Source organism: Ahaetulla prasina, chromosome 4 (genome assembly GCF_028640845.1).
Source record: "Ahaetulla prasina isolate Xishuangbanna chromosome 4, ASM2864084v1, whole genome shotgun sequence".
Taxonomy (NCBI): Eukaryota; Metazoa; Chordata; class Lepidosauria; order Squamata; family Colubridae; genus Ahaetulla; species Ahaetulla prasina.
The window spans coordinates 27791415-27897683 of record NC_080542.1 but is presented as its reverse complement, the minus strand read 5'-3'; the positions used below and the strand labels follow the sequence as shown (position 1 = coordinate 27897683).

The window sequence follows — 106269 nt, the reverse complement described above, 5'->3', positions numbered from 1 at the left end:
AGAGTTTATGCCGAATAAAGCTGCAGACTACCTATTTATTTGTGTATTCCACCTTCATTATTTTTAACAAATAACTCAAGGTGGCAAACATATCTTTCTCCTATTTTCCCCACAATCTTGTGAGTGGATTAGGCTGAGAGAGAAAGATTGGCTCAAAAAATCATGTTTACCATTTGTTGAAGATTTAATTGAACATCTGGAAAAGTTTTTGTCATATTAAAAAAAAATAGGCAAGCAGATGCAGAAATGCTTCTCAATCTACAGTGACAATTTTATTAGCTGCACTTTTTGTCCACTCTGTTACATGGTAGGCAAATTCTCTAATTGGCCACTATGATGCCTCCCTCCCCACATTTTGCATCATGTTGACTTCAGCCATTACTCAATTCAGTATGTTCAGGAACAAACTGTACCAGCCCAGCATTATTGATCTTAGATAACGTACTATGCTACAGCACTGGCTGAACTGAAACTGCTAGTCATCAGAATCACAGGACGGCAGAATTCACAAGAAAAGTACTGTAGTTTGCTACTGCTTTTATAGATAGTCCCATTTATTTTTATTTATTTATTTATTTTTATTTCATTTTGTCACAACAGTATACACAAACATTGTCATAGATAAAAACAACACATCATGAATGAAACATATATATATATATATATATATATATATATATATATATATATATATATATATATATATATATATATAAGTAAAAGTATGCAACAGCTATGTTAATTTGATATAATGAAGGGAACAATAGGACAGGAACGGTAGGCACTTTTGTGCTCTTATGCAACCATTTACAACTATTTTTAGTGACCATTTCAAGTAACAATAGTCCTCACACTTAAAACCGTCAAGCAAGTATCCCCATGGTCACATGATCAAAATTCAAGCACTTGGCAACTATCACTAACATATTTGTAATGGTTGCAACACCCAAGCGTCATATGATTGCCATTTGCAACCTTCCCAGCCAGTTTCTGACAAGCAAAGTCACAAGAAAAAGATGGATTCTCTTAATGAGCATTCTCTTATTATTTTGTTAATAATTCACTTAACCACGGCAGTGATTCACTTATTAACCATGGCCAAAAAAGATCATATAATTAGGTGTGGCTCATTTCTGTTGCCTTGCTTAGCAACAGAAATTCTAGTCCCAATTGTAAGCTGAGGATTGCTTGTATAATAGGTTGCAACAAACCCCTCTTTCTTGCTTAACATTAGGTTTATTAGATTTATTAGATTGTTGTCCAAATCAGATTCTCAAATAAGGGCCATATGGTCCCCTGGGGATCCTTGATATTTCAAGGTCCCCATAGCATGTGCCAAGAGGGCCACAGAAAAGAAAAATGTATTATACTGCAAATAATGTCATGTTCACATCAGAAAATATACCAGTTACTGTGCTATGAGGGAAAAGGGGTTAGAGAAACACTGCTCTAAATGATTAACAATGCTATCAGATCTGTGTTTATAAGGGGCGCTTCCATTAAGTATTACTAGTTGGTGTGCTTTTGTGTTAACTTACAAATTATATACAGGTAGTCCCTGACTTACAACTGTTCATTTAGTGACCATTCGAAGTTACAACGGCACTGAAAAAAGTGACTTACGACCATTTTTCATACAACTATTGCAGCATCTGCCTAATCATGTGATTTACATTCGGATGCTTGACACCTGACTCATATCTATGATGGTTCCAGTGTCCCAGAGTCATGTGATCCTCTTTTGTAATCTTCTGAAAAGCAGTCAATGGGGGGGGGGGGGAAGTCAGATTCATTTAACAACCATGTGACTAATTTAACAACAGTGGTTCACTTAACAACTGTGGAAAGAAAAGTTGCAAAACTCACTCAACAAATTTCTCAGTTAGCAACATAAATTTGGGGCTCACTTATGGCTATAAGTCAAGGACTACCTGTAAAGTGAATGAAAGAAATAGTAAGAAAACTAGTATAAAACTATGACATGGAAACTCTGACTCTGTAAATGTAGCTATGCTACAACTTTCTTTGAAGGCCCCCTAATGGGAGTTGTAAATCAGCCACATCTAGGATCTTGGTATCTCTATTAAGGGGAAGGGAAAAAAATACAAAACAATTGTCACATTCTGTATACAATTATTACACTTTAACCATTCTATCTGAAATCATGGCATAGGACCGGGTTATTTACGGGACTGCCTGCTGCTACTGGTAGCCTCCCATCGACCAGTACACTCCCATAGGGAGGGTCTCTTCAGGGTGCCATCGGCCAGACAATGTCGGCTGGTGACCCCCAGGGGGAGGGCCTTCTCTGTGGGGGCTCCAGCCCTCTGGAACGAGCTACCTCCAGGGATTCGCCAACTCCCTGACTTCCAGACCTTCCGACGCGAGCTGAAGACGTTTTTGTTCCATCGCGCAGGACTGGCCTAATAGTTTTAATGGGGGTTTTTATTGGATTTTTATAGTTCTTAGCCAAATTTTGAATTAGTCTTTTAAATATGTTTTTAATTTTTGTATCTATTGTTTTATTCTGGCTGTAAACCGTCCTGAGTTCTTTGGGAGAAGGGCGGTATAGAAATTAGAATAAGAAAGAAAGAAAGAAAGAAAGAAAGAAAGAAAGAAAGAAAGAAAGAAAGAAAGAAAGAAAGAAAGGTATGTGTGCAAAAATCTCTTAGTTTCCATTTATAGCAGCAAAAAATGCAAGATATCCAGAAAAGAAATATAATTCTGTTGCAGCATCATATGTTCTTACAACAGTTTTTGTATGTTCTTGATCATACATGTATTTAAAAATGAATCTATACCAGATTTGAAGGCAAACAGTAGAAACTGTACATTGTAGGATATAGGTTGCAAATTAATTTATATTTATTTAATTGTATTGAGGCTTGGAACAGTAAAAGAGGGAAGTCCTTGAGACTTTTTTTTATCACTTCACCATTATTTCTGTTTATTATGTACTTTTTAAATATCTTGGAGGAGTGAAAGGAAAAGTGGAGTGAGGTATTTGAAAAACAAATCTACATCTTTCACTTTCTCTCTATGTGTTTCCTTTTTCAATTTACTTTTGCAGCTATAAAGTTGGGGTTATTTTTCTAAGTTTACTTATTCTGGAAGATGAAAGCTAGAAAATTCAGAGGAGGGCATTTTTTTATATATTTAGCCTAGACTACCTCACACCTTTGCTACATGCTTGCAATATTCAATATATTTATTTATTTAAATTTGTTTGCCTCCCTTCTTACAACAAGGTAACTCCGGGCGGTAGCTTACAATGTAGGAACTGTAGTTATACCTTTCTTCTGCCTAATGAGGCCATAACTGCATTAATCAGACGCTAAAGTGAATTTAAATGTTACCTAAGCTTTATTTCATTTAATTAATTAATTAATTAATTAATTAATTAATTAATTTCACATCACCCTGCCAACAAAAGTGCATATAGTCAAGGCTATGGTTTTCCCAGTTGCAATGTATGGCTGTGAAGGTTGGACCATAAGAAAGGCTGAGCGCCAAAGAATTGAGGCCTTTGAACTATGGTGCTGGAGAAGACTCCTGCGAGTCCCTTGGACTGCAAGGCGAACAAACAAGTCAGTCCTATAGGAAATCAACCCTGATTGCTCTTTAGAAGGCCAGATCCTGAAGATGAAACTGAAATATTTTGGCCACCTAATGAGAAGGAAGGACTCACTGCAGGAGAGCCTCATGCTGGGAAAGATTGAGGGCAAAAGAACAGGACGACAGAGAATGAGGTGGCTGGATGGAGTCACTGAAGCAATAGGCGTGAGCTTAAATGGACTCCAGAGGATGGTAGAGGATAGGAAGGCCTGGAGGAACATTGTCCATGGGGTCACGTTGGGTCGGATATGACTTCGCAATTAACAACAACAAGCTTAATTTCTACTATATACCGGTGTATCTTCCTGAAATTTTTTGCTTTGATGAATTAGTTTTGGCTACTTAAGCATCATAAAACCATGCTTCTAAAACAGAGGTGGGTTTCAGCAGGTTCTGACCAGTTCTGGAGAACCGGTAGCAGAAATTTTGAGTAGTTCGGAGAACTGGTAGTAAAAATTCTAATTGGCCCCATCTCCATCTATTCTCTGCCTCCCAAGTCCCAGCTGATCAGGACGAAACAGAGATTTTGCAGTAATCTTCCCCTGGAGAGGAGTGGGAATGGAGATTTTACAGTATCCTTCCCTTGCCACGCCCACCAAGCCACACCCACAGAACAGGTGGTAAAACATTTTGAACTCCACCATTGTTCCAAAAGTTCAGTATGGCGATGCCTTAACTGTGATAATTATTATGGATTTCACATAATCTTTCTAGAAATAGAATGATACTTGTTTCCCTTAAATTTATTTCAGCAGACATTTTTATGAAGTAAAACAAGTATAGGGAGAACTACAGTATGTAAATTTATGTGATACATAGTAGATTATAAATTATTTCTGATTTCCAATTGTGTAACAATATTTGCATGAATTCAATTCATCTCAGATTCAGAAAATTAGCTCCTATTAAGAATATGCTCAGAGGTGGCCTGATCTGCACTACTATTAATCTTCTCATCATTCCCACCACTCATCTCCTTCCACTTATGACTGTATGACTGTAACTTTGTTGCTTGTATCCTTACGATTTGTATTGATATTGTTTCCTGATTGCTTATTTGTACCCTATGACTATCGTTATGTGTTATACCTTATGACTCTTGATGAAGATATCTTTTCTTTTATGTACACTGAGAGCATATGCACCAAGACAAATTCCTTGTGTGTCCAATCACACTTGGCCAATAAAAATTCTATTCAGTTCTGTCCTATTCTATCTTTAACTCAAGATTCACATTAATACAAAGTGTGCATTATTTGTTTGCTTATTACAGGGTGATATGTAAATCCAGGCCTTGTGGTTTATAAATGATTTATAAAACAGAATGGTTGGCTCAACTAAAACCAAACAAACTGCATTATAAATTAATATAATATGCGAACTTAGCCATTTGTGGTTTTGACAACAAAATCAGCTGAACATTGGATCAATGTGCATGTCTTTTGTACCCAATTCTGATTAATGGACATTGAACTTGTAGTAAAATGAAGTGAAATGAAACAATTCTGAAATCTATTCATCTCGTGAAGCATTTCATGAATTTTATAACATAATAAATAAATTAGTCTTTATATTGATCTTAACCTGTGATGGCCTTGTTAAGACAATTACATAAGATGATTAGCACTAATTATGGCTTTATTAGAGGCAACTTAAGTCTGTACTTTGCTTCATTAAAATAAAATGTAAAGTTAATAAATGTTTTATGTTTACATTCACAAGAATGAAAACATTTCACTTGTAGTATATTATACTGTTCTCAAGATCAGAATATGCAACTGTTTGCCCTGTGACCCCCTATGGAAACAAGAGTTGGACTTCGAAGAAAATTTATAGATTTGAACTTTGGTGGTGGAGAAGATTCCTGAGAATGCCAAGGATAGCTAGAAAAATAAACAAATGCATCCCAGAAAAAAAACAATCCAGAATTCCTACTCAAGACATAAATTATCCTGTTTCAGACACATTATGAAAAGACCCAGCTCTCTGAAGAATGTTCTATTGCTGGGAAAGATGGAAGGAAAGAAAAATAAGATGACCAGTAACAAGATGGAATGGGTGATGGAACACCCGTCAAAGACCTGAAAAACCTGGTTACATTTGATTGTTTATTTATTTGTTTGTTTGTTTGTCAAACATGTACAAGATAGCAGGTATAGTATAAACATAAACAAACAAAGGAAGGAAGTACAGATAAATGGGGACAGTAAGACAAGGATGGTAGGCACCCTGATGTGTTTATGCACACCCCTTTACAGACCTCTTAGGAATGGGGTGAAGTCTATGGTAGGCAGTTTGAGGTTGAAGTTGTGAGGGTTTGAGGCTGTAACAATGGAGTCAGGTAAAGCATTCCAGGCTCTGTTGCTGAAGTTGTATTTTCTGCAATCGGGTTTGGAGCGGTTTGCCTTTAATTTGTATTGATTGTTTGCCCATGTATTATTGTGGATGAAGCTGAAGAAGTCATTGACAGGCAAGACATTGTAGCAAACAATTTTGTGTACTATGCTTAGATCGGACCACTGGTGGCACAGTTCCAGATTGTCCAAGCCCAAAATTTCAAGCATAGTGGCATAAGGGATTCTATTGTGAGTAGAGGAGTGGAGTACTCTTCTTGTGAAGTACCTCTGGACCTGCTCAATCATGTTAATGTTCGATATAGAATGTGGATTCATCAACGAAGAAGACACAGCTGCTTTTAATATGATCACATAGATCATTGATGTAAAGCAGAAAGAGTGTGGGTCCTAAAACAGTGTCTTGGGGGATACTGCTATTAACAGGTGCCGGATTTGATTGGGCCCTCCCTATTTTGATTATTTGTTTATAGTGACCAGATGTCCCGCTTTTGGCAGGACAGTCCCACTTTTTAATAATTTGTCCCGCATCCCGCGGCGTTTCAAAAAAGTCCCGATTTTTTTAAAAATATTTTTTTAAAAAGTCCCACCTTCAGACGCAAACTCCATTCACTCCCATTCTGAAAATGGGAGGCGGCAACGCAAGAGGAGGAGGAGGAGGCGGAGAAGGGGGAGTGGTGGAGAAGGGGGCACGAGATCGCCCGCTTGACTTCACCTGATAGAGGCTGCCTGGAAGAGCCGAGAAGAGAGCCGAGGAGAGGCGAGCCTGCCTGGAAGAGCCGAAAAGCAGCAGCCACTCCTCTTCCTTCAGCCAGGTGGCGAGACTCGGTGCGCATGTGCAGCACCACCACCTCGTCAATGGTGTCCCGCTTTGCCATCGCTGAAATCTGGTCACTTTATATTTTATTGCCTGTTGGACAGGAACATGGCTATCCACTTGTACAGGGATCCAGAGATGCTGTAAGAACTTAGTTTTAACAGTAGTTTCTCGTGCACCGCTAAGTCAGAAGTCTATGTAAATTGCATCTATTGCTTTACCCTGGTCAAGATGTATGGTCCAAATATTTCTACAGTGTAGGAGTTGCAGATTACAGGAAATTTCTTTTCTAAAACCAAACTCTAGATAGATAGATAGATAGATAGATAGATAGATAGATAGATAGATAGATAGATAGATAGATAGATAGATAGATAGCAGGTTGTTTGTCTCTAAGTGGAGGGTGATGGATTGGTTTATAATTGATTCCATAACTTTTTAGATGATGCAACACAGTGAGATTGGTCTGTAATTTTCTACTAAACTAGGGTCTCCCTTTTTAAAGATAGGTATAACCGGGGCTAATGACCATAGGTCGGGCAAGGAGCTGGTTCTGAAGGATATCTCATAGATTGTGCATATAGGTTCAGCTAAGGCAGTTGCAAGCTTTTTCAAAAGGTAGGCACATAATCCATCAGGGCCAACAGATAGCGATGGCGTTAGGTTATTGTCTTGGAGAACATCTTATCTATGTTGTCATTAACAGTTGATGTCAACTTGACAGCACATAAATTAATCATTAATCACACCCTTCTCAGACTGGACATAAATGCTTGTGAAAGCCATGCACAAAAAATATGCATTTATTGCACACACTGCATGCAAAACCAGACATGTTGAGTCTTCCACAGACTCCTTTTTCAACCTATCTCAAGCAAAACAATTGCTGCAAGAAAGAAGAATGGGGAAATGAAACTTTAAAAATGCAATTTCACTTTCTTTAGAGAAGAGAAAATGTAGATTGCTAACGGTAAGTATACTATTAATACACCAGTACAACTTTATTGTGAAATAAAAGCAGAATTCAAGAGCCAGAACAGAGGAAAGAAAGAAGGAACAATGAAAAAAGGGGATTAATGATTTCTGATAAAAACTTCAGCTGCCCAACAAAAAACAAAACATTACTGTTTCCAATATTAATACCCTGCAGGCACTGATTATAAAATGGAACTTGGATTTCTCTGTAGTGTTAACATTGTTTGGTCAGGTGATACAGAATGAAGTAACATTTTCTCTGGCTTTGCCAAAGTCTCCAGAAAGGACATATATGGTGAGAGTAATCAACCAATGGAATAGTTTGAACATAGAACATAGAATAATAGCATTGGAAGGCACCTTGGAGGTCTAGCTAAACTCCCTACTCAAGCAGGAGACCCTGTACCACTTCAGACAAATCATTATCCAGTCTCTTTTTGAAAGCCACTAGTGATGGCGCACCCACAACTTCTGAAGGGAAACTGTTCCTTTGGTTGATTGCTCTGACCAGATGTGTCCTTCTGGAGACTGGCAAAGCTAACCCAGAGAAAACATGGCTTGATTTCAGAAGAGCTCCAAGGTCCCTTCCAACTCTATTATTCAATGTTCTAGGACAGCTTTCATTTAACTTCTGCAGATCCAACTGCTTAACAGCAAGCTTTCCTTTCCTCTTTCCTTTCTATACCCTCCATTCAGAAGCCCTCGGCAGCATACAATGTATTATTAACATAAAAGAAGCAAGTCACAAAAATATTCTTCCCCCATTTTATTTATTTATGAATTTTAAAGGTTACCCAACTGAACAATTGCAACTCTTGTGTGCAATCAATAAAATAGACTAGATAGAATTTTTTATTGGCCAAGTGTGATTGAACACACAAGGAATTTGCCTTGGTGCATATGCTCTCAGTGTACATAAAAGAAAAGATACGTTCATCAAGAATTCTAAGGTACAATCAATGAGAAAAAAAGAACCCAATATTAACTGAAATATACCTTAAGCTCCTCCAGATAGAAACTTCAATCAATTCAGTCCCACCTTCTGAGGAAGACTAGCAATAAAACCAAAACTAATGTCTTGGTTGCCCATAATCATAAACCTGGTGTCAGATACCAGTTTTTAAAGATTTGCAATGCTTTCTGGAATATCTTGAATGAAGAGTAGCATCTTCTATCATGCAAGGGACAACCATAGAGAGGGCTCCTTTCTGGACCTCTCATGGAGTTAGAACCTTAAGCAGGGCTTCTCAAGAAGCCTCCATAGGACAAATAGTGATTTTGTACAGTTATTCCTAATATATTTCAATTATTTGAGCTTTAATGGTAGAAAAATCATGCTTAAAAAAGATATTATGCTCCATGGACTTCCACCTATTCTTCCTGTAGAATATTTGAGTTTTGAATGCAACTATCATTGAAAGATTTGAGGCTCATTAGCAAGAAGCACCTTCAGAGATCTGCTTTTGGAGGCTTGTTATTGTCTTAAAATTATCTGGATGTTTGCCCATATTCTGTTTTGTCAGTAAAGATATTTATACCATGAAAAGCTTCTATAAAAGGCTCTCTAATGTGCTTTCACAGGTTCTGAGAAGAACAGAAAAATTATAAACTACCTACTGTAATGTCTTGCCAAATATCCAAACTGTAGTTTAGTTGATTGGCTCAGTGTTTTAATTACTGTTGCCAATCTAAAATTCTTATCTTGTGTACTGTCTCTTGATTATGAAACAGTAAAATGACCGGGATCCATTATTATATGGTATTTCTTTTACAAAGAGAATGGAATTTAGGGTGCTGGCTGATGAATTATGGGAGTTGAAGTCCACACTTCTTAAAGTTGCTGAGTTTGGAAACACTGCTGTAGATGAACTGTATCTACATGGAGATGCAACACTAAAGTGTAGTCTGCACACATAAGTGTAGTGTAGATCTAAATGTGGGGAGTAGTAGCTAGATCAGCATCTAGCAACAGATCTCTGCATGATCAGCACCTATTTCAGACAACCAGTTTATTTATTTTATTTATTTATTTATTATTTAAATTTTTATACCGCCCTTCTCCCGAAGGACTCAGGGCGGTTTACAGCCAGATAAAATAAACAGTACTATTACAAAATAAATACTATTAAAATACCACTAAAAAACTTATTCAATTTGGCATAATTAAAATTTAGCAAATAATAAAACCCATTAAAACCCATTAAAACCCCTTAAAACCCACGAATTTAAAACTAATCCAGTCCTGCAGATGAATAAATGTGTTTTAAGCTCGCGACGGAAGGTTGGGAGGTCCGGAAGTTGACGGAGTCCTGGGGGGAGTTCGTTCCAGAGGGTGGGAACCCCCACAGAGAAGGCCCTTCCCCTGGGTGTCGTCAGGCGGCACTGTCTCGCTGGCGGCACCCTGAGAGTCCCTCTCTGTGAGGCGCCGGGTCGGTGAGAGGTATCCGGTAGCAGTAGGCGGTCCCGTAAGTAACCCGGCCCTATGCCATGGGCGCTTTGAAGATGTTCACCAAAACCTTGAAGCGCACCGGAAGGCCACAGGCAGCCAGTGCAGTCTGCGCAGGATAGGTGTCACACGGAGCCACGAGGGCTCCCTCTATCACCCGCGCAGCTGCATTCTGGACTAACTGAAGCCTCGGATGCCCTTCAAGGGAGCCCCATGTAGAGCATTGCAGTAATCCAGGCGAGGCGTCACGGGCGTGGTGACCGTGCACAGGGCATCCCGGTCTAGAAAGGGGCGCAACTGGCGCACCAGGCGAACCTGGTAAAAAGCTCTCCTGGAGACGGCCGTCAAATGATCTTCAAAAGACAGCCGTTCATCCAGGAGGACGCCCAAGTTGCGCACCCGTTCCATCGGGGCCAATGACTCGCCCCCGACAGTCAGCCGAAGACTCAGCTGACTGTACCGAGATGCCGGCATCCACAGCCACTCTGTCTTGGAGGGATTGAGCCTGAGCCTGTTTCTCCCCATCCAGACCCGTACGGCTTCCAAGCACCGGGACAACACTTCAATAGCTTCGTTGGGGTGGCCCGGTGTGGAAAAGTACAGCTGGGTGTCATCAGCGTACAGCTGGTACCTCACACCGAAGCCACTGATGATCTCACCCAGCGGCTTCATATAGATGTTGAACAGAAGGGGCGAGAGGATCGACCCCTGCGGCACCCCACAAGTGAGGTGTCTCGGAGCCGACCTCTGCCCCCCTGTCAACACCGTCTGCGACCGATCGGAGAGTTGTCTACCAATAGTAATAACCTCTTGAAATTGCACTACTGAAAACTTTTGGATATGTCCACAGTCTTTTACATATAGAGCCATATTCCATATAAAGTTGCATACGTGGTTATATACCATGTTTCCCCGAAAATAAGACCCTGTCTTATATTTTTTTGAACCCTGAAATAAGCGCTTGGCCTTACTGCCATGCGCTCAAAAACCTGATTGGACTTATTATCAGGGAATGTCTTATTTTGGGGAAAACAAAGTAGGGGGCATCCACAGGATGTCAAAAATTTAAAACAACTGCTGCAACTGCAATTGAAGCCCTATCACTTTTTACATACATATGTGACATATGTATAAAGGGGTGCAACTTCAGTTCAATGTTTTGACTTGCCCAGATGCCCAATTGAAAAGTTTGCAGAAAGGCAGATCCTCTCCTTCTTTTTTTGATAGACTTATATGAACTGGAGAGAAATAATATTTATGTTGTTTTATGCTTTCTTTCTTTTCCATATCTAAACCTCTTCTCCTCCCCTCCCCTCCCCTCTTCTCCTCTTGCCTTTCGTATTTTCCTTTCTTTTCTTTCCTTGATTTCTGATATCTCACTGAAGGTGGCCATATGTTGGGTGGGTCGACTCCACTCCCATTAAAATTAGCCATATGGGACAGCTGTTCTCAGTTATGTATCTCTAATTTGACTTCCTCTCAACTGGAAAATGGGGGGTATTTCATCCAACACCTTTCCATCTTCCCCCATATTATGTGAGAAATAGCAGCTTCAAGGTGAGATTTTAGACAAACTGGAGAATGTTTGCGTATCAGAAGTTACCTTTCATTCTCTTGCATAGAGTCTGCTCAGAATTTTTCCTCTTTCTTCTTTCCCTGTGCCTGATCAAACTGTTTATTTGTTCAGTTGTGTAATAAAGGAATCGATGCATCATGACTGTTTTGCACTGGGAACAAAATGCCTGTGCTTCTGGACTCTAGATTTCTATTGAATTCAAAAGCTAACGCCTCACAAATTATCTTTTCATGGGACTACCCAATAATTTGGTGTGTCCAAATTAATACCTAGGCAAGAGAAAGCAGTAATGAACTTTTTAAAATTGCTGAACAGTTCCTGATGGAGGTGGGTGAGAAAAGACTGTGTTTGTAGAAAGAGAAAAATCCAGGAGTAAGTCACCTTGGAGCTCCGCAATAAAGCTCCGCAATAACATTGACTCAGTCTGTCCTTGTGATTCCATCAGTTTGTCTTGGATATAGTCCAGACCAGGGCAAATATCTTAATAGCCAATAGAAAATGTAAAAAGAAAAAAAAAAGCAGCCGACAAGGGGGCCCGGTCTAGGGGGACTGCGAAGGCCAAATGGGCAGACAGTCCTAGTGACAGGACTATCACAATAAAAGGAAGAAAACTCAAGGATGCCAAGGAATTTGATTTAGCTTCTATGATGATGGAGGCATTTGTATGTCTCTGTTGAAAGTTTTTACATTTCAGAAGATTTTTTAAAAATCCAATATTTTGACTGATTGTCTTCCAGTTGTTCCAGCTGACATGCTAGTTGCATCCATAGTCTGTAAACATCTAATATATTTTGTGTTATTAACATCATTCTGCATAAAATGCAAAATGCACACATGGTTTATATTTACTAACATCATTTAGCAGCAATACAGAAATGACTAAGACTATGGTAGGCTCAAAACCCACCACTCCGAGCCCAGAAGGATAATCCAATGTATGCTTTTCACTCCATATAAGGCAACTTAAAAACTTTCATTAGCATGTAACGTTTAAGCAAAATACTTTTACAGTTCACAACCTATTTTTCATATGTACTTTTGAGAACAAAACAGGAAATAGAATAATTTTGCTCAAGATGACACAAATTTTAAATTGATCTTTGCTTCTAACAAAGCAACTCTCTCTGGAAGACCACCTCATATATCCCTAGCCCAGAGGTCTTCAAACTTGGTAGCTTTAAGACTTGTGGACTTCAACTCCCAGAATTCTCCAGCCAGCTATGCTGGCTGGAGAATTCTGGGAGTTGAAGTCCACAAGTCTTAAAGCTGCCAAATTTGGGGACCCCTGCGCCTAGCCCCTTCCCCTTAACAAGTGAGTAGCCCACACTAAGGAATGATGAATACATATTGAAATACATGATGAGTGATTTTAATTTTTACCAAGGCACTAACACCCAAAGGATGTAGACAGATTACATATATGCCTAAGCACCTGGCAAGCAGCACATGTTTTTTTATTTATTTGCAGGACAAATCCACATAGCTCACAGCAACTCAGATGCAGAAACTCCTAAGATAATGTCAGCACTACTGGTATGAGTCTTACAGAGGAATCTTTTGCCTTCTGTTGTTGTTCTCAAACAAGGCTTTAATGAAACCTTGAAGACATGTGCTAAGAATGAGCTTTTTTCTTCGTCCTTGGCTGAGGACAATTATCTGAAGGTAAACTCAAATAAGTATTGGGTTGGCATTTGTTTATCAGCCGTTGCATCAGCTGGGCTGTTTTCTTGTCTGCAGCTTTAAGGGGTGGGAAGAGCTGATGCAATTGTGGGCGTTCTTGGAAAAAGATATATGTATACCTAGACGTTCAATTTCCCCCAAACAAACAAGTCTGGAAGATCGCTGCCTCGTCGCCGCTGGTTGTTTTCTTCTCTGCCATCTGGGAGCAAGAGACGTCTCATCATGTCCACTTCCTTCGTCCAAGCCGAGAAGCTGCGCCCGACCGCTTTCGAGGTGCAATACTTTGATCAGTACGATTTCTACAGCTTGACCGACAGATACAGCGGTAAGTGCGCTGCCAGAGCTGTCAGATGTGGGATCGAGAGATGAGAGGGGAAAAGATTAAAGCAAGTTAGAATTAAAAAAATCGGATCTTTGAAGGGACCGATCAACAAATCAAAAAAAGGGCACAGGGGAAAAAAAAACAGAACAGCTTGGGCGTTAGGAGGTGGGTTGTGGCGTCGCTTAATGTTGGAAAGGATACCCGTGGGGCGTGGGAAGGAGGAGGAGAGATAGGTGAGTTAGGTGTACATTACCTCACCGTGGCTTGGTCGCATGCCTGTGTTTACATTGTAATCGCTCCCACGCTCGAGATTGCCTGTTTTGTAAACTGTTTTGCATTAACGTGAAATTAATCAGATTAACAATCAGTGGAACAACTTGCCTCCAGAAGTTGTGAATGTGCCAACAGTGGAAGTTTTTAAGAAGAGATAGAAGAACTATTTGTCTGAAATACTATAGGGTTTCATGCCTGAACTGGGGGTAGGACTATAAGACCTCCAGGGTCCCTTCAAACTCTGTTATTCTGTTCTGTTCAGGATGTGAGGGGTTTGTTTGTAGATACTATTTTCTTTCTGGTTCTGAAATTATTAATTTGGACTTTGTCTTTCCGATTAGATGTCAGATTTCACCTTCAAGCGTGTATTGTAATGAACACCACGCCCATAACACAGAAACTGAATCTTTGCAAAAGTGCTTTAATACATACTAATCTAGGTTAAAAATACTCACAGCTCTATTATACATCAAGGAATTAGTTGAAAGTACTTGCATAATAGTATTAAACTATTTCTGAACTCTTTTGGGCCAACCGTACCTTGGATTCAGGATCTGACAATTGGATAGCTAAATAAATCATGACTTCACAAAATTTGTGAACCAAGATACTCTCCAGATTCTTGGATTTGGTTAGTATTTTACGTAAATCCAGGCACTGTGGGTTAATTAACCAAATTATTTATTAGGCTTTTTTCTCTTACTCAGCTCAAGCTGTTGAAAGTCCCACATTGGTCTTATATCCGCAGACACACAGGGACTCTGCTGGCACTGCTTACAGATTTGTGAGTGCCTGGCACATGATTCCCACAATGGCTGGAAAATATGCCTTTGCTAAAAATACATACATAATTTATGTTTTAGCTCTAGTGGCTTGAAAAAAAACAGTAACCGCTTCCAAGTCATTGAATTCCTAACCAAAAATAATAGCCTGTTTTTTTCATCCCATCAATTTTTTTAAAAAGTCATAGCTTCCTGAATTTCCTTTTGCATTTTAAAAGAAGCCAAAGAAAAGTCAACTTTACTGCTCATCAAAAGGTTCCAGCCAGATTTTCTATGTAGGCATAGGCCTACTATATGGCCAAAAACAAGCCCTGACAATTTATTTTAGTGGAAACTTTCTGCTCAAAGCTATTATTATCCTTTCTAAAACATCCTCCTCAAATCAGCATTGGCTTGTAGAATTTGGCAACCACGCACCCTAAAAATAACCCTCTTAAAATTTGATTTTGGTAGATATGGAGCCAAATTTTCCCAGAGCTTTTTCATGGGGTCTGAAGATTATGAACCACATTTTTACAACAGTTCTTACTCTTTGCTAAGACAGGCGAAAAGGGAACATATTTTTTTCAAGTAGTTGCTGATTGCACAAAGGAATAAATTAAGGTGGGATGCAATGAATGTGAAAAGTAGCTGTTTTGATCATGTAGTGATGGTTGCCATCTCTATCTTTTTTGATATCCTGCAGCTCTTCTTGCTACTCTTACTTTGCTTAATAGATAGCGAGAGGCTGGAGTTGATGTTCAACAACTTCTAATAAACTGTTGATTATCTACTGGATTTACACAAGAGTGAGTGTCAATGGCCCTAAGTAAGTAACTGTTGTTCTGGTGTATCCCTAGGTGGCTCTTCACGCAAAGGCCGATCCAAGAAAGAGGCCGAGGACCATACAAATCGCCCAAATCCTGCTGGCCATGAGCGCAAGATTGTTGTGAAGCTGCAACGCACAGAGCAGAAGCGAAAGGCGACAACCTCCAAAAAATGAAAAAATAAAGGTAAGAAGCCAGTGTATGGCTTGACTGAAATAAACAAACTCCAATGATGTCAAGATGTCAACCACAAGTGACTGTGATGTCAACCACAAGTGATTGTCTCTTGACACAAATTGATAGAAACTTCGGTGAGGCTGCTTTCCTTGCAGAGGGAGGGCATACAGCCACATATCAAATGCAATATATTTTTTCTCTTAAACCAGGAGTGTCCAATCTTAGCAACTTTTAAGACTTGTGGACTTCAACTCCCAGAATTCCCCAACCAGCCATGCTGGCTGAGGAATTCTGGAAGTTGAAGTCCACAAGTCTTAAAAGCTGCTAAGATTGGACACCTTAAACCATTTTTATCAGTTCACATGTGGGTTGCAAACATTTATTTTCCTCCCAAGGTAGAAGCTGTACCCATCACTCACCATTTTCTTTCCTCTCTCGACAGCTCTGAATCTGGTTTGCTACTCAGGTTCTGGACACCATGGCAATGTCGACGAGGATACGGAGACTGATGGATGGACGCCCTGTAATTTGGTGGCTTCTTGAATTACGGAAGATGGTAAACAGTCTTATGGCTCACATTAGGAGCAAGTGAAAGTGAAGGCTGCAATTCATCCCAAAACCATCAGGGGAAAAAACAACAACCACTGCCTTAATCATTATTCACTCTGGAAAAGCAAATGGAATGATTGCACACTTAGGCTTGGAAAAGCAAATAGTTGTCATAAGCTTACTTTTTTTCTTTTCTTCAGTCTTCCTCCCCACTCTTATCACATCAAAGGATATTGTGATGTCTTAAATAATTTTGAAACTTATCCTGAGGGAGGAACTGATTCATCTATAAATGCTGTTATTAATAGAAGCCCAGGGTTTTTTTGTTTGTTTTTCTCTTTAAAAAGGGGTGAAGATAGATAAGTAAACTTTATAGTATGGGGAAAAATGAGTTTGTAGCAATTCTAACCTTACATAAATTAGGGAAATGGGGAGTGGGCAGGACAATGGATCAAGAGAAACCTATGTTGGGATAGAGGGAATAGCATTATGTTCAATCTTTAGTTCCTTAAGATGCACATTTGTGTTTTCTCATGCTAAATAAAATCGGCTTAACTGTTTTCTCGCAATTATTTGAAATGAAGCATAGACTCTCACACTGAGTAGAACAGAAGGAAGAGAACCGAGGCAGATTTTACAATAAGCTTTTATTAAATACTCAAATCCCTCCCTCTACCCTCCCAAAGTAAGTTGGCAGTATTTGCTGGTGCACATGGCATTAAAAGTAAATCCTTTGATTTCAGGTCAGTTCGATGCCCCAAGAAGAGATGCATTCTAATAAATGTTAAATAACTTCTGGCAAATATTTAACTTGGTTTGTCAACCTTCATCTCTGCCACTCTCCAGAAGCTCATGCCACCAAGATGAAAGAGAGCCTGCAGAGAAGCAAAGACAATGCAAACTAATCCTCCCCACCCCCAATTTGATAGGGAACAAAGAATAAAGAGCTACCAAAATTATCTTAATGGGTTACCAGAGCCAGGCTAATGTGGGTCAACTCTTTTCCTATCCCCAAACAGAAATTCTTGCTCAAATTGAAGCCAGAAGTTAAATGTGTTTCAATTTTTTTTTGTTACACTTACTAAGGATCCTGTTAAAAATTCTGCACAGTAAAGTCACCTCTATAACATGATGAGCTACCTTATTTTGCTTAAGGCTGATGGGAGCTGAAGTCTAACTTCAGAAGGATTTGATACACAGCATTTCAAAAGAGTCAGCAAAATATTGTTTCTAAATACAGCCATGATAATGGTGGTATCCCAGAATTGATAAATACAGGGCAGTGAGATCAAGTGAGCTGAACTGGCCAAAACAGTGGCCTCGTTTCAGCATGACTTTTATTTCCTGGCATTGGAGGAGAAGCTAGCTTGGGGTTCCCAGTTCCAGGGGATGCTGAATAAATTACAAAGCCTAGGTCACAGGTTTGGGGAAATCTCACAGTGTTAAGTACTGTACTGGCATTGGATGGGCTATGACCAAACAATGAAGAGACTGTTACCAGGAACCATGTCCCATCTTTCACTCCCAAGAGATGGTCACATAAAGGCACTTGCTCATATGAAATGGAAGGGAATACAGTCATCTGCATGCCCATAGCATGCTGGTACATTTAGAAATATGAGGTATTCTACAAATGACAGATAAAATTATGCTACATTTAGCATAATAAGCTTATGTAAACTGTCGCTTTAGATCACTGAGTGACTAAGGTAGCAATCCAGAAATGGTGCCCGTTACGTTGTGATGCAAATACATCTGCCCATTATGATAGGAACCAACAAAGCAGATCAGGGCAAACAAAGTTGCCTATTTTAACATCAGGTAAGGCTCTACCATCCCTAAAACCAGGAGCCAAGTTCAGGTAGATGCAGAGTTAATCTTTGCCGCTACAGTCCCCTCATAAGTCTGAAAACATCATTCTATCCACAGGCAGCAAACAGATTAGCCAAAAATTTTTTTTTTAAAAAAAATCAATCCTTTCAGATGCAGGACATTAGAAGTATGGTTAGTCACAGTTCAAAAGAGCCCAGGATGCCATCCCTATCCAACTGGTGTGAAAGAGATGGCAACTGGATTGGATCAACTAAACTTCGACAGCTTGCCGTTGTAAATGCTCTTCTCTGGGTATTGATGGGGGGAGCAGGGGGGAGAAGAGGGGTGTGGAATCTCTTCAGAATAGGCTGGTTTCAGCTCAAGTCCTGTTCACCAATGCTCTGCCGAAGGTATTCTTCATAGAGCTTTCTCTGCAGAGAAACAGTGTAATTTTTTAAAATTGGCTGTGCTACTCAACCCTTTTCTCTGGCCACCACAGAATCCAAACAGGATTCGTATCCCTGCCCACTTAGTTCCTACAAAATAAGTACCAGGCCTTATGGTACAATTTCAAACCACCCCATCCAAGTTCCCAAAGCATTAACCTTCTTAGCCAAAACCACATCCAACACGTAATCACGTCGATCTTCCAGCTGCCGCTTCTGCTTTTTGGAGAGAGTGGGCTTCATTCTAAGTGGGGCAAAAGATACAAAGGAATATTGTAAGGAGTGTAGGGAAACAACCCTTCCTGGTAAACAGGAATGCTCTTACCTGAGAGTGTAGCTGGCCAAGAGTAGGAAGAGAATCGAGAGGAAGAGAAGACCAAAAAATACCGTTAAGGTTTGATCTTCAGGGACAAGACTCCAGACTGATGCAACTGGCTGCTGAAAATTAGGATTAAGAACAAATGGTATACTTGATATTAGCTGAGAAAAATATAACTTTATCCACTTTAAAATTCATTTCTGACAACAGTATCTGAATTCTATGGCAATAATGTACAGGTAATCTTTGACTTAAAACAGTTTGTTTAGTGACTGTTTGAAGTTATAACGGCACTTTTTCAGTTATGACTTATGACCATTTTTCACACTTTCAACTGTTGTAGTATCCCCATAGTAACGTGATTTACACTCGGATGCTTGACAACTGATTCATCTTTATGACGGTTGCAGTGTCCCGGGGTCAAGTGATCATCTTTTGCAACATTCTGACAAGTGAAGTCAATGGAGGAATCCAGAGTCAGTTAATTAATTGTTACTAATTTAACAACTAAATTGATCCACTTAACAAGTGTAGCAAGAAAAGTCGTAAAATGGGAAACTCACTTAATACATTTCTCATTTAGCAACACAAATTCTGGGCTCAGTTGTGGTCATATGTCATGCACTACCTGTATATATAATTAGCACTTATCTTAACTATAATTAAAGCAGTCAGCAAGTATCTATAACAAATAGGCATTCTCTAGATTGTTTCTAGACTTCCCCAACCATAGCCAAAACTTTATAAATTTAGAGAAGGAAGACAAGAGAAATAAAGGTTACTCAACTGTGGTTTTGCTAGTTATGCAATGAATCATGAAGTTATTCTTGGGATTCTTACCCTATTACTCTAGGCCAGGGGTGTCAAACTCAATTTCATTGAGGGCCACATCAGGACTGTGGTTGACTTTGGGGGGCGGGGCAGTGGGGCATGGCTGACTGCATGGGCGTGGCCAACTGGGTGGACATGACCAGCTTGACACCACTCTCCAAACTGCTGGCATCTTTCCTCTTCGCATTGGGTAGACTGGGCCGAAGTTATGTTGGCCTGATCTTTCCTCTTCCCACTGGGTAGACCAGGATGACCACGCGGGCCAGATCCAACCATATCGTGGGCTGGATCCGGCCCGTGGATCTTGAGTTTGACACCCCTGCTATAGACTATTATCCGTTCTACTTACAGCAGGCTTTAGACATTTCTATTTCTATTGGTGTAAGAATCAAAAACTTGATTATTATATATTTCTCCTGTAAAGAAAGAAAGTGGGGGAGGGAGGGAGGGAGGGAGGGAGGGAGAGAGAGAGAAAGGAAGGAAGGAAGGAAGGAAGGAAGGAAGGAAGGAAGGAAGGAAGGAAGGAAGGAAGGAAGGAAGGAAGAGAAATCCAGGATTCTGAATTTTGCAATAGTGGGCCATTCTTAATTATTAGTGTATAACATATGTTCCTTAGATTTTGTGCTGTTTTCTCTCTCGTTCTGCAGATTTTAGAAGTTGTATGTTTTAAAATCCTACCCATCAGGTTCTGTTGCTTTGTGGATGTGAGGCTAGAAAAACCTGTTTTCCACACCCTCAAGGCATGAAAGCTGAGACTCTAAGGTTATGGAATCCAACGTCCTGCACCATTTTTTCTATGCAAAGTAGAAAAAGGCTTAATTGAGGGCTACTGTAAAGTGAGAAAAAGGTGCTTTTGGGACCCTAAGGAACAGACACCAAAGTACTCACTATGTATAGTTCCAGGGCCTGGCTTTGTTTCTCCCCCAAGACCAAGGCCCACAGTTGGCGAGCAAATGTTGTGCCAAATATCAATGTCAGAAGAAGAAAAATAGGCAATAGGCAGCCCGTTATGCCCAGAAGTATCCCACGGAAGAAAGCACGGAAGTTACTGTTTCTGGCCTCTCTGAGTAACAGAAAAAATAGCAAAGCAAAGTCAGCATATAGGATTTGGGAAGAAATTTAGCTGAATAGCATTAAATCCTGCATTCCCCTAGAAATAGCCTACTACCTTCAAAACTCTCCCAAATATTAGTCTCCTAGGATTTTTTTTTAATCTAACTATAAATCTTCTTACCCCTTTTAAAGTGAAGGTCAGCAGCCAGAACCTTCCAGTCCCAATTACATTTGAAATAGTTGAACCAGCCTTCCTTTAAAAGAGTCTAGATTATTAGTCTACATTACAATTCTAGGCACTTATAACGCTCCATTTCTGTGGGATTAATTTCCAAGTAAATGTGAGCAAGACTGTGCTGTAAATTACACAAAAATCCTTTGAGAAAGGTCAAGCTAATAGCTTAACAGCATGCTTTCAATACATTGTCTACTCACTTTCTATTCAATTTTTCTTCCACAGCAATCCTTTATTTATCTCTCAACAGCTGTTAACTCAGAATTTTCCACCCAGGTCTCAATTTATTTTACTTATTAATTAATTAATTAAATTTGCCACCCATCTCACCACAAGGTGACTCAATTTGCCATCTTATATACAAATTCACACACCCAATTTTCTATCTGGGATCTGATATATTATCCCTCTTTTGTTGTAAATGGTAGGACCTCTCAGATGTCAAGTCTCCCATTCCCACAATGGTATGTTCTTACTTGTCATCCTCTAGCAAACGCTGTGTGGCCTCTTCAATGAGCCGGCAATCCCTTTCCAAGGCATTGAGTGTATGCTGCACAGTCTGGCTGATGGTCTTCTCAATGGTGCGACAGACCTCCTCAATCTGATTAACGCACCGACTCGGCTAAGGGTGAGTGCAAAACCCATATCACCATTTTGCACAGAATCTATCAGCATCCTATTTTCAGTCCCAGTTTGTTCCACATCCTCATAAGCTGCTGACCAACAAGCTTTTCTCTTCCGTCCATCCCAAGGCTCACCCATCCTTCCAGAAGTCTGGATTAATCATGACTTCTGCTTCAATCTTATATCTAAAATAACTCCAAGCTTGTCACTCACCTTACTGGGGTTGGGAATGTAAATTGTAGGCATGTCAAACCCACATTTATTGAGGCCAGGGCGTTTACAAAGTTCTTGAACAATTTGCATCAACACCCTCTGTCAGACAAAAAGAAAAAGATCACACACACACACACGATTTTACAAACTGCCATTCTTAATTCCTTCTGTTCCATGACAGGGCCATTCCCCACCCCATTATCCATGGGAGACTTTCTACCTGTCTGTCACCCTCAGCGCCTGCCTCATCAGCTTTGCTCAGATAAAAGTGTAACTTGTCTCCGTGCTCTTCATTGATCTTCTCCACTATGTTTAAGGTGCGTTTGCAAAGAGCTTGCCCCATGGGATCAAAGAAGACCAGGATGAGATCGCAGAGTTGGCCTGAACAAGATTACAAGGGAAGGACTTAGGGTGCTATATAACATTGGGAGAAAATTCATATGGAAATAATAAATCAGTAAACAATTTCTTTCAAGCTAAGAGCTACTACAGTAGAAAATGCCCTGTGCTAAAATCGGTTCTCCCATCACCATGCCTGTATTTTCTTCCAGAACCTAAAATAGCTCTTTCAAGGATTTTTCCTAAGACTGAAACCATTCCTGGGTTACCTATATTTATCCATCTTCTGATTCAACCTTTCTCAGGCATATTTATTTAGTTTTGAGGGCTAGGATGACTTGGGAAATGTGTTTTCAAGACTTCCTGAGGCCAGGCTCCTATTTAATAGAATCATTCTTCAGGAACCAAGACAATTTCCTGAAGCTATACTCACCAAACCAGATCAGTGCTCTCTCCACATCAAAAGGGTATTTCATATCACCATCCACCAAGCCTGGAGTATCAAGAAATGTGATCAGAGGAAACTGTTTCTGCTTGGTGGTACAAATCTCAGTACTCAGGTATTCTGGCACTCCTAAATGAATGATAAAGAGCGGAATGTTAAAATTTACTAGCAGCTTCTTTACTAACAAACACCATATTTTCCTTCTAATAATCATAAAACCAGACACCATTACCTACATGCATTATTACAGGCAAGCTGCCAATGATCAATTACCCCAACTTTTAAATGTCAGCTTCCTGATCAAAGGCAAAATTCATTCAGGCTACACAACACTGTTCCGAATTAAAAGTTGATTTATCTTCAGTCTGCAACTAACCTTTGAAGTTCTGCAAAATCTGAAAATGAGGGTAGAGGTGGAGTGTAGCATTGCCCTGCAGAAAAGAAGTGGAGAAACAGAAGGCTTTAGCATATGTGATATTAATATGGCAGTAGGTGATAGCTTTTAAGTAATTAGACAAGTTCTATTTAGCAAGTGTGCATGACTATTTCAAGGCTGAAGGTTACCTTTGATCTTTTATATGGGATGTCAGTGTATATGCTCAAAAGCTAAATGGGCCCAGGACAAAAATAAGTGCAACTTATTACAATTGAATTAATTAAATATTAATTTTATTGTGTCTCATGCATTATGTGTCTCTTTGGACACATAAAACATGCCTGTCTGAAGTAATGTTTGCAAGTCCAAACATCTGAATAACATGTGACCCTATACTAGGGGCTAAGTCACATGCTTGTTCTAAATCACCAGCAAACTCACTGCATAGTCTAGGTGGTGAGAAATGTGTGGCCTTCCAAATGTTGTGAAACACAACTTTCTGCATTTTTATCACTGCTTATTGTGATTAAGACTGCTAGAATTGTAGCTCCCCAACCAAATCTCCACCATCCATGCGAAGGAAGAGAACATCAGCAGGTTGGTTAAACCTAGGCTTTTTTAAGGGAGTGAGAAATGTAGGGGAGAGGAATTTTTAACTACCTTTATGTAAACCTATTCAATGATTGCATATAGATTGGCTGCTGATAGGAAAATGAAACAAAGCAAAACAAAACTGGAGAACAGGAAAAATTCACTGCCTAAGAAGGAAGGGCAGTGGTTACCATATTGAAGAAGAGCAAGTCTTACTGGTTAAATAGCAATAGCCATAACATCAATACATGCAATAGCAATAGCCATAACATCAATACATGCAAAAAATCGAGTCTCTTTGTACATCTCACCGTGAGAGATTCTCGCTTCTTTCCACTGGTGATGAAGGTGAAGCCCTGAGTCTCAATAGCAACCCCAGTACGTTGGATGTGTTCCTCCACATACCTGCACAAATATGTCAAGAAAACCAAGATAGAATCTTTTTCTTCTTTGTGTGCAAAATATGGCCAAATCTGAACTGAAGGTGGGAAGTACAGTATTACAACACATTCAGAGGCAATTTCCTGAAATGTCCTGGGTTGATAAATTGCTAACAAGTGTCTCAACACCTATTTGTTCTTCCATTACATCAGCATCATTTGCATCAATGACACAATAATTTAGGCGTCTATGGATTACAATCCCTTTCCCTGTTTTAAAACTAGATGTAAAAATGTTAACTCTTCCAGATCATATTCAGTATAATGGATAAACTGCACTCAGTTTGTTCGTGCATCTTTTCAAAGTAGCCTTTAATCATTTCTTTTGACATAAACTTGGGCAGAAGTATATGAGTGGAGGTTTTTTTTCTCAGAGGAGCTATTGAGAGGTTCAGCTTTTCAGATTGCCATCTTAAATGGAAGTCTTTCCCCAATATAATAAACCCCTTATTAATCACCGATGGAAACTAATAAACAATAATTTCACCATTTTTTACCAGATATTATAGTTAAAATAAATTGGAAGCAACAATTTTTGCAAGACCTAAACTCTCCCACAACTTACAGGTTGCCTGCAACTTCTTATACAGGTAGTTTTCGATTCATTTAGTGACCATTCAAAATTATAACATCAGTGAAAAAAGTGACTTATGATCATTTTTCACACTTACAACCATTTAACAACTGTGTGACTAACGTTAACAACTGTGTGGCTAACTTAACAACTGGAGCAATTCACTTAACGTGGCAGGAAAACTCGTAAAGTGGGGCAAAATTCATTTAACTAATGTCTCACTTAACAATATAAGTTTTGGGCTCAACTGTGGTCATAAGTTGAAGATTACCTGTACTATGGATCAGGGGTCGCCAACCTTGGCAACTTTAAGACTTGTGGACTTCAACTCCCAGAATTCCTCAGCCAGCAAAGCAAAGCTGGCTGAGTAATTCTGGGAGTTGAAGTCCATAAGTCTTAAAGTTGCCAAGGTTGGAGACCCCTGCTATGGATAACTTTCTAGGATTTTCCCAGAATGCCATGTGCCGTATCACCTTCTCTGTTAAGATTTGCCCAGAATGCCCTGCACTTATACCAACACCCCTTGGTTCCATATCCTAATGGTGCCATTCTCAGTTTTGATCAATTTTCTGACATTCCCCTTCAGCTCACCAGTTGATAAAGCTGCTCTTCCCAGCACTGTGGTTGCCCATCACCATGACCGTCACTCTACGGCGAGGGGGAAGCAGGGTCAGTCCCAGGCGCTCTCCTATGGACACCAAACCTGGGAACAAAGCGGGGAAGTTATGCTGACACTTGGTATGTTGTTTCACCCCCCCAAAAAAAAGAAAGCGTCCCCCCCTTCTTTTCATCCTAAACCCTCAGCTCTCACCATGACCCGGGTGCACATAAAGGGAGTGGGCCTCCCGGAGGACTCGTTCTGTCACCGACTCCGTCCCACCCCCAATGGCGGGGTTGGCGGCTTCTCGGGGCTTCCCACCCCGGCTCCCCGGCATAGTTTCTGTCGGCAACGGAAGCAGCAAAGGCGACTGGGAAGAGACAGGGAAAGAACTACAATTCCCGAAAGGGGTTTCGCGGAAGGGGCAAGCGTGGCGCGGTCGCATGAGCGTGATTTTCGAGCGACGTCGGTCGCCGCTATATCACAGAACTACAACTCCCATGATGCCTTGTAGGCACAGAAGGCGGTATTTAGCCTTCCCTAAGTGGGTTGATCGGTCTCTGCAGAAATCTGCGATTCACGATCTTACAGGGCTTATTCGGGGACGCTTAGTGAGGATAAATGATGCAAATGTGGAAACATAAAAGTCGTAAGGGCCAGTGCATCTAAATTGGTCCTCACCCTCCTATTCTTTCTTGGTGATGGTGGTTGGTAGGGTTTGTTTGTTTGTTTGTATATTTGTTTGTATATTGTATATTTGTTTGTATATTGACCATCAATTGAACGTATCTTTTTTTTTTATGTACACTGAGAGCATATGCACCAAGACAAACTCCTTGTGTGTCCAATCACAGTTGGCCAATAAAAAATTCTATTCTATTCTATTCTATTCTATTCTATTCTATTCTATTCTATTCTATTCTATTCTATTCGTGAAAATATTTGCAGATCCCTCGCATCCTGGATATAAACTGTTTCAACTCCTACCCTCAAAACGACGCTATAGAGCACTGCACACCAGAACAACTAGACACAAGAACAGTTTTTTCCGGAAGGCCATCACTCTGCTAAACAAATAATTCCCTCAACACTGTCAGACTATTTACTGAATCTGCACTACTATTAATCGTTTCATAGTTCCCATCGCCAATCTCTTTCCACTTATGACTGTATGACTATAACTTGTTGCTGGCAATCCTTATGATTTATATTGATATATTGATCATCAATTGTGTTGTAAATGTTGTACCTTGATGAACGTATTTTTTCTTTTATGTACACTGAGAGCATATGCACCAAGACAAATTCCTTGTGTGTCCAATCACACTTGGCCAATAAAATTCTATTCTATTCTATTCTATTGTTCGTTGTTTATTTATTTATTTATTTATTTAGTCACACAGTATATATAAGCATAAGCATGAAATAACTATACAATATATAAGTATATATATAAGTATGAGTATGTAATAACTAAATTAATTGGATATAACGAAAGGAAACTATAGGACAGGAACGGTAGGCACTCTTGTGCTCTTATGCACGCCCCTTATAGACCTCTTAGGAATGGGGTGAGGTCAATAGAATATTAGAGGTCATCTGAATCGTTTTTAGTGCAGGTAGTTGCAATTGCCCGAATGTTATTTTTTGTAGTGCAAACCGTTGCAGTTTTCATATTTTATCTAAAGGACTCTCTAAAGTAAGGGTCTTCAACCTTGGCAACTTTAAGATTTGTGGACTCCAACTCCCAGCATTCTGGGAGTTGAAGTCCACAAGTCTTAAAGTTGCCAAGGTTGGGGACCCCTGCTCTAAAGAGAGCCAGGTTGGTGTGGTGGTTAAGGCATCAGACAAAAACCAGGAGACCGGGAGTTCTAGTCCTGCCTTAGACACAAACTGAGCTAGATGATCTTGGGTCAGTCACTCTCTCTAGGATGAATGCAATGGCAAAACACTTCCAAAATCTTGTCAAGAAACTGCAAGGACTAGTCCAACCAATCAGGAGCCAAAAGAGAGAGAGAGAGAGAGAATCCTGGTTCTCTTCAAAAGAACCTTCTTTGATTTGGTGCCTTCTAGATATGATGGAATATATAAGATTTGGATTTTGGGGTAAGACAAGAACTATATTAGAGAACTGGTATAAATTCTATAAACTGGATTGAGATATTGTAGCCTTGATTAAAAAAAAACCCCATATTTTTTGACCATAGCACTAGCTTAAACAAACACTTTGTCTTCACAGGCTAAATCCTAGGAATTCAGGCTACTATCAGAAAATGTTTTATAAAATTTGCCTTATTTACATGAGAATAATGGATCTCAAATTTTAAATGCATTGTGTAAATTTGAGATACTTTGATTCAAAAATTGCCCTTTGATGCAGTGTTTCATCTAGTTAAAGATTACAGGAATAAAGGTTTTAGTAGCATATAGATGTGGTTTTTTTACTTTAAACCACCAGGAAATGTTCTTTCCAGTCTCCTATAATGCTTGTTGCCAAAAACAAGCCTCACCAATCCGGTTTCCTGCTTTCTATTTCTTGATAATCTAATCCACCAGATTTCAAATGTCTCTCAAAAAGAAAGTTTTTCCATCTCATTTTATCTAGTAAGGAGCCCCTGACAAACATCCTATAATCCCAGACTGTTTTCCAGAATAAAAGTTTTTGGGGCTATAATTATTAATGGGTTTTTAGTAAATCTTGCATATTTTTAATAGGAAAAAAAGTTGTGGAAAAATGCAGGGAAGAAACAAAGGAAAAGTAATAATATCTGGAACCATTGTAAAAATTATCTACTTTTTTATTTTTATTTTATTTGTTTAATTTTGTCATAACAATATACACAAGCATCACACAAAAAGATTATATAATATATAAACATATATATGATGAGAAACAAGGAAGTATAAGCATATATATATATATAGGGAAAGAAACAATAGGACAGGAACGATAGGCACGTTTGTGCTCTTATGCACGCCCCTTACTTGATCCAGAGTTGACTGTGGAATGCAAATCTTGTCTGGAAGCACTTCTATTTGCTTTGCAAAGGACTTCAGGCAATGTTCAAATACAAATACTGAAACTGGAAAAGTCTCACTTGGCTTTTAAATTTCTGGCTGGAAAACAGGTTGGGTGTTCCTGGAATTGCAAAACTAGATATGGGGAAGATGATATCTTACTTTTTTTCTATTCTTAAACTAAAAAACTCCTGTAAGCTTCAAAACAACCTGACATTAAATAAAATAAAACCTGACATAAAATTCTATTCTATTCTATTCATTCTGTGAAAAAAAAAATCAATATTCAAATCTAACTAGGGCCAATATAATCAGGTGATTTAGAACCTGCTTGAGAGGTCACCTTAAGGGTAGTTAATGATTTTCCAGTTCCATAAATGAATAACAGGGCTAATATATTAAGAAGCCAAGATGGTGTGAAGGTAAATCAAAATAAATGAATAATAAACATTAATAAAAAATACCTAGATACAGAAACCTATGTCCTTTATCTAATCTCAGAACTAAACCCAGACTTTCCTCTGATTGTTTGGTCAAGGAACATTAACTCCTTTTTACACTTCCTTCTTATAGTGAATTTCGCAATTCCTAAGATATTTTATTTGAACTGGAGGTTGTCCTCAGAATATGACCAATAGCTTAACGGTTGTTTGAAGTTACAATAGATGCACACACCCCTCCAAGCTTGAAGTTAGAATGGCCACACAAACAATTTTGGAATTAAAATTGTGATACACACACAAACACACACACACGATTGGATTTTGAATGCTTGGCAACTGACTTACTTTATGACTGCTTGCAGCATCCCACAATCACATGACAATCATTTTTGATAGGGTTTTTTTTTGTTTTGTTTTTTGTTTTTTCTGATTTCTGATGTTTACTTCCAGTTTCCAACTAAAAATGTCCACTAGGTAAAATGCTTTCACTTAACTACCACCGCAAAAAAAAGGTGGTAAAATCACACACCCCGTTATGTGGTGACCTGCTTAACAATGATTTACCACTGTAACTTTGGACTTAGTTATGGTTATAAGTCGAGACTACCCGTAATGGTATAAACTCATCTTTGCTCATGACCCAATATGGTAATATACTTAGTCATCAGATTTGCTTTCATAATTCATCTTTTCTAAGACAATACATTGTGCAATATGGTTTATAACAAAGTTTTGGAAGACACAGAACTTAACAGAATAAGAGTTGGAAGGGACCTTGGAGGATGTTTAGGCCAACCCTATACCGTTTTAGACGAATGGCTATCTAGTCCCTTCTTAAAACCTCCAATGTCAGAGCACTCACAATTTCTGAAGGGAAGCTGTCCAACTGATTAATTGTTCTATCAGGAAATTTCTCCTTAGTTCTAGATTGTTTCTCTTCTTAATTAGTTTCTATCCATTGCTTCCACTTCTCTTTTTCATATCTTTCTCTTCTATTTAAAAAAAAAAAAGACATTGCCTCGAAGTTTTCTTGAGAGGGCATGATGGCTGTATTGTATTTTAGCTCTTTGACTTGGCTTCGGTGAGTAATCACAACACTGGAAAAATTCTGTAGTATTTGCCATTGCAAAGATGTGTCCTCGACAGAAACTTTGTCATCTGTTAATAGATGCAGTCTGGAATCTATTGCTATACAGTAGTAAGCACCAAGAGCTGCTATAATCAAATACTGTATCTCCAGGGACTTTGATTAATTTAGTGTTGTTGCATTCCTGGAAAAACCTTCAATTTTTGTGTGAAATGTTATATTAACCTGAATGCTTTTTTGTTGTTTTTTGCTTGAGTAGAAAAAGAAAAAAAAAGATTTTAAATAAATATATATATATATATATATATATATAAATATATATATATATATATATATATATATATATATATATATATATATATATATATATATATATATAGGTCTTTGGTTGTTCGGGTTTTCTCCCGTGTATTTATTTATTTATTTATTTATTTAATCAAATTTATATACCGCCCTATCTCCCGAAGGACTCAGGGCGGTGTACAGGCATTTAAAAACACATAAATACAATATAAAAAACAATTAAAAAACTTATTCTAAAAAGCCCGTTAATTTAGAATTAAAAATATAGAATAAAACCCAATTTAAAACCGATAATTTAAAATCTAGCTCAGTCCTGCACAGTTAAATAAATATGTTTTAAGCCCGCGGCGGAAGGTCCAGAGGTCCGAAAGCTGACGAAGTCCGGGGGGTAGTTCATTCCAGAGGGTGGGGGCCCCCACAGAGAAGGCCCTTCCCCTGGGTGTCGCCAGACGACATTGCCGCGCTGACGGCACCCTGAGGAGACCCTCTCTGTGAGAGCGCACGGGTCGGTGAGAGATATTCGGTAGCAGTAGGCGGTCCCGTAAGTAACCCGGCCCAATGCCATGGAGCGCTTTAAAGGTGGTCACCAGAACCTTGAAGCGCACCCGGAAAGCCACAGGTAGCCAGTGCAGCCTGCGCAGGATGGGTGTTATACGGGAGCCACGGGGGGCCCCATCTATCACCCACGCAGCCGCATTCTGGACTAACTGCAGCCTCCGGATGCCCTTCAAGGGGAGCCCCATGTAGAGAGCATTGCAGTAATCCAGGCGAGACGTCACGAGTGCGTGAGTGACCGTGCATAGGGCATCCCGGTCCAGAAAGTGTAAAATTGGAAGTGTCTTGGCGACGTTTCGACGAAGTCTCATTCGTCATCTTCAGGCTTCAGCTTTGTGCTTCTGGGAGCAATGTGTGATCGCAGCTGTTTCTTCCTTTTAACAGCTAGTGGGGGTTTGAACTGATTGGGTGGGAGCTTGGCTGTGCTCTGATTGGATGGGGGTTTTTCTGTGCTCTGATTGGATGGGGGTGTGTCCTGTGTTGGTGGGGGCTTGGTTGTGCTCAGTCTAGTCTGTGCTGCAGGGGGATTTGAGCTGGTGAGCTGCATAGCTGTTGTTTGGCTTTGTGGTCGTGCTACATCTTCATAGTGGGTGTCAGTCTGCTGCATGAATGGATTGGAGGGGTTTGAAATGGCTAATGTTGCAGCTGCGGTCTGGCTTCTGGTCCTTGGTCGTGCTTCATGATCAGTGTGGGTTTGGGTCTGCTTTCTGGGTGGATGTGCGGTGGTGACATCCTGTGTGGACCTTGTGAGTGTGGGTCTGGTGTCATTCCTCGTGTTAGGGACTCGTTTGGACAACCAAAGACCTATATACAAACACCCGTGAAAACCTCAGAAAACATATATATATATATATATATATATATATATATATATATATATATATATACATACATATATACATATACATATACATATATATATATGTAGATCTTTGGTTATTCAGGTTTTCTCCCGCGTAAAATTGGAAGTGTCTTGGCGATGTTTCAACGAAGTCTCATTCGTCATCTTCAGGCTTCAGCTTCGTGCTTCTGGGAGCAATGTGTGACTGTAGCTGTTTCTTCCTTTTTAACAGCTAGTGGGGGTTCAATATATATATATATTTTGCAAGGACCTAAGGAAATAGATGTTATTCTTTATCAAGAATTCATTTATCTCTGAAGCTTTTTTCCTTTATTCAAATCAACACAGCTGTTTATGAAAATCAACTGTGCGTTTTTCTCTCTCCTCTTTCCTTTTGTAAGTGATGAGATGATTTTTCTTCTGCTCTCATCGATGCTATGAATGCAAACATTGTCATTCTGAAGCCTTCTTTAAAAAGTTTTCAAATCTCATTTCTTACACTATTAAAGTAAATTAATTGGGCCAATGTGTTCAGGTCAGTCGCAAAGGGCCTTTTAGCTTTTGTTCAAATGTTTTTGTTCAACATTGTTCAAATGCTTACCTATATAGAGTAGAAAAAAACTGTCTCAGTCAAGGTTATACTTTACAGTTGAACTGAGCTGTTTTCTTCACAAGCTAGATCTCCTGATTCCCTTTTTGACACTGGGAAAATCAATGTACAAAAGGGAAAATGTCTCACTGAAGAGAAAAAACGATCTAGGATCAAATACCAGAGTAATAAAATAGCGAAGTAACATCCATGGATACTTAACGATACTTTCTTTTGCACCATCTGATGTTTAATGTTTAACAGCATTTTAGTTAAAAAGCTATTATAGAGGAACTAAAGTATTAGCCTCTAGCATTTTATGTACAAAAATAGCTCTCATTTAACACTATAGGCACTTTAAAAAAGCAAACTTGGCAAGTAGACAGAATTATGAGCCTAGCTTCTTGCACAAAAAAAGAAGAAAGTTTCAGCTATTGTGAAATAGAAATGATGTCAAAAACTGTAGCAACCTAGGGTCGTCTGAAGCTGATGAGATGTGAGCCACCTCTTCTTTGTGCAAACCTGTGCAGAAAAGTACCAACAAGAAAAGTACCACCTGTTCATTGTGCAAAAATACCTCTGTGCAAAAAGTGCAAAAGAGGTGCACACTTTGGAGACAGGATTGTAAATCCTTCCTCTTTTGGCCTTCTTTTTCTCTACCCTTCCATTAATCAGCACTTTTTCTCCTTTTTACAGTACTTCCTTTTCACCCTGGACATCCAGTTAGAGGAAGCAGATGACAAATATATGAGTCTTTAGGGTGCAAGACTTTACTGTTGGAGTGAAAAGAAACCACAAGCAGAAGCAAGGGTCATAAGTAGAGGCGTCAAACTCCTAAGAGGTCCTTAATTAATTTCTGTACCAGATAGCACTCTCTCTGCATGGCCAATCAGCTTTTGCCTGTAGAGAATGTTGATGTTCCCCCCAACAGGGTTAGAGGGAAAGGAGGGGGCAAGGCACAGCATCAGGAACAGAAGATCATAGCTGGATGTCTTTTTCCATTAAGAGTTTATCCCAAAGGTGCTTTTTCTTTGAAGATATTTCATTCCTCATCCAAGGAGCTTCTTCAGCTCTGATTGGATGTTGAGGAATGGAAGGATTTATATTTGTTGCAGACAGTTGGTCATTTGCATTGTTTTAGAGAATCATTGAAATGATCCTGAGGACACAGACAAACCTCCAAGTGGCCTCAATGACTCGTTAAAAGAATGCAAATAACCAGCTGTCCACAAGGAATATAAATTCACCATCCAGTCAGAGCTGAAGAAGCTTCTTGGATGAGAAGTGAAACATCTTCAAAAAAAAAAAAAAGTACAAGTTGCCTCCTTAAAAAGCACCTTTGGGACAACCATGAACTGGATGACTGAGAATCTCCATAGACACTAAGACCTTATTTCCTGTTTTTTCCCCCCCTCAGATTTAGAGTAGAAGGTAATTATCACCAGGGAAAGAGATAGAAAGAAAAAAGACCTTTAGCACTCAGGAGAGATCAGCAAGCAAAGATGCACAGCTTAAAATCAGAAGCTACTCTTTTGCTCAGTCAGGAGTTGGTTGTCAATAGCAAATGTGATTAAACGACATATGCTTTTGTGAGCTACAGTTCACTTCATCAGTTGTACTGATAGAGTCTCCACTAACCTGAATTTCATGAAGACTTTTCTTGGCATAATATGAATTTTTTTTACAAATAAAATACATTCAGGATTTTAGATCAATGTGATACTTGGTTCAAATGTGCATCTTCAATTTAATGATCATTCATTTAGTAACCATGTTACTAAACATATTTAGTAACATTTAGTTAGGGGGTGCTAAAAAAAATCCAGTCTTTCCAGTTATGCCCTTTCCTTGCACTTATGACCAATATTCACACTTATGACTATCACACCAGTCCCATGATAAAGTGATGGCAATTTGGGTGCTTGGCAACCATCTTGCACTTACCACTGGTTGTGGCCTCTTAAGGTTGCAGTTTGTGCCAAAATATCCATTCAGAAGAACAGGTTTACACTTACAATCACAATGGATTCACTCAATGACCATAAAATCAGGTCCAAAGTGATTTTCAATTACAGTGACTTACAATAGAAATACAAATTCGAATTATGGTTGCAGGTTGAGGATTATACCTCTATTTGAACATAATTTTGGTTCCTTTGTGACATAATCTATAACTATGTATTTTATGTTATGCATTTAAGTGTGTATTTCTGAGAAAGGGTCATTAGCTTGCCAAAGGGGTCCATGGCACAAAAAAGTTAAAAACTCTTAACGGATATGAACTCACATTCTTCAAGACGGGTCAGCCCAAATACTTTGGAATAGCAATACATTCAGAGACTACCAGAAGGGGAAAGGTACAGTGTAAATGGTCCATCTGATTGATCCTAGGTTTGCAAGCTTGTAAGTTAAACCTCACTGTTCAGTTTATGTGGTTGGTACTTTTTTCTACAAACTAAACAGGGATAATAGAAGTAAGCAGAGAAACTGAAATAAATTCATTTTCTTTCCACTTACTTGTTAATTCCAAGATTATTAAAAGAAAAGGCATGCACATAGTTTGGTCCTTGCTTTCAGCAGTCTTATTTTATTAAATACAGGGGAAAGCAAGCATTTCAAGTGGTGAGAGGCACAGGTTTACAATTGGGTGTGGAATTTCAGGCCACTGTCTGCTAGTAAGTGGACACAGAGATTATCTAGCTGTTCACTTTGCGCCACAGTGAACAGTTCTTTCCAGTCACCAACAGTGCCTGCAGGCAAGGAAATAATGCAGAATATGAAATACAGCAATAATAGTTAACTGATTAGATTGCTTAGTAACTTTAATTGCTAATAGCAACTTTAATTTAGCAATTTTAATTGCTAAAGCAATGATCCTGTGAAATAGAATGGTTAAACACACATGTGCGCATGCGTGCGCACGCACGCACACACACACACACACACACACACACACTTAGAGTGAGAGAGACAGTCACACTCGTATCTTCTAGTCATTAATCCAAGTATTTACTAGAATTGTAATATCTCTTAATATGAATTCACTGCTCGGAGAGTTAACTGTCCTGACATTTGGAATTATATGTAAGAAAGTAAGCATCTCTGAGCATGTAAAGATATTTATGCTCACTCTGAAGCAACAGCCAACAATAACGATGCATTTAGTACTGAAGATACTGCAGGGATGTACCATGGTGGTGCAGTGGTTAGAATGCAGTATTGCAGGTTACTGCTGGTTGCCAGCAGTTTGGCAGTTCAAGTCTCACTCCCTCAAGGTTGACTCAGCCTTCTGTGTTTCTGAGGTTGGTAAAATGAGGTCCCAGATTATTGGGGGCAATATGCTGACTCTATAAATCACTTAGAGAGGGCTGTGAAGCTGTATATAAATCTAAATGCTATTCCTATTCTATTAATGGCCCTTTTAAAAATATAAATAAAGTCATTTGTTTTCATTACTGCATTCAACAGAATATGGGGCCAGAATCAAATTCACCTGCTCAATATTACCTTTTCTCATGAATGGAGAGATGTCTTGATTTAAAATGAAACTAGGTATGGTGCTGTAATTAGCCATTGGATTTGTCTTCATGCTCTCAAACTTCGTATGTTGCACAATTTCACTCACAACTGTTCCTGACAGCTTTGATCCCAGGAATTGGGCGACCTTCTGGATTTCTCGGGCTGGATCCTATGAAGTTAGACAGAAAAGTAATACTGTGAGTGAAATTGTGCAGGATTCAAAGGCTAACTTTAAAATATCATTGCAGTTTTTTTGTTTTTTGTTTTTTGCTCATCTTTAGTCATTGCTTGGAATACTGGTTCTGGGCAATTGACAAATCCTAATGTTGAATGAAAGGATTAAAATCCATCTAAAAATTATAAAACAGTTATTTTAGGACTGGGAAAAATACACGTCTTAAGTCCTTTCCTAAACTGTAAGTCTCATCTCCAATAGCAAGTTTTGTAGTCTAGGTCTTACCATGAGAAAAATAGAATTAGCTGTTGAGGTGCCTTATATCCTTCATGGCACCTGCATAAAGTGCCCCACTGAAAATTTAAGAGGGTTAAGAAGACTGTCCGGGCTAGATATTGTAGGAGGGTAGCCATATTAGTCTATAGTGGTTAAATATCACCGAGAAAATGTAATATCATTGTCCAGTATGGGCTGTAGATTATTTAAAATTGTGTGAATGGTTTCAGCTATAGGTGATAACTAGTGATATTTTGTTCTATTTCTGTACTTTAATACAGGGGTCTCTAACCATGGCAACTTTAAGACTTGTGGACTGCAACTCCCAGAATTCCTCAGCCAGCTTTGCTTCTGGGAGTTGAAGACCACAAGTCTTAAAGTTACCAAGATTGGAGACCCCTGTTTTAATACATCCTCCCAGGGAATTGATAAGGCTGCTTTGATTTGCTATACTCTCATATCCACACCAACAGAATCTACACGTCCAGTTCCTTCCCCTCCTGCTTCACCCCAACCTAAATTACATCTCAGTCTATCTGGGGAATTCTGGGAGTTGAAGTCCACACTTCTTCCTGTTGGAAAGGTTGAAGCCTCTCAATGCATCTGATGAAGTAAGGCTCACAAAAGTTGTACTTTTATATAAAATATGTTACTTGAAAAATTTGCTATTTTCTGATTTTTCTTGTGCTCTAAATAATCTGGACCCAAACTATGCAAAGTTTCCTACATGGTAGAGATTACTTGAATTTATTCTGGAAAGCAACTGCAACTCTTTCAATACCAGAAGCAGTGTGTGTCCTTTTGCTGCCACATTCTGGACCAATGACAATTTCCAGACTGTTTTTAGGGACACGCCCTACCCCACCCTAACAAAGATAAAACAGTATTTCAGCCATCCCGATATCTGATAAGCAGTGTAGGTGTTACCAACGGCCCAATCTCAAACCTCTAAGAATAGATACCGCTGGTTTATAAAGTAATGCCAATTCAAAGAACCTCTTCACCATCAATATAACGTGACAATCAGCAATCAGTATGAAATCCAGGAATTACCCTAATTCATCAGGAGGCAGGAAAGGAGAGAAAGACTAAGAGAGATAGAGAAAGAGAGAAACACATGGAGGGCAAACATGAGGAAAGAGTATATTACTCCAGGGCAGAGGTCTCCAAACTTGGCAACTTTAACCTAGTGAACTTCAAATCCCATAATTCCCCTGTTGGCAGAGGAATTCTGGAAGTTGAAGTCTTAAACTTTGGAGACCCCTGGTCTAGGGCCTAGAGATCCAGTAGGCTTTGCATAGGTTAGAATTTCATTACCATAAAGAACAAGAGGAAATAGACTAAAATTTAATTTACAAACTCGACTGCAGAAAATACGATTTCAGCAACAGAGTGGTCAACACCTGGAATGCTCTACCTGACTCCATTGTTACATCCTCAAACCTCACAGCTTCAACCTTAAACTGCCTACCATGGATGTCACCCCATTCCTAAGAGGTCTGTAAGGAGCGTGCATAAGCGCACCAGCGTGCCTACCGTCCCTGTCCTACTGTCCCCACTTATTTGTACTCATTTCCTATGTCCATGTTCATATTTATACCTGCTATCTTATACATGTTTGACAAAATAAAAAAAAAATCAGGCTTGAGGATACTACTTGTTTATGCAATTGTACCTCCAGATTTTAGCTGAAACCAATCAAATCAGTACTGGCACAGAATATCCACATTTTGAGCAATGTATTTATTTATTTATTTATTTATTTATTAATCAAACTTATATACCGCACCATCTCCCGTAGGACTCAGGGCAGTTCACAGGCATATTAAAACAGTATAATAAATAAACATTAAAACCCAGTTAAAACTAAATATTATCATGGCCTGGTCACTAAAACAGTAAAAACCTATAAAAACCCCATTAAAATATGCTAAAACCTTTTATCTTAGGCTAGTCCTGCACGCTGAAACAATAGAGTCTTCAGTTCACGTCTGAAGGTCCGGAGGTCAGGTAGTTGTCGTAATCCTGGAGGAAGCTCGTTCCACAGAGCTGGTGCCACCACAGAGAAGGCCCTCCCCCTGGGGGCTGCCAACCTACATTGTTTGGTCGACGGCACCCTGAGGAGGCCCACTCTGTGGGAGCGCACAGGTCGTTGGGAGGCAATCGGCGGCAGAAGGCGGTCTCGAAGGTATCCCGGTCCTAAGCCATGGAGCGCTTTAAAGGTGGTAACCAAGACCTTGAATTGCACCCGAAAGACTACCGGTAGCCAGTGCAGGCCGCGCAGGATAGGTGTTATATGGGAGCAATGCGGTGCTCCCTCTATCACCCGCGCGGCCGCATTCTGGACTAACTGGAGCCTCCGGGTGCTCTTCAAGGGGAGCCCCATGTAGAGAGCATTGCAATAGTCCAGGCGGGAAGTGACGAGGGCGTGAGTGACTGTGCGCAAGGCGTCACGGTCAAGGAAGGGGCGCAACTGGCGAATCAGATGGACCTGATAGAATGCTCCCCTGGCGACGGCTGTCAAATGATTCTCTAAGGACAGCCGATCGTCCAGGAGGACGCCTAAGTTGCGCACTCTCTCCCTGGGGGTCAGTACTTCCTCCCCCACAGTCAGCGATGGTGTAAGCTGACTGTACCGGGACGCCAGTACCCACAGCCACTCTGTCTTGGAAGGGTTGAGTTGGAGCCTGTTCCTCCCCATCCAGACCCGCACGGCCTCAAGACACCGGCCCATCACCTCGACAGCTTCGTTGGGGTGGTTCGGGGTGGAAATGTACAGCTGCGTATCATCAGCGTACAGATGATAATCCACCCTGAAACCACGGATAACCTCACCCAGCGGCTTCATGTAGATGTTGAACAGGAGAGGCAAGAGAACAGACCCCTGAGGCACCCCACAAGTGAGGCGCCTCGGGGCCAATCTCTGCCCCCCTGCCAACACCGTCTGCGAACGGTCAGAGAGATAGGAGGAGAACCACCGATAAACGGTGCCTCCCACCCCCAATCCCTCCAACCGTCGCAGCAGGATACCATGGTCGATGGTATCAAAAGCCGCTGAGAGATCTAAAAGAACCAGGACAGAGGAACAACCCCTGTCCCGGGCTCTCCAGAGGTCATCCACCAACGCGACCAAAGCCGTCTCGGTGCTGTAACCGGGCCTGAAACCGGACTGGAACGGGTCCAGATAGACAGATTCCTCCAGGTGCTGAGGAAGCTGATATGCCACCACACTCAACAACCTTCGCTAAAAGCGAAGGTTGGAGACTGGACGATAGTTCGCTAAAATAGCCGGGTCCAGGAGGGCTTCTTAAGGAGGGCCTCACCACCGCCTCTTTCAAAGCAGCAGGAAAACACCTCCAACAAAGAAGCGTTGGTAACTTCCTGGAGCCAGCCTCGTAACCTCCCGGGTGGCCAGCACCATCCAGGAGGGACACGGGTCCAATAAACATGTGGTGGAGTTCAGCCTACCCAACAACCTGTCCATGTCCTCAGGAGTCACAGGATCGAACTCAGCCCAGATAACATTCTCAAGACTCGTCTCCGCCATCCCACCTGAATCTATCCAATCAGTGTCCAAGCCGTCCCGAATCTGAGCGATTTTATCAGACAGATATTGAACAAAATCCTCAGCACGTCCCTGTAAGGGGTCCTCCCGAGCCTCCTGCCTAAGCAGGGAGCGGGTCACCCTAAACAGGGTGGCTGGGCGATTATCTGCCGATGCGATGAGTGCGGAGAAATAGTTATGTTTCGCCACCCTGATCGCCACTAGGTAGGTCTGAATATATGACCTCACTAGTGTTCGGTCTGGTTCGGAGCGGCTGGACCTCCAGGCGCGCTCTTGGCTTCTTTTCCGGCGCTTCATCTCTCAGCTCCTCGTTATACCAGGGAGCTGGTCGAGTTCGTCGCCGGGTCAGAAGCCGCAAAGGCACGACGCGGTCTAAGGCTCCAGCGGCCGCCTCATCCCAGGCGGCTGCCAGCTCCTCAGCCGAGCCGTGGGCTAACTCCCTCGGAAATGGCCCAAGCTCCGTCAGAAACCTCTCAGGGTCCATCAGGCGCCTGGGACGGAACCATTGAACCGGTTCCGTCTCCCTGCGGTGAGGTGCAGCGGTCCGAAAGTCTAGCTGAAGGAGCAAATGATCAGACCATGACAAGGGTTGAGATATTAGTTCCCCTAACTCCAGATCATTTAGCCACTGTCCCGAGACAAAAATCAAGTCCAGTGTGTTACCCCCGACATGGGTGGGGACCGCAACTACCTGGGTCAGGTCCAAGGCCGTCATGGAAGCCATGAACTCCCGAGCTGCCATTGATGAGTCGCCCGCCGACGGCAAGTTGAAATCCCCCATGACCATAAGCCTGGGGGTCTCAACCGCCGTCCCGGCTATCATCTCCAGCAGCTCGGGCAGGGCTGCCGTCACGTAGCAAGGAGCCAGGTACGTGATCAGCAAGCCCACCTGCACCTCCCGGCCCCATCTCACGAAGAGGGTTTCACAACCGTTTATCTGTGGGACAGTGACCTCCCTCGGAGCCAGACTCTCGTTAATAACAACCGCTACTCCCCCACCCCTACCCTGGGCCCTCGGCTGATGAAATGCACGGAAACCCGGCGGGCACATCTCAGTGAGGGGAACCCCCCCCCCTGTGCCTAGCCAGGTCTCCGTAATGCCCATTAGGTCCGCTCCCCCCTCTTGTATTGAGATGAGGTCCTCCTTATAAAACAAGGGGAAGGGCCAACAAACTAAAATTTATGAAGAAAAGAGCTCTGAGTTTAAATAACATCCCTACATGAACAATCCCTCAGTGTCCCCTGTGATTCAGCAAGAAAGAGTAATAAAGCAATCAGTGACACCAATACAGGGATAATGAGAATCAGTGCCTATGGAATGATTTATAGCTCCAAAATATATGCAAGTAAGACTACAATTTTATGATTCCTGGGATAGCATTCAAGAGGCCATAAAATATAACGCCCCTTAGGACATATGGGAATCTCTCATAAAACTTTAGTGTCTTTTCACTTAGCCTCCTTAGAAAGTTCTTAAGTACTTAATGTTCTGATTAGAATTCTGATTAGCAGTGTGGTCAGGCTAGCTGTGCCTGACTACATTTGTAAGTGAATCATAAGCTTCCTAACAGACAGGAAGCAGCAGGTGAAGCTAGGCAAAATCACATCAGATACTTGTATAATTATCAAAGAGCCCTCCCAGGGCTGTGTGCTGTGTACCTTTCTCTCTCTATACCAATGACTGCATCTCAAAAGATCCCTCTGTTAAAGTACTGAAGTTTGTAGATGATACAACAGTGATTAGTCTCATTCAAGACAACGATGAATCTGAATACAGACAGGAGGTTGAACAACTAGCCTTGTGGTGCAACTGGAACAATCTTGAACTAAACAAAGTCAAAACTGTAGAAATGATGGTAGATTTTAGGAGAACCCCTCTATACTACCACTTCTTACAATACTAGACAACACAGTATCAACAGTAGAGATCTTCAAGTTTCTAGGTTCTATCATATCTCAAGATTTAAAAATAATTGCTACCAACCTGCCTTCCATTGAGGACCTGTATACTGCACGAATCAAGAAGAGGGCCGTGAAAATATTTGCAGATCCCTCGCATCCTGGACATAAACTGTTTCAACTCCTACCCTCAAAACGACGCTATAGAGCACTGCACACCAGAACAACTAGACACAAGAACAGTTTTTTCCCGAAGGCCATCACTCTGCTAAACAAATAATTCCCTCAACACTGTCAGACTATTTACTGAATCTGCACTACTATTAATCGTTTCATAGTTCCCATCACCAATCTCTTTCCACTTATGACTGTATGACTATAACTTGTTGCTGGCAATCCTTATGATTTACATTGATATATTGATCATCAATTGTGTTGTAAATGTTGTACCTTGATGAACGTATCTTTTCTTTTATGTACACTGAGAGCATATGCACCAAGACAAATTCCTTGTGTGTCCAATCACACTTGGCCAATAAAAAATTCTATTCTATTCTATTCTATTCTATTCTATTCTATTCTATTCTATTCTATTCTATTCTATTCTATTCTATTCTATTCTAAAATGGACACCTAACATCAAAAACTTCATCAAAAAAGCACAACAAAGAATGTTCTTTCTGCACCAACTCAGAAAGCTCAAACTGAGCTGCTGATACAATTCTACAGAGGAATTATTGAGTCTTTCATCTGCACCTCTAAAACTGTCTGGTTTGGCTCTGCAACCAAACGAGACAGAAACAGACCAACGGATAATCATAACTGCAGAAAAAACAATTGCTACCCACCTACCTTCCATTGAGGACCTATATACTGCATGAGTCAAAAAGAGGGCTATGAAAATATCTACAGACTTCTCATATCCTGGACATAAATTCTTTCAACTTCTACCCTCAAAACCATGCTATAGGGCACTGCACACCAGAACAACTAGACACAAGACCAGTTTTTTCCCGAATGCCTTCACTCTGCTAAACAACTAATTCCCACAACACTGTCAAACTATTTACTAAGACTGCATTACTATTACTCTTCTCATCCTTCCTATTACCTATCTCCTTTCTACTTATGACTATAATCTTGTTGCTTGTATCTTTACAATTCATATTGTTTTATTTAGTTTTCTAGTATGATTTTGGGGTAATTCAAATATTGCTGGAAAGTTGTTGATCTGCCATCAATAATCCACTGAACAGCTACCATGAGCCAGCTAGGGCTTGCTTTATATGCGTCAAAAGATCTGATTTTAGAACTTTCTAAAGGGATTGAGGAATTTCTTGTCAGAATTGGTTATAAGGAATAAAGATAAATACTGAGATCTACATATGAGATGTAATTGTGGTATGTTTATATCTGTGTGCTGTGTAGATGTAGAGTCCAAAAACAAGTCACCTACCTTCTTTATGTCTTCATAGAAGACGTATAGAATTGGGTGACGATTTTTAGCTTTCCACCACCCTTGAACATGATCAAACCAGGAGCCCCAGGCAACTGCAAAAATAAAATAAAAAGGAATTAGAGGAATTAAATTTCTCATACATTTCCTTCCCTTGATTAATCTGGAGACCACTGTGACCCAGCCACCAAACTAATCTCCACTTCCTTTTTTTCCCTTTTCTTTGAGCCAATTCACTGTTCCTTTCCTTCTGTTGCTTGTCTCCTATCTCCTTATCTAGAAGTAACATTAGCTGCTTCTCTTTAACTTTTAAAAGAATTGGATATGTAGCTGTACAGTGAAGCTGTAGTCACTTTTGAACTTCTTCATTTCTCTAGGATGACTAGTCAAGAGAGGAAAATGTGGAAGGGAAAAGGACTGGACCCCTGATTGTTTTGTAACACACACACACACACACACACACACACACACACACGTGCAAATATATGCATTCTGAACTGGAGGCCCTCCAAACTGGAGGGGAATCGTGGACTCCAAAACATTTGGAGGACACCTACCTGGGGAAGCTGAAAATTGGCAGAAAGATAAAAAGTCAGTCAGATAGACAGCTGCTTATTTTCAGAATGGGAAGAAAAACTCTGAAGAATTTTCAAGCTCACACAGAGCACAATTAATTGCATCTCACCGGCATTCTAGCAAGTCCTTCTTTTTCCATAAAAGTGGTCGAAAGTCAAAAATTAGACCCAAGATTCAGGCTCATTCCTCGCTATAATCAGATATCCTGAACCTGCTATGGTACATCTGCTCTACTGTTTTCCATCTCTAATATCTACTCACTCTTTCCAGCAACAAATTTCTCCAGAAACTCATCCCAAGTTCCAGACTCTGGCATCAGTTTGCTAATCCGATGGAAGTGGAAATAGGAAACTGCATTGTCCTTGATATTTCTGGCCACGTAAATGATCTGGGGAAATAAAGCATTGAGGATGAAAATCCAGGAGTTCTAGATCCTAAGCTTTTCACTTTTTATGGAAGAGGTGCAATCTTCTATTCAACTGCAAATCTATCAGATGGTACAAACTTCTGGTTTGCATTTCATGGCTTTGGTGGTCAAAATACCTTGAGGGCCTTTATCTAATACTTTGCTGAAAAAACGATGATCACAACATTCCTGCTATGCACTACAGGGGAAGGAAACAGAATTGGGCCAAACAAGCTTCCTTCCCCCACTCCATCTGCGTGGACCAAATGATCTTGGAGATGGGGACAAAACTTGTTGCTTTCAGAAAGGAAGCAACAGCTATGAAGCATCTCTTCCCAAGGAAGGCTGCATTAGCAAGCACTCCAGTTGGGCGTATTAGCAGTGCTTTGCTTGATTTGATTGTGTTGTGTCAAACCCCTTCCCCCCCCCCTCTTTCGAAAAGGTAGAAAAGTTGCACTCTCGTGAAAATGTAGATGTCATTATAGTTGGGAGGAAGAGGGTGAAGCAAGCAGCTTTACTTGAGGCATTGCAGGAAGGAGGAAAGAGCAGCTTCTTGGTCAACCCGATTAAACCTCTAGGGCTAGAGATTATCATCCCTGATCTCCTAAACTAATAATTAAAGACATAAAATGTCATGGCAGACCTACACTACACCACATCTACTGATTGTAGCAAACTTACAAGCTGGCTCATGGGCAAACTTTGTCCTTAATTGCACCCATTTACAAACTTAGCTTGCAGGACTGCACTTTGAACAAAGTTATATGCACAATTAGATATGACGGATTTTCTTTTCCCAACCAGAGTAGAAAACCGTATGCCTCTGCTGCAGCACACATTACCAGCACTCCGAGATAGCAACTCTTGACGGTGATAGAAAATGCCCCAAATTCTAACTGCGCTAGAACTTCCAGGAATCAAAATTTTCCTTCTCCTTATGCCAGAGGAGGAGAAACAAGACCCCCTTTTATGACTTGTGGACTTCAACTCCCGGAATTCCTGAGCCAGCATGGCTGGCTCAGGAATTCTGGGAGTTGAAGTCCACAAGTCATAAAAGGTCCACCGTTCCCCACCCTTGCCTTATGCCATCTCTGTTTCCAAAGCAAAGGGTATTCATGCACATAGCTTCACTTAAAAAGTTGACCCTTAAACAGTGGTGAAATCCAATTTTTTTTACTACCGATTCTGTGGGTGTGGCTTGGTGGATGTGGTGTGGCTTGGTGGGCATGGCAGGGGAAAGATACTGCAAAATCTCCAATCCCACCCCCTACTCAAAATTTCCACTACCGATTCTCTAGAACCTGTCAGAACCTGCTGGATATCACCCCTGCCCTTAACCCTAGCCTCAAGAATCCCCACTCTCCCAGCTTACAGTTCATAAGCAACATGAGGATCAAGTAAGCCAAAGCAAACCGAGTTTATTCTCTGTGGGGGTGGCTTGCAATCCCAGAGGTTTAGAGTGTGGCAAAACCCAATGTATCTTCCAAGGCTTATCCAAGTCCTTTCCTCCCCTCAGGTCTCAATATATCACTCAGGAGTCCTGACCTTGCAATTCTGCTCCCAGAAGGAAGGGGGTAGGAGATGAATTGGCAGGTGAGTTTTGAGTGTGCGTGGGGAGGGCATGGCCTCTGCTTCTTCATAACCTGAAAAGTTAGAATGATATCTTCAGCTTTCTGCACTTCCCCTTTGCTCACAATCTCTCTGGAGCCAATTGTTCTCCTCACCTGCACGGATGGGTTTGGGGGGGCACATCTCTATGAAGGGTATCCGTTCATAGATGGGAGCCCGAGCACATTTCTGAGGATCTCCTCCCTGGTGGATCATGTCTACTATTTCTTGCATCCACGTTGTCCCTGGCAAGGAAAGGGGCAAGGGATATAAGTTACAGAGGCAACCCAGTGGCTCTCATTCTCCCTGGCTGCCCTCCCATTTCTACACCCTTCTGTACCTATATCCCATGTCTCCTTTAATCATGCTTACCTGCTTTGGGATATGTGCAAATGAGAAGGTCATCAGGCCGAGCCTTAAAGCCCCATATAGCATCCCATTGCTCCACTATGGTCTCAAGTAGAGGAACCCCTTCAAGCTCCACCAACTGTAGACATTTGATAGATGCAGGATCCATGGCTTCTATCCCCTTCTGAACATCCATCTTCTGATGGGACAAGAGAAAATATTAATTTTAGCCCCACCACCAGCCTCAGACCCCAGTCCCCTTGATCTGTTCCCTTGGTGCCATCAGCTGGCACTAGAGTCATAGAACCTACCAACTCTTCACTTATCTCTCAGGCAGTGTGATGTCCTTCTTTGACTTGAGTGTTCTGCCTCTTGTCCTGAAGTGATCTGTGGGTGTGCCGGCAGGAATGCAGGGCGTGTGCTTCTTCTCACACAATGTTTAAGCCAGGGTTTTCCAATGAGGTCTCTGACTCCGAAGGAGTTAAACCTGGCATGGGTCTGAGTGAGCCTCTTCATACTCATATATTTGAAATATATGTCTTAAATATTCTCATTTTTTCTCTTTAGAGGACATGCCTACCTTGGATTAGGAGGACAGTCGTAAGCATTTTATTCTGAAATACATGGCATGGTTTCCAGAACTGTGGATGTAATGTTTTCTGAAGCAAGATCTGGGGCTGAAGTCCAAGGCTCTTCTTGCCCCTCCTTCCTTTGCCCCAAATGCCATGGAGCTGCAATCTAAGAGTTGTCAACTGAGCTGCACAGTTTCAGATGAACACCAGATGGCAGGAAAGCAACATGGAAAATTGTCTTTCCTGCCATAAAGGGGCTATCCAGATTTTTGCAGGGCAGATCTGGTAGCCTATGCCATTTTGCCCCTTTCCTGTCATATCCCATGCTGCATCACTTTTTAGATTTATAAAACAAGAGAAGGGGGAAGGGAGGGGAAGGGAAGAGAATGAAAGGAAAGGAAAGGAAAGGGAAAAAAAGGAAAGGAAAGGAAAGGGAAGGGAAGGGAAGGGAAGGGAAGGGAAGGACAAGGGAAGGGAAGGACAAGGAAAGGAAAGGATAGGGAAGGGAAGGGAAGGGAAGGACAAGGAAAGGAAAGGAAAGGGAAGGACAAGGGAAGGGAAGGACAAGGGAAGGGAAGGGAAGGGAAGAACAAGGAAAGGGAAGGGAAGGGAAGGGAAGGACAAGGGAAGGAAAGGGAAGGGAAGGGAAGGTGTAATGTATTTGAATTTCAGGAGGGAAATTTGGGCGGGAAAATGCACATTGCTGATTGGCTGATGCCTCAGCCAAAATCCTATTTAAAGAGGGGTTTTTGCTTAAGCCAGCCTGTTGGCTTTTGTTGGGATCACAATAAACCAAAGAGCTGTTGTCACTTGTATCGTCTCCTGCCTCTTCATTGCCCGAACTTAACATTGGCGACAAGGATGGGATATTGAAGGCAGTGAGACCGGGAAAAGAGCTGAAGGAGCAACTTAGTTAAAACCCAGCCAGTATCAGGAGCGGATACATAGCGATGTCTAGCTATACGCCGCCAGCGCCATTCGACCCAGCCAAGGAGAAGTGGGGGTCATACATGGCTCGTTTTGAGTGTTTCCTCGAAGCTAACGAACTGCAAGGAGTATCGGATAATCGCAAGTGCGCTTACTTCCTGAGCCACTGTGGGCCAGAAGTCTTCGATACCGCCGAATCGCTGTCGGAACCAACGCCTGTGCCATGGCAAACGCTACAGACGATGCTACGAGCACACTACGCGCCGGTGCCATTGAAGTTTGTACAACGGTTCGAGTTGAGGCAAAGAGTTCAGCGAGAGGGCGAATCAATAAGCGTATACATGGCCGCATTAAGGAAAGCCGCAAACCACTGTGAGTATAGAAACTTAGAGGACTCTTGATTAGAACAACTCATTTGTGGGGTCAGGGACATCCGACTACAGAGGCGGCGGCTGTCGAAAAGCAACCTAACCCTGGCGATAGCCCTGGATGAGGCCAGGGCACACGAAATGTCCACCAAAGCGGCGGAAACCTTACAAAAGCCGAACACGGCGAATGCTACGGCAAAAGCAACGCCAGTCCACAGCAAAGAAATCCAGGCTGAATTGGACGGTGAAGAAGAGGAAGAGGTTTTCCACACTGGGAGGCCAGAGAGAGGCGACCGGGACGAGTGCGTGAGTTGCGGAGGCCAACAACAATGACAGAATTGCAGGTTCAAAGACGCAATTTGTCGGCGGTGTGAAAAGAAAGGACACATAGCTCAGGCCTGTCGAGCCTCCCAACCTTCCCGCCAAAAATTCAAACCAGCCAATCAGCAGGGCGCCGGTTCAGCGAAGCAGCCAGGGATTGGCCAGTTCAAAAAAGGCGCGAAGTCGAATCACACCACTGTGCGAGTGGGCCACGCATCGACACGCATAGAAAAGAAAATATTCACTAAGACCTACATCGAAGGAGTACAGTGTAAATTGGAGGTGGATACTGGCTCATCAATCATGATTATGTCCTGGGACACGGTCGCATGGGACCTGCCAGAAGTCGCGAAACGACAGCTACAACCCCAAAAGCTGAGATTGCAAGACTACCAGGGAAACCGGATCCCCATAAAAAGAGCCACAACGGTCAGAGTAAGATATGGACAATTCAAGAAAACCCTGCCGATTACCATCGTTGATGGAAACCTGTCTAGTTTACTGGGACTGGACTGGTTTCGAGCCTAGGAATGGGCATAACTGGGGTCCACAACAATGGAGTCAACCTGAAGGACGAATTGTTGAAGGAATTCAAGGACGTTTTTCAAGACAGCCTGGGCAAGTATGTGGGGACCCCCATTTCATTCAATTTGGACCCCCAGGTGGCTCCCATTAGATTAAAAGCTAGGAGGGTCCCATTCGCCCTCAAACCCAAAATTGAAAGGGAACTAGATAAGTTAGTAAGCCAGGGAATACTAGTCCCCGTCGACCATGCAAAATGGGAGACACCAATAGTGACCCCAGTCAAACCGGACAGATCAGTCCGGATTTGCAAAGACTATAAGGCAACGCTTAACAAAGCATTGCAAAAGAGTGCTTACCCCGTTCCCGTAGTGCAACATTTGTTGCACTCGTTAGGGCAGGGACAGGTCTTTGCCAAACTCGATCTGGCTCAAGCCTACCAACAATTACCGGTCGACAACGGAACGGCCGAAGCAGAAACGATTGTCACACATCGGGGCGCTTTTAAATGCACTCGACTTCAGTTCGGAGTTAGTGTAGCCCCCGGGTTATTCCAAAACCTAATGGAATGACTCCTACAAGGTCTACCGGGAGTCGTTCCATATTTCGACGATGTACTGGTATCAGCAGAAAGCTTGGAAGAATTAGGGGTCAAATTGCGGAAGGTTTTGGGCATTTTCAGGTCTGCGGGGCTTAAGGTTAAACTCAACAAATGCCAGATAGGAGTTGAATCTGTAGAATTCTTGGGTTACCGGATAGATAAGGAAGGCATCCACCCAACGGAGAGCAAAGTGCGAGCCATTAGAAGAGCTCCAACCCCAAAAAACAAAACAGAATTACAAGCATTTTTGGGGGCTCGTAAATTTCTATGTGGTATTTTTAAAAGATAAGGCAACGGTAGCTGAACCGCTACATAAACTGCTAGCGAAAAAAGCTGTGTGGACTTGGGGCAGCGTTGAAGCTAAGGCATTTGAAGGAGTTAAGAATCTCTTGTCCAGCGAGAGCCTTCTTATTCAGTACAATGAGACATTGCCACTAATACTAGTTTGTGATGCATCACCCTACGGGGTAGGGGCTGTCCTCAGCCACAGGTTACCGAACGGTTCAGAAGCCCCTATCGCATATTTTTCCCGCATGATGTCCGCAGCGGAAAGGAACTATAGCCAACTAGACCGGGAAGCCCTGGCTATAGTTTCGGGGGTTAAAAAATTCCACGAGTACCTGTTTGGGCGGCAATTTGAAATAGTCACAGACTACAGACCTTTATTGGGACTCTTGGTGGGGGACCGTCCAACACCGGTTGCATTATCACCCAGGCTGACCCGTTGGACTATTTTCCTGGCAGCATATTCTTACAAACTGTCTCACCGACCGGGCAAGGATTTGGGACATGCGGACGCTTTAAGTAGATGCCCATTGCCAGAGACTATTGAAGACCCGACCCCAGGGACGCCCGTCTTGTTGATTGACATTTTGGACTCTTGCCCAGTCACATCTGCAGAAGTGATTAGGGCATCTTACAAAGACAACTGTGATTGGTTGGGTGCAGAGGGGATGGCCCGCTGCACCGTGGGATCGTTTCAAAGAGTTTACAAAAAAGCGTTTGGAACTGTCGGTACAAGGGGGTTGTCTGTTATGGGGGGATAGAGTGGTTATTCCGGGGATTGTGAGGATGAAAAGCCTAGCGAGAAGTTACGTGTGGTGGCCACAAATGGATAAAGACATTAGCGAGCGGGTAGGGAAATGCCAAGCATGTCAAGAATCAAGGCCACTACCCCCAACAGCCCCCATTAGGGATTGGGAGAAACCCCAGGGTCCTTGGTCCAGGATCCACATAGATTTTGCTGGGCCATTCCATGGGCAGACCTTCTTAATTGTGGTGGATGCCTACTCGAAGTGGTTACAAATTTTACTCATGAAAACCACAACAGCGGAAACGGTAATCACAGTCTTGAGGCATCTATTTGTGACACACGGGTTGCCCGACACTCTAGTGTCCGATAACGGCCCACAGTTCACGGCCACCCAGTTTGAGGGGTACTTGGCAGAAGAGGGCATCCGACATGTCCTCTCGGCACCTTTCCACCCGGCGACGAACGGACTTGCAGAACGTTTCGTACGCAGTGCCAAGGAAGCGCTATCTAGAATTAGCCCAGGAGATTGGCAATCCAAAATTGATACCTTCCTGGCAGTTCAACATAGAACTCCCTGTGTGACCACCGGCCGCAGCCCATCGGAGTTATTAATGGGTAGAAGACTCCGGTGCCCCCTAAATCGGTTAAACCCAGCATACTCCCCTGATGGGTACCAAAGCACAAAGGGAAGAACCAGAACAATGACAACAGGTGAACCAGTATGGGCACATAACTATAGTGAGGGCCCAGCGTGGCTTAAGGGAACAATTGTAGGAGTGACGGGCCCAAAGTCATACATAGTGGACATGGGGGATGGCTGAGTATGGAGACGCCACATAGATCAATTACGAAAAAGAATACAAAACAATCCAGAAACCAAACAGCCAGACCCTGACTACCCAATATTTGAACCAACAGCTAACTCAACCCCGAGGCGATTGGAGGACTTAGCTGAGTCTGGAGAAGTCCAGCGACGCCAACTGGCTCCTCCAGAGGACAGCAGGGACGACTCTGCCAATAATCCAGGGCCTGATGGCCCAGAGAAGGAGCTGGGAGGAACAAACAGTCCCTCCGACCAGCTCGACTCACTCCCAGGGAATGAATTGCACAGGTCAGAAAGAGTTAGGAGATGCCCTGTCTACCTGCGTGACTACGTGGAAAAATAATATGCAAAAATACTATGTAAATATGGTGAAATGTGTTCTGGGAGGGGAGGAGTATAATGTATTTGAATTTCAGGAGGGAAATTTGGGCGGGAAAATGCACGTTGCTGATTGGCTGATGCCTCAGCCAAAATCCTATTTAAAGAGGGGTTTTTGCCTGTTGGCTTTTGCTGGGATCACAATAAACCAAAGAGCTGTTGTCACTTGTATCGTCTCCTGCCTCTTCATTGCCCGAACTTAACAGAAGGGAAGGGAAGGGAAAGGAAGGGAATCTCTGTTGGTTCTTACCTCAAATACCTATGATTTTTCCCCCTTCCTAGTGTTCTTCCCAGAAGTGCAGGGTTCACTTTTTTCTTTTCCAATCAACCGAATGTCAATCTATTGCAACAGGAATTGACCCAGTGGCTTATCATCCGAGCCTGACATTGTGCACTGAGACTGATTGACCCAAAATCACCCAACCTCTTTTCATTCCAAAGGTGGGACTAGAACATAGAGTCTTTTGGTTTCCAACCTGGAGCCTTGACCATTGGTCATGTAATTTATAGCCATCTGTTATAAAACCTATGACGACTTGGTTTCTGTTAACTTTAACAAAAAATACAAGTTTGCTCCAAATATTTAGCAGACTATTAAAAACAAATCTCAGAATGGGACTTTATTATAAATGAAGAAGCAAAAACATCCCTAACTCTGTCAGGACAAGCCACTGGTATTTAAAAATAAGTGCACACCCAACTCCCTTCTAGCACTGATGATGTTACCTAGTTTTATTTATTTATTAAATTTATATTGCCACCTATTCACCCATGGTGACTCAAGATGGCTTACAGAATAAAATATCCCATTTAAAACAATAAAAACTAACAAAAAGAATCAAATAAATTAATATAGTACAATATAAAAAAACTCTCCACCTCCCACCCACCCCTGCCACCCTGGCATGAGCCATTTAATGTGCTCCATCCCACTCTGGGTTCCCCAGGTCTGCTGGCAGAATCAGGTTTTCAGCACCTTCCGGAAGAGTATTAGAGTGGGGGGCATTCTAATCTCTGGGGGAATGATGTTCCAGGGAGAGGGAGCCACCATGGAGAAGGCCATTCTTTTGGGTCCCTTCAGGTGTATCTCCCTCGGGGATGGGATCCCTCCCCCCACCACTCTGATGGGTTGGGTAGATGTGACTGGCAAGACACAGTCTCTCAGATAACCTCATCCCAAGCCAAGAAGAACTTTAAAGGTGACAACCAGCACCTTGTATCGCACCTGGAAGCAAATCGGCAACCAATGCAGCCCCTGCAGGAGTGGTAATACATGTGCATACTGGTGTCTGCACAAAACCATGCAGGCCACTGCATTTTGCACCAACTGGAGCTTCTGGATGCTTTTCAAAGGCAGCCCCATGAAGTGCACATTTCAATAGTCAGATGAGAAGTGACTAGGACATGAGTGATTGTGAGAAGAGACTGTTGCTCCAAGAAAGGACATAATTGGTGCACAACCCCCAGTTGTGCAAAAGCACTCCTGGCCACAACTGCCACCTGCTCTTCAAGCAGGAGTCATGGTCCTGGAAAATCCCTAGATTACGCACAAGGTCTGTTTGGGGCAGTGTCAACCATCCAAGGCCAAAGATGGCAATTCTTCCTGAGCCAACGAACTCAAAACTCAGAGCCACTCAGTCTTGCAAAGGTTTAGTTTCAACCTGTTGCTCCCCATCCAGCCCATAACAGCCTCCAGGCACTGTGAGAGGGAGGACACGGCATCGCTTAACTCACCACAGGCCGAGACATACAGCTGAGTATGATCAGCATATTGGTGATATCTCAGTCCATGGTGACAGATGATGTCACCCAGTGGCTTTATATAAATGTTGAACAGGAGCAGAGAGCATACCAAGCCCTGCAGAACCCCACAAAGCAGTGGGCGAGGGTTGGATCTCTCTCCTCCTATCAACATTGACTGAGAGCGGCCAGAGAGAAAGGAAGTGAACCAGGATAGCACAAGGCCTCCCACTCCCATCCCCCAAAGCCATCCCAGGAGAATATCATGGTCGGTGGTATCGAAAACTGCCGAGAGGCCAAGTAGAGCAAGGATGGATGCACTACCCCCATCCTGCTCCTACCAGAGATCATCCAAAAGTGTGACCAATGCCATTTCTATCCCAAATCCAGGCCTGAATCCTGACTAGTAGGGGTCGAGATAATCCGTTTCATCCAGAAACCTATGGAGCTGCTGCGTGACTTTCTTCTCAACAAGCTTCTCCAAAAAGGGAAGATTGGAGACATGACGAAAATTATCCAGCCGGGTGAAGTCCAGCAATGGCTTCTTAAGAAGTGGGTAGACTACAGCCTCCTTAAAATGCTGGGCACTGCCCCCTCCTATAGAGAAGCATTAATCACTGCGAGAGTCCACCCGCCTGTCACCTCCTTTCACAAGCCAGGAGGGACATGGGTCTGAAATATAGGTGCTTGCATGCATACTCCCTAGGATCCTGTTCACTTTCTCAGGAGCAAAAGAAGAGGTGAAATGTTCCCGGTTCGGACTGACTTGCCCGATCCGGTAGCCAAAAATCCCTGGCCCTGCCCCCTGCCCCTGCTGATCCGCACCATCATCAGAGGTTTTTTTTTAACTTTTAAAAGCAGTTTTTCTTCAGCTGAAAACATGCTTTTAAAAGTAAAAAAAAAAGCCTCTGATGATCCTGTGGCTCAGCTGAGATTGTCAGAACCCTTTAAAGGTTTTTTTTAACAACCTCTTCCGCCGAAAAGGTTGTTAAAAAAAGGGGGGTTTAAAAGGCTCCTCTGGTGATCCCAGCTGAGTTCCTCAACACCAGAACCGTAAAAACATGTTTTCTACAAGCTCTTCAACTGAAGAGCTTGTAGAAAACCTCTTTTTAAGAGGTTCTGGGCTGCGATGAAGCACTTACCTTAGTACTGCTCCTTTCCGGCTGGGAAAGCCATGCTTTACATCAGTTGCATCAGCTAGCAACTGAATCTGCCTGCCTGAAATCCATCTCCTCAGTCAGCAATTTAATCTACCTGCTTTGCTGGCTGAGGAACTTTGGGAATTGAAGTCCACAGTTAAAGTTACTAAGGTTGGAGATCCCTGATCTAAAAAATATAAATAAAATAAAATAATAAAATAAAATATTTGTGCAGCTTTCTGAGATTTGGTGTGTTTCTGTAGTGTTTCACTCTAACTACACAAACACATAAAATCTCACAAAGCTATATGTGGCATTTGTGTGTGTGTGTGTTTGTGTGTGAGTTGTGTTGTGTGTGTGTAAAGTGTGAAAGTGTGAAAGTGTGAGGCTCCTGGTTGTTGCAGGGGCCATTTTGGGTGAAGTGCAGCTGCTTTTACATTGTGTGTGAGTCAGTTGTGTTGTATTGTGTTGTGTGTGTGTAAAGTGTGAAAGTTGGTTTTTGAGCTTTTTGTGGCTGTGTGAGGTTCCTGCATGTTACAGGCGGCATTTTGGGTGAAGTGCAGCTGCTTTTACATTGTGTGTGAGTCAGTTGTGTTGTGTTGTGTATAAAGTGTGAAAGTTGGTTTTTGGTACCTCTTATTGTTTTGTATACTTTGTTTATTATTTTTATTATTTATTGTTATTGGCCACGCCTACCCAGTCATCTGATCACCAAGCCACACCCACCAATTAAGCCACCCCCACAGAACCTGTAGGGAAAATTTTTAGATTTCATCCCTGAGCAAAAGGGTCAAACTGTTCCCAGATAACAGGGTGAGAACCTTCCTAGGGGCTTCCACCCGACCAGCAACCACATCGGCATCTAACTGGGAACAATAATTTCCAGAAAATCTGCAAATTCCTCAGTGCACCCCTTCATGTGGACCTCAATCACCTCCTTCCCCAGGAGGAGGAGACTCAACTTAAAGAGGGTCACTGGGAGATGATCTGAAGATGCAGTTAATGTGGAGAAGTATTTAAGAACAAAAAGTTTGGTAATGAAATGTCTGCAAGAAAACCACCAAGCTTAAGAAAATACCAAGGACCCCATAGTTCAACTCTGAGCTACAAATATTTTCTTCTATAGTAACTCACAGACAGCTTACCATCAGGCTAGTGGACAGGTTAAGGTATGATCATGGGGGAGCTCAGAGTGACTTCTGTCAGATGGGAAGCGGTGCAAGCGACTTACCAAGGCAACCTGCGACTTACCAAGGCAACCCTTCCCTGAAGGCCTCCCCATTGACCTTGCGTATGGAAAGCCAGCAGAGAAGGTGTCAAATGGCAATCAGGTGACTGCGGGACTCTGCAACCATCTGTTAGTGTAAGTCGGTTGCCAAATGCCCAGATTGTGATTATGAGACCAAGTGGGAGCTCGGACAGCTGAAATTTGAGGAGAGTCAGAAGTAACACATTTTCAGCAGCCGTTGTGACTTCAAAAGGTCATTGAATAAGTAGTTGTTAAATGAGTGTTTGTTTAGTTAGCAGGGCCAATAGTTGGAGATTAATTTAGTAAGATTTGTGGATAATGGCGATTTGCCGCAAGTTTTTCTCCCAAAAGAAATTTGATCAGGACAAGGAGATAATGATATGCTATGTTTGGTTATAATTTAGATCCTTATTTTCTTGCTCTTTTTTTTTTCTTGCATAATGCACAAGCTGAATTCATGTGAGGGTAAAATGGAAATTATGTGTGCCTGTCTGAGATCTTTGGAGAAAGGACAAAGTTATTCAAATAAAATGTACTCATTCTCTATTTCATCATCAGAGCGAGTGATTATGTGGTTAACTCTTTCTATTCATCTCAGGGCAATTCCTTTCTAAGGGAAAGGCTTATAAAATGACACGCCCACCCATCACAAAAGGACTTCTACCATTGTTTGCAAATTTTTAGTTATTTCTTTAATTCAGTTAGAAATCAGCTGATGAAAAGCTCTTTCTTGAAGGCATTCAGAAGTCTGTTTACAACTCTGTGCGGAACTTCAAGCCAGTGTTGCCTAGTTGTTGAGTGCAGATTTCATCAAGCCGTTGGCTTTGAGCCACTGTGAAGTGTTCCTTCCAATTCCCTACGATGCCTAGTGATGAGTAAAACAATTTAGAGAAAAAAAGAATAAAAACCTCAACAATCTGAATTTCCAGCATTTTTTCTTCAAACCCAGTGCTTCTCACTCTTCGCCATATTAAAAAGTGCAGACCTCTAGGAATTGAAGATCACACATCTTAGCATGGTCAAGGCTGAGAAACACTCTTCTGACCCAACAGGTTTCTGCACTCTTTCTCAACCAATTTGACTGCTAAGATGTCCTTCTAATTTTATCACCTGTTTCTACTTATTTTGGGAACTATTCTGGGCAGCAATATACCACCTTACTTCATTTTTACATTTTACTCTTCCAACTGCTCAACACAGACCCCCTTCCCATCAGATGCAGCTAGAAATTAGTTACTCTCTCACCTTTTCTCATAAAGGGTGACACATTTTGGTCCATGATATATGAAGGTATGTTGCTGTAATTAACCATTGGGTTGTCTTTCATTCTCTCAAACGTAGTGTGTTTCACAATCTGATCCAGAACTGATTCTGAAAGCTCTGTATTCAGGAACTGAGCAACTTTCTGGATTTCCCGAGCTGGGTTCTGTGGAAGGAAAGAAAGATTAGAGCAAGTAGTGTAGTGAATTGGTTTGGGAAAATCCAGTTACATCTTATAGAAAGTCTTGCTGAGGAGAACATGTTTCTGTCGCACCCTGTATTTCGTTGACATAATTAGGAGCCTTTTGTTAATTCATTCCACTCATTTAGCTTTTCCCAAAATAATTCACGTTCACATTGTCCAATTAATAAGGCATTCAGATTTTCTATGGCTTGTGATAAACCAGGATCTCCAACCCATGGTCCATGGACCGACACCAGTCCATGGCCCGCCAGGAAGCAAGCGAAGCCCCATCTGTGCACATGTGTAACCACAAAACCACACTCCCACTTGGTCCACAGAAAAACTGCTCTCCACAGAACTGGTCCGTGGCACCCAAAAGTTTGGGGACCGCTATGATGGACTGTGGAAAGAATGATAGACCAGTGGAAAGAATGAGGAAAAACAATTAAACTTTTCCCTTTGAAATCCAAATCTGTTTAACAATCTGTAGCCATCTTTTCAACTGTGATTGCATGGAATCTCAGGGTTCTGCAAGCGATTGCAATTGAAAAAATAATAAACACACATTTTTTGACACACTGCTACTCAGATGCCAATCTGCTGCTTTATGGTTGGTATGTATGTGTATTTTGTGATTAACAGGCCTGTATTTAAACCTGATCATAATATGTAGGATTTGATTTTTTAAAATGTTGTATAAAATTTACACTTACATTTTTAAAGTTATGTACTTTAAATGTAATTTAAAATTACATTTTCCCCTTAAAAATCACTATTAAAAATATTACTAGAAAAATAGTGACCCTTCTTTGATGAACATTAATAGTTAGAAGTCCTAAGGTTCTCTTTAGTGGAAAATACCACCTGAGTATGACTGTACGTATAAATGTATGAGGGATGCTTACCTCTTTTATGTCTTCATAAAAGAGGTACAAAATTGGATGACGGTCTTTAACCTCCCACCAACCTCGAACATGGTCAAACCATGAGCCATAACTAACTGCAAAAAAAGAAGAAAAACTTCAGATTAGAAATTAGAAAATGATATATAGTATCCAAATCTGCTTCAGCCATTTTCCCAAACTAAATCTAGCAAATAATTAGCACAGGATTTTTCTGCATTTTTATCTTCTCTTTACAAGAACCTGTTCATTCCTCACCATGTGTGTTGTTAACCAAAAAATTCCACTTGTCTCCTGTGTTATGAAACTCAATGAAAGGGTTATCAAGATCATCTAATCCCCTAAAACATGCAGGTAAGAAGCTTTGTTTTTTACGTAAATAGCTTCTACTTACCTTTCCCAGCAATGAAATTCTCCAGAAAGTCTTCCCACTTTCCTGGATCTTCAAACACTTTAAGCATCCGGTGGAAATAGAAGTAGGAGACAGCACAGTCCTTGGGATTTCTGGCCACATAAATGATCTGTGAAAATAAAACTTATGGGGAACATAAGCTGATGGAAACTCAACTTATGGGGACTGTTTGATGGGTCCAGGCCACTGGTGAACTCCCAGATAGTATTCAAGTCTAATGCTACTTAGAAGTTAGAGAGCTTTAATTTAATCATTCATTTGTTCCCAGGAAAATGATTTAAGATTAGAGAAACCTTGGTGAGGAGGGCAGAATGAGTTCGCAGATTTATGTTGCTTGTTATGGACAAAATACAAGTGTTATAACAATGAGGGGTCCTTGGTGCTCTCTGTTTTCTTGCAAACATTTCATTACCCAGACTAGTTAACAACATTAAGAAGTATTGTAACAATCAAGGGAAAAAAGGAAAATGCCCTCCTTCATATCAAATGCATGTCAGCTGCCACCTTATGCTTGCTTGTTCTTCACTGCTATGCGGTGACAGACTGCCGTGAACTGTGAGGAGGGGGAATGAAGGGGGGAATGCTTGGGAAATGAAAGTAAACACTGCCTCTATGAGACACTGCCTCAGGGTCACCCAGCTGGAAGAAGAAGTGGGGCATATACCAAACTGCCCTTGGACTGACCGTTATGGAAACATCTTGCTTGAACCTATTAGTTATACCAGGATGGACAGTGAGAGAGAGCTAAGGGAGGAAAAAGTAGAATTTAGGGATTTTGGTCTTAGTTCTGGCTTTGCAATACTGCAATATACTTGATCTTCAATAAAGTATATCTTTCTCAACAAATGGAGCCAAGGATCGTTTCTATTTAGAGATTTAAGTTGTGGCAGGCGTGAAAATGTTGTAGAACAGAACAATGTAAATTGATTCTAAGATCAAACATTGCATCAGATTAAATTCTGAGTCTGCTTAAGCTCAGTGATATTATCTTCTCTAAGTGAAATATTTATGAGAGAAGCAAAACATTTAGAAATTTTAGGCTGTTCAAATATAGTTAATTCCTCTTCCCTGAGCTATTCTTCAAAAGCAATCACCACCTATGACCACGTTGTGCTGAATGGGGATGGTGAGCACTCTAGTCGCACAAGTACCAGACTGGAAAACATAGATCTTATTCACCTCCGAACAAATGCTAGATTGAAGGGATTCTGAAAAACTGGAGTGAAAGGTAGGAAAGCATTACATAATGAAACCCTATACTTTGGTGAACATTGATACACTGAGTAAAGAGTTCCAAATCTATGAATACCACCTCCAATAGTTCTAACCTTGCAATTTTGTTTCCAGAAGGAAGTTGACAGGAGTTGAACTGGGAGATGAGATTTGAGGGTTCGTGGTGAAGGCATTGCCAATGCCAATTCAAAGCCTGCAAGGTCAGGAGATACAATCAGCCACACATTGCAAAGTACAGTATTTAATTCTACCATTTTCTCTCTGTGCGTGTGAGACTCACCTGTAGGGATGGGCTTTGGAGGGAAAAACTCTATGTAGGGGATCCGCTCAGTAATGGGTGCCCGAGCACATTTCTTTGCATCTCCTCTATGCTGGATCATGTCCACAATTTCCTGTATCCATGTGGTCCCTACCAGAAAGGAAGGAGAAAAGCTATAGGGAATAGAGAATTCATCCAGCTACCATAGCTATCCACATTTCCTGGTTCGCCTCCCATAGCTCTGCCAATCATTCTCATGGACTCCTCTTTACCTGCTTTGGGATAAGTGCAGAGAAGAAGGTCATCAGGCTGAGCTTGAAAGCCACTTATTAGATTCCAATTCTCTACCATTTCGATGGGCATTGGGATTCCTTCAACTTCCACCAGTCTGGAGACCTGGGTAGGTTCGGTTTCCAAGCTTTCCATCTCTGATTTGAGGCCCAACCAGAACACAGCAGAGATATTATTGTTTGGTACTTCTTAGTCACTTCTGCTTTCTTTAGCAGAATTGTCAGAATGTACACTTGCTTTTTCACTTCAGTTATGGACTTTCAGCTTTCTGTCTACTCCTCCCTCTTAACAAGGGAGGTGGAGCCTATCTGTTGAGGCAGATTTGGAAATATTTCCAAGTTTCAGGTAGATATTTCTCATATATGAAAACTGAGCAACCAGCTTCTGTCTCCTTTTCAACTGGATGAGTGAATTGTACACATAAAATAATTTTGTGTAAAAATTGCTGACCAAGATTTTTGATTTCCACATCATAGCTCTTAACTATGCAAAGCATGGAGACATGAGCTGTATTTAATCTGAACATAAGCAATGCTCTGCTGGATCAAACAGCAGGCCTATCTCACCCAGCAGTCTATTCTCACGGCAACAAACCAGTTGAGTAGGGAAGCCCACTGGTCTCCCAGCAGATGGGCTTCAGACAAGACTAATATCTATTGATCTCCCATTTGAATGAAATATACTGTATATAAAATAAAATTTAATGTCGGTTCTGATCTCATGTCATCAGTTTTTGGTGTATGATCACTAACATGTCTTTTTGTGGCCTAGAAAAAACCTAACATCAACTTAATTTATTATTATTTCTTTGAAGTTCTCCTTTCATTTTATTCCTAAAATGGCAACAATTCTGTGGATATGGATGGGCTGACATAGTATCCAATGAGCTAAATGGCTGAGTGAGGACAGGGTGGGTTTTCCTAGCTCCAATCCAACATATTGAAAACTATTGTGTAGATTTTATTTTTAAAAACAAATTATTTTCCTAAGGAAATCCACCAGGGTCCCTCATATTGAAAGGTCTTATTAATGCCATAATGATGGCGCTGTGTGACAATAGGTTCTCAGAAGATCAGAAGTAAGCAGACTGTAACTATATTATGAAAACAATGGACGTGTAGAACCGGGTCTTTTTTTTTCCTTCTTTTTTTCCAAAAAAAAAAAAAAAAAAAGACTGGCTTCAAGTCTTTGGCATCTCTTTTTTGATGCTCACAGTAGAAACCTTCCTAATTCTAAATCTCAATTTCACTATAAATAGGGCTCATTTTTCTTACACTGAATCACTGAAATTCTGCCATTATGACATCAGAAGGCAGGGTCTTTTGCTTGTTTTTCACAAATACTATAAATCTACCTAAGATTAAGATTCTTGAAAGGTACTTGTGTAGCTTGCAATTCTGCTATAGTCAAGGAAAGTATGACAAACTGAATTAAAATATAATTCTTTCTCTCTTTCTACTGTCTTCCTCTTTCACCCTTTCCATATTATTTATTTATTTATTTATTAGTTTGTCAAACATGTACAAGATAGCAGGTATGACTATGAACATGGACATGAAAGAGGGGAATGAGTACAAATAAGTGGGGACAGTAGGACAGGGACGGTAGGCACACTGGTGCGCTTATGCACACCCACTTTACGTTCCTCTTAGGAATGGGGTGAGGTCCACGATAGACAGTTTAAGATTGAAACTGTGAGGGTTTGAGGATGTAACAATGGAGTCAGATAGAGCATTCCAGGCATTGACCACTCTGTTGCTGAAGTCATATTTTCTGCAATTGAGTTTGGAGTGGTTTACCTTAAGTTTATATCAATTGTTTGCCCAATTATTGAGGTTGAAGCTGAAAAAGTCATTGACAGGTAAGATGTTGTAAGCCAAAAATTTCAAGCCTGTTGGCATAAAGAATTCTATTGTGAGTAGAGGAATGGAGTATTCTTCTCTTAAAATACCTCTGGACTTGCTCAATCATATTTTTACTTTTAAAAGCATTTTTTCTTCAGTCGAAAAAATGCTTTTAAAAGTAAAAAAAAAGCCTCTGATGATTGTGCGGCTCAGCTAGGATTGTCAGAATCCTTTAAAAGCATTTTTTACAACCTCTTCAGCCGAAGAGGCTGTAAAAAATGCTTTTAAAGGGTTCTGACGGTCAGGCAATTCAGCTGGGATCGTCAGAACCCTTTAAAAGCATTTCTTTACAATCTCTTCCGCTGAAGAGAATGTAGAAAAAATGCTTTTAAAATGATCCTCTGGTGATCTCAGCTGAGTTGCCTGATCATCAGAGGCTTTTAAATGCATTTTTTATAACCTCTTCTACCAAAAAGGTTGTAGAAAAAATGCTTTTACAAGTAAAAAAAAATAAAAATGACCATGCCCACCCAGTCACATTACCCCACCACCAAGCCATGCCCACAGAACTGGTAGTAACAAATTTTATATTTCACCTCTGATTCTGCCCATTGGTGATATAATTTATAGCTATCAGTTCTGAACCCTATGATGATTTGGTTTCCTACTCTGAACTTGTACCAAATACAAGTTTACTCCAAGCATTTAGCAGACTATTGGGGACTCTATGCATTATGTTTTCCAGGACTGAAAACAAAGATCATCCCACAAAAGATAGATAGATATCTTACTTTATTCTGTTGTTCATAAATCTTAATTTTAAGCTGGTCTAGATACATTCTGCTGGGCATCATGTTTGTTTTTTTTTTCTCCTTTTTCTTGCACAATCCACAAGCTGAATTCCTGGAAGGATAAAATGTATCCTTATCACAAATTATGTCTGCCTCTCTGACATTTTTGGGAAATGACATGATGCAAAGGTTATTCAAATAAAAAGTACTCATTCTTTATCTCCTCGCCACAGAAAGTGATTAGGAGGCTAACTCTTTCCTTTCATTCTCAGGGCAATTCCTTTCCAAGGGAAAGGCTTATAAAATGGCAAGCCCAGCCATCACAAAAGGACCTTCTGCCATTGCTTGTAAATTTGTGATTATTTCTTTTAATTCAAGTAGAAATCAGTCCGAGAAAACATCTTGCTTGAAGGCCTTGGGAAGTCTATTTATAGCTCTGTGCAGAAATCCAAGCCACTGTTATCTAGTTTTTGGGTGCAGATTTCATCCAGCTGTTGGCTTTGAGCCTTTGTGAAGTGTTCCTTCCACTCACCTATGGCACCTAGAGATGGAAAAATATTTAGAGAAAGACAAAAATATATTCTCAACAACCTGGATTTCCAGATTTCTTTCTTCAAACTCAGTGCTTCTCAGTCTCGGCCTTGTTAAGATGTGCGGATTCTGAGGATTGAAGTCCACACATCCTCACATGGCCCTGGCTGAGATATGCTATTCTGACTCAGTTTCTGAACTCTTTCTCACAGCCGCTAAGAAGTCTTTCCACTTTGGATAAGTTGGAAACTTATCAATAAGTGATGCAACCTAGACATACGGAGACATTACCTGACAGTGAGAACAATTAATCAGTGAAACAGCTTGTCTTTGAGAGTTGTGAGTTCTCCATCATTTAAGAAGAGACTGGACAGCCACTTGTCTGTCATGGTATAGGGTCTCCTGCTTGAGCAGGGGGTTGGATTAGAAGACCTCTGGGCCTGGGTCCCTTCCAACTTTGTTATTCTATTATTGTCACCTTTGTTCCAGTTACTTTGGAAAGTATTTTGGGAAGCAATATAATAGTTCCTTTTTATTTGTCTCATGCTCAACACAGTCCCAAATGCTCCCCTTCCCATCAGGTGTAGCTTGAACTTCGTTATTCTCCTTACCTTTTCTCATAAAAGGTGACACTGTCTGGTCAAGGACAGAGGAAGGCATGTTGCTGTAATTAGCCATTGGGTTCTTTTTCATGTTCTCAAATTTTGTGTGCTGCACAATCTGATCCAGGAGTGATGCTGAAAGCTCTATACTTAGGAACTGAGCTACTTTTTGAATTTCCTGAGCTGGATTCTGGGAAGGAAAAGAAAGATTAGAATGAGACCAATGGTGAGTTGCCTCTGGTTCTGACTGGTTCTATAGAACCAGTAGCAAAACCAGCAGGAGGCTCTGCCCACTGACCCAAACATCATCAAAATCGATCTGCGCATGTGCAGAAGAGGAAGCGTGCACATGGGCACGATGCGAACCGGTAGTAAAGATAAGTAGAACCCAACCCTGAATAAGACATGACATGAATTATATTGTAAGACTATAGAAAGTCTCATTGAGAAAAGATGTTTGTATGTGGTCTTCATCCCTCCATGTTTTGTTGTCATAATTAGGAGCTTCTAGCTCCGTGATAGCGAACCCATGGCACGTGTCCCAGAAGTGGCATGCAGGGCCATCTCTCCGGGCACACGAGGCGTCGCCCGTTGCTCTTCCAGGTTCTGGTGCACACATGCACGCCGGCCAACTGTTCTTTGCGCACACAGGGGCGCCGGAAACCAGAAGAGCAGCTCTTTGGTGCACATGCGCATGCTGGGGAGCTGAGCTTTTGGTTTCCAGCATGCACATGCATGCTGGGGAGCTGCTATTCCAGTTTCTGGTGCTCCCCCATGTGCACACATGCTCCCATTTCGGCACTCGGTGCCAAAAAGTTTCACCGACACTGTTCTAGCTAATTTACTCATTTGGCTTTTCTTCAAACTAACTTGTGTTCACACTGATTAATCAATAAGGTTTTCAGTTTTTCTATTCATTATGATAGACTAAAACAGAGCAGTAGATATAGCATAGTGAAGAAAACACTTAACAGAAAGTAGATTCATCTTTTCCCTTTGAAATCAAAATCTGTTTAGCAGTCTACATCTATTTTTTGAACTGCAAATGCATGGAATCCCAAGGTTCCACAAGCAATTGCGATTAAAAAAAAACAAAAAAACAATTTTTTGAACTTCGCAAACAAAGATACCACACACACAGTGGGGTGAATTTTTATACACTGCACCTCAGATGCCAGTCTACTGCTTTATAGTTAGTGTATATGCATAATGATGTTGTGGCTAGTATGTCTGTATTTGAACCAGATCATAATTTGTAGGTGATTGTTTTTTTTCAAAATCTTACATAAAATTGTGCTATATTTTTATTCCTATTGCTTAGGCTTGTGGTTTTTAATAAGTTTACTATTCAATATTGTCAGGTTATGTTTCTGGTTTAAATAGCATTAATTAACTTTCTATCCCAACTGTGGTTGTTAATCAGGGACCACCTATAGAAAAAAGATGTGAACCTTTATTGGTGAACATTAGTAGTAAGAAGTCCTAAGGTTCTCTTTAATGTAAATTATCACCTGAGTATGTTTGTACGTATAAATATATGAGAGATGCTTACCCTTTTTATGTCTTCATAAAAGAGGTACAAAATTGAATGATGGTCTTTAGCCTCCCACCATCCACGAACATGGTCAAACCATGAGCCATAGCAAACTGCATAGAGAAACTCAAATTAGAAATAGAAAATGTTATATAGTATCCAAACTGTAAAACAAAACTATAAATCTAGAAAATCTAGAAAAAAAATAGCACCAGATTTTCCTATATTTTATCTTCTTTTTACCAGATCCTGTTCACTCTTCACCATGTGTGTTATTAACCAGAAAGTTTCCCTTGTCTCCTGTATCATGAAACTCAATGAAAGAGTTATCAGGACCACCTGCTTGCCTAAAACATGCAGATAAAAAGTTTTGTTCTTTACATAAATAGCCTCTACTTACCTTTCCCAGCAATGAAATTCTCCAGAAAATCTTCCCACTTTCCTGGATCTGGAAGTATTTTATTCATACGATGGAAATGGAAGAAGGAGACAGCACAGTCCTTGGCATTTCTGGCCACATAAATGACCTGTGAAAATAAAACTTATGAGGAATATAAGTTGAAGGAAGGTCAACTCATAGGAACTATTTGATGTGCCCAGGCCATTGGTGAACCTCCTTCCACATAGCAATCAAATCTAATTCTGCTTAGTTTTTCAAAATCAGTCAGAGTTGATTAGGTGCTGTAACCTCACCTAAATCTGATCCAGTGGAAAGCAAAATTTAATGTAGAAGTTTCAGACTTTTCCTTCTTGACTCCTGAAACTTTTCTTTCTTGTTTGCTGTTGTGACTTTTTTTATTTTTGTATTTAATTAACTGTATTTAATTCACTTATATTAAATAATTTCACATCTATTTGGAAATTAGGCACATTATGTATGGCTATAGGTTGGGAAAGCATTATAGAATGAAATTCTACAGTAAACATTGATAGATAAGGTCAAGAGCTCCAGATCTTTGAATACCCCCCCACCCTAGTAGTGAGTTCCACTTACCTTCGCTACAGGTTCAGAACTGTGACCTTGTGCACCCACTTCAATTGCATGTAGCGCTGTTGCGCATGTGCAGAACCTTCTGTGCAAAGTGTCTGTGATGACGTCCCGCCGGGGGGGGGGCAGAATCTCCCGCCGCCACCACTATCAGTTCGCCCGAACCAGGGCGAACTGGTAGAAACTCACCACTGCTTCCCCAATAGTTCTAACCTTGCAATTTTGTTCCCAGAAGGAAGTTGGCAAGAGATGAACTGGGAGATGAGATTTGAGGGTTCGCGGGGAAGGCATTGCCAATGCCAATTCAAAGCCTGCAAGGTCAAAGGAGACATTCACACATTGGAGAGTATAGTGTTTAATTCTACTTTTTTCCCTCTGTGCCTGTGAGACTCACCTGAAGGGATGGGCTTTGGAGGGAAAAGTTCTGTGTAGGGGCTCCGCTCGTAAATGGGTGCCCGGGCACATTTCTGTGCATCTCCTCTATGTTGAACCATGTCCACAATTTCCTGTATCCATGTGGTCCCTACCAGGAAGGAAGGAGAAAAGCTATAGGGAATAGAGAATTCATCCAGCTGCCATGGCTATCCATATTTCCTGGTTCTCTTCTCCCTTAGCTCTGCCAATCATTCTCATGGACTCCTCTTTACCTGCTTTGGGATAAGTGCAGAGAAGAAGGTCATCAGGCCGAGCTTGAAAGCCACTTATTAGATTCCAATTCTCTACCATTTCATTGAGCATTGGGATTCTCTCAAGTTCTACCAGTTTGGGGCATTTGATAGCATCCAAGCTTTCCATCTCTGATTTGAGGTCCATCCACAACACAGTAAAAACGTTATTACTGTACGGCACTTCTTGGCCACCTCTGCTAGTGCTCTGCTTCCTCTGCCGCAGTTGCCACAATATACAGGGTCAGATCCAGTTCCTTCTTCATCTGTGCTATTGACTTTCAGATTTCCTCCTGCTTCTCCCTCTTAACAGCTGCCAAAACTGGGATTCAACTTCAATAGGTATGGGTGGAGCATATATGTTGTGGAAGAATTGAAAATATTTGCATATTTCAGGTTGATAGAATAGAATAGAATAGAATAGAATAGAATAGAATAGAATAGAATAGAATAGAATAGAATAGAATTTTTTATTGGCCAAGTATGATTGGACACACAAAGAATTTTTCTTGGTGTATATGCTCTCGGTGTACATAAAAGAAAAGATACGTTCATCAAGAATTCTAAGGTACAACACTTAATGATAGTCATAGGTGCAAATAAGCAACCAGGAAACAATCAATATCAATATAGGTCATAAGGATACAAGCAACAAAGTTACAGTCATACAATCATAAGTGGAAGGAGACGGGTGATGGGAATGATGAGAAGATTAATAGTAGTGCAGATTTAGTAAATAGTTTCACAGTGTAGAGGGAATTATTTGTTTAGCAGAGTGATAGCATTTGGGAAGAAACTGTTCTTGTGCCTAGTTGTTCTGGTGTGAAGTGCTCTATAGCATCGTTTTGAGGGTAGGAGTTGAAACAGTTTATGTCCAGAATGTGAGGGATCTGTAAATATTTTCACAGTCCTCTTTTTGATTTGTGTAGTATACAGGTCCTCAATGGAAGGCATGTTGGTCACATGTTGTTTTTTCTGCAGTTTATCCTTTGAAGTCTGTGCCTGTCTTATTGGGTTGCAGAACTATATATCTCCTATGTGTAAATTGGGCATACAGCTTTCATCTATTTTTCAGTTCCATTAATGGATTGTACATATAAAATAATTTTGTTCAAAAGTTGCTGATCAAGACTTCCTCTTCCCCTGAAGGGGAAAATTAAAAGAGTAAAAGTTAGAGAAAGGTGGAAAAGAGAATGCAAGAAAGGGAGAAAGAAGAAGATAAAAGAATGGGAGAAAGGGAGAAAAATATTAAGAGATGAGATCTGGGAAAGAATAAAAGAAAATGGTTAAAAGAAGGAGAGAAATGAATAGTAGAAAATAAACTAAAATAGTGATATAAACTTTCTTTCTTTTCTTTTTTTTCTGGAATATTGGAAATTAGAAGAAATATGGATTATTCTAAAAAGGTAATAAAAAAGGTTGAAATGAATGAAGGAAAATAAAAAAAGAGAGTAGGAGGAAAAGTAAATTAAATGTGGAATATATAATGGGATATATGCTTCTTTTTCTGTTTGTGCCTGAGAATGCATGGAATGAGAGAAAATTAAAGCAGATGGTAAGGAAATAAAATTTAAATATATAAAAGAATGGAAAATCCAGCAGAGGAAAAGGAAAAAAAACAGATCCAGGAAACTACAGACCTATCAGCCTGACCTCAATACCGGGAAAGATTCTGGAAAAGATAATCAAGCAACGAATCACCGAACACCTAGAAGCAAACGAAGTAATAATCAAAAGCCAACATGAGTTTGTCAAAAACAGATCATGCCAAACTAATCTAATTGCATTCTTTGACAAAGTGACAAAATTAGTAGACCAGAGGAATGCTGTCGATATAATTTACTTGGACTTCAGTAAAGCATTTGATAAAGTAGACCATAACCTACTACTAGATAAAGTAGAAAAATGTGGGTTAGACAGCACCACCACCAGATGGATTTGTAACTGGCTGACCAACCGCACTCAACGTGTAGTCCTCAATGGAACTACAGCCACATGGAGGGAAGTATGCAGTGGAGTACCCCAAGGCTCTGTTTTAGGCCCAGTACTCTTCAACATCTTCATCAATGACTTGGACAAGGGGATAGATGGGGAACTATCAAATTTGCAGATGACACGAAGCTGGCAGGAATAGCCAACACTCCAGAAGATAGGCTCAAGTTACAGAAGGATCTTGACAGACTTGAACATTGGCCGCTATCTAACAAAATGAAATTCAACAGTGAAAAAAGTAAGGTTCTACATTTAGGCAAAAAACAAACAAAATGCACAGGTACCGTACATGTGGTACCTTGCTCAATAGTAGTACCTGTGAGAGGGATCTTGGAGTCCTAGTGGACAACCATTTAGATATGAGCCAACAGTGTGCAGCAGCTGCTAAAAAAGCCAACACAGTTCTGGGCCGCATAAACAGAGGGATAAAATCAAGATCACGTGAAGGGTTAGTGCCATTTTATAATGCTTTGGTAAGGCCACACTTGGAATACTGCATTCAGTTTTGGTCGCCGTGATGTAAAAAAGATGCTGAGACTGTAGAAAGAGTGCAGGGAAGAGCAACAAAGATGATTAGGGGACTGGAGGCTAGAATATATAAAGAACGGTTGCAGGAACTGGGTATGTCTGGTTTAATAAAAAGAAGGACTAGGGGAGACATGATAACAGTGTTCCAATATCTCAGGGGTTGCCACAAAGAATAGGGAGTCAGGCTGTTCTCCAAAGCACCTGAGGGTAGAACAAGAAGCAATGGGTGGAAACTGGTCAAGGAAAGAAGCAACTTAGAACTAAGGAGAAATTTCCTGACAGTTAGAACAATTAATAAGTGGAATAATTTGCCTGCAGAAGTTGTGAATGCTTCAACACTGGAAATTTTTAAGAAAATGTTGGATAACCATCTGTCTGGGATGGTGTAGGGTTTCCTGCCTGGGCAGGGGGTTGGACTAGAAGGCCTCCAAGGTCCCGTCCAACTCTGTTGTTGTTATTGTTGTTAAATGTGAAAGATAGTATGGTTTATAAGTGAAAATCATTGAAATTAAGATGTAAAAGGAAATAAAATTGAAATGTTAGTAAATGATGTACACTATTGGAAGAAAATAATAAGTATTGAATTGTGAACAAAAACTTTAAGAAAATAAGAGGTGGAAAGTTGCATTAATTGATTGTATGATATAAATGGAATAAGATGAAGACAATGTTAATAATTAAAATATAGGAGGGGAGGTTTGAGAAAAATGCATAATAAATGAGAACATTTTGGCAAAAACTGTAGTTAAGTAAAATATATTTGAATATATTGAATTGTATAAGATATGATATGACCAATACTCTGTTCATAAATCATGTATGTGTGTAGGGGGTGGGAAACTAAAAAATCAATAAAAACTTGTTAAAAAAAAAAGACTTCCTCACCAAATGTCTTAACTATGTGAAGTAAAAATAAGGCATCCAGAAGACCTGAGTGTAACGTTATGATACGAACTGTATTTAATCTGAATATAAGAATGTGAGCAGTGCTCTGTTGGATCGGGCCCCTGACCCAGTGGTGGGTTGCTACCGGTTCAGTCCGGATCTTGCGAACCAGTAGTAACAGTGGTGGGAGGCTCCGCCCACCTGCCTGGATGTCATCACAGACGCTCTGCACATGTGCAGAAGGACTGCATGCGAGCTCCAGTTGTGAACCGGTAGCAAAGATAAGTGGAACCCACCCCTGCCCTGGCCCCTCTAGCTCAGCAGTCTGTTTTCACAGTGGCCAACCAATTGCACAAGAAATCCCACTGGTCTCCCAGTAGATGGCCTTCAGACAAGACTAATAACTATTGATCACCCATCTGTATGAATTAAATTTAACGTTGGTTCTTTTTTTTGGTCAATGATTTTATTTTATCCAAAAGGTCAAAATACATAATCCAAAAGAAAAAAATTAAAGACAAAGCAAAACCAAACTTTGAAAAAAGTGAATTAAAAAAAGGACGAAAATACAAATCATCCCTCCCAATTAAATGCTGTCAAATCTATTGCAACAATAACTCCCCCCTTGCAAACAGTTTCAAAATGTAACTTGTAAGGATATAAAGGCCTTTTGGATAAAAATTTGGTGGATCTTACAAAATGTTTTGAAAAAGAAGATAAAGTTCCTGCCGCAATTTTTTTTGTTGGGAATTATTACGGACTGTACAGTAATTGAGACTAAATTGATTTTAAATCTAATAACAGCAGCAAGATTACTAATAGGACAGTACTGGAAGAAAAAAGAAGTACCTACAATAGAAGAATGGATATTGAAAGTTGCCAATTTGGCTGAGATGGCGAAAATATCAGCCTTTTTGAAAGACAATACGCAAGAAAGATACTTAAAGGAATGGAAAAAATGGATTGACTATATTCAACGTAGATATCAGACTAAAAGTTATCAGACTGTTTTTGAATGATTATGATGTATTATTTTTGATTGTTTTCGGGGGAAGTTAGGAATTGATGATTGTAGGGGTATAATTAAGTTGGGATGAAATTTTTTTAGCATATGTTTGTTTTATTTTTAACTATACCTTGTGTTCGTTCCGGGAAGTCGGGGGGGGAGGGGGGTTGTGAAGGGAGGGGGAGAGGAGGGGGGGAAGGGGGAAAAATTTTTTGTAAAACTTTTTAAATTAAAAAAAAATAAATCTAGGTAACACATTCATTTTAATAGCCGCAATCCTCCCCAATAACGACAACTGCAATTTTTTCCAGACACTCATATCATTCTGAACTTTTTGCCATAACAAGTCATAATTATTCTTATAAAGTTTCTTATTCGATGAGCTACTATAAACCCCTAAGTATTTAACCTTTTTTACCACCTCAAATCCTGTTATTTCCTCTAGTTTTTGTTTCTGTTGTATAGACATATTTTTGATTATCACTTTTGTTTTATTCTGATTTATTTTAAATCCTGATACCTTTCCATATTTATCAATTGCTTCCAACAAAAATCTACTTGAATTTATAGGATTTGTTAAAGTAACCACTACATCGTCTGCAAAAGCTCTAACTTTGTACTCATATTGTCTAATCTTAATTCCCTCTATTTTCGTTAATTCTCGTATTTTATCCAATAATGGTTCCAGAGTCAAAACAAACAATAGTGGTGATAAAGGACATCCCTGTCTCGTTCCTTTCGCAATCTTAATAACTTCTGTCAAACTACCATTTATTATAATCTGAGCTGTTTGCTCTCCATAAATCGCTTTAATTATTCTAACAAAACAATCTCCAAATTGCATTTTCTCTATTAATTTAAATAAAAAATCCCAATGCAATCGATCAAAGGCCTTTTCCGCATCCAAAAAATTAAGTGCTGCTGAAGTATTCTTCTTTTCCAAATATTCCAGTATATTAATAATTTGTCTAACATTATTCCTCATCTGCCTCCCTTTTATAAAACCAGATTGATCAGTATGAATTCTTTGTTGTAAAACTAACATTAATCTATTTGCTATTATTTTAACAAAAATCTTATAATCATTATTTAAAAGTGAAATCGGCCTGTAGTTACCGGGTTTAGAGCAATCTTGCTCCTCTTTTGGTATCAGTGAAATCAAAGATGTTTTCCATGACGGGGGTATTCCCACTCCTAGTTGTATCTGATTAAATAATTCTTCAAGTGGGCCTAATATTTCGTCCTGTAATTTTTTATAATAACTTGCCGTAAGACCATCTGTACCAGGGGTTTTCCCCATTTTTAATTGTTTAATTGCCTCTACTATTTCTCCAGTAGCTATCGGCCGATTCAACTCCTCCTAATGTTAGAGTATTAACCTTATAATCTTTCAAATAATCATAAATGTCCCTATTCGATATTTTATCTTTTGCATATAGAGCAGTATAAAATTCTGAGAAGGCCTTTTTAATTTTATCCTGTTGATATATCTCTTTACCTTTATATTCTATTTTTTGTATGACACGTGCTTTCTGTTTTTTCCTTACGTTATATGCCAGCCATCTCCCAGGTTTATTTGCGTTACAGAAGGTATTATGTTTAGCATATTGTATATTCGTTGCCACCTGGTCTGCCATTAACATATTAAATTGACTCTGTAATATTCTTATAGCCTCTTTAAGTTTGTGATCTTGTGGGTTTTGAATTAATAACTGTTGCTTCTTTTGAATTTCTTCTTCCAAGTACCTACGCTGCCTTTGTTTATTATTCCTCTGCCTATTGTCCAAGTATATCAATATACCTCTAATAAAAGCTTTACTCGCCTCCCACACAGTTCCTATAGGTGTCCCCTTGTGCATATTAAAATCAAAAAATTATTTCAACTGTTTCTTACAATGATTTACATTATCCTCATATCTAAACAGATTTTCACTCAGCCTCCATGTTCTACCACCTTTTTTCCCTTGTAATAGTTCCATCCATACTGGGCTATGGTCAGTTAAACACCTCGGAAATATCTTCATTTTCTTCACCCTAGAAAGCAAGTCATTAGAAATTAAAATAAAATCAATACGTGAGAAAGATTGATGTCTATCGGGAAAAAAAAGTAAAATCTCTCTCATCTGGATTCCGTAACCTCCATATATCTCTAAACTCAAAGTCTTCCATCATTTCAAAAAAGGATTTTGGTAGTTTTGCATGTATAGGTATCTTCTTAGAAGAGGTTCTCTTATCACTTCTTGTATCAATTACTCCATTCCAGTCTCCTAATAAAATAAACGAACTATAATCCCAGAGGATCAACCTCTCATGTAACATTCTATAAAACTTTTCTTGTTGCTGATTAGGTGCATAAATACCTATCAGCAAAGTCTTTTTTGCATCTATCACCAGTTCAATAGCAATAAATCTTCCTTGAATATCTGCCTCAATTAACTTAGCTGGTATATCCTTCCTGATATATACAACAATTCCATTTTGCTTCTTATCCAAAGCTGATGCAATAAAATGTTTACCTAATTTTGAGTTAATTAAGTATTTTTGGTCTGATAATTTGATATCTCTTGCAGGCAAATCACATCATTTTTAAATTGTTTAAAGTAGTGAAATATTTTCCTTCTTTTCTGAGCTGAATTCAAACCATTAACATTCCATGACAAAATTCTATTTGCCATTACTGGCCTCCTGAAGCTTTGAAGCAAACAACGGAAGATCCTCCTCCGGTATCTTCCGTCTAGCTCCTCCCACAGCTTCCATACTGGGGTCTTGACTTTTACTTTGAAACTGTTGCTTTTCTTTACGCTTAAGAGCTCCTCTTGTCACCCTTTGCTCTTGTGGTTCCTCTGATGCTGGCAGCAATAAAGCCTCTTGGATCACCACACCTTCTTAGATCTCTTGAAGTTTTTCTATCACTTCTATTTCGACTTTCAAAACTGTAGAAAGAAAATCCTTGGCCTTTAAAACAGTGTCAATTCTATATCTCCTTCCTTGATAAAATACTGTCAGTCCAACTGGCACCTCCCATCTAAATTGAATCTGATGTTTTTTAAGTTCTTGTGTAAAAAAAAAACAAATTCCTTCCTATCTCTTAACATCTTGGAAGGAATCTCTTTCAGCACCTTCAGCTCCTGTTCTCCAATTTTTAAAGTTGTCTGATATGAAACTTGCAGAATCTGATTTCTCATAGTTCTTTTCACAAAATAAACCACAATGTCCCGAGGAAGCTTTCTCTGTCTTGCGATCCAGGAATTAGCTCTATATATTTTATCAATTTGGTAAGCTACCTCTTGGGGTTCCACTTCAATAAATTCAGCCAATGCTTCTGATATAATTTTTCTTAAGTCCTCTCCTTGCTGTTCTGCATACCATGGATTCTAAGAGCTCCTTCCATAAGTTTATATTGTAATATCACAACCTGATCTTCATTTTGATCCACTTTTTTCTGAACACCTTGCATTTTGTCTTCTAAATGCTTATTTGACTGAGAGATCTGTTGCATTTCTTCTTCCAATCCCTCAATTTTTTTACTCAATCCTTGAACAGCCATAAGAATATCTTCTCTTATTTTTGCATTAAAATTCTCCATCATCTCTTTTTGCCTATCTTCAAAAAGTTTTAATTGTTCTTTCAATATATCCTCAAGATTTGGTTCTGATCCCCTTCTTCCAGAAGGCTTTAAAGGTTTAGCTGCCATTCTGTCTTCAAAAGAATCAGGAATTTAAACTTAAAAACTTTTCTTTACTCCTTTCAGTATAAGAGAACTCCGTTTGTAACAATCCACAAATAACGCTACTTTATTGTACTAAAAAAAATCACTTTCACTTTCAGACGCCATTTTAAAAGTCAATTAATCAGAGACAAAGAGAAGTTTCAAATTTCAAATGGGGAGTCGGTATACTTGCCGTGTTGTTTCTACTTCAAAGATCGAATGCTTGTGAAATTCCCATCTGCTTAGAAAATCAATCAATTTAACAAGTCCTTTTGAGCAGAAGTGACTCCTACTCCTTATTCCTGAAAAAAACAGGAGCACGTTTGAAGTTGGAGATAGTGAAGTTCGGTGGGACCATAAATCCGCTCTTAAGAGCAAACCCCCTGGCTAGATATACCACTCCCCCACAGCTCTGCCTGAGGGGTATGCTAAGGTCAGTGAACAGTGATTTATACTGTTTCACTGACTTTTACAATCTTCTAACGCAGAGTGCCCTGTTAGAGCACCTGGCAGGAGCGGTGACGTCACTGGAAGCCGTCATAAAAATCTTATAGTCGATATTCAAAAGAGAAATTGATCTATAGTTTTGAATCTGATTCGGGTTGGTGCCTTCTTTCATGATGACTGTAATGTATGCTTCTCTCCATGAGATGGGCATTTTTGCTTCCAACAGCACCTTGTTGTACAAATCCAAGAGTATTGGTTCCAATATTTCCCCCATATTTTTGTAAAATTTACCTGGTAAACCATCAGGTCTCGGAGTCTTATTGTTTTTTTGTCTATGGGTCGCTTCCTTTAATTCTACCAAAGAATTAAACCTAAGAAATAAAAGATTACTCATATTGGAAGGGCATGATCTACCAAAAGGGTGGCATGCCTTTCTATGGGACAAAGAAAATAAATTCATTCATATTTTTTCATCATAAAATACAAGAAGCCTTAATGCTAATATGGCAAGAAATTAAGAAAAAATACTATATGAAAATGCCCGGGTGGGTGTCAACAATGGAGGCAATGATACATCCAAATGTCATGGATATAAACAAAATGGCCAAATATTGTGAAATTTTGGATGGCCAAGAAAATTTAAAAAGTAGGCAAGATCTGGATGAACAAGGAATAAACATTGATTGGTGGCCTTACCTACAAGTAAAATTGTGGTATTTAAAGGATAAAGAAGAATATGGAATTGAACTGGTTCCACAACACCTAGACAAATTACTAATAGGCCCGGATGAAAAATTAATAACTAAATTGTATAAGTATTTTTTGGAAATTGATAAAGCAGAAGAAATAGTGAAGGGTATAGCTTGGGCAAACAATGTAGGGCACAATATTGAATTAGAGGATTGGGAAACAATTTGGAACAGAAATTATAAAATAACAAGATCAGCAAAATATAAAGAGAACCAATACAAAATGTTCTACCGCTGGCATCTGGCTCCCTCAAGATTAGCAAAAATATAGCCAAATTTAACCCCAAATTGTTGGAATTGCGGACAGAAGCAGGGTACCTTCTATCACTCATGGTGGCTATGTTCAGAATCGAAAAAATATTGGAAAAGAATAAAAAATTGATTGCAGGAAATAATAGTTCAACTGCAGCGGTAGTTTCGTAGTGATATGTCATGTAAATGGTCACAGTCTTGCACTATCTTTTTTTGTATTTTTGCATTTATATTTTTTTGTTTGTTTAAAAATCAATAAAATATAATAATAATAAAAAAACCTGGGCAGAATTTGTATTGCATTTTCATTTTTAGGTTGGCAGGGCTTTTTTTGCACATACAACCTCTGTCTATCCTAGACATTTTAGTTAAATGAGGAGCAAAGAATTCTATTTGCCTCAGTCACGTTAGCTAACATAGCTAATGGTACAGAACACTGCTGCACCCAGGGATAGATGTGGAAGTTTTCCTAAATAATGCAAAAGATTTCAAACCCTAGGAAAAAGTATATTTAATATATTTATTTACTATCTCATATATAGAAGCATCAGGAATTTTTATTTTGCATAAGTATTTTATTAAACAACAACAACATTTTAGCAACCAGTGATAGCAACAGGGGATGTGCCTCCTCCTCTCTGACATTCAGCACATCTGGAATCACTTCTCGACTGATACATCAACTGACAATGAATGCAGCTGGGGACTTAAAGGGTGAGTGGCTAAGTTGTTCTTTTAACATAGGTAAAAGTCCAGGCTAAAAATGTACATTTAGGATTAAGTAATATTAGTAAGCAAACATTTTTCTCCATTTCATTCTTAACTACTCAGTCAGTTGAAGTCTGCAGACCTGGAAGGAAGCCAAACACTGAAGCTTATGAAAAGAAGAATTATTGGAACAGGAACATTGGAGGGCCCATTGGTAAGATCAGACAATTGAATGAAGCAGAAGAAAACCACCGATAGGATGACTGGGATAAAATCAAGAAGGCACAATTTTCTGATATTATCTTTTCTCTCCAGAACCAGAATATGGAGCTACCGTCTAGCCTTGATGATTTGGACCCCAAATTTGTCACGCGTTGCTCACTGATAGAGATTGAAGGAGTTTCTTTGCCCACCACAACTGCAAAATACTGGGATCAGATAAAAAGCTTCCAGGCACGGCCAGATGATCTTCTCATCTGCTCTTATCCGAAAGCAGGTAAATGTCAAGGAGATAAATAGGGAGACCCTGACACCAAAGTGGGCACCGGAAGTAAAGGTCTACATGTTGTGCTGCTTAAGTGTTTTATTTAAATGAAATTTAAGGAATTGGTTAGTAAAAGGGCCTATAAAAATGTAATTGGACGTTTTTTATTTTTGGGCTTACAAAACAACTGATACTAGAGCAAAGGAAAAGTCTTGAGGAAGGAAAAGGAGAAAAATCAATTCAATGACAATTGATTCAGACTGATGGAAATATACTGTATGTACTCTGATCCAGTGTATTCTGCTTTCCCCCGCATCTATTTTCTCTCTGGGATGATGTGATCTCTCTCTCTCTCTCTCTCTCTCTCTCTCTCTCTCTCTCTCTCTTCTCTCCCTTCCTCCGTCCCTCCCTTTCCCTTAATCTACTTTTTCTCCTCTTAGGGTAAAGTTGGTTTCTCAGGAGCTCTTTTGGTAGCAACTCTAAACATCGAGATGGTGGGAAGACGATGGGAAAGGGTTCAGAGAAGTCAAGATGGCAGCCATGACTACATGATTAAAGCCTCACCCCTTTTAAAACATGACAGAGAGGGTTTCAATTCTTGGTGTTGACAGCCATTTTGACTTTGTTGACCCTGCTGGGATGCCCATGGGAGAGTAGACCCTCAAGGTTTTACACTTCCTATGAACTCTCCATTTTGTACTCTCTATTTTTCTTTCCAGGGAGCACCTGGTTGCAGGAGACTGTGGATATGATCCAAAATGCAGACAATCTGCAGAAATGTGCTCAAGCCCCCATCTACAAGCGGATGCCCTTTCTGGATATGTTTCCTCCAATCACCTTTCCTTCAGGTGAGCATCTGCGATGAGAACGATGAGAATCTTTGTCAAAACTTGCCTGAATGTTTTTCAGACTTGGACAATGTCGTTTCAGATTTGGACACTGCAGAAGCAAGGCCTTCTCCACGCTCACTTAAAAGTCACCTCCCTGTTCATCTCCTGCCTCCATCCTTTTGGAAACAAAAGTGCAAGGTCAGGACAACTGGGATGGGGGTTGTGGTGGGGGTGAAATGGTAGGAAAGCAGCTTCATCTAAATCAGGATTCCATGTCAGCACCTCTTTCTATTTCCTGGCTTGATGACAACTTAATAGGATGCTGGGCTCCGCTGTGACTTAATCAAGAATTTATAAAATCTTGACCAAATCAATGCTCCTCCTTCAACTTTCAGAATTTGGATGTGGTTAGGAGTTCTTTAACAATATTTGTGGCTTGGCCTTTTCTTTCTTTTTCTTCTTTCTGGACCGAACACTATAGATAAGAGCAGGGGCATTACTTCACATATGAGGGATAGGGAGAGAAGAAGCTTGAAAATTGTTTTTGCATTCTCCCTTGTTTTCCCCTTTTCTTCAGGTGATCTATATTGCCAGGAATGTCAAGGACACCGTGGTTTCATATTTCTACTTTCATCACATGAACAAAACCTTGCCATACCCAGGAAACTGGGAAGAGTTTCTGGATACGTTCCTAGCTGGCAAAGGTGAGTAAAACCCGTCTAAAGAACTACAGCCAGCAGTTTGTTTAGTGATCGTTCAAAGTCACAATGACATGAAAAAAGTTACTTATCAACATTTTTCACACATTGCAACATCCCCTTGGTTATGTAATCAAAATTCAGAGGCTTGGCAACTGACTCATATTCATGACAGTTGCAGAATCCCAGGGTCAAGTGATCTCTTTTTGCAACCGTCTGACAAGCAAAGTCAATGAGGAAGCCATGTTACTAACTTAATAACTGCAGTGATTCACTTAACAACTGTGGAAAGTAGCTCGTAAAAAGGGGCGAAACTCACCTAACAAATGTCTTTCCTAGCAACAGAAATGTTGGGCTGAATTATGGTCATAACTTGAGGATTACCTGTATTTTCTCCAAACCATGCCACATTCCACAACTGAAAACCATGTTATAACCGTGCAAAAAACTGTTATCGGGATAATGAAATTTCGAAGGACAAAGGGTACAAATGTCGCTGATTTGACTGAAAAAGTTTAGAAGCTGAGAAACTCTTCAGATGTGCACATTTGCTGCTATTTTATAATGGGATATACTAGTTTGTAGTAACTCCCTTCATTTGCATGATAATACAGTTCCATGACTAGGTGGCAAATTAGCACTCTAAGGTTTGCAAGGCTTCATCACAGACAATAGGGGTCCCTGTGCAACTTGCAGTCAGCATACTGACCCTCACATTGTGTGGTATTGGAAGTGTTTGTTTATAAGGCACTTCAGTTTAATTCAGTTCAATCAGAACAGCGCTGAAAGGGACCATCGAGATCTTCTAGCCCCATAATGGCATTATAGCATTGTGTGTCACATGGCATTGTGTGCCCAAGGTGGCATGCAGAGCCATCTTTCCAGGCACATTTGCTGTCACAACTCACCTGCAATTGTGCATGCACACACGCCCCAGCTGGTGTTCACATGTCTGGTGCACATGCACGCAATTCAGGAGACCCAGCTGGTCTTTGGAGGTCCCCTGCACATGCAAAGATGGTGTTTATGTGTGTGCATTGTACGTGCGATAACCAAATTCATGCGCAGGTAGTGCTATTGCACGCACAGCACATGGGAGAAGCGTGTGAAAGTCACGTGTGTGTGCAAATGGTGTATTTCTACGCGCAGTCCTCAGGGGTTGCGCGCAAAAGCCATGAGAATGCGCAGATGGTGCAATTGTGTGTGCAGCACACGGGGAGGAGCCGCATGTTATCACAAATAGCATGTGCACACGCAAAGCGCGCAAAGCGCGTACCTGTTTGGCACTCGGTGAATGGAAGGTTCGCCACCACTGTTCTAGCCTAACCCCTTGCTCAAGCAGGAAACCTTATACCACTTCAGACAAGTGACTGTCCAGTCTCTTCTTAAAAACCTCAAGTGATGAAGCACCCACAACTTCTGAAGGCGAAGCTGTTCCACTGATTGATTGTTCTCACTTTTAGGAAGTTTCTCCTTAATTTCAGGTTGCTTCTCTCCTTGATTAGCTTCCATTTCATTGGTTTTTTCTTTCCTTCTGGTGCTTTGGAGAATAGATTGACCAGCTCTTGTTTGTGGCAGCTCTTCAAATATTGGAACACTGCTAACATGCCCCTTCTAGTCTTCTCCAGATCAGCCAAACCCAAATCCTGCAACTGTTCTTCATACGTTTTTGTCTCCAGGCCTTTAATCCTCTTTAGTTGTTCTTCTTTGCCCTTTTTCAAAGTCTCAACATCCTTTTCATAATGTGGTAAATAAGATGAATCCTTGACTTATGACCATAACAGAGCCCCAAATTTCTGTTGCTAAGTGTGACAGTTGTTAAGTGAATTTTGCCCCATTTTATGACCTTTCTTGCCACAGTTGTTAAGTGAATCGCTGCAGTTGTTAAGTTAGCAAAACGGTTGTTAAGTGAATCTAGGTTCCTTTGCTTTGCTTTGTCAGAAGATCGCAAAAGGTGGTCACATGATCCCAGGACACTGCTACCGTCATAAGAACAAGTCAGTGGCCAAGCATCAAGAATTGTGATCATTGGGGATGCTGCAATGGTCCTAAATATGAAAAACTGCCGCAAGTCACTTTTTTCAGAGTTGTTGCAACTTTGAACAGTCACTAAATGAACTGTTGTAAGTCGAGGACTACCTGTCCTTTTTTTTCTTTCTCCTTGAGAAAAGAAGTTGAAATAAATTTTCCAGTGTTCTCTGATGTCTGTTTCTAGTTATCTGCGGCTCATGGTTTGACCACGTCTGTGGCTGGTGGGAGGCCAAGAAACATCACCCGATTCTTTATCTCTTTTACGAAGACATGAAAGAGGTGAGAAACTTACCGCAAAAATGTTTCAGAGAGGGAATTCAATGATACAGGCCAATCTTTCTCAATTGGCTTCCCTGGAATTTTACGATTATGCAAGACTTGATGATCAAAAAATAAATAAAACTTTGTTTCTTGAACTTTGTGCAATGCCACCACTCATAGGAGTGTGAATGTCTATGCACCATAACTTAGCTGTCAGCTTGCCACTTTGTTATTGTTGTAATTGGAACAATTGAAAATTGAAATTTTCACTTTGTTTATGTCATTTTTATGCCGTGTTTCCCTGAGGCTTGATCAAGAATTCTTCCTAGCTTTGCACTGGCCTCCTTCAGTCTCAAAAGACGATGGTATCGTGCTCTGGAAAGAGATCCTAAAACAGCATCTAGTGTGACTAAAAAGGCCAATTCGAGAGTGGCGATCCCTTCCACACTGAAAGCAGATATATTCTGTCCCCCGCCCAGCCCCCAGATTTTGGTGGTTCCAGGACTGCCTCTTTGCCTCAGCCTGCCGAACAAATGTCTCTTTGAATTGGAGAAGGCCATGCTGTGTCTTTATCCTCCAAGCTGAACAATCGGAGATCAAGGTTTCTGTTAAGTTCGGGAAGTAACGAGGCTGGAGACCAGGGTAGTGACAACAGCTCTTTAATATATGGTGAACCCAGCAACAGGCTGGGGGAAAAACCTCTCCTTTTATACAGTTCTGCTGAGGTTTCCCAATCAGCAACGTGCTGATTTCCGCTCAAATATTTAAAGGCACAACTGTTAATACATAACACCTCCCTCCCAGAAAACACTTGGTCTTATTTACATATTTATTTACATGTTATTTTTCGACGTAGTCACGCAAATAACCTGCCTCCTAGTTCTTTCTGACCTGCGCGGTTCAGTTCTGGTGTTTTGAGCTGGTCGGAGGGGCTGTTTTCCTCCCAGCTCTTTCTCTGGGCCATCGGGCTCTGGATTATTGGCCGACTTTTTCTTGGCCATCCGCCTTGGATTAATTTTGGGATTTTCCTTGCTGTTTTCCTCGGGACCTGATGGCGCTGGAACTCTGGGACCTCAGCTAAGTCTTGCGCCCCGGTCATTGTCAGCTGTGGATTCAAAGTGGTATTGGTCATTACCTGTCTCTGTTGGTTCGGTTTGGTCAGTTATTCGTTTCCTTAACTGATCTATGTGGCGCCGCACATTCGGTTGTCTGGTAGCTCTACCACTACGATTTTGGCCCTGTTACTCTTGTTACTTGTCCTGCGAGCCAACTAGGCCGCCCCATAGTTTCGGCCCACACCGGTCGCCTATGCTCAATTCCTTGTTTTTTCTAGCTCCCCTTGTAACCTCGGGTGTGTAATGGGGTTCAAACGGTCAAGTGGGCACCGGAGTTTTCGCCCCATTAGCAATTCGGCTGGGCTTTTCCCAGTGGCTGTGCTTGGGGTTCTATGCTGGACGGCTAGGAAAGTCTTTTTGTTTGCCAGTCACCTGGCTTGAGCCTGACACGCCTCCTTAGCGCCCGGACGGAACGCCTGCAAGGCCATTCGACGAGGGTGGAAAGGTGCAGAGAGGGCATGTCGGATGCCTTCCTCTGCCAGGTACTCTTCAAACTGGGCTGCCGTGAATTGGGGCTCATTGTCGGACACCAGAGTGTCCGCAACCCGTGAGTTGCAAATAGGTGGCGAGGGTTGCGATTACTGCTTCGGCTGTGGTGGATTTCATAAGTATGATCTCTAACCATTTGGAAAATGCGCCACCACCACTAGGAATGTTTGGCCGTGAAAGGGCCAGCAAAGTCAATGTGGATTCTGACCAAGGCCCTTGGGGCTTTTCCCATTCTCTGACTGGGGCTGTTGGGGTAGGTCTGACTCTTGGCAAGCTTGGCATTTCCCTACCCTCTCAGCAATCTCTGCGCCCATGAGTGGCCACCATACATAGCTTCTAGCTAACCCTTCATCCTTACGATGCCTGGGTGACCTCGTGGAGGAGGTCCAATACCTTGCCCTTAACTTAACAGGAATTATTACACGATCACCCCATAACAGGCACCCCTTGAGCCGAGAGCTCATCACGCTTTAACAAATTTTGAACTGCTCGGCGCAGCGGGCCACCCTCTCTGTACCCAACCGAGTACAGTCCTTAACACAATGTCCCGGTATGATGCCCGAGCCACTTCCTTTGATGTGACTGGGCCAGAGTCCAACGAGTCAATAAGGAGGATGGGTGTCCCGGAGTGGGATCTTCGGTCGCCCCTGGCAGTGGGCATCGGCTCAAAGCGCCTGCATGCCCCACTTCTTCCGGTCGATGCTGCAGCTTGTATGAGTAAGCGGCTAAAATATAGTCCATCGAGTCAAACGCGACAGTGCCACAGGCGTTGGCGGTCGCCAGCCAGTAGTCCCAATAACGGTCTGTGGTCAGTCACGATTTCAAAATTCCGCCCAAAGACATACTCATGGAATTTTTGACCCTGATACAATGGCCAATGCTTCTTTGTCTAATTGGCTGTAGTTCCTCTGGGGAGGACATCGCTCTAGAGTAGAACGCTATAGGGGCTTCTGTGCCGCTTTGAAGTCTATGGCTGAGTACAGCCCCACCCCATAAGGTGACGATCGCAAACCAGCACTAGGGGTAGTGAGTCGTGATATTGGATGAGCAGGCTATCACTTGAGAGCAGGTTCTTTACTGCTTCAAAAGCCCTATTTTCTGACTTTCCCAAGACCAAACAGTATTTTTCCTAAGAGCCTATGCAGCGGTTCAACGGTTGCTTTGTTCTTTAAAAGACCGCAGAAAAATTAACCAATCCCAGGAATGCCTGCAGCTCTGCTTTGTTTTTGGGCGCTGAGCCTTCCTAATTGCCTTAACCTTGCTCTCAGTAGGGTGAATTCCTTTCTTGTCTATCCGTAGCCGAAGAAATCGACCGATTCGACCCCTATCTGACATTTATTTGTCTTGACTTTTAATCCGGCTGTCCGGAAAATGCTCAAGACCTTTCTTAACCGCTCCCCCAATTCCTCCATGTTTTCCCCTGAAATTAGGACATCATCGAAGTAGGGAACTACCCCTGGGAGCCCTTGCAGTAGTCGTTCCATCAGGTTTTGGAACAGCCCTGGTGCCACACTAACCCCAAATTGCAATCGGGTGCACTTGAATGCCCCCCTGTGCGTCACAATCGTTTGGGCTTCGGCTGTGCGGGCGTCTACTGGCAGTTGTTGGTAGGCTTGGGCCAAGTCTAACTTTGCAAAGACTTGCCCTTGCCCCAAGGAGTGCAATAAATGTTGCACCACGGAACTGGCACGCGCTTTTCTGTAAGGCTTTGTTGCCGCCGCCTTGTAGTCAGCGCAAATTCTAATTGACCCGTCCGACTTGATTGGGGTGACGATTGGCCTCCCACTTTGCGTGATCGACTGGCACCAAAACCCCTGATTTATGAGCTTGTCCAGCTCCTTATCAATTTTGGTTTTAGGGCAAAGGGACCTCCTCGCCTTAAGCCCAATGGGGGCTACCTGGGGTCTAAGTTGAAGGAAATAGGGGTCCCTTGTACTTGCCCAGGCAGTCCTTGAAGACATCTTCGAACTCGTTAAAGAGAATGTCTTTCAAATTGCAGTCACTTTGTAGATGCCAGTCACCCCATGCCCAGGGCACGAAACCAGTCTAGTCCCAACAGACTGGGCAGAGTTCCTTCGACGATCGTGTGATGGGCAGGGTCTTTGTGAGGGCCGACTGACTCGGACGGAGGTGGTCCTCTAACAGGGATGCGATTCTGGTAGTCGTGGCACTGAGCTGTGTTGGTAAATGGCGTCATGACGGACGGCAGTCGCCAGGGTGTCCCAGGACATGATGGTGATCGCTGATCCCGTGTCTACTTCAAGCCTGCACCGACTCTCGATCTTGGGCTTTGTAAAATCTTCTTTCCACTTTGGTTGAGGCGCGCCTATAATGACAGTCGCTTGGTTAGACTTGCGCTTTTCTTGTTTGAACCAATCGGGCCGCCTTTCCGGTTCCGCTTTGATTGGCCGATTTGAATTTTCGGAAGGTTGGGCCGCCTGCAAACCTGAGCTAAGTGTCCTTTCTTCCCACACCGCCCGGCATGTTGCGTCTTTAAACCTGCAGCGTTGGCGCTGATGCTGCCCTCCGCAGCTTCCGCACTGCCACGGTCCTCAGTGTCGCGCTTCGTCCGCAGACCTCTTCCTCATCCTCGCCTCACCTTCGGATTCGGACTGAATCTCCTCCTGGTGTACTGGCGCTGGCTTTGCGCCGCCTTTGGATTGAAGAGGCTTTGCAGAGTCTCTGCTGCTTTAGTAGACATTTCGTGCTCTGGCCTCGCCCAGAGCGGTGGCTAGTGTCAGGTTGCTCCTGGCTAGCAGTCGCGCCGTAGGCGGATGTCCTTGACCTCGGATGAGTTGCTCGAGTAGCACTTCGCCTAAGTCTCGTATCCACAGTCCTTGACGCCTTCTTCAACGCGCCATGTAGTCACCGGCGGACTCGCCTCCATCTGTTCGCCTCCGAATTCAAACCGCTGCACGATTTGGACGCGCCGGTGCTAAATGGTTCTTCAGCAAAGTCTGCAGAGTCGGCCACGATACCGATTGTATCGGCGCTGGCTCTGCCAGGGCTTCCAACTGACACCTCGGCCCGCAATGGCTTAGGAAGTAAGCCTGCTTATGGTTATCAGGATCCCTGTAGTTCGTTGGCTTTAGAAAGCTCAAACGGGTCACATATGTTCCCATTTCTCCTGCCCGGTTGTACGGTGCGGGTGGCGGTTTGCCATTTCCGCTTCTGCCCTGAGTTTGCTGGGTTCGAACCAGCGTGTTCAGCTCGGTTCTGGTTCTCCTTAGCCTCGAGATCCCACCTTCGCCGCCAATGTTAAGTTCGGAAGTAACGAGGCTGGAGACCAGGGTAGTGACAACAGCTCTTTAATATAGGGTGAACCCAGCAACAGGCTGGGGAAAACCTCCTTTATACAGTTCTGCTGGAGGCTTCGTCCAATCAGCAACGTGCTGATTTCCCGCTCAAATATTTAAAGGCACAACTGTTAATACATAACAGTTTCCCAGTTGTTAACGTTGATTCCCAGAGCCGTTAGGTCCCTCTTGTAGATATCCTTATAGCTAAATGTTTGAGAAGGTCCGACAAAGACTTTGGATTGAGATGTTCAAACAAACATGGCCAATCTCCTCCTGTCAGTAACCCTCAGAACTTTTCTCCTCCCCATTAACCATTTCAGCCCTTTCCCTAGGATCCAATTCGGGAAATGAGGAAAATAGCCCAGTTCCTGGGATTAGAGGTTCAAGAACCAGTTCTGAATCAGATTTTGGAGCACACCCAGTTTGAGAGCATGAAAAGAAACACAATGGCTAATTATCGTAGCGTGTCTCCCTGTCTCATGGACCACAACGTGTCACCCTTCCTCAGAAAAGGTTAGGATGGGAACCAGAGGGGGCAGATGGGGAGAGTGAATAAGCAATCAAATTTGACACTTTCAAAATGTGGCAGGGAGGGTACCGCCTGACAACACTGGCAGGATCTGATGTAAAAGTATTCAGTTTGGAAAAGACATTTGAAGGTGGAGGGAAGGGATGCTGCCCAGGGGTGAAATCTAAAAATTTTCCTTACCGGTTCTGTGGGCGTGGCTTAATAGGTGGGTGTGGCTTGGTGGTCAGGTGACTGAATGGGCATGTTCAATAATAATAAATAATAAAAATAATAAAGTATACAAAACTTGGGAGACACCGGTCTAACATCTTTAAAAATAGAGGCCCTGGTCTACCAACTGCCTTTTACTGAGAGGCCCCGGTCTACCTTCTTTAAAAAATACTACAGTGCTGATCAGCTGTAGTGCGGCCCTTTGAAGTGCCGCGGCAGTCATTTAAGGCTGTTTGCAGCTATATCACCACTGAGCGCTTCAGGGACAGAGAAGAAGAACAGCGAGGCGTGGGCAGTGGGGGGGGGCAGGGATTTTTGTTACCGGTTCTCCGAACTACCTGCCCCCATCGCTACCGGATCACGCGATCCGGTCCGAACCAGGAGCATTTCACCCCTGATGCTGCTTAAAGAACGGCCAGATAAGAGACAGCAGGTAGGGCAAGAAGCTCAGCATGGACTCATCCTATTTTTCTCACGCTATAAAAGATATGGCAGGAAATTATACTTTCAGACTTGCAAGATTCTGTCAGTATAGATTTAAATTAAGTAGAATGACCCTATCGGGTGTTCTTTCCTGTCTGTATACCTGGCAAGGCTAACACCTGGGGAGGATTTAGTCCCAAACCCATGATGGGTGTCAAATTTTGGAAAGGCGATCCTTGCAATGTTGAAATGCAACTGAGAGGTGTGGGAAAGCAAACAGGAGGACAGGTGAGCTATTACAAAAGACAATTTATCTAAATCCTGCTGGATTAGGATAGCAGAAAAGTAGCAGGGGAAACATGGCAACTGAGTTTTGTTTCTCTTCTCCCCCCGCTCCCCCGCCCACTCTCTGCAGGTATTGTTGGTGACTGGAAGGAACATTTCACAGTGTCTCAAAGTGAGCAGCTGGATGGCATTTGTAGTCAGTTGCTGGAAGGCAGTGGCCTGACCTTCAACACAGAGCTGTAAAAGCAGATCTTCTCCTCCATACAGCCTTCTCAATCAAGCCTGCTTAAATTATTAATCTTCCTTGCTTTTACTAAAATGAGCCATGGATCCATAACCGAATGAGAATCCAAGCTTTACTGTGCATCTCTTTAAATAGCTAATTCTTGTTCTAAAGCATTTCTCATTGCCAATTAAATTTCCTTTTGCTGAAATTCTCTTATTGAGATGCTTGGTCTCTCATTTCCTATCCTGTATGTTGGAAAAAGGAAGGTTTCCCGGTTTTTTATTTAAAGAGTTCTCTCTAATTTTTACGTACATTTTCTTTTCAATTGCTTAAAAAAATGCTCCTAGAAAAACCTTTCAAAAGGAAAGCGGGAGGAGAAAAAAGGGAGGCAACAGATAGAAATAATTGAAAATGTAGTCACTTTCCTGATATTCCAATCCCGTGAGGGCCAAATACGGCTATATTTCATATATTTTATGTTTACTTTATTTACCATTTTTATGCTGTTTGGCTCAGCATAAGCTCCATGGAAGATGGAGTTGAAACTGGGAAAGATTTCTCTCTCTGCCCCCCACCTCTTATCCAGCATGTACCTGGAAGCAAGTCAAATATGGTTTTTGCAAGCACAGGGAATTTAACTGGGCTTAAAAAGATAAAAATGTGCATGGATAGAGTGCTCCCTCTGGTGGCTATGGCCATGTAGTTTTCTTGATATATTTCTTAATAGTCATTGTGGATCCAAAGTCTTAAGTAGAAGATGAGCCACTGTAAAGAGGAGAAACTGTCTATCTAACACACATCCTCAAGTATGATGGGTGAAAAGAAGAATCCACATGTAAGTGTGCTTCTTCTGTCTCTGTTGAAACTGGAACAGCTGTTTTCTTCCCTCTTTTCTTTTTGCCTTTCCCCAGCCATTCTCATGTCCTTTCTTTCAACAGCTGCTTCATTTTATGCGCTGTCTGCTAAAACGAAGTAAGGCTATGGCATATGCTTGAAAGAAAATCGGGATGCCAATAATTGTGGAGTCTGTCTGGCAAGAACAAAGAATGTTTATTCACAGAGAATATCAGGTGTAACACAGAAAATATGCAGGTGTAACACATGCAGGCGGTTAGAGAACTGATAACAGTAACAAAAAGTTGGACATCCTGCACACCTCAGCTAGAAATTAGGAATAGAGATGGCCTGCAGCCAATTAAATGTGTATTAGATAACTCCTGGAGCATTCATCATCCAAGGCTTAGGAATAGGGACAGCTAGAAACCAATAGGACAATTGTTAGATCAGTACTAAAATGTTTATTAGATTATTTGTTTTATATATTCCCCCTTATCCCACTTTCCGCTTTAATGAAAATGTATACAGATTTCTTAATTCTATTATTTGGGGTTCATTGGCATTTTCTAGCCAGGACCCCTTTTCTTGGAGCGCTTCAATAAAAGGAAACAAAACCTGCATCTCATGTTTGGTGTTCTTCATTGGCTTCAACATCAGGCTCAGACTTGAATTGCGGAGAACAGTCTACTATTGTGTAGATAGTCCTTGACCATAATGGACCCTGCCTGGTAAAAGAGCAGCAATCTAAACTGAAATTGACTGCCATGTGGTCCAGGAATGAACTGATCTGTTTCTGCTTCTCTAATGTGGTTTGCACAGTGCTACAAGAAGCTCCAGAGGTTTCCTCTTCAAAAATTGTTTTAGGAGAGCCAAAGGGGCTGGGTGACAGCCTTCCAGACTTGGCCTCCATTTTGGCATCACGGCAAGGAATTGTAGGCATTCTGAAAATGGCGGGCACTTTTAGGAGGCAGCCATACTGTCCAGGATTGAGCGACCTGCCCTCCTTCCCTCAAAATAAGGACTGGAGATTTTCAAAAGATAAATGTGCAGTGAGAGATGGGTAAGTGTTGGAGAGCAGGCCCAAGAACTACATGGACCAGATTAAGCAAGATGGGGAAAGGGGGTGGTGCACTGGACTATCCCTGAGATCAGTTATAAGGTCAAATGACAACCATGGGACTACAGTGGCCATAACTTCAAAACAAGGTCACAAGTGCTTTTTTGGGGGGTGGGGTGGGGTCTGTTGTAATTTTGATGGCTAAGTGACTGGTCATTAAGCAAGGGCCACCTGCGTTGTCATCAGAACCAAGTGCTTCCCCCTCTTTCTCGCTTGCTTCAAACCACAGCTCAGAGATGTTTTTGCAGAGAGTCTTAAAAAAAATTCATGATAATGACCACAACTCATTTCTTTTATTATGTTCATTGAGATAGAATGGTTCTAATTACAGATAGTCCTCGACTTATAACCACAACTCAGCCCAAACTCTCTGTTGCTGAGACGTTTGTTAACCATAGCCTTTCTTGCCATAGTTGTTATGCTAATCATTGCAGTTGTAAAGTTAGCAACAGGGTTGTTAAGTGAATTTGGTTTCCCCCTTGACATTGCTTATCAGAAGGTCACAACAAGGTGATCACATGACTCTGGGACACTGCAACTGTCATAAGTACATGCCAGTTGCCAAGCATCTGAAATCTGATCATATGTCCATGGGAATGCTGCGTTAGTTGTAAGCAGTGGTGGGTTTCAAAATTTTTTATTACCAGTTCTATGGGTATGGCTTGGTGGGCATGGCAGGGGAAAGATACTGTAAAATCTCCATTTCCTCCCCACTCCAGGGGAAGGTTACTGCAAAATCCCCATTTCCTCCCAATCAGCTGGGACTTGGGAGACAGAGAATAGATGGGGGTGGGGCCAGTCAGAATTTTTACTACCGGTTCTCCGAACTACTCAAAATTTCCGCTATCGGTTCTCCAGAACTGGTCAGAACCTCCTGAATCCCACCTCTGGTTGTAAGTATAAAAAAGAGTCATAAGTCACTTTTTTCAGTGCTGTTGTATCTTCGGTCACTAAACAAACTGTAATGTATTTGAATTTCAGGAGGGAAATTTGGACGGGAAAGTGCACGTTGCTGATTGGCTGATGCCTCAGCCAAAATACTATTTAAAGAGGGGTTTTGCCTGTTGGTTGTTGCTGGGATCACAATAAACCAAAGAGCTGTTGTCACTTGTATTGTCTCCTGCCTCTTCATTGCCCGAACTTAACATTGGCGATGAGGATGGGATATTGAAGGCAGTGAGACAAGGAAAAGAGCTGAAGGAGCAAAGTAACTTCAAACCCAGCCAGTATCAAGGGCGGATACATAGCGATGTCTAGCTATACGCCGCCAGCGCAATTCGACCCAGCCAAGGAGAAATGGGGGTCGTACATGGCTCGTTTCAAGTGTTTCCTCGAAGCTAACGAACTGCAAGGAGTATCGGATAATCGGAAGTGAGCCTACTTCCTGAGCCACTGTGGGCCAGCAGTCTTCGATACCACCGAATCGCTGTCAGAACCAACGCCGGTACAGTCATTGCCATGGTAAACGCTACAGACGACGCTACGAGCACACTACGCGCCGGTGCCATCGAAATTTGTACAACGGTTCAAGTTGAGGCAAAGAGTTCTGCGAGAGGGCGAATCAATAAGCGTGTACATGGCCGCATTAAGGAAAGCCGCAAACCACTGTGAGTATAGAGACTTGGAGGACTCTTTATTAGAACAACTCATTTGTGGGGTCAGGGACATCCGACTACAGAGGCAGCTGCTGTTGAAAAGCAACCTAACCCTGGCGATAGCCCTGGATGAGGCCAGGGCACACGAGATGTCCACCAAAGCGGCAGAAACCTTACAAAAGCCGAACATGTGAAATACCGCAGCGAAAGCAACGCCAGTCCACAGTGAAGAAATCCAGGCCGAATCGGACAGTGAAGAAGAGGAAGAGGTTTTCCACACTGGGAGGCTGGAGAGAGGTGACCGGGACGAGTGCATGAGTTGCGGAGGCCAACACCAACGACAGAATTGCAGGTTCAAAGACGCAATTTGTCGGCGGTGTGAAAAGAAAGGACACATAGCTCAGGCCTGCCAAGCCTCTCAACCGTCCCGCCCAAAATTAAAACCGGCCAATCAACAGGGTGCCGGATCCGCGAGGCGGCCAGAGATTGGCCAGTTCAAAAAGGGCGCGAAGTTGAATCAGACCACTGTGAGAATAGGCCACGCATCAACACGGCTGGAGAAGAAAATATTCACCAAGACACACATCGAAGGAGTACAGTGTAAAATGGAGGTGGATACCGGCTCATCAATCACGATTATGTCTTGGGACACAATCGCAAGGGACCTACCAGCTGCAACCCCAAAAGCTGAGAGTGCAAGACTACCAGTGGAACCGAATCCCTCTTCGAGGGGTCACGTCCGTCAGAGTGAAATATGGACAATTCAAGAAAACCCTGCCGATCACCATCATAGATGGAAACCTGCCCAGTTTGCTAGGTCTGGACTGGTTCAGAGCCTTGGGCATGGAAGTAACCGGGGTTCACAGAAGCGGTGTCAACCTGAAGGATGAACTGTTGAGAGAGTTCGAGGACGTTTTCCAGGACTGCCTGGGCAAGTACGTGGGGACCCCCATTTCATTCAATTTGGACCCCCAGGTGGCTCCCATTAGATTAAAAGCTAGGAGGGTCCTGTTTGCTCTAAAACCCAAGATTGACAGGGAACTAGACAAATTAGTAAGCCAGGGAATACTAGTCCCCGTCGACCATGCAAAATGGGAGACACCAATAGTGACCCCAGTCAAACCGGACGGATCAGTCCGGATTTGCGCTGACTATAAGGCAACGCTTAACAAAGCATTGCAAAAGCGTGCTTACCCTGTTCCCATAGTGCAACATCTGTTGCACTCGTTAGGACAGGGAGTTTGCCAAACTCGATCTGGCCCAAGCCTACCAACAATTACCAGTTGACGGCGAAACGGCCGAAGCGCAGACCATTGTCACATATCGGGGCGCTTTTAAATGCACTCGACTTCAGTTCGGAGTTAGTGTAGCCCCCGGGTTATTCCAAAACTTAATGGAACGACTCCTACAAGGTCTACCGGGAGTAGTTCCATATTTCGACGATGTACTGGTATCGGCAGAAAACTTGGAAGAATTAGGGGTCAAATTACGGAAGGTTTTGGGCATTTTCAGGTCTGCGGGGCTTAAGGTTAAACTCAACAAATGCCAGATAGGAGTTGAATCTGTAGAATTCTTGGGTTACCGGATAGATAAGGAAGGCATCCACCCAACTGAGAGCAAAGTGCGAGCCATTAGAAAGGCCCCAAACCCAAAAAACAAAACAGAATTACAGGCATTTTGGGGGCTCGTAAATTTCTATGCGGTATTTTTAAAAAATAAGGCAATGGTAGCCGAACCACTACAAAAACTGCTAGCGAAAAAAGCTGTTTGGACTTGGGGCAGGGTTGAGGCTAAGTCATTTGAAGGCGTTAAGAATCTCTTATCTAGCAATAGCCTTCTAATTCAGTACAATGGGACGTTGCCATTAGTACTAGTTTGTGATGCATTACCCTATGGGGTAGGGGCTGTCCTCAGCCAGGTTACCTAATGTTTCAGAAGCCCCTATCGCATATTTTTCCCGCATGATGTCCGCAGCGGAAAGGAACTATAGCCAACTAGACCGGGAAGCCCTGGCTATAGTTTCTGGGGTTAAAAAATTCCACGAGTACCTGTTTGGGCGGCAATTTGAAATAATCACAGACCACAGACCTTTATTGGGACTCTTGGCGGGGGACCGTCCAACACCGGTTGCATTATCACCCAGGCTGACCCGTTGGACTATTTTCCTGGCAGCATATTCGTACAAACTGTCTCACCGACCGGGCAAGGATTTGGGACATGCAGACGCTTTAAGTAGATGCCCGTTGCCAGAGACTATCGAAGACCCGACCCCAGGGACGCCCGTCTTGGTAATTGACTCCTTGGACTCTTGCCCAGTCACATCTACGGAAGTGACTAGGGCATCTTACAAAGACATTGTCGTGAGAACTGTGATCGGTTGGGTGCAGAGGGGATGGCCCACTGCACCGGGGGATCGTTTCAAAGAATTTACAAAAAAGCATTCGGAACTGTCGGTACAAGGGGGTTGTCTGTTATGGGGGGATAGGGTGGTTATTCTGGAGAAATTACGAGGGCATGTGTTGGAACTATTGCATGTGGGCCACCCGGGGATTGTGAGGATGAAGAGCCTAGCGAGAAGTTACGTGTGGTGGCCACAAATGGATAAAGACATTAGCGAGCGGGTAGGGAAATGCCAAGCATGTCAAGAATCAAGGCCACTACCCCCAACAGCCCCCATAAGGGATTGGGAGAAACCCCAGGGTCCTTGGTCCAGGATCCATATAGATTTTGCCGGGCCGTTCCATGGGCAGACCTCCTTAATTGTGGTAGATGCCTACTCAAAGTGGTTAGAAATTTTACTCATGAAAACCACAACAGCAGAAGCTGTAATCACAGTATTGAGGCATCTATGTGTGACACACGGGTTGCCCGACACTCTAGTGTCCGATAATGGCCCACAATTCACGGCCACCCAGTTTGAGGGGTACTTGGCAGAAGAGGGCATCCGACATGTCCTCTCGGCGCCTTTCCACCCGGCGACGAATGGTCTTGCAGAACGTTTCGTACGCAGTGCCAAGGAAGCGCCATCTAGAATTAGCCCAGGAGATTGGCAATCCAAAATTGATATCTTCCTGGCAGTCCAACATAGAACTCCCTGTGTGACCACCGGCCACAGCCCATCAGAGTTACTAATGGGTAGAAGACTCCGGTGCCCCCTAGATCGGTTAAACCCAACATACTCCCCTGATGGGTACCAAAACACAAAGGGAAGAACCAGAACAATGACAACAGGTGACCCAGTATGGGCACATAACTATAGTGAGGGCCCAGCGTGGCTAAAGGGAACAATTGTAGGAGTGATGGGCCCAAAGTCATACATAGTGGACATGGGGGATGGCCGAGTGTAGAGACGCCACATAGATCAATTACAAAAAAGAATACAAAACGATCCAGAAACCAAACAGCCAGACCCTGATTACCAAATATTTGAACCAACAGCTAGCTCAATCCCGAGGTGATCGGAGGACTTAGCTGAGTCTGAAGAAGTCCAGCGACGCCAACCGGCTCCTCCAGAGGACAGCAGGGACGACTCTGCCAATAATCCAGGGCTGGAGGGCCCAGAGGAGGAGCTGGGAGGAGCAAACAGTCCCTCCGACCAGCTCGACTCCCTCCCAGGGAATGATTTGCGCAGGTCAGAAAGAGTTAGGAGATACCCTGTCTACCTGCGTGACTACGTGGAGAAATAACATGCAAATTTTATGCAAATAAGGGGCTAAATGCATTCTGGGAGGGGAGGAGTGTAATGTATTTGAAATTTTGGAGGGAAATTTGGGTGGGAAAATACACATTGCTGATTGGCTGGTGCCTCAGCCAAATACTATATAAAGAGAGGTGTTTGCCTGTTGTCTTTTGCTGGGTTTCACAATAAACTAAAGAGCTGTTGTCACTTGCATCGTCTCCTGCCTCTTCATTGCCCAAACCTAACATTAGTGGTCACCAGTAAATTCAAAAATTTGCAAAATTTCCAATATTGGTCAACTTAAGATTCTTGAGACTTCGCTTACATCACAACTTTCTGAAACTTCAGCAAATCCTTCAGCTAACTCAATAAAATCATTATCCTAAAAATGTCAGGGGTCCAACTGGCAACCTTGGCTCCCCACTATCAGTCTTTCTGTTCAGCTTCCGCATGATTCCATCTCTACACGCACTTCCTTTCTTTGCATGCTTAGTGTTATGTATTAACAGTTGTGCCTTTAAATATTTGAGCGGGAAATCAGCACGTTGCTGATTGGACGAAGCCTCCAGCAGAACTGTATAAAAGGAGAGGTTTTTCCCCCAGCCTGTTGCTGGGTTCACCCTATATTAAAGAGCTGTTGTCACTACCCTGGTCTCCAGCCTCGTTACTTCCCGAACTTAACATTGGCGACGAGGATGGGATTTCGAGGCTAAGGGGAACCAGAACCGAGCTGAAGCACGCTAGTTCCGAACCCAGCAAACTCAGGGCAGAAACGCGGAAATGGCAAACACGCCGCCCGCACTGCATACAACCCGGCAAGGAGAAATGGGGAACATATATGACCCGTTTGAAAGCTTTCTAGAAGCCAACGAACTACAGGATCCCTGATAACCGCAAACGGGCTTACTTCCTAAGCCATTGCGGGCCGGAGGTGTCGAGATTGCGGTAGCCCTGGCAGAGCCAACGCCGATGCAATCGGTATCGTGGCCGACTCTGCAAACTTTGCTGAAGAACCATTTCGCACCGACGCCGTCCAAATACGTGCAGCGGTTTGAATTCGGAGAACGTAGACAGATGGAGGGCGAGTCCATCGGAGACTACATGGCCGCCTTAAGAGGAGCGTCCAAGGACTGCGGATACCGAGGCTTAGACGAGGTGCTACTCGAGCAACTCATCCGAGGGGGCAAGGTCATCCGCCACGGCGACGACTGCTAGCCAGGAGCAACCTGACTCTAGCCACCGCCTGGACGAAGCCAGAGCACACGAAATGTCTACTAAAGCAGCAGAGACCCTGCAAAGCCTCTTCAATCCAAGGCGCGCAGCCAACGCCAGTACACCAGGAGAAGATTGAGTGCGAATCGGAAGGTGAGGGCGAGGATGAGGAAGGGGCCTGCCGGACCGAGAAACGCGACACTGAGGACCGTGACGAGTGCGGTAGCTGCGGAGGGCAGCATCAGCGCCAACGCTGCAGGTTTAAAGATGCAACATGCCGCGGTGTGGGAAGAAAGGACACTTAGCTCAGGTTTGCAGAGCGGCCCAACCTTCCCGCCGAAAATTCAAATCGAATCAAAACGCTGAACCAGAAAGGCGGCCCGCGATTGGTTCAAACAAGAAAGGCGAAGTCTAACCAAACGACTGTCATTATAGGCCGCTACCAACCAAAGTGGAAAGAAAATTTTCACAAAGCCCAAGATCGAGGGAGTACGGTGCAGGCTTGAAGTAGACACGGATCAGCGATCACCATCATGTCCTGGGACACTCTGACAAAGTCGCTGCCGTCCGTCATGAGCGCCATCTGCAAGCACAGCGGCTACGAGTACACGACTACCAGGGGAATCGCATCCCTGTTCGAGGGACCACCTCCGTCCGAGTCGAGTACGGCCCTCACAAAAAGACCCTGCCCATCACGATCGTCGAAGGAACTCTGCCCAGTCTGTTGGGACTAGACTGGTTTCGTGCCCTGGGCATGGGAGTGACTGGCATCTACAGAAGTGACTGCAATTTGAAAGACATTCTCTTTAACGAGTTCAAGATGTCTTCAAGGACTGCCTGGGCAAGTACAAGGACCCCTATTTCCTTCAACTTAGACCCCAGGTAGCCCCCATTAGGCTTAAGGCGAGGAGAGTCCTTTGCCCTAAAACCAAAATCGATAAGGAGCTGGACAAGCTCATAAATCAGGGGATTTTGGTGCCAGTCGATCACGCAAAGTGGGAGACGCCAATCGTCACCCCCATTAAACCGGACGGGTCAATTAGAATTTGCGCTGACTACAAGGCGACGCTTAACAAGGCCTTACAGAAAAGCGCGTACCCGGTTCCCGTAGTGCAACACTTATTGCACTCTTTGGGGCAAGGGCAAGTCTTTGCAAAGTTAGACTTGGCCCAAGCCTACCAACAACTGCCAGTAGACGCCCGCACAGTCAAGCCCAAACGACAGACGCACAGGGGGCATTCAAGTGCACCGATTGCAATTTGGGGTTAGTGTGGCACCAGGGCTGTTCCAAAACCTGATGGAACGACTACTGCAAGGGCTCCCAGGGTAGTTCCCTACTGATGATGTCCTAATTTCAGGGAAAACATGGAGGAATTGGGGAGCGTTAAGAAAGGTCTTGAGCATTTTCCGGACAGCCGGATTAAAAGTCAAGACAAATAAATGTCAGATAGGGTCGAATCGGTCGATTTCTTGGGCTACCGGATAGACAAGAAAGGAATTCACCCTACTGAGAGCAAGGTTAAGGCAATTAGGAAGGCTCCAGCGCCCAAAAACAAAGCAGAGCTGCAGGCATTCCTGGGATTGGTTAATTTTACGTCTTTTTAAAGAACAAAGCAACCGTTGCGGAACCGCTGCATAGGCTCTTAGGGAAAAATACTGTTTGGTCTTGGGGAAAGTCAGAAAATAGGGCTTTTGAAGCAGTCAAGAACCTGCTCTCAAGTGATAGCCTGCTCATCCAATATCACGACTCACTACCCCTAGTGCTGGTTTGCGATGCGTCACCTTATGGGGTGGGGGCTGTACTCAGCCATAGACTTCCAAACGGCACAGAAGCCCCTATAGCGTTCTACTCTAGAACGATGTCATCCCCAGAGAGGAACTACAGCCAATTAGACAAAGAAGCATTAGCCATTGTATCAGGGGTCAAAAAATTCCATGAGTATGTCTTTGGGCGGAATTTTGAAATTGTGACTGACCACAGACCGTTATTGGGACTACTGGCTGGCGACCGGCCAACACCTGTGGCACTGTCGCCACGTTTGACTCGATGGACTATATTTTTAGCCGCTTACTCATACAAGCTGCAGCATCGACCGGGAAAAGAAGTGGGGAGGCGACCGGGTGTGGGCCCGAAACTATGGGGACGGCCCTAGTTGGCTCGCAGGACAAGTAACAAGAGTAACAGGGCCAAAATCGTATGTGGTAGAGCTACCAGACAACCGAATGTGGCGGCGCCACATAGACCAGTTAAGGAAACGAATAACTGACCAAACCGAACCAACAGAGACAGGAAATGACCAATACCACTTTGAATCCACAGCTGACAATGACCCGGGGGAGGCGCAAGACTTAGCTGAGGTCCCAGAGTTCCAGCGACGCCATCAGGTCCCCGAGGGAAACAGCAAGGAAAATCCCAAAATTAATCCAAAGCCGGATGGCCAAGAAAAAGAGTCGGCCAATAATCCAGGGCCCGAGGCCCCAGAGAAGGAGCGGGGAGGAGAAACCCCCCCCCCCGACCAGCTCAAAACACCACCCAGAACTGAACCGCGCAGGTCAGAAAGAACTAGGAGACGCCCAGGTTATTTGCGTGACTACGTCGAAAAATAACATGTAAATAAATATGTAAATAAGACCAAGTGTTTTCTGGGAGGGGAGGAGTGTTATGTATTAACAGTTGTGCCTTTAAATATTTGAGCGGGAAATCAGCACGTTGCTGATTGGACGAAGCCTCCAGCAGAACTGTATAAAAGGAGAGGTTTTTCCCCCAGCCTGCCGCTGGGTTCACCCTATATTAAAGAGCTGTTGTCACTACCCTGGTCTCCAGCCTCGTTACTTCCCGAACTTAACACTTAGATCTGTCACTCTTGCCTAATCTCTGCCTTAGGCAAATTTTTCCTCTGGCTTCAATTGATGCTCTAAAGCAGTGGTTCCCAACCTTTTCTTGTTTGAGGCACAACCTTTTCTTGTTTTAGGCACCCTTGGAAAGCCTTTCAAAAGTTCCCGGCACCCTTATAAGGAAATAGATATTTAAAATCTCCGTAGCTCAAAAGTTCCCGGCACCCTCAAAAGATCTCACGGCACCCCTTAGTGCCGCGGCACACTGGTTGGGAACCACTGCTCTAAAGTGTATTGGTACCTATTACAAAAGTGATTCACTCCAGATTCTTGCCTCATACTCTCTTCTAACCTGAGATCTGTATTTTTTTCTCACCTCACATTTTGGGAGGTCCCTGTTCCTGAAGGTTGGCTTAAACTTGTGTACAGCTGTTTTTAAAGTTAAAGCAAAACTGTAAGGAGTTCTGTGGTTCACAAAATCTCTCCCCCACTCCCCCAGGGATTCCATTTTTAGGTTGAATTCCAATTTTAGGTTCCATTTTTTAGATTCTATTTTTAGATTGCAACGCCCTTCCCAAACTGCTAGTGATGGAACTTGGAGTTCCTGACTCCCTATGCTAAGCAGAATCATGCTTTTACCATTTGTCTTGCTTGTAAGAGACTTTCCAGAGTCTGTTCCCATATTCCTAGCTCAGTTATGAGATATTCCCCTTCTTTACTTTCCCACCCAGATCAAAACTTGCTGGAGCCAACTGGCCACAGCCAATTTGTTGTGGGACAACTGACATGGCCAACTTTCCTCAGGACAACTTGCCATGGGATAAGAGCTACACTGATATAGAAGAAATGGTGGAATAGAATAAGGAATGCAAAAGAAGGGACAAAATAAAATGTAAATGACAAAAATTAACTTTTTAAAAATTATTTTAACTAATTAAATTGAATTGTTGAATTATCCCGCAATGAGTTATTGTGTTGGCTGTAACAAGCGGGCAGCAGTGAGTTAGCCATGGCAAGTTGTCCATGGCGAATTGTCCCATTCCCTTCCTCTAGAACAGTGTTCTTCAAGCTTGGCAACTTTTAATATGAGTGGACGCCAACTCCCAGAACTCCATAGCCAGCATGTAGTCAGTAGAACTAAGGAGAAATTTCCTGACAGTTAGAACAATTAATAAGTGGAACGACTTGCCTTCAGAAGTTGTGAATGCTCCAACACTGGAAAATTTTTAAGAAAATGTTGGATAACCATCTGACTGAGATGGTGTAGGGTTTCCTGCCTGGGCAGGGGGTTGGACTAGAAGGCCTCCAAGGTCCCTTCCAACTCTGTTGTTATGTTACATTAGAGGACTTCAATTCCCAGAACTCTCCAGTCACCAATTTTAAGATAGATGGAAGTCTCCACAGCTTATGAGCTGCTGAGGTTGAAAAACATTATTCTAGAGAAATGAGAAAGTTGCAAAATAACATGACACCTATCCTGCGCAGACTGCACTGGCTACCTGTGGCCTTCCGGGTGCGCTTCAAGGTTCTGGTAACCATCTTTAAAGCGCTCCATGGCATAGGGCCGGGCTACTTACGGGACCGTCTACTGCTACCAAATACCTCTCACCGGCCCGTGCGCTCTCACAGAGAGGGACTCCTCAGGGTACCGTCAGCTAGGCAGTGTCGTCTGGCGACGCCCAGGGGAAGGGCCTTCTCTGTGGGGGCTCCCACCCTCTGGAACAAACTCCCCCCAGGACTCCGTCAACTTCCAGACCTCCGAACCTTCCGTCGCGAGCTTAAAACACACCTATTTATCTGCGCGGGACTGGACTAGTTTTTAAATTTTATAGGGGTTTTAATTGGTTTTAATATTATACTATTTTTAATTAATTTTGGCTTTTGAATAAGTTTCTTAATTGGTTTTCTTAATTTGTATATATGTGTTTTTACCTGCCTGTGAACCGCCCTGAGTCCTTCGGGAGATAGGGCGGTATACAAATATGAACAATAAATATGAACAATAAATAAATAAAACATTAATATTCTAAGAATTTCTCTGCTGTAGTACTATATACAGATACCCTGTTAAGTAACAGTGTGAAAGAGCAAACTCACCATTAGATTGAGTAGCCATTGAACCCCTCTTGGGTTCTAGGAGGTTAAAATAGGCCCACTCTCTGCTTATAGATAGTCCTCAACTTATGACCATAACTGAGTGCAGAATTCCAGTTGTACATTGTTGCAGTTGTAGGTTGAGGCATCCTGTAATTAGACCTAATTTTGGGGGATTTCTTGCAACAGGCATAAAATCAATTTTCCCAATGAGTGGATTTTGGGGAAACTGGAAGTAAGTGCTGGAAATTAGCCAAAAAACATTGCAAATCCCAATCACAGTTTTAAAAAAAAAAAGGATCCTTGTCTCTTAAAATTTTGCCTGAGCTTGCATATTTCAAGTCTGCAGTGAACATCCAGATTGCTAGCTGGTAGCCAGAAGTGCTGGTACAGATGTTTTTCTCTGGAAGCAGGATGCACCCAGAGGAAGTTGGACGTGCACCATTTTCATACAGAACATTCATCCTACCCACGGTTTTGGCCCTGCTGATCTGAAAGTGTGGAGAGGATGAGAGAGAGAAGAATAGGAGGCATTTTGGATAGTGAGATGGCTGCCATATCAATTTAATAAACACCCAAAATCTTGTAAGAATATGTCCAATGCTGCATCAATTTGTTTCTGGGGCATTAAAGTAGTATGTGATGTGCTGTATGCTAAAATAAAGCCAGGTCATGATATACACTTGAAAGTAAATCAGGAAGACTGTAATTGTGGAGTCTGTCTGGCAAGAACAAAGAATGCTTATCTACAGGAAATATGCATGTGTAAATCTTGTAGCAATTCTGGGTAGTTAGAAAACTGATAAAAGTAACAACAATCAGACAATTTGCAGGCCTCATCTAAAAATTAGGAATAGAGATGGTCTGCAGCCAGTTAAATGTGTATTAGATAACTCCTGGAGCATTCAATAGCCAAGACTTAGGAATAGGGACAGCTAGAAACCAATAGAACAAATTGTAGAATTATTACTAAAAATATCTATGGAGATTCTCAATCATCCAGATTATGATTGTATCAAAAGTGCTTTTCAAAAGGCAAAAGTGATGGAGCACCCACAACTCCTGTCTTGGTTTTTTTTGAAAACATGTTCCTTCTCATTCAAAAAGCTTCAGAACTGAAGAAACTTCTTGGATGAGAAGAGAAATACTTTTGCAGAAAAACCAAGACAGTCCAGTTGCCTTTCGAAACTTGCCTCCAGGACTTGTGGGTGCTCCATCACTGCAGGTTTTTAAGAAGAGACTGGATAGCCATTTGTCTGAAATGATATAGGGGCTCCTGCGTGAGCAGGGGTTTCGACTAGAACAGTCCCCCAATCTTTCCAGCTTTGCAAGCCAGAGGGTTGAGAAGAACAGTGCATGTGTGCACAGCTCTATTTATAAATGGAGCGCATGTACACATTCGCCTACTGCTCATCCAAGTGGCACACATGGACTCGCCTGCCACTTCCATGGCCTGGCTGTGAATAGCTTATGGCCCAGTACTGGGCCAGGGCCTGGGGATGGGGACCCCTGGGCTAGAAGATCTCCAAGATTGCTTCTAATTCTGTTCTGCTGTTAACTCACACCCTAGCTATCGTCTAGAACAAAAGATTCAACTTTTTAACCTTCTTTCCAAAAAAAGAAATCACAAATTGTGACTGCCATCTAATGGACCAAGTAGAAAAAACTCTTGCATGCACAATAGATTTCTGATTTGAAACTCCCCTTTTTTATATGACCCACATCTATTATTCCCAACCATTTCCTCCTATCCATGGTTGCATCGTCTGTGATTGAAACAACACTAATGGTAAAATATATAAGGTAAAATCCTGATAATCATGTATGACCAGTTGTTGCATCTGCAAACTCATGCATGCTGCTAAATTAAACAATTAAAAATGAAAATACACCCTAAACCAGTGGTCACCAACTGGTGGTCTGTGGACCACTGGTGGTCCGCGAGAAAGTTTGGTGGTCCACAGAAAAATTATATGCATTTTTTATATTGCACTAAATACTATTTATCTTTTTAAAAAATTCATATTAGTGGTACGCGGGATTTAAAATTATGAATTTAGTGGTCCCTGAGGTCCGAAAGGTTGGTGACCCCCTGCCCTAAACGGTACATCTAGAGCATTTTTGAACACACCAATTACTACCACTTTTGTGCTGGCTTGTTCTATTCTGAAATGATTAGGTTTGCAACTTGCCCCATTTACAATGTTCTTTCGCAACTATTCTGAAGTCAACGCCTGTGCTTTGTTCTTGGTTTTTTGCCACCATTCCTGAGACCTTCATCATCCCCTCCTATTGGGTGCAGTTAAAATTCAGCTTCAGTTCTGACCCTCACCTTTTCTCATGAAGGGGGACAAGGCTTGGTTCATCACGAAGGCAGGCATGGTGAGGTAATTGGCCATGGGATTGCTTTTCATCGTTTCAAACTTTGTATGTTCAGTGATCTCCTTCAGAATTGGATCTGGGAGTTCAAAGTTGAGGAAGTGAGCGATCTTCTGGATTTCTCTGGTTGGATCCTAGTACAAATACGGAGGGAATTCTGGCTATGTTTTGATGCTTTCTTGACTGAAATAGTTAGAAAATGGAGCTTGTTCTTTTTTCAGGTTAGTCAAGAGGTTAACCTGAGATCCAACAAAACTTTTTGGGCAGGGCCCAAAGATAAGCTACAAAAAAGGCATTTTTGTAGTTTATCTTTGGGCCCTGCCCAAAAAGTCACAATGACACTGAAAAAAGTTACTTATCAACATTTTTCACACATTGCAACATCCCCTTGGTTATGTAATCAAAATTCAGAGGCTTGGCAACTGACTCATATTCATGACAGTTGCAGAATCCCAGGGTCAAGTGATCACTTTTTGCAACCGTCTGACAAGCAAAGTCAATGCGGAAGCCAAAATCACTTAACAACCATATTACTAACTTAATAACTGCAGGGATTCAGTTAACAAATGTGGAAAGGAAGCTCGTAAAAGGGGGCGAAACTCACCTAACAAATGTCTTTCCTAGCAACAGAAATGTTGGGCTGAATTATGGTCATAACTTGAGGATTACCTGTATTTTCTCCAAACCATGCCACATTCCACAACTGAAAACCATGTTATAACCATGCAAAAAACTGTTATCGGGATAATGAAATCTCAAGGGACAAAGGGTACAAATGTCGCTGATTTGACTGAAAAAGTTTAGAAGCTGAGAAACTCTTCAGATGTGCACATTTGCTGCTATTTTATAATGGGATATACTAGTTTGTAGTAACTCCTTTTCATAATGTGGTAAATAAGATGAATCCTTGACTTATGACCATAACAGAGCCCCAAATTTCTGTTGCTAAGTGTGACAGTTGTTAAGTGAATTTTGCCCCATTTTATGACCTTTCTTGCCACAGTTGTTAAGTGAATAACTGCAGTTGTTAAGTTAGTAAAACTGTTGTTAAGTGAATCTAGGTTCCCCATTGACTTTGCTTTGTCGGAAGATTGCCAAAGGTGGTCACATGATGCCAGGACACTGCTACCGTCATAAGAACAAGTCAGTGGCCAAGCATCTGAGTTGTAATCATTGGGGATGCTGCAATGGTCCTAAGTATGAAAAACTGCCGCAAGTCACTTTTTTCAGAGCTGTTGCAACTTTGAACAGTCACTAAATGAACTGTTGTAAGTCGAGGACTACCTGTCCTTTTCTTTCTTTCTCCTTGAGAAAAGAAGTTGAAGCAAATTTTCCAGTGTTCTCTGATGTCTGTTTCCAGTTATCTGCGGCTCATGGTTTGACCACATCTGTGGCTGGTGGGAGGCCAAGAAACATCACCCGATTCTTTATCTCTTTTACGAAGACATGAAAGAGGTGAGAAACTTACCACAAAAATGTTTCAGAGAGGGAATTCAATGATACAGGCCAATCTTTCTCAATTGGCTTCCCTGGAATTTTATGGTTATGCAAGACTTGATGATCGAAAAATAAATAAAACTTTGTTTCTTGAACTTTGTGCTATGCCACCGCTCATAGGAGTGTGAATGTCTATGCACCATAACTTAGCTGTCAGCTTGCCACTTTGTTATTGTTGTAATTGGATGATAAATGTAAGTAGTGAAATTTTCACTTTGTTTATGTCATTTTTATGCCGTGTTTCCCTGAGGCTTGATCAAGAATTCTTCCTAGCTTTGCACTGGCCTCCTTCAGTCTCAAAAGACGATGGTATCGTGCTCTGGAAAGAGATCCTAAAACAGCATCTAGTGTGACTAAAAAGGCCAATTCGAGAGTGGCAATAAGAAATAAGTTATCTTATTGAGATGCTTGGTCTTTCATTTCCTATACTGTATGTTAGGAAAAGGAGGGTTTCCCGGTTTTTTATTTAAAGAGTTCTCTCTAATTTTTACGTACATTTTTTTTTTCAATTGCTTAAAAAAATGCTCCTAGGAAAAGCATTTCAAAAGGAAAGCTGGAGGAGAAAAAAGGGAGGCAACTGATAGAAATAATTGAAAATGTGGTCACTTTCCTGATATTCCAATCCCATGAGGGCCAAATACGGCTCTATTTCATATATTTTATATTTATTTTATTTACCATTTTTATGCTGTTTGGCTCAGCTTCCTCCATGGAAGATGGAGTTGAAACTGGGAAAGAAAAACTGGGAAACCCCACCTCTTATCCAG

The 106269-nt window shown here is 42.0% G+C and overlaps 5 protein-coding genes and 1 long non-coding RNA gene across 10 annotated transcripts; 2 read left to right on the top strand and 4 right to left on the bottom strand.

Annotated features, from left to right (window-relative positions):
- The first annotated feature begins 16263 nt into the window (after positions 1-16263).
- On the top strand, positions 16264-26617 carry LOC131197272 (uncharacterized). Its single transcript, XR_009154924.1, has 4 exons — positions 16264-16379; positions 21559-21696; positions 25257-25408; positions 26217-26617. It is a non-coding gene; the product is annotated as an uncharacterized LOC131197272 (long non-coding RNA).
- On the bottom strand, positions 17068-25759 carry LOC131197270 (uncharacterized). 5 transcript variants are annotated; one of them, XM_058181096.1, is made up of 12 exons: positions 25482-25759; positions 25262-25373; positions 23968-24061; positions 23066-23120; positions 22678-22818; positions 22126-22286; positions 21906-22004; positions 21545-21690; positions 20669-20843; positions 18956-19068; positions 18790-18874; positions 17068-18615 (listed from the first exon to the last, which is right to left on the bottom strand). In XM_058181096.1, exons 1-12 carry the CDS (start codon positions 25711-25713, stop codon positions 18559-18561), a joined length of 1470 nt encoding a protein of 489 aa, XP_058037079.1. In that variant the 5' UTR covers positions 25714-25759; the 3' UTR covers positions 17068-18558. The 5 variants fall into 5 exon arrangements, 2 of the variants coding, with proteins under 2 accessions (XP_058037079.1, XP_058037080.1); XM_058181097.1 differs by having other exon boundaries at positions 18956-19065; XR_009154921.1 differs by having other exon boundaries at positions 18552-18615; positions 18790-19065.
- An 8046-nt stretch (positions 26618-34663) lies between the features above and the next one.
- On the bottom strand, positions 34664-46849 carry LOC131197271 (sulfotransferase 1C2-like). The gene is made up of 8 exons (XM_058181098.1): positions 46244-46849; positions 45957-46131; positions 45701-45829; positions 45522-45619; positions 43832-43958; positions 42995-43089; positions 35612-35792; positions 34664-34854 (listed from the first exon to the last, which is right to left on the bottom strand). The coding sequence occupies exons 2-8, from the start codon at positions 46126-46128 to the stop codon at positions 34742-34744; spliced, it is 915 nt and encodes a 304-aa protein (XP_058037081.1). The 5' UTR covers positions 46129-46131; positions 46244-46849; the 3' UTR covers positions 34664-34741.
- Positions 46850-55771: 8922 nt separating this feature from the next.
- On the top strand, positions 55772-88564 carry LOC131198384 (sulfotransferase 1C1-like). Its single transcript, XM_058182968.1, has 10 exons — positions 55772-55837; positions 77270-77383; positions 77501-77591; positions 77693-77873; positions 78581-78709; positions 78792-78889; positions 79269-79395; positions 81605-81699; positions 86917-87097; positions 88162-88564. Exons 2-10 carry the CDS (start codon positions 77292-77294, stop codon positions 88272-88274), a joined length of 1107 nt encoding a protein of 368 aa, XP_058038951.1. The 5' UTR covers positions 55772-55837; positions 77270-77291; the 3' UTR covers positions 88275-88564.
- On the bottom strand, positions 56358-60642 carry LOC131198088 (sulfotransferase 1C2-like). Its single transcript, XM_058182600.1, has 8 exons — positions 60597-60642; positions 60128-60331; positions 59877-60005; positions 59692-59789; positions 58346-58472; positions 57955-58049; positions 56851-57031; positions 56358-56470 (listed from the first exon to the last, which is right to left on the bottom strand). The coding sequence occupies exons 1-8, from the start codon at positions 60640-60642 to the stop codon at positions 56358-56360; spliced, it is 993 nt and encodes a 330-aa protein (XP_058038583.1).
- LOC131198385 (sulfotransferase 1C2-like) lies at positions 63210-67414 on the bottom strand. Its single transcript, XM_058182969.1, has 7 exons — positions 67084-67414; positions 66831-66959; positions 66650-66747; positions 65849-65975; positions 65467-65561; positions 63924-64104; positions 63210-63322 (listed from the first exon to the last, which is right to left on the bottom strand). Exons 1-7 carry the CDS (start codon positions 67247-67249, stop codon positions 63210-63212), a joined length of 909 nt encoding a protein of 302 aa, XP_058038952.1. The 5' UTR covers positions 67250-67414.
- Positions 88565-106269: the final 17705 nt, after the last annotated feature.

Excerpts from the sequence above, each read along its gene's own strand:
- LOC131197270 (XM_058181096.1), bottom strand. The coding sequence starts at position 25,713 with ATGCGACCGCGCCACGCTTGCCCCTTCCGCGAAACCCCTTTCGGGAAT. Across the intron at positions 25,374-25,481 it reads TTATGTGCACCCGGGTCATG|GTTTGGTGTCCATAGGAGAG; the intron begins GTGAGAGCTGAG and ends CTTTGTTCCCAG. Across the intron at positions 18,616-18,789 it reads ATGTGGTTTTGGCTAAGAAG|AGAAAGCTCTATGAAGAATA; the intron begins GTTAATGCTTTG and ends GTTTCTCTGCAG.
- LOC131197271 (XM_058181098.1), bottom strand. The coding sequence starts at position 46,128 with ATGGATGTTCAGAAGGGGATAGAAGCCATGGATCCTGCATCTATCAAA. Across the intron at positions 45,620-45,700 it reads CCCCAAACCCATCCGTGCAG|GTTATGAAGAAGCAGAGGCC; the intron begins GTGAGGAGAACA and ends CTAACTTTTCAG. Across the intron at positions 34,855-35,611 it reads CTCTCCATTCATGAGAAAAG|GCACTGTTGGTGACTGGAAA; the intron begins GTAATATTGAGC and ends CCTTGCCTGCAG.
- LOC131198088 (XM_058182600.1), bottom strand. The coding sequence starts at position 60,642 with ATGCTTTGCATAGTTAAGAGCTATGATGTGGAAATCAAAAATCTTG. Across the intron at positions 58,050-58,345 it reads GAATTTCATTGCTGGGAAAG|TTAGTTATGGCTCATGGTTT; the intron begins GTAAGTAGAAGC and ends CTTTTTTTGCAG. Across the intron at positions 56,471-56,850 it reads GTCACCCTTTATGAGAAAAG|GCATCGTAGGGAATTGGAAG; the intron begins GTGAGAGAGTAA and ends ACTCATCACTAG.
- LOC131198385 (XM_058182969.1), bottom strand. The coding sequence starts at position 67,249 with ATGGACCTCAAATCAGAGATGGAAAGCTTGGATGCTATCAAATGCCCC. Across the intron at positions 65,976-66,649 it reads TCTGGGAACAAAATTGCAAG|GTCATTTATGTGGCCAGAAA; the intron begins GTTAGAACTATT and ends TTATTTTCACAG. Across the intron at positions 65,562-65,848 it reads GAATTTCATTGCTGGGAAAG|TTTGCTATGGCTCATGGTTT; the intron begins GTAAGTAGAGGC and ends TTCTCTATGCAG.
- LOC131198384 (XM_058182968.1), top strand. The coding sequence starts at position 77,292 with ATGTGCCTCCTCCTCTCTGACATTCAGCACATCTGGAATCACTTCTCG. Across the intron at positions 78,710-78,791 it reads TCCAATCACCTTTCCTTCAG|ATTTGGACACTGCAGAAGCA; the intron begins GTGAGCATCTGC and ends ATGTCGTTTCAG. Across the intron at positions 79,396-81,604 it reads TACGTTCCTAGCTGGCAAAG|TTATCTGCGGCTCATGGTTT; the intron begins GTGAGTAAAACC and ends GTCTGTTTCTAG.